Consider the following 144179-nt stretch of genomic DNA (forward strand, 5'->3'; position numbering starts at 1 on the left):
TGGCCCTGATCCATGGCACATCAATATGTCCTGAAAGATTAAAGTGCACTCATTACTATCTGAATGCAGTCTATAATCAAAATGACAACTATAATGGAGTCTATCGGCCTTCTTGAGCGGCACGATGCATACATTACATTTGTAAAGCACTCTCTAAGCAACAGAGATTAATTGCCAAAACACTAATGACACTACTTTCCCAAAAATAAAAATGAATAAAATCCTAAAGAGTGGACTTGGCAATAATTTGTAATTAGTTTGTTGAATCCAAACCACAAAAACATTGGTGACATATTGAATTAATCACATTACTAAAGGTTTTCCAAATTGAATGTGAACTTTAGGCTAATTTTCAATCTTCTACGCTTAGCTGCAGCACTATAAATTATGGATCGTTACAAAATGTAAGCAGTTGGTTTATTATTGCTATTCTTTGTGTATGCATATGCACGCACGCACGCACGCACGCACGCACGCACGCACACACACTCACTTTTGCCGTCTGCTGAGACAATGATTTATTCCCCCCTCTAAAGACCACTTCAGAGCATCATGATTTATGAATGTGACACTAAACTAATAAAACTATGCTTTATAAGCTCTCTCTGGCAGGCGTTCCCACAACTTTCACACAGCGCTCCAGTCAGACTTCTCCATTTCCTTCTTATTTCTCTCACCTACAGTTGAATAAGAGCTCTTTAAAAACAGAGAGTCATGCATCCCAGGTGAACTTAAAAGGCAATTAGAGGACCAAAGAGAAAATACATTGCAGACAATGAGATTGCCAAGGCAGGATTGCACAGAGCCAAACTGAGACCTTACTAACAAGTTTAAATCATAGCTAGTGATGAATAGAGTGTTTTTAATTGAATGTTGGGTCATTCATTATGAATTGAGTACAATGCATCAGGCCCACTGGGGCATACAATGCTTCCTCCCTCTTGAATTGATAAGGATGTGAGATAATCCAATAACATTGTGAGTGATGTGAGCAGCAGGAAAGATCCTGTTTAATTTGCCTCATGCAATCTCTGTTACTTTCCATACTCCCTCTGCTCACTATTGGATCCACAAACCACATTTTACTCAATAAAAAGTCGTATTCTAACCCTAATGTGTTTACTGGATATTATTGCAACATTTCTAACAGTCTAAATATGCATGATATGTCAGCTATTATGAGAAAAAATGACCAACCTTCAGTAAGAAAACATTATTTCTTCGGAACAATAACGGTATTTTCCGAATGACTTGCTTGCCTTCAGCCTGCACAATTTCATTAGAGGCCATTTTCTATGTCTAGTCCTTGAGAAAGGGATTATTCTTATTATTATTTAGGATTAAAAAAGGTCAACTAGTAGGTTATTATATTTTCTTAGCTCATCTAATAAGCAAAACATGCTCGCCTGGAAGGGGCTCAAGGAGAGCCCAGGGGAATGAGGACCCACTGGGAGCTAGGCGAGCTAAAGCGCCTGGATAATGTGGAATTTACTAAATATAAACCATCATATGGAAGTTCATTCTTTGGGACAGCAAATACAGTCTTTACTCATTCATGTTTTCATTCAATCATATTTTACCTCCTCCTTTTTCCATCATCTGAGAAATGATCTCAGACATTTTAATTTGACAAAGAACAAAAACAGTTTTAGAGAATATTTTGAAATTCTTTAACTTTCACCAAGTGCCTAGCGTGTGAGAGTGAGGGAAAGAGAGGGGCAAAGAGGAAAGGCTAAGCTGTTATGGATAGCCATAAAATAAAGGCCTTACTCATCTTTCTTTGGAAAATCTGTCACAGTCAGTTTTAATTTAATACAAACTATAAGAGTTTTAAAGAATCGATTCTCCATGCTCATTACCATCAGAAGTAGAGATAATCTCCACTCTGTGAAACTGGAAGCACCGTCTACAGCAATGCTTTCTTTGCCCTGCAGTGAATCCTCACTGATACTAAATTAAGCTCCGGCAAATCTCTTGCTCCGGACACCATAATTCTTCCTCAGACATCTTGTCCCGTCTCTGCTATCGATCGTAACCATTTCCAGTCTAGCCTACTCTCCTTCTCATGCTCAAGCTTCCGCACAACACCCCCGCCCCACCAACATGCTCTTGGATGATGTCAGGACACACACACACAAAGTAAACACAACTGATAAAGCTTACTATGACTGTATTTCATCTTACCAGCCTGGGGTTATTAAAAAATATCCCTAAGTGTGCTGTCAGGTAACACACACCTTCACATAGATAAAAAGCAAGCTGTCCCACACTATCATATGGGACTTCTCTATACCCCCGTTTTCCTTTTCACATATGTCATATACCGCAAGGGTGTCAACATTGACTGTTTTACTTCTACCCGGTTACTTTTAGCAGGGTCTCAGGCAACAAAGCAAACATACTGATTATACTGTGTGGAATCAGACATCAAAACATGACATGAATTTATAATGCAAACAAGAGTTGAATCAATGCTTGTTAATGAGGATCGAATGCCAAAAATATTTAATTATGGGTGTCTACATTTCTAATATTCAACAGATTTTACAAAGCACACTTAGCAAGAGTAAAGTGCACCGTGACTTTGCATTTATTTGGATTCTTTTTACTTTTAAAGTATTGGTAAAGTTTCACCTTAAGTACAGCTTGGTAAACTTTTTCTTGGCTCAAGTATTTAATGGTTATTTATAATAAATGTCCACGTTTTGGAGTAGATGGTATCTGGTTTTGGCACAATAGCCTGTCATGAAATTACAATTATGAATAGAAGTGGATTTAGTCTGTGTGAAAAGTTAAGTATACCATCTTTTTACACATATATGATTACTAGCACACTGCCATACTTCAGTGATGCCTTTGATTTGTGGATTGAGAGGAGTGTGTTGTGGTACTTACTTCTACTGGGCAGCAGATGGAGCCTTGAAGGGTTATTTGTTATTTTCCAGGGGATTTGTTGACAGGTTTCCCGTTCTTCGAGTGCTCAGAAAGTTCAGTGAAGATCCATTCTGAAAAGGTAAATCATCAAATTAAAATGTATGGCATGTAACGTTAGTTGGTTTGAGATGTTGGCAGTGGTGAAGAAACGTAAGTAAGTACATTTACTGAAGTATTGTACTTTACTTATGTATTTCAAAGTTTTTCTACTTGTACTTTTACTTTGTTCCTCTAACCCTCTACAATTCAGATGTAAATGGTGTACTTTTACTCAACTAATTTTATTCAATATCTTAATTTACTTTGCACATTTTTATTAATGATCTTGAATTATATTCAACAATTGAATAAGACTATAGTTAGGCCTACACCTGGAGTAACATTCACAAGCTACGCTGCAGAATACAAATTCATTAAACGAACTGCCCCTTTACCAGCTTCGATAAACACATGAATAATTAGCCTATAATCGAAACATATAAAACATATTATTCTGAAATGGGACGATTTGCACAAGTGATACTTTTACTTTTGGTACTTTAAATATATTTTGATGCCAATACTTTTACTTGAGTAACATTTTGAATGCAGGACTTTCACATGTAACAGAGTATTCCTACATTCTGGTACTACTACTTAAGATCTGAGTACTTCTCCCACCTCCGGCAGTAGCTAGACCCCATGTGCCTATGATGAAGCTAACCCATCTAAGTCAGTAGCTGACATTAGCCAGTTATTAATTTAACACTTGAGATGTTTCGATTGATTAATCAATAGCAACAAAGTGTTAACAATTGTTTACCAAGCTGGGGGAAAAATGCAGTTGTTTAAGAAGCACTTGCATGTGTTTTGAGCATATTTCCGGGTTCCTCAAAGAGAGATTAAGTAGCTAGCTTCGCGTCGCTAGCATTGACTGAAATTCATGGCAACCGGAAGTAACGCTACGAGGGGAATCGAGTCTTCTTACTCAATGTTTACTCGGTTACCACCGTACAAAGCAGTTAAAGTACAGGGTTTGAAAACATAAAATATGGGTAAACAACATTAATAAATATGTGGGTTCAATGGAAGTGGAACAAGATTTAGCTAAATTGTTTATGTTTAAACGTGCCACTTAAATTAGAGTTTGTTTAAAACGTGTCTTTATTTTTGTTTAAAAGTGTTCCACTTGGATAAACGAGTCGTTAAAGCAACTGGAAATACAGAGGTTAGTGTTTTCCAACAAAAGCTTGATTTACTTAATCGTCCAAAAAACACTCAAGCTAGCTTAATGAAACAATTGTAATGTTAGCTGTATCAATGCTTGCTGATGGTTACCTTGATTTACAGTTAACAACATTTATGATTCAATAATGTATAATTGTAACTCATTTGTACCTCTTTTAAGAATTGTCTTTTTGTTTAATTATTTTGTTTTTTATGATTATGTGTTATTGCCTATGTGAAGCGCCTTTTTTTCTCATTGTGTCTGAAATTGGCTATATAAATTAACTAACCTTATTATACTCTTTTTGCAATCTTTGTTTCCTCATTCAGGTCAGGGTCGACAAAAAGTTTGCAGCAGGTGTTGGAGGGAATTTCTGGGTAAGGATAAATGGCTGCTCTGCTTGAAGGTACCTACAATAAACCTTGTGGGTAAGTCAAAAATAAATCTTTTACTAAGCCTGCTAAATAATGCACTCAATACAAAACCAAGTGACATTATGTGTGTGGGCAGAAAGGTTTGGGAAATGTTTGTTTTTGTGAAACATACCACAGTTACTAACCTCCTGCTCCTGAAAAAGGCAATTGTGTCTACTTGTGTCAACATGTGGATGATTACAAAAGTGAAAGGATGGACTGGTTGACATTATTGTATTGTAGATTCAAAACACGAAGTTACTTTCTTGTGCTCTGAGATATACCTGTTAGCTGTTATTGAACACCATGTGCATTGCTTATTGAATTAACATCAGTTATATTTGTTCATATTGTATACAACATTGAACAGTTCTCAATATAAAATGCAAAAGAGGCTTGACTATCAGAATAATACATGCTTTGTCTTAAGAATGTAGAAAAGCATGTGATTTCTAACATGATTGGCAATTTGAGATGTAGATTCTATTTTGGCAGACCTCCAGCTATTGTAGTTTCATACACGATGTGATGGCTCTTTTTACTCATCCTCACAATGCTGTTTTCTGTTCATATCTTTAGTCTGGATCATCTATCTGTCTGGTTTACAAGTGAAATTGCAGGTATTCCCATGTGCAGTTTAACATAAGTCATGTTTTCTCCATTGCTGGGAAATAATTTAAAATAATTTAATTTTTGGTTTATGCATTTTTTGGAAACTGCTCTCTCAATACTGTTAAAATGATGTGTTCTGTTTGTGCTCAATATCTGGTGAGCATGGTCCTGAGCCACATGGGATGAAGTTAGAAACAAATCAAGCATACTTACGAATTCCAGTAACGGCACTGTGAACAAACAGATTACAGAAATTGAAATTGCATTTTAAAATCCTGATGCAGCACCAAAAGGAATTTAATGAATATTGCTTGTTTGTGCTTGCCTATGTTTTGAACTTTTTTAGTGATTACTCATGAAAATTATGTCGGTTTTAAATAATCTAGTAAATTCCATGTAAACTATGATCTGCCAGGAAGGAGAACACAACCCAGGAATAATAAGCCCCCTCAATTGCAGAAATAATTAGATTTTGCAAGAATAATCAGTCATGGTAATCTCCACGGGAGGAAGCATAATTAAATTTGCCAGTTTCAAATTTGGAGATGCCTCTCCAAGAAATCTGCGACAATATTGTGTTTTGCCTTGTCAATATACAGTCAGTGTAAGTCACATGGGAAATAGTTAATTAAAAGAAGCCCTTAGACACTTAGTAATAGCTTTTTCATGGTTAATTCCATGCTCCTCAGGGCAGGTGGCAAACTCACTCTCAAAACCTGCAAGTATTTATTGTGGTTGGCACAAAGGACAGAAGCATTAAGACAATGTAACAGAAAGAACATGTGTAATGTAGTATATTGGCTGCAGCAATATATATATTTTAATTTGATTTCTTTGTAGCCAAAGGCCAAATAATTGCACATTATGCAGCTCAATCGTTAAAGATGGTATTTTGTCTGGAGTAACTAAGAGAGACAAGGAGTAATGAGCAATGACTGCCATCTACAGACAGGTGTGTGGAACTGCTAACAACTAAGGTTCAACCAACATGTGACAGAGCTGACACGTTCTCTTTGGGCATAAAACATAATGTTATAAAACAACTAATACGAATCTCGCTAATCATGTTTTATTGAGGTTGCTCAGGAAGCGTGTCCGGGCATGCGCGCTCTTCAGGGTGGCACTCTCTTTCTGCGTGCTCTGCCAGCCAATCACATTTCAGATAAACACAATATTGCGTCATTGTTATTGTAGCACTTCGGTGTTCCAGCTGCTTGCTTAGGTTATTTCGACATCATTTCGCGTACACGTATGCATTTAAAACTAACGACTGGACCTTCGAGATCACACCAGTGAAATGTCGCAGAAAAAGGAGATTTCATCGGACGACAGTTTGCAAGGTAATTTATAACCCAACTAACATCTTGTGGCTCACCAGTGGTTACGCTAGCGCTTGCTGAAAGTAGGGAATCACAGCGTTCTATTACCTTACATAGCCTGGAGGTAAACACTCGATGTATCTGGATAACTAGCTATGTTGACGCTCAACGTTACCTATATTTTGTCGAGAGGTAGAGAGCCTTACAAAGATTATAAACCCAGCGCCATAGTTGGTAAATAAGGTGTATCTGCATTGTACCATCAGTGCAGTGTGCCCCTCTGTTTATTTTTCAAAATGTAGCCCTAGCCTGTTTGGTAGTCCCAGCATATAGAATCAGAATTATAAAACGTGTATTCGTCCCACATAGGAGACATTTACTTTGTTACAGCAACGTGAAGAGCCAAAAATAGCTACATTTTAATAAAAAGGCATGCATACAATATTTACAAAATACACTTCCAGAGGAAAATACGAAGAATTACAATATAGGCCAATGATACCATTCTGGATACCCTTCAAATGTAGTGTGCTAATACTTTGTTTTTTATTTAAGGTTCCTGGATTGAACTTCATTTCAGTGGCAATGGCTCTCAGAACACTAGTCATCATGGAAGCCAGGAACAAATCCCCATGGCCATCCAGGAATGTGACATGGAGAAAATGCTGTTAGATGCACAGCACGAGTCAGGCAAAAACAGCTCCAGAGGAAGTTCTCAATGCAACAGGTTTGTAGGGTGGGGGGAGGGATGCACATTTTTTTTTTTTTACTTATATGTTGCGCAATCCTGATCATCCATGAATTTTAACTGACCAAACTTTCCGTTTTGTGTTGTCTTTTTCACACTAGCCCTCTTAGAGCACTAACCCCCCTTCTTCTGTGTAGAGGATCCGAGACAAACAGCTCACAGGTTCGTTTTGTTAGAACTACTGATCTTTATCGAAGTCCAATTAATGAGGTGCCATTTGTTTTATCAAATATCAGTCTGGGCCGAGTTGTTGCTTGATTTTCCTCAATTTCTGTTTTTAGTCGGATGAAGACTTTCAGGAAAGAAGACGGGAAGTGGAGAACATTATGAAGAAAAATGCTGACTGGATCTGGGACTGGTCCAGTCGACCTGAGAACAATCCACCAAAGTAAGTGGTCATGTGGCAACTCTTATTATGATTATTTTGCATTTAATCTGCATTCTTGTAGTGAACTTAGTTGTTGTATATTTTTAAACAAAAATGTGCTGTTAGATAATTGTAGAGCAAATTATTGATGACTATTAAACCATCTGAATACAATTATGATCTAATCACTACATATAAGAACATGGCAGTGCTAAGAGTGATGTAACATGGTTAGCAAAAATAAAATGCTCTATAATCTCTTAGACATATTGGTCTATGTATATACTGTAAGTGGTTTCTCACTGTACTTTACAGTGTGAAGCAGAGGTGTAGAGGTGACATTAAACTGGCACTCATTGATTTTTATGTATTCAAAACAGTGAAAAATTAATGTGCTTCTCTGTAGGGAGTTCCTGCTGAAGTACCCTAAGCGCACGACCACTCTCAGCATCAGGAACACCAGCGTCATGAAGAAGGGAGGCGTTCTCTCTGCTGACTTTCTGAAGCTTTTCCTTCCTTCATTAATCATTTCTCACATACTGGCTGTTGGCCTAGGGTAAGCCTCATAATTAAACCTCTCATTCTGGTATTATTGCAGTAACTCAGAAAAGCTCAAAACATTACAGAAAATTGCAAAAGGATTCTTTTTTTTTAAAGCCCAGATTTTGACCATATTCAATCGATGTACTCTATGTAAATAATCAAAGAATTTGGCATAATTTATTTAGTATTTTTCATATAATAGTACATGAAAATATAGACTAGTTTTCCATCTGTTTTGAAATATCACTGATGCAAACAGACCTTTAACTGCACCCACACGCCATGAATAATTTAGTGGTTGTTGAGTGTTAGTCTCTGCATTAAATGGCCTGTCAATTACCTCAGAGTGATGGATTCCTGTGTAGTGTTTAGATGTGTTGTTGCAGGACAACTGTTCTACCTCTAACATGTGTAGGATACAAGATAACAGTATTGCAGCAACACAAAAAGCAGTTCCAAATACCCAGTAGCAAGTGGCAGCCCTATAATTTTCTTCCGGTTCAGTTAGTTTAGTGGGCGAACGGTAAAAATAACTCGTAGAGTGAACTATTTATATCTTGCAGTTTGTCCTGTGCATTATTAGAAGGTTATGTTATGTTCCAGTATTTATCAATGGTAAATGTGTCTGTTTTGTAATTACTTAAAAGACAAACGTAACATGGAGCAGACTTTTTATATTGATAGTTTTATGGTGTTGAAGTAGAGCCATCAAATGTGAGCTTTAGTGTTTCCCCTCTGTTTTTTTTTTTGTATACCTGTTCTCAGTACCATCTTTTTTTACATATTGGTCTCTCTTCTTTTAGGATATACATTGGGAAGCGTCTGACCTCACACAGCACCTACTAAATAGGACGGTGGTCTGTTGCGACACCATTTCACCTTCATGTGACCATCTCGGCATGCCTTAAAATGGGACCTACTGATGATCAATGAAATGTGACCATGTGACACGGTCACATTTCATTGAGGGGCCCCTCTTAGCTCACACCTGTGTTGGAGTCAAGGATCTGTCATTGCTGTCTCATGGTGTTTCCTCCTGAACATACAGTGACCTATCCTCTGCTCCTTGCTGTAGTCCTAGTCCTGGCCTGGAGATGACCATTGTGCTGCTTCCTGCTCCTTAAATCTGCAGGTTAGGGAACTATATAATGTACACCATTGGCTTTTTCATTTTGCAATGAGAAATCACTTTGCTTTGAAAGGATACACTATGCGCGTTTTGAAGATCAGCTTTGGAGAAAGGAAATTGTTTTGACATGTCACTTTTCTTTCTTTCTTCTTATGGATCATTGGCCTCTTGGTAACGTGACTGCATCTATTGTTGCTTGCTCAATCATGTAAATTGTGATTATAAGAAAGTATTATAGACTGATATGGTCCATGATATTGATCATACTACAAAATAAATGTTGGAAATACACATATGGCCCTGATGGATTTTTAACCAGTATTCAAAAACATGGATTTATTAAGGAAAGGACCACATGCAGATGAACACAATTAAAATTTTATTGAACTTTGGTCAAAATAATAAACAAGTGAATACATTGCCACCATGTTAGGAATCAATGGACAAAGACAATGCATTAATATGTGTTGTTTTAATGTCATCAGTATATGTTTTGTGTAGTCAACCTTCATTTCTGCATTCACAACTACGGAGATAAGATCCACATTTGCAATACGCGGTTTAAGTTTGGGTGACATCCCTAATAAAAGAGTAAGGGCACGTGTATGAGGCCTGTCTGAATGTCCTACTTATTACATGATTAAGAGGCACTCTTATTACATAAACTGTAGAGTGTGCAATTTTCCTCCTTTGTGTTTTCATAGACGGCCACATATAGCAGCAGTATATGAGGACATAATTCTATAAAATAGGATTTACAAATAATGCACATGAGGTTTGTAAAACGTTTGGGGACATAACTTGTAGCTGTCACTGATAGAAGTAGGTATTAAGGCTGCAGATTCCCTTTGTCCTGGGCCCCGTCTTGTGCCATGTAGTTTCCAGCCTACACCCTAAAACATGGTCAAAAACTAGAAATGAATCTCTTGACACAAACACATTATCAGCTGTCTCCCACAGTGGTTCTGAAACTGGTAGCCCCAAATGGTATTTCCATAACAAGTTTGCTTGATCTGCTCAAAGACAGTGGTGTGACTGGACATTTTCCACCTCTCTACAACATAAAAACATGCAAAGCAATAAACATGTTTTAATACATACTTCTAAATTTAAAAACACATCTGTAGTTTTAGTTTCTTTTTATTATGTGGATGACAAGGTGTACTTGAATAGATACAGTCAGTGAAATTATGTCACCGTATTGACTGGGTAAAGTAAGAGGGAGGGGAAAGAAAAAGAAACAAGTCCACTTTCCAAATGCATGGCCTCTTCCACCAGTAGTTTGGCCTGAATACATGGCCAATGGGGGGAATGTTACAGTTAGGCTTATTGGCCATCAATCCGTGCTTCAGAAAGCCCAAAATCTTTGAGATGATGTTACAACTTTGACAAGACGTCATTTTAAGGGCTTCCAAGAGTTCTGTCGTTAATTCATGAAATGAAGGCTTAAAATGTCAACACAAACACCAACGTTCAAGAGTTTGACCTGACCTCTAGGGAGTGACATTCCGTCAATTAGACCCGAATTGGGTTTTCTGGGTCAGGGGGCATGTTGATTGCCCTGGTGCCAAAGGCAAAAACAACCTAAGCTCAGACTCAAAATAAAACAGGCCTATGGATCAACCTCCTGTGGCAAAAAAAGTAGACGCGTGCTTTCGAATTCTTCACCAGGAGGACAACGAGGCTGTTTCTTCTTATACAGATAGACAAGTAGTAGGCTTAACTACACAGGTACGGTAAAAGCCCTATCCTCTGGAGCCCCAAATCTTCTAGTTGATTTTGTCCTGGAAAATGTACAAGTTGTTGGTGGCTGCCACAGCTATCACGTTATCTTTGGGGTGCCAGGCAGTGTGGAGGATCTTCTTGTTGAAGTCCAGGCTGTCCACGCTGATCTCATCCTTCTTCCTCTTGCCACCGGTGGACACTTTGCGCGGTTTGAGCGTAGCCCGTGGTTTGCTGCTCTCCCGGGACGCCTCCAGTGTGATGTCCCGCCTGGTGTTACGGTCAAACATTCGGAAGAAGTTGTTGTAGGAGCCGGTCATGATGGCACTGATGAAGAAGGAAAATAAAAATGGTTGTCAAACATAAGGAAGTAATATAGTAAAGCCTATTATTTAGAAACACAACAACAATAAGCAACTAAAAGCAACGGTATGCAAGAGTTAGGACACGTACCTGTCACTGCCATTCCAGCAGCACTCAAACTTGTCAAAGATGCAGTCATTTTCATACAAGGAGCAGAGCTTACTGCGAAGGTATTCATGGACCTGAAACAAAAATGCAGAACTTTTACAAAATATTCTCTTGGTTCGTTGATATAGTTGAAATGTAAATCGACTCAACCAGCCAATGCAATACTTGGCTTTGAAAGAGTTTGGTATAAAAAGTTCCAAGTAGCAAGGGAGGGGTAGCAGCACCACATGCTTGATGTTATATCACTTCGGGAAAGTCCTGGCTTTTGACTGTTATATGCCACGATCACAAAAATAGAACTGAGTGATTTAGTTTATGTAAGAAACATCTTTTGTAAGCCAATTTCTACAGTCCCTCGGATCAGAGATAATTTTTTAAACACTGCTTGTGTTTGTTCTCATGGTTAATGTTGTATTTGAAGTCACTAGAGAAGTATTTGTACACACCTGATACGTCTCCACTGGCCTGTTCTCCATGTTGAGGTCCCACACTTTGACGGAGAGGTAGTCACGAGTCATCATATAGCGTCCGCTGTGACTGAACTTCACGTCCGAGATGGAGGAGATGATCTCAGAAAAAAAGGATCGGCTGCTCGGATCCTCTGGCTCCTCAAAGACTGAAACAAAGATGGAAAAATCCCTGATCTTAGTCCTAAATTGACAACTATTCTGTCTTTTTAATAAAAGGTAACAAAGATAAACACAATCTGGAACATGATTAAAAAAAACACTCCACTAAAAATGTATATCTATCACAACCACATTAGTTTGGATAAACTGTTTGACATCCAGTATTTTTTCAAAGAATTCTTAACAAGTCAATCAAAAATATTGATTCATTAATCTTTCAATTCAACACCTATTAATAGACCACACATTGCAGCATACAGTGGAGGAACTTACACTTTGAGTGCCTGTCGCAGAGTGCTGCTGCTCGCATGTCACACAGGCGGATGGTGCCTTTGCTACTGCTGTACACAAATACATTGCATTGGTGTGGATGGCACTCAGCAGCTGTGATTACTTCTGTCAGTTCCTCCATGTTGGCGGGCTTGATGTCTACAATATCTGGGAACACACTGTTAAGGAACTAACAGTTTTAGGTTTCATCGCAATACAATGCAGAGTCTATAAGCCCCGTATCTAATATCTGTATTGTGATGACGTAAAAAGGATACTAAAACTTCTGTCTGTGATTTCCATGTGCCATAGATTTATTCTTAGGTCATCTGCGGAGAGGTACGTTTCATGATCACTATTTACAGAAATGGAATTAATGTGATAGGTGTGCGCATTTGCAAAGATCCTCCGTGGGCTTGCTTCTACCATGAGATCCATTGGCATCAGTACTGGTACCTGAAGCAAACAACATGCATTTAGACAATATTTCATAAAAACTATAAAGGAAACGTGTTAAAAAATCTGACAGGTCTGGCTAATGAGTAAACCTACCCGTAAAGAGGTGATTCTAAAGGGGTCTCTAAGCCGTCCATCTTCATCTTTCAGGTTGTAACCTTCTGCTCTTTTATCTCTTTCACTTATTTTCCACAATTTGATAGTTTTATCTAACAAAAATAGATAACAAGAGGGGAACAACAATTACACGACAGGCATCAAGTTGCATCGTAGTTTCAAATACTAACATTTCCAAATGATTAAAATAAATAGCAACTGAACTCTTACCATTTGTCGAAAGTAGAAAGTGAGCAGCGTTTTGTTGGGGTAGCCATCTTATTTTATTAATTTTTTCCTCGATTTCTAAACTTTTCAAATAGTCAAATTCTGGCTCGTGACTCTGAAAAGTGCTATAGACGTTGTACTCCCCGCGCAGGTGTGGACGATTCTTTGACTGAAAACAAACACAAGATATGGTATTAAAATTAATGTGCAGTCAGTCAGCATGTAACTTCAGACAAAGTACTTTTGATGAACACACTCATCAGTCACTCCATATGAGCCTTACCTCCTGTTCATGTTGGAATATCACTACTCTGCCTCCTTTATCTCCAGTTGCAAGTAATTCTCCAGAATAGTTGAACTCAACTGTTGAGATTATGTCAGCTGAAAATGCACAACAAATCAGAGTGAGTCACTTTATAGCTCAGTTGTTAACATCATATTTCTGATGACAACTAAAAAGCTGCTACTGTGTTAAGACTGCCCACTAGAGACATTTGACTGGAATAAAGCATCACAGGCACACTGAGCCAAACGACACCACATGTACACTCATTGAAGTATGAATGAATGAAAACAAGCATGATGTCACTCGACAATTTATGGACGCAGCACATTGACGTCATGGACACGGTCGCTCCCCTTTAATAGCTTAGCCACCACCTAGCATACAGCTGGCTAGCGACACACAGTAATGCACATAGGAAAGGGCGTTTGTGCAACTGATCCACCAACAGCCTCGCAGCACCCAGAACAGCCATCCAATATAAAAACGTGTGCTAACATCTAGCTATCGTGCATCCCATGTGAAGCCCACAGAGCATCCCCATCATCAGACCATCAAGCTAGCTTCCCATCGTTTTAGCCTAGCCGCCGAGCTAACGTTAGCCACATACCTTCCGCAACATCTTCATCTATCGCTCCTTTCACTTGAGAGAAACACCACTGAAAATCATTTCCTCCTGCAACTCCTGTAGAAAAAAACACAGCGTTAGTTAGTATGTGACTCGGGTTTCTGGCGATAAAATGACCTGACAGTGACACAGTTTGACAACTAGCAACATAGCTTGCAATCGCTAACATTGGCTAGCTAACTTGCAGATTCAGGCCATCACACACACCAAGTGAGGTGGGTCCTTTGCCTCCCTTCAAAAGTAGCTTACCCGCCATTGCTTCATGTAGCAGCTCTTGCTGTACACGGCTTGCAAAACCTAATCAACCAATGAGGCTTGCTCGGAGAAATAGATAGCATCCACAATCAGTGTGAAGACTCGGGTCCAGATCTGTCAAGACCACGGAAATTATCCGAGATTTTTTTCTTCCAAAATGGCGCACAGTACATGGAGAAATGACGTCATGCACACATGCCACATCCTGGCTCCATCCATCCTCCTGAGCATCATATTGTTAAATGTTCATTCAGTCTTTATTTTCTATGCATTTAACTTCTATCTTGATACATTATGTATCAATACCTGCCTATACAGCCAGTTGGAGCCTTTTCAGATTCTGCCAGATTGTGTTCACACCAGGATGTTGAAGCCAACATAATAAAATAACCACAATTGACATTGACAGTTTTTCTTATCTTTAAGTCTTTGGTCATGAACGTTTCGTAAATGTGCAATTTAAGTCATTGTTTAAATCCAAGCAGAGGTATAACTAGGCCTAAGGCGCATAAACTCCTATTAACAATTGATACTATTTATGATTACACTTTTTTTTTATTTGCTTGGTCGTTGTCAATGATAGATAATCCAATGGTCCTAACTCAAAATTGTGTGACACCTCAAAAGTACCCCAGTTTTTATTCTATGGTCAGTGGGTGACATCTAGTGGTGAAATGATGAAAGTTCAGATTATGTGTTTGGTGTATTCCACTTCTATGGGTATTAAACTGAATGCAAACACTTCCATTCTCTATTTCACAAACAACTTTTTGTATAGCATATTATCTTTTCATCTATCTATCCATCCATCTATCTTTTCATATTCTGCTCAACCCATTTCTGCTCAGATTCTATACAAAAAAACCCCGCCATTTATATTTCTATTATGTCTTTATTTTTGTGGGAACATTATGCTCAAATTAAAAAATAGATGTTGTAGCTGTGGTAGTTGTTTTTAGTTCAATGCTTATTCTTCTGTAAACAGCATTCTCTGAAGGGTTGGGGTTGTCAATAATTGGGAGGAGTAGGATAGCCCATAGGGGGAAAAAGTCACATTCAGAAAAATACAAAAATGGCAAATGCTGATGAAGTGTGAGAATATGTAATATCTGGGCCACATTTCTGTGGATAAAACAGAATAAGCAGAAATATATACTTTTCTTTTAACCAGTTGATATAAATACACTATTCCAATATAAGCTATATTCAGCTGAAATAAGGAAGGGAATAAGAAAACAACATCTCCTGTTTGCAGTTGCCAGTATTTTCTTGTTTTACTTTTTATCCTAAAATAGCATAGTGGCCCAAAAGGCATCATTAACAAATGGTGCTCATTTTTAACCAAATATTACCGCTCCCTTGTGTAATTGAAGCTAGTTAATCACCTGTCCTTGTTTAATGCCACTGTGATTATAGGCTCTGGATACACACAGTTGGTTTTGCCTCCATAGTGGTTTCAAACTTTGTTGTTTGCTGCATCTGCAGATTGTCCTGGAGGTGCCAAGTGAACAAATAGAGATGCACCCAGAAAGACCTGGACCAAATCTCACCAAAACCTTCTCCCCAGCATCTCCCGAGCTGCACATTCCTCTCATCACTCACACAGCATCCCATGGGGAGCAGCTGAGCAGAGGCCTGGAGGTTAGGAAGACTATATCAATATCTATATAAAGGTGGGCCAACTTGTACCTGCAGTATACATACAATCTGGATGGTCTAAGGCTATTCATAGAAAAGAGCATACATAGAAACATGACATAAAAATGTGACATTAAACATGCTCATATGGCACATATTTGAACTTGTATAGTAATTATACATATACAGAATTCTAATAAAACACCTGCAAAGTGTCTTTTAACATAGTTAACCCCAGTAAGCTTCTAACACTTATTTGGCTAGTAATTCCTTTAGTAGTTAATAGATGTAGGGATGTTACCTTTACGTTCAAAATTGATTGATCACCACTGTTGTGAAACCATAATTATTTTAAGAGCCACTTAAATCTTTAAAACATCCTTGACTTCGGCACGAGGAGCCCTGTATAATTCCACACTGCACCTAATGGGTTTTGAGCGGCTTTTACCTCTGACTGAGATCTAAAAACTGTCTTATGAGGCTGTGCAGACGTTGCTTGTTGGATACAGTAAATGCAAACGCTTGATTTTATGTTGAGTGGTTAAGATTCTATACGTATCGCCAGATCAGAATAAGGGATGCTTAATACAGCTTAGAAATAATTGGAACAAGTTGTTTTGAATTCTACAACTGTCTTTGGCATGTGAAAACCTCATTAATTACAGTGTAAAAAATAGCTGCCTTGAGTAACAGCACACTATTAAAAACATAACAAACTGTTTGTATTCACCCTCGCAGTGGGAAGGAGAAACATTTGATCTAAGCTTAACTTGTGGTTTAACGAACTGTGCAGCTTAATTGTTGTGTAGATTCGATTTTTCACATTGTTACAAGTTCAGTGTTGTGGCTGTGTGACTGTATGTGTGTATGTGAGTGTGTGTGCTGCCTTGCCGTAGCTTCATCAGGTATAAGGAGAGGTGTTGACTTTATTCCGAGCCTCCAGTAACACCACTGACTCTGATAGTTCCCCATCCCGTGGGAATTCATTATAAGACAGCTAGAGGCTGCTTGTGGATGGTTACTGTGCTGCCCGTATGTTAACTTGTCGCTATCGCGCAAGGCAAACATGTGGTGCAGCTGCTTTCTCTGGCTGTGGGCAACCTGGAGAGATTGATTGGTGAGCCTTCTGTTTTATCCAGGATCAGGGCCACATTCAGTAGACATGCTGCCTCCGGAGAAGCAGCCATTTTCCCCCGAAAATATGGCTCATTACCAGCACAAACAAAATGAAGGTATATTGACTTTTTAACATCTTACAACATACCTATTTCTGAGCCGTTTAACAACAAGCATTTGTCTCCTGGAAATTTCTACTTTGTTATATTCCCATGTAACTGAATGCCAAAACAGTCATGATTTTAACATGAGCTCATCATGTCTCTTTTGACCAAATCAAACACTGCTACTGTTCTCATCTATTTTTATTTCAATTTACACTCAAAGGCATGTGTGTAAATACCCTCACACACAAACGCACCCTTCCCCCACATTTGGTCCATCAGACAGTTTTTAACACAAACCATTGGCCGGTGGATGTGTCTGCTCTGCTCAGGGGCATAAGCTCTGTCCAGACCCTCAGTCTTAACTCTCTCTCCCACACACACACACACACACACACACACACACACACACACACACACACACACACACACACACACACACACACACACACACACACACACACACACACACACACACTCAGACACACAAACAGCAAAGACAAACACAATCAATTATTCAACACTCTTGTTTTGGCTCATGTGTTTTTTCTTATTATTTCTGTTCTGTTGTTTCTATAGCATCCTCTGGCAACCTAACAGCCAGGAGGCCCTATGAGTGAGATACGACGCCTGATGACTTGAGGTCTGTGTATGTCTTTGTAATTTAGATTGCAGAGTATAATTTGCATGCACAGCCTTCAACATTGTCTCATTGTCTGAAGAAGATTATGCTTGCGGCTTTCCACAACTGATGGTAGTCTGAGACCTGGCTTGGAAGGCAAACCTTTGTCTCCGAGTTTATTTCCCCCAAGAGTGGACATTTTCAGTGTGGTCATTCAGTGTAGTTAAACCTCACATTGACGCACACAAGTAATCAGTGTAAATACTACACTGTCCTCTACTTTGTGCTATTTCTCTATCACTTGAACCTCTTTTGTAAGGCTCTTTGCCTATATATGTTAGATATAGTGTGTGTTCTACATGAAGGGTCGGTCATTTTTCAGTGTGCAAATGTGTGCACTAGATGGCACTATGGCACTTATTATTCAATGCCAATAGATCATTTCCATTTTGGAGGGTGAGTGTGTGCTGTTGACACGCGTGATGATCACAAACTGCTTGTTTTCCCTGAGCTGATGTTGATATTATCATGAAGCAGTCAGTAGCCACTGACATTTATTAATGAACAGTTTTGACCTTTAAGAACAAAGCAATTGTTTGGATTTTATTTGCAGAAGTTTCCGGTGAAATATATATACGGAATACTGAATTAGAGTGTAGATCACTGAAGTTTTCAGTTTATCTGGAGGTCCATTCTAACTTGACAGATTCAGTGATATATATTTTTTGGTGAAAGTCTCAAGTGAACATCAAACAAAATACTCTCCCGAATCAATGAAACAGAGAAGAATCACATTGAGGGGATATATTAGATGAGAATCCTTGCAGCGATGATGTCCTTGTAACAGATCATATTGTAAATAAGATGGGTTAAATTGCACTTGTAGCTTCCCTTCAAACAGTCAGGCTATCCTCTCGGGGGGACAAGAGAGTGCTGCACACTCTTCCTCTAATAACGCAAGACAATGAGATCCCGGCTCATAACATAGGCCTCCACTATATAGAACAAGTATTGGGGGCTTAGCAGCTAATAAAGTGGCAAGTCTTCAAATCCATGTCAGAAGAGGAGAGTGCCACAGGGACCTTTCATAACACGTGTATGTGCAGGTTCAACTGCAGTGTAAAGGTTACACATCAACATTGCACTGATCTAACCTGATGAGTTGCCTTAAGCCCCACAAATTACAAGGCTGTGTTTCTTATTTAAAGAACTGAGTAATTCCCTCACCTTCTACAACAAGACAGGGGTGAGGAATGAATGTTTGAAGCGCAGTACAAAATCTGTGTGTCCTCTTCTCAATTAAGTGTGCATGAAGCGGTGACAATATTTAAATCCTATGTTGTTTCATATCTGATAAGCTTGTTTTACCACGTATTTTGTACGTAGGGTAATTTAATTTTCCAAAATAAGCAGAAATTATAATACACATCAATTTTGTTAATTGAATCATGCTGCCCTTTGAGTTCACAAAACACAGCCTCAGTAATTAGCCTTGATTGCCTGGTCTGCGTTTCATAAATGGTCTCTCCCGCTTTCTCTCTAGTGAACCTGTCCTTCACTTGAGCACAGACACTCCTCCAGCATTTCCACCCACTTTGTTTGTGAGTCTTTGATCCACAGTATTCCAGTTAAAGTTACACCCATGTGCTGCAAGTTGAAACTTTCAGCATTGTTGCTCAGGGGAACCTTATACCCGTGGCGCCTTCTGCTTTTGTCCTTCCCTTTAGCAACAGAACTCTCCTATGGTCCCGGACAAAAGACTACTCACGACACCATTTTATGATCTCTGTGATGATACCGTTTCCTTCTCCTGCTCGCATGTTACCTTCTTCTGCTCATCTAATCCAAAATGGTAATGTATAAAAAAAACATCATTAGGCGGTTTTCCCTTGAGACAATTGTTGATTTGGAGGAAAAGATGATGACAAAGAAAATCCTTTATCCTTAAGATTTTTTTTTTTTTTACTGCCAACAGGAAAACTAATTTAAATCAGTATCTTTTTTTATATGCTGCACAATAATATAGAAATATAAGAACAGATGCCACCAAGTTGATAATTGAATAATAAAAAACAAAACTCTAATTTGTGCTTTTTGTTTTTCAATTAAATTGATGTGCACTATCAGCCGGACTGCCCTCATAATGCTCATTGTGTTTAGTGGATGAATGTGTTTGTGCACACTTATTCATAACTTGCATTTAAATTAGCATGTACCATAGTATGTACTAGAATTACACATGCATGTTAAGCCTAATTGAAGCAACAATTATAACCATTTCTACAACCACAATATAATCTGGTGGAGAGAACACTTAAAGGCAACAACAACAAATAGAGTGTATTAAAGTAGAGTGTAAAGTGCTGCAATGTCTTGCCTCTCCAGTCTGTCTAATCACTATGTGAGTGAAACATTCATGGTACACTAGATCAGTTCAATATTTAATTTCTCAACAAAGACTACATGATGGAACAGATGCTCAAACTTTGTATGTTTCTCAGGAGAGCAAAACTCACTTTCGCTGAAGCTACTGAGCACAGAGATTGTGATTGTGTACAAGCTTTTTGTTGACTTCTCCGGGCTGTTCACCTATGCACTAAACGTACAGTCATGGATAAAAAGATGTTCAAACATCCTAAGCGTGCATAGTGAGTCAGTTCTCAAACCACGGACTGAATACATCAATTGTTTACATCCAGGGGCACTGAAAACTCATGTGTGGAACCACATTAGTGATGCACCAAGGTTGGCCTTTGCCTCCATGTCACATTTCAAGTGAAAATTTGACTTGGCATGTTTACATAGGATTTCTTCATCTCCCTTTTAAACCCCTATGGGCAAACTGAAGGTGAGGGGAACTAAGATTATTATCCCCCGTTTCTCTGAGGAGCTTTTCTTTATGCACACCCTCGCAGATGTCGACATTTGGTTAGGCGGTGTACATAGAAGCCCCAGATTATCTAGCGCTTCAGGAAGTCTGTTTAGCTAAAGTTAGGAGTGGTTACTTTCCTGCACCTTCCTAATTTACCCTTGTGCTTTGTAACCTGGAGACCCCGTGCTTAGTCATACATCTGTGGTAAAGAGTGTGTAGACAAAATGATTAGTGATTGAATATATCTGTCTATTAAAAAACATAGGTGTAGTTGTAATGATGGTCATATCAATAGGCTCCACTTGGGCAGACGTAGACCTAGTTGCAGAAAGCGTAGCAGATGGTGTACTATATGTCATAATGCTATAAAATCCAACAGGAATTGACAATTGAAATCCCACCCTGGAGTTTGCCTCTTTTAGCTTTGGCATAATCTTCTCAGGATTTCAATTGCAAAGTCAAAGAGAATAGTCTAGCACACAGGGACTAGTTATCTGGGGCAAATGCGGTCTAAGGTTGACAATGCAAAGGCTATGTTTATGTGCATCACACTTACTATACTGAATGTTTCCCAGAGTGCAAGAACATCCTCCCCTGAATTCTATTCCTCTTCCCACGTCCCAGCGCTGCCGTGGAAAGTAGGCCAAGTGAGCACCAGGGCGTTGCTTTTTTAAGATGATCAGTTTGTCAGTGTGTTTTTGTGTGTGCTCAGGACGGCTATTCATGTGGCTTGACTCTGTAGAACAAAGACCAGCATTATACAATTTGCAGCACTTCCAATAGCAAGGAAAAGGGAGAGGTTGGAAAATAGGGACAGGACAAGTGTGGATGAAACAAAGACAGAAACTGGCTTGTACTCTAATTCATTTACTTCCTCTTTTCCACCTCTTTGTTGCAGCAAAAAGGTCCCTTGCCAGTAACACTCCTCTGCAGGAGCATACTGTACTGTAGCTGGCATGGATTATTTTTAGCTATTGCTGTGCAGCTTTTCACCTTGACTCTCTCCATCTTGACATCATAATTAACATTTCTGTTAATAGTAACGCAGTTCAATATTAATAGAGATCTCTGACAAAAGTCAAAATTCAGATGTAGAGTGATAATGAATTGCACGGCATCACTCCTATTTAAGAGACCTTGCCAATCAACATTTTTTAACACCTTGAGGATGGCAATCCCTTTAGGAGTAAATTAGAGGCGCTGATGCAACTTGTAGAAAATATACATTTTGACATGAGTGACTTGAGAATTATTGGACTCCTGCAGGTGGGGCAGTATCACTGTAAGTTGGCAGTAGCTCCATCATAGGGGTCAACAGGCAAATTAAGTTCTCTTGAGTATTGAGGGAAGGGCTGTTGCCTGTGTGGTCATGCACATGGGCTCTGGGAAAAAAAAGAAAAAAAAAACGTGAAAAAAAAACAAGGTTAAAGCTGATGCCTCCCGTTTTGGAGGCCACATTGCCCGATGCAACATGTGCACATATCATACTTACTGATGAGATTTTTAGAAGACCTTTAGAGTCAAATTTCTGCAACCGTTTTTCTGAGTGCACTCCGTTTGGTATTAGAGCGCTTATATTAAAAGTTAATATGTTCTGATTTAGGGCTGAATAATCACATTTACCTCACTTCCATCAATGCCACTGAGAAATGTGAGGCGGCTTGATACGTTTTTTTTTTAAATAAAGAATTTTAGACAGGCCTATAAAAGCTGTGATGGACACAATCAAGACGTGGCTGCATAAGAGTGAAGGTATGCTGGATATTTGGTCATGTGTATTTTGGTCTAAATTTCCAGGGGATATTTTAGATGTTAATAGCCCTGAAGTGGTCTCGGTTTCTTATTTAATTTCTCTCGCCTTCTTTAAATGTAATTCGCCCACAGACTGCGCCGCGAGGCTCTAAACCGCGCTGAAACTCTCTCATCATTTCCACAGCAGAATGGAAATGCAAATTGTGCGCACGGGCAATGCCCTTGACAGAACTCACCACTGCACACAATTAACATGAGCACTCTGACAGAAGTTAGTGACGAAATGTGAGGTCACACCAGATAATGTGCTTGTGTTTTTTTGAAAAAGTCCTACGTTATCAAAAAGAAACACACGTGGAATTTATAGCCAACTCTAAATAATATTTGTAATAATAATTAGCGTATAATAAAATGTATATTTATCTTAATGTGACAATTACATGTTTAGACATTTACCACTTACTAAATAATGTGCACTCTTCTTCTTAATCTTGAGTTTAATAAATACGTTTTTTATTTAATTTAAATTTCAATCCATTTTAAAATAATTATCTCAAAAATATTTTATTTTTCTGATAATTTGTCCTTCACATAAACAACAATATTTTGGCCGCTCTTGGGGCCGGGGATGGGGTGTTAGATAAACCTATGTTGAGATTTAGCTATCTTGTCACTGAGGAACACAGCTGCCTCATATCGACACAATGATCTCAAGTGTAACCAACGAGGGGCGCTGTCCGTCTATCAGCTATTACTGCCTGACACGAACAGCCTACATGATTGATCTCATCAGTCTTGGCCATTTGTGTTTTACCCCTATAATTAAAAAATAACGTTCAAACTGTATTTTAATATCATATTTGAATATGTCATATCAAGTGTCGCGCGTCCGTTTATTAGGCCTATAACGTTAATAGCTTCTGGAAACAAAGTTCGCAAGGTGTCTGTCATTGTAATGAGGTATTAAGCATTTTATTAATTTAATTTGAATACATCGAAAATTTTTAAATATTGTCCGTTTTCCAACACGTTTGAGAACAATCTCAATTCAAAGATATAAAAGTTGACCCTTTAAAATAGCTACAAGTGATAGCTATGAATCTATAAACAAAGACAGTACACCTCATTAAAGTAAAACTGAGATTTTCTTTGTGCGGCATGTCACATATGGCTACACCTAAATGAACAAATGAATTATTTAATATAACTTAAAGTTTAACTAAACAACATAGTATTCGTCTAAACAATGGAATAATATTGAGTTGCTGTAAACAATAAGTGGGCTGACTGCCTATTTGTTCCATATGGAGTTTGGAGTGATGCGTAACTGTAGGCGTATTTGATTAATATTTAATCGGAAAAAGATCACTTTAAAACAACCTCTGTGATAAAGCCGTGAGCGAACTTGCATGGTGCGTGTTAATAAGATTTCTTTCTTCTCCCTTTTTTGCCAATCATTTCATTAGGAAACAATGCAGGTGAGCGTAATGAAAGTGTTGTCCCAATAAAGTGCATGGATGGACAGCTGGGCAGCGGCCGGCTGATTGACTTTGCCTTGACATCTGGGAGGCCCGCTGGCCCCTGGCACGCGTATAGGCTGATGTCGCCATTTACATGCAAATTTAAGGAGATCATGAGGGCCTCGCCCCGTAAATTCACACAAAAAAGAAGACGTCACCCTCAATACGGAGGAGGCTCGTCCCGGCGAGACGGGAGGTCTTCGGAGTCACCGTGTACATTTTTATTGGGAGCCACGCGTCCCGGGGACTTAAGTTTTATATCAATGGTCAGGCCCAAATCTATATGGGTTCATCTATTGTGGCCACTGAATAGAAGAAGGAGATAACAGCCCCCCGTGTCATCAAGCGGTCATTCTAAACGAGCATTCAGCCTGGTTCAATGCGGCCAAGATGCAGAGATGAGGCAAACAGTTTGCACTTGTTTCCTTGCTCCCCACCCCCCACTTACCTCAGGAGTGCAGTTAGGAAGCAAGCAAGCTTTTTTTTTGTTTGAGAAAAATTAGAAAATGTCACTAAGATCCTCTAATTCCACGCATGTGCACAGTTGTCATGCATGCAGCTACTAAAACAAACGGGGATCAACATTTTTCTTTTATTTTGATGCTAACATTTCACCTAATGATGGAGAGCGCATTTTCCACGGTGTAAGCCCACCACGCAGATGATCCCACAGAATGAGCTGAGACGGATTCAGGCTCCGCGCCTCAGTGTGTGGAGCAGCTGACTCCCTCTCTCCACGTCCAGATGGCTCCTGCACACAGATTTGCATTCATTTTCCTCTAATATCTTCTGAAATAGCGGGGCAGCTGCATTTGTTGTCAAATACGGTTTAAAACTCCCTTTCAGGACAGCATCGTTACCTACGTGACGGGTGTGGAGATCCATTTTCTTTCTCCAGTCAACAGTATCAGATCTAAGAGGATTTGTCTCAAAGTCCCCTAATTTGATAATCAGATTTAAATCGCCTTGGTGCGTGTAATCAGGGGTTAAGTTCTAATAAGCGACTTGAAAATGTGCTGCAAAAAAGGCAGAGTGAGTTCTGTGCTAAAAAGATATTTGCAATCTCGGTAGAACAGACAAAATATTTACAACATGCGTCTCGGTTTGTTTCATTTAAGAGAACAAAAACATGATTTTTTAAAGGGCCCCTTTGATTTTTTTTGTTGATTTTTTTTACCACCACAAATTAAATCTTGGATTTTTCTTAAATAATAAAAATAGTATAAAATCCACACCCTCATTTTGTGACTGGGCAATTTGGCAATAGATTGTGTAGAGGTGAAAGCAACAGCTTATAATTCACTTATCTTTGGCAGCAGCTATTAACCCTCAGCACCAGCTAGATAGATTGCTCAGGATATAGCACACATCTCTCTTCCTCGCACCCTCCCCTCTCTCCCTCCATCCTTTCCTCCTTTTCACCACTAATGAACCGAATTGCTTGCTTGCCCCTCTCGGACAGAGTCGGACATGTAGGCAGTTGGCTCTTTAAAAATGATTAAGATGTTTCTGATTATTACTGATTTTTCAGGACGTGCATGAAATAAAGAAGACACAGAACCATGGATTTCCTGAACTTTGTTTAATGTCATGAGACACGGTGGCTCTGATTTTTATCCCATAAAAAGTAATCTTCTGTAAATGGCACAGCGGTGGGATTGATTTGTTTTCACATTAGTAATATGGATACTAAAAAAACTGGTTTTCAAACTTTGTTCATATGTTATTCTTAACGCAATAAATTAAACAAATCCTCTGCTCTGCCATACACAGCAAAACAATTAAAAGTCAATCATCTGTTGTTAAACATTTCCAATGAAAAGTGAATGTAAATTAATAAATGTATAATCATGTCTGATTCTGTGAAATCAGCGTTAAATTAATTACATTTTAATCACAATAAAATAACCCGCAGCATGGAGTTAAAAATGCACAATAGAGATATGTCAGTTATATGAAGAAACATGATCTGATGTTATTGAAATATGATTTATGGCCTGTATTCACGTATCTATTGAGATGCTTTCGATGCATTAGTGAACAAACAATCTCATCAAGTCAATTTGTAATAATCACAAATTTAGTCGAATAAATGTGTCAAAGACTATTAATTTTAATAATAAAACTAATCACGGGAATTGCAATCATCAGGCCAGCTAAAAAATAACAAGCAATGAATTCCGAGTTATTATGTATTATTATTTATATTTTTTCTCATTATGTGTGATGGTTACACCCGGTCGAATTTTCCATATCATTAAAAAAATCAAACTCACCACATATAGGGCCTAAGCAAGAGGAAAAGTGGAGCGAATGAGTGTTCTCAGGCTGCAGCACTATTGGGCTGCACCGTACAGAGGAGCGCCACTGCTTGACAGGAAGCGTCAGCGCTCCATATTTGGGCAAAGCTCCGCCTCTTCAGCGTCATATTCTGACAGCGCCTCTCCCGTGGGTTTAGAGTTTTGGCTCCCGGGAAAGATTTCAGTCCTCGGGGAAAGAGGGCTTAGTTTTGCATGTTCCCATCCATCCTGCACGACGCGAAAGGGCCCCTTATCCACATCTCCTGTGTACAAGGAACACCTCCACTGGTGATCAGCCTTTGCCTGTGTTTGTCTTGTGGAGAAGCAGCAGCACCTTTTCAGGAGTGGGTTTTTTATTCAACAAGAAGTCCTGAAGGTTTTGGATGCGGTGCTTCAGGGATGTGGGCACTTTGAGAGCAGCATCACCCACAAACACACAACAACTGCCATCGATTTTTCTGTGAATAGCACAAAAAAAAGAAAAAGAAAAAACAAAGAGGAACAATAGCAACACAAAAAAAATCTTGTCTATTGAACAATTCACTTTTGCAGTCTGTGGATACCGCTCTAACTAAGTACAGCACTTTGAGAATTGTTCACATCGGACGGACTGAAGAGGGAGGCAAGACCTGTGGACCGGGTTTTCCCTCGCAAGTCTGAATCGGCTCTCGCTACTTATCCTGTGAAAAAAACAAACCCTAAAGGATAACACGCTTGGACGTTTATTTCCCTAATTTCGCAGGAGGCTCTTTTTCACGCAAATTGTCCTAAATGTTTGGAATTCAGGAAACTATACCGCGGGGTGGGACGACGATGAAGGAGGAACCGCTCGGTGGACTGAACTCGGTCCGCTCCTGGATGCACACAGCTGGGGTGGTGGATGCAAACACAGCCGCCCAAAGGTACGCATGCCAAAAGCATCTGATTTTTCTCACGCATTCCCTCCTCATCATATCGACCCCTGAATCCCCTGAATACTCTGTATCAATTACGGTCTCCCAATAAATGCCCCCCCTTCGGCTTTCCCTTCTTTCATTACATCAGATTACCCATTATTGTGACAAATCAAGAAATCTCCCCCGTACTCAAGCGTGCTTCTGCATCTCCAATGTTTCCATCAGCTTCTCCATCATCTAGTATCCCCGGTGTCCGGTGCTTAACCGACATGGTCTCTTGTTTTCTCCCCGCAGCGGTGTCGGCTTGGCACGGGCACATTATGAAAAGCAGCCCCCTTCCAACCTCAGAAAATCCAATTTTTTCCATTTCGTCCTGGCGCTGTATGACAGGCAGGGTCAGCCGGTGGAGATCGAAAGGACAGCTTTTGTGGACTTTGTGGAGAAAGATAAAGTAAGCGTTGTATTTTAGAAAAAATAACCTGCACAACCTGTACATAATCAGCACATGTATCGAAAGTATGTTCTCTGAAATGGCAATGGGTTACTAAGGGGAAGTCACATGTCATATTGATTTTTTAAAAACTCAATGTTTTGATGACAGAGAGTCGTTTAAAAAACTAAACATGTTTTTCTTCTCCTTGCAAAGAAGGTATATATATTTGTGTCAACACACAGACATGTGGTGGTGATGGGCATGTGGTTCTGTTGATTTTCACAAACTGTTGTCTTCTGCAGGAACCAACCAGTGAAAAAACTAACAATGGGATACATTACAAACTACAGTTATTGTACAGCAATGGTGAGTTAAACTGTCTTTATTATTTTGCAAGCACTTGCAGATATATTAGACATGAGTTTGTCTTCCAGCATGAAACAACATACACAAATAAGTGTAATAATGATACTAATAATTATAAATGTTAAAATATCAATATTAAAAGCAGTATTTATAAATGTACTATCTATCTGAAGTCTTGATATTTTTTATTGGATGTTCCTTAACTTTTTTGGAGGGCTTTCTATTTTTTGTCTTTAAATGCATTGCAAACAATTCCTCAAAACTCACAAGTGGCCTTCTTTTTCTCTCCCCAGGCGTCAGAACAGAACAGGATCTTTACATACGGTTAATCGATTCCATGACGAAGCAGGTAAGCTGCTGTAACACTTGTTTCTACGCACACAGTGCAAAACCTGCTCACATTCGTAGTTCACTCGTGCAAAACCTTAACACGCCGTGCAAATCGTCACCCCTGAGATGCATGCACCCCCCCCCCCCCCCCAGAAATCTGCATGCAAATTGGAAGTTGTGGCACAAAATAAAATAAAATTACCGGTGTAACTAGAACAGACAGCTTTCATTTTAACTGTTTAGGCTTGGCCATATCATATTGCAAGACTCCAAAGTCAATTTAACTCTGTCTGAGTTAGGCTTCTTTGTAGGCTCTCGTTAAAATTTGAACACTACGTCTGCTCCCATATGATCTAATTTGACTTTTCGTGCTAAGAGTCAAAGGTGACGCTCTTTACATATAACAATAAATAAAAGTGTTAAGTATTATAATTATACATATTTTTTCAGAGGTGCATTTGTCTTCCTCGCAAACATTCGAATGACTTTTTAACCCAGAGCCCAACGCGCATTATGTAAAAATAAGGTCTTAAAGCAAACGTAAAGCCAACGCAAAGATTTGTAAAGTGATCTATAATTTGGGGAATAAAATCACACATCCTTATTTTAGCTCTCCACCTGGTGTTTTCTTATTAAATGGAGGGTTTAGGTAGAGCCTTCTGAATAGAGCCGTGAAGCCTGGGCCACTGCATGGTCACAGACTACATTCCTGTGCGAATGATCCGAGTCAATGACGCAGAACAAGCAATTTATGGATTTCTGTTTCTACAGCTGCAAACACCGCCATAAATCAAACCAATATAGATAATCGCCCGGTTCCTCGAATAAAAAAAGGCAAGGGGAAAAAAACACACCAGGTCAAGTAGAGCAGCGTTTAAAAGCGGCAGAGTGATGCGACCTGGTTCAGATATGTCACTTTTTCAAAGTCAATCTCGCATATTATATCTCTTATGGCCTCACGCGTAGCAGAAAAAAAAAAAATCATGAAAAATATAAATTGCTTAAAAAAATTAATTAATTTCAGGCTTTTTTAAATGTTTATTTATGTTATTTTTTAAAAACCGTATTTTGTCAATAATGTGGTGCTTTGCCTGTTTGGTGCCGGTTCAGTACGAGGGAGTGAAGTGTCTATCCTTAGAAATGGAAGAAGGAGGGAGGGATCGAGGGAGGGAGAGAAAAGCGGCAGAACTGATAGCTCCACGCCATCTGTTTCAGCCAATGCTCAAAAATTACTCAACCGTACCGCCAGACACCGCTTTTTATCCACAGAAAGATCATTGTTAGCGGCTCAAAATAAACAACAGATTGCCCATTAACACTTTCCCCCAAATATCCCCAGATTATAAGCATATTGATGACACTTCTATTGGATCTCTCCTTATGAAAATCTCCCTGTCTCTCTGTCTGCCACTCTGAGCCACAGGATATTATCGAGATTAATAAAAAAAATACAATTTAATTTTATTATTATCATCTCAATCATTAGCATTCATTTTGTAATTATATTTTTTATTATAGCTGATGTTAGAAATATTTGTGTTGTTATTTGTATTATAAATCATAGTTTTGTTTGTAATTGTTTATTTTGGTTGATATCAGTGGTGTTTTTATGAACTAATATAATGTATGACACTGATTTTGCTGTGATTATCTTGACTCAATTTGAATTAGCCTTTGCACTCTTCTAATATATTCTGTTGTCCTTAGATCATGTGTATTCATGTCCTGATTTATTTTTTGAAGTGAAAAATTATCAAATGTCTTCGTGTAATTATTTGTGAATTTATGTGAATTAATGTGTGTCCTTGTTTTCACTTTATTTCCATCTCATTTCCTTTCAAAGGCCATAATTTATGAGGGTCAAGACAAGAATCCAGAAATGTGCAGAGTTCTTCTTACCCATGAAATTATGTGCAGGTAAGCATTATTTTTTTCTCTTGTCCATTTTGCAGATCCATGCAAAAAGTAATTCCCTCCCCTTCAATAAGTTTTGACACTCATGATGTGATGCAGCAATCCAGTCTGTCCTGTGGTCCTCCAGCAACCACAGAGAGAGAGCTGCTGTCATTTCTAACTTTGATATGACGTGATTCAACTTTGATATGAATATGAATATGACAGGGAAAATAACTGTCTTTTTCAGTGACTTGAAATTGAGTGTATGATAAACAGTCAGACACAGTGCATGAGTTATGCTTTTACATTTTTCCTTTAATTTTCTTTTCTAAGAATTATATGTCATAATTTAAGCCTGTGTTTTTCTGTTAAGTTATGCAGAGGCGTTACATGCCATGTATCATTCTTTTTTCATTTAAGCACAGAGTCAGTTCTCGGTTGATCCCACCTGTCAACAATGATCAGCGAGCCTTTTAGCGTCATTTAACCACGTAAATCTCAACCTCTCATATTGCGCTGCTATTCAGCGGTGTCATTGATACTAAAAGGAAAAACGCCTTTTGTTGTTATTGTTGAGCTCAGCATGAGCTTTGTGAACATTGAATTCGGATACTGTCGGTTAACCTCTCCTTTGTTGCACCGGTGCATTGTTCAAGTTACTGCTTGAGAGCAAGTGCAGCATGAGAGCTGAGAATGATTTGTCTTTTTCCATGCATAAACTCATCACTCACGCTCAATTTATACATGCATCCATCACTTATTTGTGACACGTTGAATATGCTCGTGCTCTAGAGGTAATATTTTTTTGTCAAGAGGAAGTGCGTTTTGCTGCTGAAGAAAAAACGACTTTAACTGCTGCCTATTATCAGATAAGAAGATATACATAATAAGAACTAGTATAATAAGAATAATATTTGTATGTCTTAACTTATTATATCTTATTTGTTAGGCATGTCATACATATAGTTTTTAAATTATATTCTTGCTGTAATACACTGCGGCGCCTTAGCTATAAAACACATCTTTATTACTGCTGCTAGAAAGTCATGTAAATCAGACATATTTAAATAATGTGTGGCTGACTGACAGTAGCTTTGCACAAAATCTTTGTTTTTCCTTCAGCACCATATGGAATAAATCAATCTTATTCACATATGTTTATATGTTTTCATTTCAAATGGAAGCTAGAATGATGTATTTGTTTATTTTTGCAGTTTTGATTCAAGTCCCAATCAAAGAAGTAAAAGGCAGCTAGCTATAGGCTTAGGGAGGAGATGGCTGAAACATGTGGTGGAAGATAGATTAGTGCTTTTGAGGCCATAATTGATAAATGCCCTGCAGAAATATTGGTTGAGGGTGGCACCTTGCATCTCCCTCAGAAATAGCAGCTTGGCAATTAGAGGTAAACAAAAGCTGAAGCTGTGAAAAGTGACTCCCCTGCCTCCTGGCCCAATCCCCACTCCCCTCCCCTCCAACACTAAGCCAAACAACACAACATGTTGTTTTCACCATTTTTATCAGCCATCAGCATCAATGGAATGGATAGATTGAGTGAAGGAAATCTCATGGCAATTCCCCCCCCCCCTATCAAAACTACTCCAAGGCTCTTAATAAATGTATGTGATTTTGTGTGCATTATTTATTTATTTTTATTTATTTAGAAAAGTATTGCTTGTTCTCTAACACCCTGTCTGTGTTCCTATAGCCGATGCTGTGACAAGAAAAGCTGCGGAAACAGGAACGAGACTCCATCAGACCCTGTGATCATTGACAGGTAGGCTGTGTGCAGCTTCTTCTCCTTCTTCTGTGTTTGTGAACGGGGACTGAGTAAGTGAATGGGTGAGTGTCTGAGTGACTAAATGGATGAGTGACTGAGTGGATGAGCAGGCACATGGATGAACAAATGAGTTCCCTCCCGGTGTGCCAGACGGCCCCGTTGGGCTGACTTGCATCTTACAGCCCTCAGTGTGGGAACCGTGGGTGATTCTGTGTGAGTGTCTGAGGGGCGTCTTTCCCAGGTACCTGTGCACCGAGGGGCGGTCACCACCTGGATAGGGTTTGTTCAATCACAGGTGGTTCAATCACTAGAGGATCATGCTGGGAATACACCTAATTAGCTTAGGCAACTTCACATTTATTTGGCTGGCTTCCCTTCTTTGTTTACGACAGTGATGCTTACACTGTCAATAGTTGTTTTTCATTGACTGTTTCCTTCTCTCAAGTTAGCTGAGATGTCATTAAATTTTCGTTTTAGAAGGGATAAACATTTTATGTCTACTGTCTCGTCCGCCGCATTTATAGCACCTTCATCACCTTCTAAAGAGGGAGAATAAACGGTCTTCTTCCAAGCATTGACATTTTTCTCACACTGTGAAGCTATACGTCCTGGTCAGAGTGAATATGTTTAGGCAGTTTAGTGGATGTGTGTGCATGGTGGATATAGGGGTGAGGTAGGGGGTGTAGTTCGAGCGTCGATCTCAATGTAACTCTCGCCACGTAGTAGGGAGAGACAGCAATGCTAATGTTTGACTTGCCGGAATCACTGTTTGCTTAGTGGAGAATGCCTGGTATCTGACAGAGGGGACAACTCTCTTATTAGTAATCAAATAGGGCTGAGCAGTTGTTGCTGCCACTCCACTCCAGCGGCTTCTCATGCATCAGGAAGTAGGAGCTGGCTGCCCTGGGAGCCTGGATGGATTACCAGAGCTACTGCTGTCTGAAGTCAAACTCACACAGACACACGTAGATACACACACAAGCATGCACATCCTCGTTCGCATGCATGGTGCTTGTATGTTTATGCTTGACAGTCACAGTGCAGACAAAAAAAGGAAGAGGTGTTTAGGACAATGTCAGAAGAGCGCATTTTTTTAGCTGTATCAGATACCCACTAGACTGCTTAATTTATTAGTAAGTGCATCTGTTAGTGAAAGGATAGTGCTAACATTAACATATAACTTGAGACGTCTACTTTGCTTAATTTCCGCCGCTTTCATGTTTGCTTTGTGTCGCTCTGCTGCCTTTTACTGCTTAGAGTTTCGCACACCATTGTTCTTCAATCTGCAGGACAAAACATGTAACATAAGTACAATAAGCAAAATGAATGCATGGAGAATTAAAGTCAAGAAAGAGGGGTGGGAAAAAAAGAACAGGGAAAAAAGAAGCGGATGGATATTGTAAGCTCAACTGGCTCTGGGAGGGCTCGGATTTTCATTGTGACGAGTCTGAATAGGAGTAGAGTATCCCTTTCCTTGCACAATGAGCGGCTCTGTTGAAACACAAAAGCATATGTTCCTCATTAGACCCTCCCATTGTCTCCATGTCGTAACTATGAGCCCGTCAGCTCACCCCAACAGACCCACACAGGTTCCCAGTGACTCGCAGACAGGGGTGCCTGTGAAAGGTTGCAGGGTTTAGCATGAGTTACGGACATGGCCAGAACACACTCGCTACGCACGATTATTTACCGCAATTGCTAGACTTTTCCTGATGTGCATATGGATAAGCTTTTAGTTAAAGCGTCCATGTTTTACAGGCATTTCTGTTACATCTGTCATTTTCTCATGCACATCATTACAGGCACCTGTGTTGCGGCCGCTGCTGGCAGTAACTGATTATTTCCAATTGAGTAGAACATAGTTGAGTGACATAAACCAAGTTTTGATTGTTGAATCAGGCATCTCTCATCTGTCTACAATTACAGTATGAAAACCAGCTAGCACTGCCACATTTCCGAGAGAAACAGTAGCATGGCCGAACCTTAAGAAACAGATTTGGAGTGAATCATTGATGGCGTTCATTCCCTGTAACATTTTCCCAGATGGTAAGAGGGGAAAGCGCACACAGCTAGCTGGCATCTAGCAAGACATTAACTGGCGTTCCCATGGATCTGGCATATCCAACGGAGTTTGGGAAACTTATCATTCCAAATGTGTCCTATTTTCCTGCGGTCAAGCCAGACATCTGTTTACCCTATTTTCTCTCAGAGTTTTGATACAGATTTTCAGTCAGATTTTTGAAGAGGAAGGGTTATCTTAAAAAAAAAAAAGTTGGTTAGATATAGGCCCAACAGCTGTCACAAAGTTTCAGCACTGCTTGGTCTTTAAATATTTCAGCACTTACATTTGATGCCCTTGCATTATTCATAATTCTTTTTTGGATGAAGAAAGGCCTGTTTTTGTTGCATTTGGGTGGATTTTTATGTGTTGTGATTCAAATTTCAACATCGTTTGGGAAAGTCAGTACATATTTTACTCTATAAAAAAAAAGGCCTATTGTATTTCAACAGTGGTCGCATACTTTTGAAAGAAAATAAAATAAATCAAAGGCAGTTGGAGCTTACATTAAATAAAAAGAATCCCAGTACATTTATCTTGTGAATAATTGTAGCACTTATGTCATGACACTATGGCTTTGCAGTTCGGTATAATCATCTCTCCCTTTTATAAATCCAGCAGTGCTACAGATGTCACATTTATAAGTTAATGATGCCTTAAAGTAAGTGGGGGTGTAGGTTTATTCAGTCAGTAATTTGAGTCTTTAGAATTATAGTGATGAGGTACCCAATATCTGATTAGATGGTTTTCCCATTTACAGTGCATGTAGTGTATAGCCAAACATAACTCAATTTGCGATGACTCTCCTGGTCTGGAATCTGTCTTCACTCTCTTGCATATTGACTTTGTCTTCTCTTGTGTGAAAGATTAGATACATTGTTCTGGCTTACACATGGATTTTGTAATAAGACAGCACATGTTGTTGAAAGAGGAGAGAAAATGACTCATTCTGCATGTCAGGGTTCAAAGGTCACACTTTGCTCTGAGAAGCCGAGGCAATTTATGCAAGTGGAATCGAGACGGACGGAGAAAGAATGTGATATCAATGTGTATTCTACCCATATATGAATTTTGGATTTAATTCATGTTCATACAGTTTAACATCTTGTGTCAATTTACGCTGCCATTCACAAACGAATTCTGCACCAGAACTAAACATGTCAGCTCCATTTATTCCAGCGGCTACGGCACTCCCTTTCACTTCCTGTCACAAAGGTCAAAGAGCACTGACCTTTGGAAAGCAGCCCAGGCACTGAATTATTCATGACATTGACTTGTTTTTTCCCTTATTTTTCCCCTTGTCTCTTTTTTGGTCAGCACACATGGTTGTGCTGTGGGAGGCTTTTATTCATTTAGCTCATTTATAAAGGCCTCACCGCACCTGTTCGTGTGTTAATGTGATTAAATTTTGGCCTAATGTAAATTTTGCTTAGCTTTCCGTTATGTCCCTCATTAGTGAGCCTGTATTTTCTAAATGACTTTGCGTTATCGTTCATTTGTGGAACACCTACGAGGTCATTTCCCAGAGAGCACTTGACTTGTTGTCAAGTTGTTTACCAGAAACAAAAGACCGCAGCCTTAGAACGTCTCGCATGTGGTTCCCTCGGCCTTCTAAGAAACAAATCGGAAAATGTGTGTGCTCCCATCTGGTTTTTGCAAAACCGTGATTACCTCCAAAAGCTGAACAAATGCCAGTATTTATAAGGTCAGCCCTTTATGTGGAAATGTGATGTAAATGAGAATCAGCGAAAGGGGACATTAAACAAAATTAAATTCATTGTCTCCTTTAATGTCATTTACATTTTTGGCTAAGCCCTGGACTGTCAAAGAGGATTTCTAAAACCATTTTAATTGCACATCAGCATTGGAAAGGAGGGTGTGTTTTCACCGAGCGGCTGTCTTGATAACCTGCAAAGAGAAGTCTGTTCATGAACTAAATGCCTTGTTTTCTCTGCATCTGTAGAGGGGCAATTAAGGCAGTATTCGGCAGGTAGTGTTAATCTAGCATTGTGCTCCCCCATCCATAATGAAAATGATGCAGCGGGTAGGGTCACTGTTGTTGTGATAGAGCGTTGATTGCTGCAGGTGTTCCTTTTGGATTTCATACATTATACCATTGAGCCGTGGGACCTGCACTGCAATGTTTTTTTAGGCTTCACAGTGAGTCATTTAAAGCTGTTAACGTGTGTAGGAAATGCTCTCTTTCTGTGTTTACACATGCATGCAAACACCTGCACCCACCTTTTTTTTAATACATGGCTTAACAATATATCCATCCCAGCAATTTATTTATGGCTGTGTTTGGTGTAATTCATGTGACAGATGTGAGTTTTTGACACCCATTGAGAAATTGGAGAATAAACTGGCCAGCCCTGCCTAAGTCGACGTGATGTTTGAGTGAAGCCTGTCTCCTCTCGAGCCAGAGTAGGAAGAGCAGGAAGTGTTGAGAGCGAAAGCTGTACTTGGCAGCTCTCCTTTGGCTTGCACTTGCTGAAAAATGAAACCCAGACCCTCTCTGCAGTAACAGAGCCAGAACGTCCTTCCCATTGCTCCAACATCCAGGATTGGGTAATACTGTTCACTAAGCAAAACATTACCTCAAATTATTCTCGCCCTGTTTTCTATTCCCTCCTCCCTCATGTCGGTTTTATCGCAGTTTGTAAATGTCAAGACACGTACAAAGACGCACAGTATAAATGATATTTTCCAAATTATGCTCACATGTTTGGGTTCACATGAGTGGCGGCTGAACGTAACGTGGTGCCTGACGTTCCCGAGGGACACCCACCTCACTAGGGTAGGATTCCCCAGTGGCATCAGCTAATGGCAAGACTTGACAACAGCAGAGAAGCCGGGGGTGTTGTGTTTTACTAGCGCTGAGCAGGGGTGATGACTTTAACATGTGTGCACAGAAAGACTGAGATGTTTATGTGGTGTGTGTGTGCGCACGTGCGTTTCGTGTGTGTCCCTGCGCATGCATACTTTTGCATGCATGTGTGTGTTTTCGCGCACTTGTGTGTGTGTGTGTGCGCGTTGTGCTAAAGAGAGAGGTGTGTAGTAAGAAAGAGTGGCGCGGGCCAACAGAGCGACGGATTCGGCTCCAGCTTGACGGCAGTGAAAGACGAAACATGGTTCCACATGTGTTGAGAAAGAGCAGTCCATCTGTCCATGGAGACAACCCCTCCCCCTTCACCACCCCCTTCTCTTTCCTCTTTCCTTCTCCTCTTCTCCTTCTCTTGCTCTCCTCTTCCCCCACTCTTTACTCCCCTGGTTCACTGCTGACAGAAACAAGGCCAGAGCTGGGATGATGGGATGAATGCTGGGCCAAGAGCAACACTCACTGGACGTTATACACACACAGTAACATACACACACACATGCACACACACGCATGCACATGTTGAAAAGATATAGGAAAATGCTATCAACATTTCTTTTCAGTCCATATGTTGTTAAAGTTTACTATCTTCGGTTGCATTCACTGGCTTGTTTTAGCGCTGCGTTAATGTGATTTAAATCCGGCTGTGGAGCAATGGAACTGATTTATTTTGATATTATGAAAGAAAACAATCTATTAAGATTTATTCTCTTCTCCCCAACACACTGCTGCAATAAGCCACCATGGTGAAAATGTTACATTATTGAAATTAAATCTGAAGTAAATAAAACATGCCACTCTTTTTAAAATATTTAGCAGCTCTCTTTTTTATAATTAAACTTTGTAGCTGTTTTGAACACGCTGTTTGGTTTCTTAAAGCATTAATGACGCAAGAGCTTTGTCGAACAGCTCCTGATTCTGTGAATCACATTTAGGTCACTCAGACCAGTGTTATTTCAGCCATTTTTTTCTTTTGAAAAAAGGTCTCCTTTCTTTCTCTTGGCATGTTCTCACTCCCATTCAATCCTTATTAGGTTTCCCCTAATTGTCAAACAAACTGTTGGGTCAACCTCAGTCGTATCTGGCCGTAAAACAGCACATTAGGCCCTGGTGAGGGATATATGTGGTATTTCATCGGAGACGGAGTAATGCTGGGGTTTTATGGTTAAGTACCAGTTCACGCCCACGCCATTTGTTTCGCATTAGAGTGGAGGTTTTGTAAATCAGATCAATATGTGCGCTGAGATGTGATTCCTTGTCGGGATCTCCCGAGTCGTTCTTTCCTCAAGTATTTTTCTTAGGGGACTGGTTGTCGATGCACACTCTTCCGCTCCCCCTCCCCCCTCCCATTCTTCCCTTTTTCCCTACCTCTGTCAGTCCCCTCCCTCCATCGCCACCTCAATCTATTTCCATTTTCTGAATGTAGCAATTTGTAGTGTGACACAGACAAGATTAGGATGGGAAGCAGTCTGAAGATTTCATCGGACATGGTCCTGCTCCCGCTGGTGTGAGGTCACAGGACAAAGATGGGGGAATTCAGGGATAGGGTCATCAGTTACCTCGGGGAAACGAGCTGGTCTGCTGGCTGCTCTGTTGGCCCCAGGGGTGCCTGGGATGTATCGGAGGAGAAGCCCCTGAGAAAGAGCCCTGAACCAGTGTCATTTATTAAAAGTGACAAGTTATTTCTAACTATAGCTCTGTTTTTATTGTTTTACAACGCTGCCATTTGGAACAGTGCCCCTCTCTTCAGGAATCACAAACAAGTGATGAATGAGCGGGGTGACCTGCTTTTTAAACATATACACACATGCTCCGTGCACTTTGGCCACACATGTGCGCTGTTAAAATTATGTTATGTATTTTTTTTGCGCTGCTCAAATAAAACAAATGTGCAGTTTTAATAAAGATCGACTGCATGATAAGTGTAATGAAAATATTTCAACATGCACTGGTTTTCTCCAGGACATTTGTTCAGTAAATTAATAACAGCTTACAGTATGAATCTCAAGCTGACCTCCACATAATCAGTACCAGAAGTTCCACAGAACATGACCACACTGTGTTGTGTGTGTTTTTGTGTGTGCACAGAGTAGAGCTTCAGCTTCTATTTTAGAGGTTGACTCGGGTGCACTTATTTTTTATTCTGGAGTTTCCTTATTTAAAGAAAACACAACATTCTGGCTAATGATGGAGTATTTATTCAACGTTTGACCATTTCTCCTTATTTAGGGTCACCGAGGTACTCTGCTCCCCCTTTTTTTTTTACTGCCTGCCCCAACTGCGTTAATGATATATGACAGAAATTTCCTTGAGCTGGTTCAGTGGCAAGAAAGGTCCTGGCTAGTCTATATCAATCCATCTGACTTATGTTCCCATGTCTTGAATTACCGCTTGATGGAAACCTGCTGCGGGCTTCTCTTGCCAATTGAAATCAGATCTCCTCCACAGCCTGGTGTGATATTGATCCATATTCAACACCCAGGCAGCCGATCGATCAGTATTGATTTACAATAAAAAACACTCCTCTGCTTGTTCAGCACTGCGATCGATACTTTAAAGCAAAGGGGGGAAAAAATATTTAAAAAGAAGAGAAATGGGATTGTGCTTTTTACCATGCGGTGACCAGCTGGAATATATAAAAATGTTAGGAGATGTTTTATTTTCATTAGAGGAGTTTGAGTTTAAGTGACCAAACCTTGACTACACCGGCAACCACGTCGGCGGTGAACAATGATCCTGTCCCACCATGTGAGACAAACCAATAAAAATGGTTTAACGGGATGACACTTCTATAAGGACTCATTTATTGAAGGAGGTGTGTCTGTTTCTGAATTAGTGGCACATCTGCACTGCAATGGGGAGTGCTAAAACTGTCATATCAAATCAATCAGAAAATTGAAACAGAATGCTAAAAGTGGTGGATCAAGCCCTAGCGCTTTAGCTTGATTTTGGTGTGTTAACAGGATGACATGTTTTCCTGTGGTTGTGATATTAATTTGTCTCGGTCTTTGTCCCGCACACACACACATGCCGGGCCTCTGCCTCCCACGCAGCCATCATTAGGGCCCGTTACAAAGTGGAACAGACTTAGGCGACCCAGTCAGCTCTAGTCCAGATCCACTTTCCTCCCTGTCACATCTTAGTCCTAATCTCTCGGACTTCCTCCCCTCTGCCAAATAACCGTTCCCATCCAGCAGGTCCCAGCATTGGCCCGCGCTGCCAACATCTGAAAGTTATTATCCCCAATCTCTGACATCCAGGAGTTTACAGTTATATAATGATGGGGAAAACCACATGTCCCCAGAGGCAGAGAACATTTTTGAGATGCCTCCCCATCTGTTTTGGGGGAGCTGCCCATTTCGGGGCCAAACTCAGAATGTCAGGCAGATTTCTTTTCGGTAATTTTTATTTTCTACCACTGGAACAGGCCAGTCTGGGAATCATTATATGGGGTGATAAAGCAAATCCAATTGGGTCAGGTTCCCCACCACACAGTGCTGGTGGCACCAGCTCTCCCTGCCTCACTGCTCGTCCCTGACTGTGTAAGTGGTGGTTGTTTGTTTGTCCTAGAGAGGCTGGGCTGGGGGACTAATGCAAGCCCGGGGGCCAGCCAGGTCGGAGGCGACGGTAAACCCGAGCTGCCTGGTGCAGCAGTGCTCCCTCGCTGCTGGCTCGGCCTTGTTTGGACTGCAGCTCCGGTTTGCTTTCTTAGAGGGAAGCTGAGCCTCCGTAATCATCGAGCCTTTCGCTCGGGTGGGGAGCGCAGCAGAGACCAGAGGGAGTGATGACATAGGTCCGCTGAGGCCTGGCTCGGTCCACCCCTGCTGCTCTTAGCATATTTATTTTCTCTTCTCATTGTAAGGTTTAAGTCACACCATATTATGTTCGGACCTTATGCACGTGCATAGGCACTCCGTTGTGATGAGGTGCACGGCGTACAGCTGTAGGCTTTGTTTTTACTAATAACGCCAGGGATTAGTGCCTTGCTGACCTCAGTGTAATCTTTATTAGTCTGTAAATTATATACTCTAGTTATGAAGCGGCTCTACCTGATGTGAGAGCAGTGACACACAGTCAGACATGCAGTGCGGGACAACACAAACGGGGGAAACTTACCAAATGACATGCTATTATTCAATCAATGTGTAGCCGACTATCCTATGAGTTGATGAATCTATGTTTCTGCTAAAGTGTTGCAAAATTTTACAGATTTGGATAATTTAAGGCCAACCATCTTGCCCCCCTGGGCACTCCTCAAAAATGTTTTATTCAACATCACCACTCTGTTCTGTTTTGTTACGTTATTGAAATGGGTTGTCGATTCGAATAGAGTCAACCTGGTGGGCCAATCTCATTGTAGCCAGTGGAGAGTGAAAGCCATCTCAGCAGCATAGCCTCACCAGAACACACACAGAGATTGGACGAGGGGGGCAGTGAGAGCGAGAGTGCCTTCTCCAGATGGAGATCCCAGATATGGGGGGAAAATGTCCGGGCCATTTTCCAGGGTTTCCATAATGGGAATCTACCCCGTGCTTGCTTATTAAGTTGTGCACACAAGGCGGAGTGAAGAGAGAGATGGAGAGCAGAGGAGATAAGGGCAGGCGGAGGCGAGAGATGGACAACCTGCGCGCCGTCACCTCTCTGTTGTAAGTGTCAAGCAGACCCTGTCGGAGAAATCACAGGTCATGTGGATAGATGATTGTCAAAGCACCACATTGATATAAGGGCTTTTTTTATTTTGTTTGAGCCGCAGAGGCGCATGATAAGATTTGTTTTTGTTTTCTGTTGGAGAGGGAGAAAGTATGGCGTTCAGGTCAGGAAGGTCGACTCTGGGGGTCACGGGGTCACAGCCTTTTTGGTACCTGAGTAACCTCACACGGCTAAGCCATTTCTCAGGCTCCCTGAAATGATGGTGGGGTGTGGAGAGGAGGGGGTTGGTTGACCGGGGTGGCCAGGAGAGTGATCTATCAGCGGCAGCAGCAGACATGCAGACAGAATGGCAGCTACTGCAGCTAAACAGAGTGAGACAGATAGGCAGGAGTCTCTCATACGTAACACCAGGAGCTTTAAGACGACAGTCTTGAGTGTTATGGATGCTTGACATTGACCTCTTACACAGACATAGAGTATTTATCAAGGTTGTAGTACAATAGTGTATTTGTTTGTAAATTATTTAGTTCACTAGGTGAGATGCTACTTCCTTCGCTTGCCATTTTCGTCAAATAAGAACAATGTGTTTTTATTATTCCTTTTGCTCACCTTGTCAGATGTTTTTGACAAGACTTAGAATTAGGGTGATCATATTTTGAAAACTGTCAGTTCTATTAATTCATATCTACTTTAAAAAGCGGAGAAGAAAAAAGCTCTGAAGCTTACATTTCTCTCGAAGAGAAATATTTGTGTACAGATAGGCCTGTCATTCTGTGAAACAACATTCATGATTCTTTTATTGGTGCTCAGCCATCACCCCCTCTCTTCCTCTGTGGAAAAAAGGGTTAGTCTACAAAGTGGCTTTTTGCCGTTTGAGAGAAGTAAACTTCATCAGGTCGACGGCGAGGTGTGCTTCACATGTCACTCAGTCGAGCTCCCTCCTAATGAAATGCTGCATACAGATTTCTGCCTGCGGGCTCAGGGGGATAAGACCGTGGTAACAGAATGAAACAAACCCCTTCCCATTCCCTTCACTCACACACACACAAACACGCAAAACACACACACACACACACACACACACACACACACACACACACACATACAGACACACACACATTTGCTGGAGAGCATCCATGTGAGGAGATCCAAATCTGCAATTTATTCAAATATTGATATTTCTACTTGTCAGGAGAAAGGTGCCTTGAAATTTCCTCTGAGTACTCCTGTCAAAAAAATAGCAGGAAATATGTCAGATAATTCATAAATGGAGTTCAGCGCTGCAAAGTCAGTTGGGAACAGCAAAAAATATATATGCTTGTCAATGAAGAATAGGAGCAATATTACAGAGCCTGCTGCTCATTCTTCCATCATGTCAAGCAAACAGCTTTTGCAGGCACATAAGTGTATGTATCGGTCTGTGTGTATATTTGTGTATGTGCATGTATATTTGTATATGTCCCTGTGTCTGTACATGTGTATGTATATTTATGCATGTGAATGTGTGTGTGCTTTGGCTATGTTGTGACTCCTACTTAGATGTGTTTGTTATCTTTTTCCATCAAGACACCCCATTTCCCATCTCGAGGCAGCCAATGGGAATGTGTCCATTTTTTGCAGAGGTCCGTAACCGGACGCTGGCCTCCATGTGGTTTGAATTAGGGCCCCCGAAACTGTGAAGGACGCCTCGAATGACGTGAGGCACTTGCAGACCAAATTCCATTCTGTTGAATGGTGGAGAAAAGAGCTCTCCGGAATCCTCAGAGATTTTTTGGCTCAGGCCCGCCAGCGATTAAAACAGGGCGGAAACCAATAACTCAATGAATCATGGGGCAACGTCCCATGAAATCTCTCACTGCTCTGTCACACCCTCATTCAAACCCAAATCAACTCAAACTCTGCTGATTGGTCTTTTTTCAAAAGTGAAAAAAAAAGAAGAAATCGGACAAAAGTCTTGTTCTTTCCTCCCTTTTTATTGAACATAACTTTCAACACTTTGAGGAAAAAGGCCCTCTCTCCCCTGCCTCCTCTCGGTCTCAGTTACCTCCATTTTGACAAAGTGTGGGCTTCCTGATGATGCATCGCTTGACCATGTTGTGCCAAGGCAAGACAGAATAGGACTCCACATATCTCCTGCGGTCATGTGATGCCATAGTTCATAGCTGTTGATGAGATGCAGTTTGGCACAGCTTGGGACCCATCTGGGAGATGCAGATACGCAGACAGGAGAAGTATTTTACAGCAATGCATCTGCGCGCTTGAAGAGCTATTTAGCATATGCTGCTATACGAGAGAATTTGCTTTGCTGTTGCCAGCTGCAGATTAGTCTTCATTTCTCCAAAATCCGACAGAACAGCTGATGCATACTCGTAGTCGGCTAGCATCATGCAAATTAATGTTTTATGTTAATGCAGTATGTGATTTCATATTTTACTGAATTACTTCTGCATTACTTTGAAATATTCTGTTAAAATAACACAACAGAAACAAACTCTGTTTCCAGTTTTTTTGTATCAACAATGTCAAGCAGTGCAGTAACGCTGCTGCCAGCACCGGCCGGTTTGTTTCTGTTAGCTCTAGCAGAAGTCAAAGCCCATGCTGCTGCTCTAACTCAAGTGGCTGATATGTTAGGCCATCTAGGGCATGGCAGGCGGTTGACAGTCCATGCAGCCTGTCTACCCACAGGACATCTCCACACAGTGTGTCCACAGTGGGGCCAGTGCTGTCATCTGGGCCCACTATGGACCACTGCTCTGCTGACAGTGAGAGGGTAAACGTTTACCACCTCAATCCCCCATTAACTCGGTGAAGGCACTTCGATCCTCTGTGAAAATAATGATATTGATTGGAGCTTGGCTCTACAAACGAAATGGTTGCAACTAAAAGAGGGATGGGCCCCTGCATTAGAATATGGGTTTTTCGAGGATAAAAGAGTGTTTGGATCTTGTTATATTTTTCCTCTCCTCCATCTCCCTCTAGCTTTCCCCCACCTCCTTGTCTCCTCTCTTTCTGCATTTTTATGTGTGCGCATGTAGTGTGAGAGCCTGCGTGTCTCCTAAGATTACCCTCCGCTATCCCCGCCATCAAACAACAAATGACAACATCATTGCTCAGGCCTTTCAAAATACGACACAAAAAGTGCGTTGTAGCTACATTAACTTGCAACAACCCCCTAATAGACCCTTGTGGGTTTTGTATCACTCCCCCTCTCTCTCCTCTCTTCTCCCTGCAAGGCTGTCACATATCCACCCCCCTCACAGTGCGAGCCTCCGAGCCTCGGTGGAGATCAGGAGCTCCCTGTCGGAGGTGCTTTGTCACGTAGCCCAGGGAGCGTGGAACTCACCCAGAGCTGTTGAACAAACACAAGCACAGGGGCTGTCAATAGCAGCTCCGCAAACTAATTGCCTGTCAAATGAACCACCCTCGTTAAGCTGCCCTCACACACACACACTCGTGCGTGCACTGTGACATTCATACGCTCACACACACACACACACACCTAACACACACACAAGCACAGCCACCCACACACGAAGCCGATTTGATTCAAAGAGTAGTGATACCTTGTTAGAAGAAAAGACACACGAGTGGCACTTCTCTGTTCACCGCCTTGTTTCTGCAATCGTTACCGGCGTGAGTAGGGCAGTCACCGTGAGATTGCCATTTTGTTATATTATTAGGGGCAACATAGCATTCTATGGTATAGCTGATGTAATCCAAACACATCCCACACACCCTACAGTGTATCAGCTGGCGTAATATTTCAGTTTTTAAAAACACTCATTAGATGGTAGCAGAGCTCCATACGCCAAATGTTATTGTTTTTGTGTTTGTTTTGCTTTTTTTTTCTGTAGTCATTAGTCGGTAGCAGTGGAGTGCCCGGCGCCTTGTCTGGGTGCCTGTAACAGTGCTGTCGGATTGACACAGCTGGGGAGAGCAGCTTGAGGCTGCACGCTCAGGAATACACAGGGGTGTTCAAAGCCCCTCTCTGAATCCTGATCAGAGCGCTGCCCCGGCCAACTGATGGCCTATTAAATATACATGCGCAGAGGTCAGAGCTGGAGGTCCCGGCTTCCTCCCAGCCATGTGCACTTAAGCGGAAGGGCTGGGCAACAATAAAACCTCCTCTCGCTCCAGCGAGCTCTCCCCTGACACCCTCACCTCCAGTGTGTACGTCAAGTACAGTGCTCACCTAGCGCTATATTACAACTGCCTTTGTGAAAAGGCCAAATGATGCATTTTTTACATGGTTATTATATATTTATATTCAATAACACCAAGGGCCACTCTTGCGTTTGTCTGTCTCCCGTTTTTTTTTCCTATTGTCACTGATAAATAGCCTTGCTCGATACAGCCGTACACAGGGTTTGAAGTGAGTTCACATCCCTCGCCTTTGTAGTTCGCTTGAGATTGAGACAAGAAGGTAGAGGGAAGAGCCCCATAATGGCCAGTCATGATTAACATATTCAGAGTGACACTCTCTCTGTGTTCGTTCGTTAAGCCCGGTCTGTCTGACTAATGAAGTGGAGCGGCAGTTTATCAATTAACCCAGCACTGAGCCATTTGTGCTGGGGATAACACTCGCACTGGGTGTCACAGTGATCCAGTTTGGTGGCCTTTAACCTCTGTGAGTGTCCAACAAGGCAGGACTGTGTGACAATGACAGCAAGACACACAAGTCCACCAGTGGAAATCCGCTAAACAGGATTTGCGCCTGCTGCTCGCCGGCAAAATGCAGAGAAAAGGGGTTGGATTGATTGGGTAATAGGATCATGAAAAAAAAACATCTCTACAAACTAACATTGGGGGTTTTCAGCATCCTCAGACTTGGCATAGATCATAGCAAACAACTTAGTGCTGTCTCTATTAAAACAAGCCCTCCCCTGCCATTATCTTTCCCCCCACTGCTCCTTCCTCCATTTCACATTGTTTGTGTTCATTAAGACATGGGCGACCTGCCTTATCCACACATCAGACCTAGCTCTCAAGAGTAATTGCGATGGTCTCGCAGAGGATAATGTGGTTTAAACTCAGTATAGCCTGTCTATTAGGAGAGACATGATGGCAACCACAAATAATAAAGAACTATTTATTCCTCTCTCTGTGACGCTAACTAGGTAACATATCAAGCCAGCCCCACTAAGGGTCTCTCTTACTGTCAGATATGGCACCCTTCATCCATTCCCAATGGCCCTTGCCTCGACATCTCTGCTCTTCATTTTCTACATGAGCTTGGTCATAAATGCACACACACCTCATATATATTTGATGCCTAATATTTATCCTCGCTAGGGAAGTGCACTTTACATGTGGTAACATACGATTACCTGCAATTCTTATAGCAAAGAAACAAAATCGATATGGATATATAATTCATGACAGAGGGGCTATCAGTTTTTATGGCTCTCTATCCAGGCTCATTAAAGTTTTATCGTAATTGACTGCAAGCAAGAGTTTTTAAGGCATGTTTCTCCCTCACATTCTACCTTTAATAATTAAGTAAAGTTTAATTGGTTGTGTTTTGAAGCACCTAGTGGATGATAGGAGTCTCCCAAATTCAAAAGCATGAATTATAGAGCGATACGTTATGCATTAACCTGTCAGTTTGTTCATTTGTTAAGGCAGAAAAGTATGGTCCCAACCCCCCCAAACCACATCCAGAAATCGAATAAATGGCCGGGCCCTTCAAAAAATTCCTTTTCATGTCTTTCATTGCTGTGTTAATGTAGTGACATGACGCTGTCACTCACATTGCTCCCATCCACCGCCAGCCCCGAATCGACTCCGCTGATTGGTGGTCAACTTGTTGTCTTGAAGGGAGATTGACAGACGGAAAATTGCACTCTCAGATTTCACCCTTCATTCGTTGCAGTTGTTCTTCCACTCGTCAACTCTCCGCCATGCCTGAGACAGACAGAGGCTTTATCCATTAGCTGTTGGCTTGGCGGGTGGTTGGGCAGATTGAGGCAGGATGGAGGAGGAGATGGGGGTAGGAAGACAATCCTACATTTGAGCACTCTGAGGGAAAATCAATCATGTCATCATAAGTGAGAAGTATGGATGAATTTCATCAGCTGGTTCCTGTCCTGTTCACGCCGCTGGCTTCCTGACTGGCCTGTCCCTCTGATTGGCATCCTCAATGACCCTTAAATCGGAAAAGAGAGGAGATTTTGAAAACACTTTAATAATAAGGGAAATCGGACAGTAGTTTCAGGGTCACATTTTCCCACTTTTCCTGCTGCTGCACTGTGGGAAACCTCAAGTGGTTTCTCTTGACAAAGTGGTAATAGATTTACAATATGCTTTTGTGCCAAACCAACATTAGGCAGTTTTGTAAGAAAATGTTTCTCAACTATTTTCCGTCTACAGCAGATATGATGAAGTGTTATAAAGGGCAGCCGCACTCTGCCACTGAACATTTATTTTTATAATTTCCCACATCATCTCACAAGGTCACCGATGAGCACTAAAAGCATCAGAGGTATAGGGTGTGAAGCAATCAAAAATGGATGAAAGTGAAGACATGGAAATCACAGATGAGAAATTGACAGCCGTTTACAGCCTTGTTGTTGATGTGAGTGACGGAGCGAGGGAGAAAGTGAGAGGGAATGAGTGAGGAGAGAGAAAAAGGCAGAGTTAAAGTGGTGATAAATTTAATGGAAAAATCAAATACAAAACAAATTCATTCCTCTAAACTTGATGCTTCAGTCGTTCTTTTCTTGGCCTGTGCTAAGCCTTAGAATAAACTGTCACTCCTTATCGATCGCATCTGAATTGTTACCGAGATTTCTGAAAAGTAGTCTTGACACACACCCGGCGAATAGTAATCTTATGAGATGAGAACATCCAGACTGAACAGCTAACACCCCTGACTTAAAATAAAAGAGGCTTTTCTTTCCTCCCTTTTTCAAATCCAAGCTAATACACTACGGTGAATTACAAATTCAGTGATAAATATGTTGCTGTGAAAGATGTGCCCTTGTTGGATTTTATAGTTTTTGCTGGAAACTGTGAATGAATGGGAGGTGGGGGGGGGGGGGGGGGGGGGTGGGGGGGGAGGTGGGGTTTAGGGTTAGTATTTTGTCATGGGGAATGTTTATAAACAGCAACTGAGCATGAAATGTTTGTACACGATTTGTATGCCATTTGTGATTGAGATGACATGATCGAAAAATCAATTCACTTCACGTTTGATTTCCAGCGAGCGGTTAAATGAGTTCTGTCGACAGCAGCGACTGAAATTCATGTATCATGGTATGGTTCATTATATTCCGATGGTGTATTAATTATGGCTATAGATAGAGAGCTCTGCTGTGAGCGGTAGCCTAGCTGCTGTGTGCCAGGGGGAGCTAGCCTGAGGAGGAAAGCTCTGCTTGTATCCACTCATCCCTCAGCTGACAGGCTTGCTCCAGGAGAAAAGGATTTCTCCGGATTGAGTGCCATTTTCTCTTCTTTAACAAGGAAATTAGTGTGTAAAGGAGATCTGTCAGGATAAAGTGCAGCTTGACTGCTGCTGCCCTCCCCTCCTCTCTGTCTTTCTTTCCCGCCCTTCCCTCCTTTCCTCCTCCTGTAACTCGCTCTCCACCTCTCTCTTGCTTTCCTCTCCCTTTCTTTCCCTTCTCCCCCACTCAATGGCTCCCTCAGGGGATCTTCTTTGAGCATTAGCAGAACACATCCAATGTCCCAGCTACATGATTTCATGATATGATTTGTACCGGGGATTTGCAATAATCCGCAAATAAAGTTGAAAGTGAATGACTCTCAATAAGAGACGCAGACAAGCAAAACCAAACCTTTTAAGATTTTCTTTATCTTTAATGGCATGAAAAATGAATTTGTTTTGCATTAGATCACAACAATTTAGCAATGGCCTGAGTATGTTGTTTTGTCTTTGGTTTTTATGATCATGATTAATTCCTGCACAGGAACCTCGCTGATATACATAATGCATCATTCGCTCATTTAAATGTTCAGTTCCTCTGCAGTTGCAGAGAGCTTGGTAGCTCATTACACATTACCTGGGAGTGTGCCTGGGAGTTGGAGCCAGATATTCACTTGTAGTCAAATATACAGTATCAGCTGCTTTAGCAGGATATCACAAATTGACAATGGGATTAAACTCGGGTGTCATTTTCCACCTCTCCACCTTCACCCACCTCATGTTAGTTAGTCCGTTTTTTTTGCTCCACCATTAGTGAGAACTAACTTTTCACCTCAACTAGACAGACAGGGACGAGACCTGCTGGCACATTTTAATAAGTCTGCTTCAAAGGTGTTGGGTGAGGAAAGAAAATCAAAACATCCCAGGTTAATTTGAAATGTACTCTGCATCTGTGATGGGAAACAGCCTCACAGGTAAGTAAGGGAGACAATTAGGGAATATCCGTAAGTGCAGGAGCTGCATACTAAAAAACGCAAATCACTATTTCCCCATCTGGCCCCTACTGTGCCGAGAACTGCAGCTGAGGTCCGATTTCACCCGTCAATCACGGCCGCTTCGCTGTGGGGTGTGTGTCCTGGTGAGAGAGTCTACCCCCAAGTCATTAGCACACACAGTCAAACTGTACTGAGAACTGCCCTGCACCGCTCCGCTCTGCACCACGGTTTAAATATCCCCAGCCTGTGACAGGATCAGTTTAGCGATCTGTAGGATTGATCTCCTCTTTAAAGTTTTGCCTGAGGCGACTCTAATTGGGAACGAGGCTGCCTCCCACTCCCCTCACTCCCTTAACTGTCAGTCTTGGCTTTGTTTACTGAGGACATGCCCAAACCTATTTACTCAATAATGAGGAGACGTGGTGGGGATGCTGCTGATCACATTGAGGCCCCCAGCGGGACTTCTGCATGCTGGGAAGGGCGGGAACATCATTTTAGACTTTTTGAGATAGTGAAAGTTAGCCTACGCCGTCGATATGATGTAGAGCAATGAATATTTTCCCTCCTTATTTTCTCATATGAATCTCCTTCATTTGCAGAACACTCGCCAACCTTTGGGAATTCTTAGTTTTTTTCCTGTCATACCATTAGCTAAAATAGAACAGTGTTTAAAAGACCAAAAGCACGTAAGTCGTACCATTTTACGCTGGTAAAATACCCTCCATGTGCCTTAAGCCATCTATAAACAATGAAAGCAGACTGAGAGCCCACTCCAAACATTGAGGTATCGCCAGTGTCTTGCTGTGGAGTGGACTATTCATGACTGGAGTGCTTTGGCCTATTGGGCCATTTCCCTTTCTCTCTCATAGTGAATTCCTCAGATTCTCACTCTCATTTAGGTTGTTTTCATTTCCACGGACTGACAAAGCCTTTGGTGTGGGTAGCAAGGCTATAGAGTCCATTGATGCCCATTGGGATTATGAATGATGAAGTGGAGAAGCGGCCGCTATCAGAGGGACACAACACTGCTCTTAATAGAAAAGCATTTAGAAAGGCAGCAGGGAGGAGGTGTTGGTGCTGGGGGCTTTCTGACACTCGACTGATAAGAGGCAGCTCTTCAGAGGTGGTAGTGTGTACAATGAAACACGCTGATGGGGATACAATGACACACATGTTGCGTCTGACAGGCGGTGATTTAGACGTGGGGTAAAAAAAAAAAAAAAACCTGGACCACACAACAGAGAGTTTCATGACGCTATATTCGCGCTACAGAATTTTGTTGTAAGGCAGCCTGTGCATGTTTCTACTTATTGGTTTGATTTGCGGGAAAATGCATTGTCATTACTCATATCCGGCTGTGACATATTGGAGAGGAGCAGGGAAAGGGAGAGAGAGGAGTTGGTAGTGTAGTGGCACGGGAGTGAAAGAGAGATATGCAGAACGGGTGAGCTGTCAGTTTGAGGAATGAGCCTGATAAGAGGAAGGGACTCGGCAGATGGGCAGAAGAAACCGGCAGCACACTTCTCAATTAAACATGTAAATACCAAAAGCAGGCAGCGACGGAGATGAGGAAGTTAAATAAACACAGCACCGTGCTGTGATTACAAGCTCAAAACACCACCACCTTTGCCACTTTTTTTTCCTTTAGTTCCTGCAACTCCACGGAACTATTTAATCCAGCTAAACTTCTGCTTCAACACATTATATATTTCCTTGTTCTCCTTGTTGTTTTCATCATATCCCGTGGCTAAATTGATTCATGCAGAGTCAGATTCTTTGGGAAGTTGAACGCCCACCAGGAAATCTTGATATAGATCTAATTGAGCTATTCATCCATTCACTTTGTCCTTTGTTAGAATTTCTCTATTGTAATATTCTTTTATAGTAATTGTTGTCTATCATTTTTACATACATGCCCCCCCCCAACGTGCACCCTGCTGTGAACTACAGGGAGTATCTTAAATACTTCTGTAGGCAGTGTCCCTGACATTAATAACAATGAGCTTGGCATAACCACAGTACATTCTTAGGGAAGATTCACAGTTTGACATTCAGCCCAGATGCTATCGTGGAGCCTCAGTGTTTAAAACCGCAGAGAAGACAGACATCTGTCACTTGTTACCTTTGAAGTGAATAAGAGAGGGACGCAGAAAAACACAGTGGACAAAAGGCCATTCTGACCACAGACCCTCAGTGTTTACAAACGGAAAGGGAGAGTGACAGGAGAAACTCAAGATGAATGGATCACTGCTGTTGATCTCTCCTTCTCATTCCATGTGCTAAGTTATTCCGTGGCTGCTACCCCGGTGGGGGGTGGAGGGAAACAGGAAGTTGAGAGAGGCAGGCAGAACGCCTCAAGGACTCTGGAGGAGCAGAGCACCGCAGCCTGTATGGGGAAAAAAAACGTACTGTACACTTCTCTAACCTGAGGTATCAAACATTACAAATGTGAACATAATCCACATTTTAATGAGCAGATGATGCTATATTAAGGCAATATTTGCAATAGTGTTGATTTGCCATGTTGAAATAACCGGATCTGTTGCGTTAGCTGTATTTTCTGTAGAGTGTGGATTTAAGAATAAGTGTATTTTGATATAATTATTAGAACAATGGCCGCATTCATTTGTCGTCTGTCATGTCTCCTCAGACCTGTTTCTATTTCAGGTTGCACGTCAAGTGAGAGCAGCTATATCTGGCTGGCAATTAAGCTGGTCCTGCCTCCCCTTGATGCTTGATTAGTCCGATTGATGGAGGAGGCCATATGTGGCGGTGTCAAAACTTGGCAGCCAGGCTCCATCCTCTCAAATGAGAGGCAGGCAATAAAGAGGCAGGCTGCCCAGAGTGGGTGCACGTATGTGAGGCCTGCAGCGCCATGATTCGGGCCCCCTGATATGTAGAATTTTCTCTGGGGGTCTTCGGGGCACTGACCACTCCAGCCAAGTTCTGGTCGGGGCAGAGGTGGCCACCGGCTAGGGGTGTCACTGTACTGAGCCCTCTGGGGCACAAGCTCCAGGCAAGGCGTGGGGAGTGTGTGGTGGTTGGGGGGGGGAGCGGTAGATGGGGGGTTGGGAGGTTTAGAAAGCTGAAAGATATGGCCCCCTTCCCAATCTCGCTCGGAGACAACAAAAAGGGAATGCTTGAGAAGGGGAAGCAGCGGGAGGAGAGCACAAAGACAAAGGCGCGGGCAAGGTCAGTCTAGCTAATGGGCCTGAGCCGTAGGCTGCCTGGGGCTAGGCACACTTCTGTTCTCTCTCACACACTGGGCCTTCAAAGACCCTTCAGTCCACCCCTCTCCTTCTCTCCTCTCTTCCTCCATCTCTTCCACTCCTCTTTTACTCTTTTCCCCACTTCCACTGGTGACACTTCCTCCCTTCAAAAGACTCTGCACAGGTGCCTTAAAAAAAAAAACATTTTCTACAAAACACCTCCAAAATACTCACTTCTGAACATCAACAATTGTGATAAATTTTCCACACAGAAAATATTTCCAGACAGCACTTCCAAAAATGAGATGTTTGGATGCAGAATTCTTCAGCTGTATCTGCTGTCAATCGACCATCATTAGGTCCAAGGTGGGTTCCCTGGAAGTGCTAAGAGGAACTGTTGGAAATGAGGAGGAGGTGGAGTGTTGTTGTCAGGTTGGCTGGCTGGCGTTGCTTGGCTCCACTCGAGGGCTCCTTTAATGTGCAGCGGAGTAGAATAAGTGAGTGGCTGTGGGCACCAGCTGAGCTCACTCTCGTCTTCGCCTGGTAGCAGAGGGGTGAGCCGCTGCCACCTGACACTGGGCACACGGCTCAGGGCTCCTCTTGGCAACGTGGCACAGCACACATGTCCCCTCATTTGGATGGAGATTCAGACACAACACACAAAAGCTTTACCCCCCGGTCCTCCTCCTCCTCCTCCTCCCTCACTCACTCACTCTTTTACCCATCCTGTTTTTTTTCTCCCCTTCCTTTAGTTTTTGACGGCATCATAATAATCTGGGTATCTTCTTGATCATGCCCCATGTTTTTTTTCCTCTCCTTTCTCCCTCATCTTCTTGGAGACGAGTTTGAAATTGCCTGCGTCAGGACTTTGCTAATTAAAGTCATACTTTCAAAAATGCCATAATAACTGTTAATTAGCTTGATGCTATTTTCAGCATAATTTGCTAATTAGTGGAAAACCTGTACAGCGTTTCTCTCTAATTACAGTATGGCTCCGCACGGCGCATCTGTGCCTTGACTCCAAATGATACCATTACAAAGTCCCGTATTACGCATTCTCTCAAAACAGTTAATTGCCTCCACAGATAGTGAGATACTTCAGTCAGCTGATTTTTATGGTAATAAATGGACAGGCACAGACACAAACCTCCCTGGTTCATATTTATGAAATATGAAAAAGGAAAACAAGATCCTTATGAGATGCATGGGGTTAGTTTGGAATATAATCTGGCTGGCTCTGTGGTGATTTTGTGTGCTCATGCGTTGAGTTGCCGAGACTTTTAATGAAGTTTGATTTATTCTACGTTATAACCTTTGAGCAGTAAGTCATTACGTTGTAATTAAAGTGAAAGACAGTAACAACATCAACCTTATAAAAGGTAAAGGCAAAGATGTGTGCTTTCAGAGGCGGGTGTCATGTAAATACAAGTAGCAGCATAATGTGACCATGCCAGCGCTTATTACGGAGACTGTAACTACCTTGTCGCCCCAACAGTTATTTTTTTTATGTAGTGTAGCAAGGGGAGAAAATTATGGACATGACCACAGGTTGACCCTAATACATGTGTATACTCGACACAAATTACGACTCATTAAGTGTGGTGAGGAGTGTGATTGGCATGACCTGTGACCTCAGGACGTCAGCTGTGCCCATCCTCCGCTTTGCCCCGCTTTTGACAGCCACCAGTCTGACAGGGCTAGCATCGGCGCCGGCTAATTAATGCACCACTTCAGAGACCCTTTCATTTATGGCTTCTGAAAGGCATTATTAAATTAATTAAACCACCAAGAGTTAGTCATTATGAAATCAGGAGGTTTACATGGATGACAGCGTTTATGAATTAAACATCCCCAAAGTTCCTCGCAGGAGATACCCCGAGCTGCGTGTGGGTACCTAGCGCGACAGATGTTTGCCCCCCCCTTCCTCAAGCTAACCTGTATTGCAAGCGATTTAGTTCTCATTTGGGGGTTTGAAAACTGAAAGCAGGAGAGAAAGAGGTTCAGGATAGCTAATGAGCAGAGAAAGAGAGGGGAAAAGGAGGTCACTAGCTCTGTTCATCTGTAGACAGTACAGATGGTTCTGTTTTATACAATACAACAATGGCGTACATCAATTTGTTGATCGCTAATAGATAGCTACTCTCTGATGAATTGCAGACTGGGATCAGTTGTCTGTGGGTTTTAGCTGAGAACTCTACATTTATAGCCTGGAAACATTTAGAAAAGCTGTGTGCTGTTTTTAACTCATCATGTGATGTGAAAACTACAAATGGTTCACGAGATAAATCCCATAAACTTGGGCTTAGCTGGAGAGCAGAGGGCAGAGATGAGTAGCTCACTCAGGAGCCTTGACGATAGACTCCTTTTCATCTGCGGACTGAGATTCACAGATTATCTCAAGAGGCTCTCTATCTCTGTCCTCGTCTCTATTTCTCTTTTTCTGTTTCTCCACCCTCCCTCTCGCGCCCCTCAATTCAGGAAGTTTGCCAGCTACTGTCTTTGTTTACAATGCCAAGGGAAAATGTCAGAGCCGTTGAGAAAAATATCCTTAGAATCTTTTTTTTCATCTTCTTAATCTAACAGTTTACTGAACTTGATAAGTGTCCTATCAACATGCTAATCAAATTACTTCGGAACCAAAATTGACAGTTTTCATTAATTATACAAGATTATTCTAATTGCAATTCAAATTTATTCATTCCGAACAGAAGGTATTCAGTAATATTTTACAAAATTTGCATATTAAATGGAGGGAGTTGTGCATTATGCATGGTAATGTATGCAGGGTTTCTTATTTTTAACTTCACGGCCATATGTGGTGTCGTTGTAGGAGCAGGTGAAAAGTCTAAGTGTGTTTAATTTGCTTGACAAACATTCGGCTGGAGCTTGTCAAGGGGAGTATTGTGAATGCCAATCTTTATTCCCTCTTTATTGATTACCCCAAACTCTAAACATCTGGACGTAAATGGCACTGAGAGAGATGAACTGAATCATGGGATTAGTACCTTCAATGACTGAATCACTATCAATTACTTCAATAGCATAATTCAAGTCTACCGCATAAAAGCTACAGTACCTTGGTTTGAGCCAGGATTAATATTGCAATTTACCGTAACAATGGAAGCATGGGAATGATATGGATGGCGTCCAACTTTTTCACATTGATGTCATAAAGCTAATGCCGTTATCTAAATACGAATATATTTAATTCCTAATTTAGGCTTTGTTTGTAAAATGAAAAGGCTGAACGCATTAGGCACATGTTTTAAAAGGTAATGGATTCTGTGAGTAAAACAACCTTATTTATTCACTGAGACGCAAAACCCCCAATTTGCTCTTTGTTTTTATTTCCTAGAGCGGGCAGTGAAGTGCAAACAGCTTACTGGGAAGCTGTTTACTACTGTATATGACAAAGGGCGTGCGTGCAATGCGTGTGCGTGTATGTTTGTGTGTCTGTGCGTGTGTGTGTTTACGGGGAAGGGGGCGGCTCTTCCAGCTCCACAGGCAAGGTCTTGTGTTGTAATGTAAGCGTAATAATTATCAAACAGCATCGGGGGCTCTGGGTACGGGCTTTAACAGGGGGAGAGCATGTTTGATATGTAGAATCAGCCCATAGTGCATCCATAGAGGGTGACTAAATCGCACGGTTCATGGATCACATTAGTATTGCTCTGCATCTACCCTCGCACTATAGGTGATTTCCATTTAGACACACATTTCCACATGAAGATAAATATGACTTGAATCGTAATTTCCCTGAAGTAAATATAATACAAATACAACATAATACAGTGTCAGACCAGGCAGGCTAATAGATTACTAGCGTGTTTTCCATTTGTATGGTAAGTGGTGAACCTAGGTGGTGGTCTGGCGAGTAACAAATTGAATGTTTAATCCATCTCAGTGCAGATTGAGGGTATCAGAAAGATCGGTAGTCGTACGAGTTCTCTTGTGACTGCTAGTGTATTAGATATTTTTACTCTTCAGGGGTTTGGGGAATGTTGTTGGATTAACAAGAGGTGCAAAGTGGTAGATAAACGCAATTTCTTATCTTTTCCTGAAGTCGTCTGTTATTTTTCAAATAGGTATTTGGATTTGACATGCAGTATTTCCAGTCATTCAGTGCTGTAATCTCTGATGTCGGATTAAAATAACATCAGCTCCGTTTAAGTTAGATATTGTCTTACTTTTAATTAAGGTGCTTTAAATTGTGTTAAATCATAATATTGAATTATTAACTCTCTCACCAGCTACATAAGTTTAAATAATTACACTTGCGCCATTATATCCTCTCATTCTTTACAGTCTTCTCCCCATATGTTGAAGAGACCATTGTGGAGAAACCATGACAAATATGCAAAAGATATGCTTCCTTAATGTTACCAAACATTCTCTAAGAACACATTTAATTCTTTTATAAATGTTTGCTCTGGCATTTTGGAGAAGCAAGATTAGCGTCAGCTGCACAGCATCTCGTATAAAGTGTGACAAATTGATATTTTTATATAGCTTAATCTGTTTACTATGATGTTTATGCGAGGAATTATTACAAACTAATTAAAGAAATCACTTTGATATAATTAGTCAGATTTCAGGAAGCTCATTAGTAGTAATTTGCATGAAAAATAAGCCCTGTAGTGGTGCTTAGACCCAGCTATTCGATCTGTGTTTTATCTGGTTACACATCAACCCCCATTGTTTGTTGTTTGAGGCTGTCTGAAGTGGCCCACAATATTTTCAGTCATTGCCCCGAGAAGCAGTGGGGTATCTTTTAACAAATTCCTCCCCTAAAGCAAGTCAACCTGTACGTGGAAGCAGACACATGCCTCTGTGTACATAAGGCAGGAGGAGTGAGTGGCAAAACATTGTCTATTTATCTGTCAAGTTCCTGACAAAGAACTGAGCTGACAAGTAAGGGTTTCCCTCAGCAGAGCAGGGGGGCTTTATTCACCGTACTTACATGCCCAGTCTATGCCCAGAGACTCATGTTATTTGCAAATCATATTCTTTGAAAACTCACAAACGGGGCGAGACATGCCACGCTACGGGTTTGTCAGCTGCCTTCACAACAGCTAGCTGTATCGCTAACAGTGTGTGGTTCGGTAAGGAAGCAGCTTTCTCTTAGCATTTGCCTCGCTGTCACTTTTTCCAACACATGCGATCTGTGTCTTCATGCTTGGGGTCTCTCCTCCCTCAGAGGGTTGCCATCTTCCCTTTGGACTGACAAATAAAACGCCCACACTCCCTCTGAAATAAAAAGAGGAAGAAAAAAAAATCCCACCCCTGGTATTACATCATTCTCTGCTGAAGCAATTCCTTCCAGAAATGGATGTACATGTATTTTATTCACATAACAAGATAAAAATAATAGTTATGATTTAAAATAGAAAAGCTTTTTGACTTTTTTTTTTACTCAGGATACCCCTGTCTTAGGCAGAAGGGTTTATAATGCAGGTACAAAAACAGGACCTGTTTATTCTCCATACCCTTTTCCCACCATGGACGAAATCCTTCCCTAAACATCCGGACAGAGAAGCACTTGTGTGGCGCTGATGTCACAGACCTACCTGGCCTCCCTCTCACAAAAGCTAAGGTATCATTAGCTAGGCTCACACAATGGCCATTCAACCAAGCCACTGCGCTCCTCAGGACTTGGGAACAATGTTATTTTTTGTCTCAGAATTATAAAGACAGAGTTTTGCAGGAAACCTGACAGACAAAACCCTTTAGAGGTAAATGCTCCAGGCGGCTTTTGGGTTTAATCTTTTCCCATTAGCATTTTGCCCCACTCCCCTCCCTCTTGCTCCCACACAAAGACCATATTTACAGGGTCAAAAGTAAAGGCTCTGTGTCTCTAGAGACTTCTTTTTGTATAGATCTTTTCTATATATTGACAACACTCGCATTTATTTTTTCATTTTCTGCTAATGTATTTCAAACGGGATACTGAATAGGGTTCTGAAACCTTAAACAGGTATATTGGTTTGTGGTGGTAAATGTATTTTTCCCCAATAGAAGAACAAATTTGACACGCTTTTTCACCCTTAACCAAATATTATGAGAAATCACACATGCAAACATATTAAAAATGATTAACCCACAATGCAGGGGTTTATATAATAAAATAGTTATATTGTCAACAATGCAACACAGCTAAGGGTTCATATGTGCTACCTTTGTGTGTGTGTGTGTTGGGTGAGTGTGTTAATGTGTGTCCGTGTGCACACATTCACTTATGCTTGTGTGTGTGTGTGTATGTGTGTGTATGTGTGTGTGACTCCATGTGTGTGATTCATTCCAGGGCAGTTTTAGTCCTTATAAAATATTCATTTTGGTTGTGCAGGGCCCTGTAATTGCCATCTCTCACCCTGAATTATTTATACCTCGCACAGACTGACAAAGCTTTGCCATACGGCCCCAGATGAATCAGAAAGCAGCCATCTCTGCTGCCAACAGCACTGGGCTTTCACACAAATATGGCAGCCACGTCTCTCTGCCTGGCCTCTCTTAATTTGACATTTTCTTTTTCCCCCTGCCTTTGTCCTAGGTGCACAGAAAGGTTACCTGTTAGCTTTAAGCACCGACCCGCTCTCTGTCTTTCTGTCTCTATCCCCCCCTGCCTACATGACAGTCCACAGTGGGTGTTTTTTTTTTTTTCTCCTTCTGAGAATGCGTTAATGTGGCTGCGATGTCAGAGTGGCTGCCTCATGTTTTATGATGACTGACCAGTCCTGACAGCCACTTTAGATGTATGTATTATACATTAGTAATAATATGATGTAGAAATACACTCGCGTACATTTGAGCATGCATGGATACACCGCAAAACCACTGGCTCACGACCTATATTTCACACACACACACACACACACACACACACAAATACTCATGCAAATAAGCCCCCACTGGCCAGCTGTATCCAGCATGGCTGTCGGTAAACGGTCAAAGCCCCCCTGCTGGCTTTGCCTGTAGAGCTGCGTTCCTCTGCCGGGCTCTGATCGCTCCAAGGTGCCACAGGAGAGAGACGGCGCTGTATGGCTCTCATTGTAGGCTGACTCTGGGGCCTTCCAGAACCCCACGTCCAACACCCTAAATACTACTATTCACCCCGGCCAGTTACTCCGACATATGCTTATCTTCCATCTCACTAGTGCAGGGAGGTGCTGACTGGTATTTCCTCAAGGCCCCGAGCTCCAATGCTGACCAGTAATCAAAGCACGGTATTTTTCCCTCCTTCGCCAAAATAACCCGGAGACACCTCTCTGCCGTCCAGCTGTTGAGCAGATATTCCAGAGAACTGCATTGTTGATGTGCGTGATTATTTTCATAATGTCAGCAACCTCACGGCCAACTTGGTTGAAACTGTCATAGCCATTATCAGTAATCATCATCATGCGGGTTTGTGGTTGCCGGTGAGGATTCACTAATATTTATGAATCACAGTTTGGATGTAGATGATGTTGGCTCTACAGCGGCAACCAGTGTTTGATTCGTTTTTACAACAGGGCCACGCAAGACAAAACAATGCAGAATTATTTATGTTTTGTGTCTTATTATATTGTGTTCAAAGTCGTGGTAGAGAAAAGGCGCATTCAGAGTAAAACAAAGAGCAGCGTGCAACATAAACAGCCTCAGCAGTATCTAGATGTGAGGGGATGGGAGAGGCAGAGAGAAAGCTCGGGGCTAAACATGCAGTATGTGGCGGGCTGGAGCTAAAAGCTGCATAAAGCACACAGCCTTAGTCCACTGTTAGCAAGTGATGGATAGTTAGCAGGAGCTCCGAGTGTTCGTCTAATCTGTTACAGTAAACCTGTGCCAAAGCCTGAAGGGAATCAGTGGGGGCTTGCTAGGAGTGGGTTTGACGCGAAACCATTTGTGAAGACGAGCGATTCTCTTAAGTAAGAAACTAACAGTGTCCGGAGAGAGAGAGAGAGAGAGAGAGCCAGAGAGCAAGCGAGACAGGAGGTGAGGAAAATGAGTGAGAGTACGAGACAGAGAGAAGGAGGAAGAGATACCATAATGAGTCCTGTAGCCATGGACTAAATGAAGAGGGATTGACAGAGTGAGGGATCCTCAAGTGAAATAATGTCAATGCCACTCTGCCCATTAGAGAAAAGGGGGGATGGTGGAGGAGAGGGTAAAGAGGGATGAATGGAGGGACACAGCTACATGTTAGGGTGCAGAGGAAGCACATAAATTATTTGTGACACCCACACCAACACACACACACACACACACACACACACACACACACACACACACACACACCACCACAAAAATATGAAATATGAAACAACAAAATGAACCGACAATAGCAGCTGAAAAAAAAATAAAGAAATGAAAACAAAAAAAGGCCTTGGAAATACCCAATAAATTCTCCGAGACATGTACTTGGGATATTTCATGTCGAACAATAATAATCACAGTGACATCTGCTTGCTGCTCTCGGAGGAGATGGGCAAGGCCCGGGAGTGGAAGGGGTTAATCTCCCAAACCCAATAAGGCTGGATAGTGAGGCACTTGTTCCCTGATAAAGAAGTGATAGGATCTGTGGGTCTGGTCCCTCGACGCTTGTACAGGGGTAGAGCAAATATTGTTAATGTGCTGTGGTTTACTTCTGCTAAGGCGAGAAAAACAGCTCTGCTTGACGAGAGAAGACAGCGGCGAACCAGAATACGACAGAAAAGTCCACGCAGCTCCGCTAGGGCCTCCCAGGGACTTAACTGGCATATATATCCAAGACCCATCAGTTGCATAAATAAGTGCTCAGTAAGATTAAGATCTATAAGTGTCTCTATTTCTCGTTTTACCTGCTCCGCCTTGTCACAACAGGGATCTGAATGCAGTTCAGTGGAGTGCCTAATAACTGGAGCAGTAGGTAGGAGAGGCAGGAGGCTTGACATTAAGACCCCGGCGTTTTGGAAATCCGATACGCTATTGACCCGTGTACTACTATCTCAGTGTAGAGATCTGGTGTCAGCAGATTGTAGTCTGACTCTTACAAATACTGTGGCCATCTGTCAGTGTATTGTGTAACGACCTAAACAAATAAGGGGAAGCTCTTTTGTACAATAAGGTGTACTTTCAAACTGAATTATACAGTGTCGTTCTGTTATCTAAGCAACAAGGAGTGAAAAGACTTAAAAAAAAAAAAATCTGATTAGATTTGTTTTATACAAATCATTAAAAATAACACATTTCTGATAATGAATGGATAAAAGAATGAATGAAATTGACAGGAGAGTTGGCCTCGACTGCCAGTGGAGCCTCCTTAATAATACAACATTATCCTTATTTGCCCTCTTCACTCAAATCAAAGGGATGGACATTAATGCATGAGTGACATCAACCCTGCAATTAAGTTGGCCATTTAAATGAGAGAAGGCCTTCTTCACCCTGCCTGTTTGTTTTTTTCCTCTCTCTCTCTTCTTCTTTTTTTTCCTGTTCCCCCTCTGTTTGATGATGCGAGAGGGTGAGCTAGAATTAGGGCGATGGGTCTTCCTTTGAGTGTCAGCCTAAAATGATCAGAGTAAAGATAAGAGGGTCTAGCAGCCCTCAAATCAGTCAAAGTGCCAAAGTCGGCCTTTTTCTCCTCAATTACCGGGTCTGTGAAGCCAGGGAGTGGAAGGCACCGAGCCTGCTGCATTACTAAAGAGACAATCTATTTCCCCTTTGACCAGAGGGAGAGAAATCATTATGGCATGATTAGTAGCTTCGGCAGCGGGCGAGCATGGAGGTACTACGGGAGAATCGTATTAATTGCCTTAGACCAAGGCATGAGCAGGATTGTTTTAACGTTGATTTGTGGACCTGTATGACGAGCTGTCAGAGATAAAAGCTGATGTCAGGTCTTAGTTATACTGGCAGACTCGAGGCATGCAGACAGAGAGGCTTGATGTCAAAATGAGCTTCCGTGGCTGGCCTGGAAGTCTTTCTCTATATGCCTGTCGATGTCTTCCTCTTTGTCTTTCTTCACACTTCATAGTTTTCCTTTACGCCTCCCGCTATCCCTCCCTATACTCCCCCCTTCCCTCAGATGGACTATACCCCACCCTTACCCACACTCCCTTTCTCTCTCTCCTCCAACTGATAGCTGCCTTGGCCGATTATTTCATCCAGTGAGGTCCACTGAGAGCCTCCTCTCCCGGCTTTGGAAGAGCTTTAATTAGCCATGTTAATATCCCCTTCATTGGCCTTAATATCACTCAACACCTTCCTCCATCTCAGCGGCCACCAGGGTCCCCCTGTCCTGTCAGAACAGCTGATTATTGAGAAGGATAGCTTTAATCAAACCTAATTGCAGTTCATTCTTTCTCTCTATCCCCCTTTGCCCTCCATTGCCAACATCTAATGGCAGCGACGACTTGATATCCCATTAAAAAACAATTAAACAACCTCCTTTTGTCTCTGTGCGTGCCAAAACACCAGCACAAACTTCTGTAGATATTTAAGAAGTAAAAGAGAGAGAGAGGGGCCTTGTCTTAATTGCTCTCCTTCTCACCAAGGACCAATTTGCACTGTGCTCATGGAGAATCTTAACCAACTCAAATGTAATGGATGCTATAGCGCTGCCACGGCTGTGGACTATGAAAATTAAGCTTATCTTTTTAGAAGAGAAATTGTGCTTAATTGCCTTCATAACAGTAAACATAAAGGAGCCTCTTTATGATAGCGTGGGCACTCCATTTCTTGTGTTTATTGGTTCTTAACTTTTGCTTTTGCTGTAGTGGGAAGAGTATGTAAAAGCCTTTAAAGTATCCAAGAAAGTAGACAACTCTGGAAGTAATGTTTTTCCTTTATGAACTCAATGCATTGCCTCTGAAATGTATTCTGTCCCTTGCTCCGAAATAAATTCACTACCAATGGGTGATGCATGCTCACACACACATACGCATGTAGATGTGCACGCATATACGCACACACACACACACACACACACACACACACACACTGGCCTTACCCAATCTGTATGAGAGGCGACAGACAAATAAAAGTCGTATTTCAGGTCTGCTTTCCGCAGATGTCTGCTGCTCTATATTATGACTCTTTGGGGAAATAAAAACAGGGTCAGGGAATTAGAGTACATAATGGTCATTTTGATGATCAGCCAACAGATGCAACCCGAAAACACAGTGAACACAATCAAGCGAAATGCACTAATGACAAGTCAGGTTTTTTATGGCCTCGCCACACACCGACAGGCAATCAGCATTCTGGCATGGGTTAAAACGTCTTTTATTGATGTCCAAGCCAAAGCTCCTTGGATGGGGAGTGAAAATATTTTCTCACCTCTCCTCTCCCTCCTGGGCCCTCAGTTAAGCACAAGGTATAGGAGTCTATCGAAGAACACTTCTAAATGACCAGTGCATGTGTTAATGTGGCCAGGGTTAGAAGGGTCATTTCAGACTCTGATTTATGGCCTGGCCAGGATCCCACTGGGTGAAGGAGTAGTCTTAAGTGTTGTGAAAGCGTCCTCTCAGGCCACATGAGCCACTGTATTTAGCGGAATGAAATGGCCATGCAATCTATGGTGCAATCTATGGTAATCCAATGAGCCTCTGTGATTCTGTGAGCCAAAGTTGTATTACAATGGAAACCACACTATTGCATATTGTAACGTTCGTGCAATGTGATGAAAAATAAATATCTCAGCACGGTTTTTTAATGAATCGCAGAAAGCAAAGGCACAATCAGTCAGGATTCTTTAGGGAGAATTTAGAAAAACAAGTCAATTACATTGTTTATTCTGTGTGGTTGTGTAAGAGTTGACACAATAGGCTACATCTGAGACAATTTTTCTTATATGCCATGTTGTTAATCTTCCTCTTTTTAACCGTTTTATGTCTGTGACGCCTCATGTGATAAACAGTTCTTAACACGCGGCTTTATCAATACATTTTGCGAGACCTGAGAGAAGGACAGGAAGGCAGCTTACAAACTAACCAAGCCCAGATCTCACTCAGACGTGACATTTGTTCAGAGACGATTAGCCAGGTTGTAATTTGTGGCATAATTGCCTCACCCACCCACAAGTGCATGGGTGTGTGTGTATGCGTTGTGTGTCTGTGTGTGTGCGGCATACGGTGGTCCCAGGAGTGTCCGCCTAATTGCCTGACAGGACTATAAGTTTTGTGGCGCGCTCCCACCTTGTTAGGTCCTTTATCCCTGATGCTCTTCAAACAAGACCTGGTCACAGGTGGGCCTCATTTGCTTCCCTATTGAACAGGAGTACTTTAATTGCACAGGGGGTGTCCTGGGATTAAAGAGGTGGGTGGAATATCAAGTGACTTTCTGTATGTTAGTGGCAGATGGGTGTTGGGAAGGACCCATGAACTCAGGTGAGGCGATGAGATGACAAAGAGAATGATGCTCTTGATTGTTTGGCGGAAGTAAATAAATCGGTGACTTCCCCAAACTGCAATAATACAATATAACGTTTGGGAGTGTTTGATAATTCTTACGATAAAGATCCATAACTTTGTCTTTTAGCATTTGTAATTTATCGTTTTTTCTTTTGTTTTGTGCTTTCTTTCAGATTCTTCCTCAAGTTCTTTCTCAAGTGCAATCAGAACTGTCTGAAGAATGCAGGGAATCCACGAGACATGCGCAGATTCCAGGTGACTCTCACACAAATTCCCCTATGTGACAAATGCACAGCCACACTAAGTCACATCGACATACATATGAATTCAATTCTATTATTGGCACTGAAGGAGGTAAAACCCGAGGAAAGAGAGAGTGAGGGATTTTGTATCCTGTGCGCTCTGGACAGAATATTTATTAGGGAATACCATCTGACACAAATAAGGATATAGGATTTAAGAGTGCCATCAATTGTGTTCCTGACAGCTTTCTGAGCCTCAGCGCAGAGGGGAGGACGATCCAACCACATGTAACAACAGTGTTAACTCAGGATCTGTCTGGCAGCGGAAACGCATACCTTCTTATACACACATATGCGCAAGCACGCAGACGCACACACATATGGATGGATGCCCATACAAGCTGGAGTGCATATATTTACTTTCACTACATCCCTCTCTCGTTCTTACCCACATATGCATACACTTAAACTCACACATACGCAGTTCACTGTAAAGCCAATGAAACCATCTTAAGCCATCTGAAAACCATCATTATTGTGGGCTGATAAAATAGTGCGATTTACACTAAAAGGACATGACCGTTGAGCACTTTTACGGCTTCTTTAACCCTCTCGCTTCTAATGCGTCATGGAGTTGATCCTTGAAATTATCGCCCACCCCCCCTTGCTGATCCATGTTTCCAACCAGCCATCCATTTTACCCAGACACTTTCACCACAAGCAGCCCTCTAGGTCAAGGTGAGACAGTTTAGTGTGATTTGTCCTATCAGGATAGCGACAAACTACAAGGGGGCGTCCGTCAGACACAGCTCTGTTCTGTGATAGACACACAAGCCAGCATCCTCCAGGAGGAAGCCCGGACATGAAACAGAAAAGACAGGATGTCCCCTCCTGATGTCACCATGAGACCTCCCCTGCCTCCTCAATTCTTCCCTAAGGGTGAATGTGGACTGATGCATGACAGCCACCATGGGCTTCACCTCTCGCTCCTGTGTGTCAAAAGGAATTTAAGAACTACATTTTTTGTTTTACTTAAACATTTACATTAAGTCTAAAACATCAGGATTTAGTTTTTTTTGTTGCTGATGTTCAATCCTTTTCTTCCTTCCAACAGTTAGTATACCATTTATTCTCCCCTAATAGATTTCCCAGATGCTCCAGCATAGGTGTTTCTGTAGCCAAAGTTGTGTATTCTGCATGCCTTCCACTCCACTTATTACCCCCAAAAACCAGCTGGAGGCCAGAGAGGGCCCAATCCATCATCCTCAGCTTGGCCCAGCTCTGAACCTGCTCACAAGAATGGAGCTCTTTCACTTCCCCTTCTCTCCCCTCCTCCCCCTTACACCCCCACCCTTCCCAAACCAACCAAAAAAAAAGCGCCCCCCTAAATTCCACTGCTACACCGAGGTCACTTACCGGCGAAGCAAACCTGAGAGGGGCTCTCTGTTTCCGGCTCAGAAACACTTTGGCCATTCACATGCGATTCACTGTTTGGAGATGTGGTAGCCAAAAAACAACAACAAAAATAAGCATTATGAAATATGGAGTGTGGCTTGGAATCCGATCCTAGTAAAATGTATGCAGAGTAATGGGATGGAACACGGTTCAGTTGCTAATGACTCCAGTAATATTTTAAAAGGGAGGCCTTCCATCCTCAAATAGATGGACAAGCTGATCAATAATTCTGAGCTTCTGCTATGATGACAGCGAACGGAAATGGTAGTTTAGTGATTGAAAAGTCAATTAGCTGCACACAAATGCAAGACACTAAAAAGCGAAAGCAAAATGGCTGAGAAGCCGGGTTACTGTAATGCGATATGTCCAAAGAGAACAGCCTCTTCAAAAGGTTTGACAATAGTAATCAATAGCACACGGGCATGTACCTGGACACAGCAGAGTTTCTAAAGCATTGATGTATCCCCTGTACCCCAGAGAACTAGTGAGGCTGTCATTATAACCATATTTCTCGTCTTTATTTTTTCCCAACAATGTATTAAATTGCATGTTTCACCTTCACTTCTGTTGCAGGTTGTCGTATCGACGACCGTCAATGTGGACGGCCATGTCCTGGCTGTCTCCGACAACATGTTCGTACACAACAATTCCAAGCACGGGCGAAGGGCTCGCAGACTCGACCCTTCAGAAGGTACGCCTCCTTATCTGGAGAATGGTAGGCACATTTTTACATTTTATAATTTGATACGCTCCATTTTCCTTTTTTAGTTTCTATTAGCCATCCACCTTTTTTTTTGTTTACTAATCACACACCTAGTTGCTTTTAGTTCCTTTGAATCATTAGTTTCTCAATCACTTTCATTTTTCACTTTAAAAGTTGCTTTTTGCCTCCATTCTTGCTTTCTTTACTGGAAATACTATGCACTAGTCTGTGTATGTGTTATGTCAATATCACTATTGATGAGGCTAATACTCAGGCTAATTCACAATTCAAAAATGTTATACTACTTCCAGTCTCCTAATGCACCTACATTTGTCCTAAAAGCCCATGTGAAACATGATCAAATTGCTTAAGAATTTGGCTGTGAGGTCAATTTCCTGTCATTGGGTTCTGCAGATTTAGCTGTGAGTGAGCTGAAACAGGGGGAGGAAGGAGAACAAGTGAAAGGAGGGGGGAGGGAGGAGTGGGTTGATGGTGTGTGTGTGGAGGGGGGGCGGTCTATGAGAAAAACAGAACTTACTGTTTTTCTTCCAACTGATTCCATATGATGGACTGATTGCCTGCTCAGCCAAAAGGGAAAAGAGAAGGACCACCAAACCATGGGAAATCCAAAAAGTAAAATGCACTAAACGTAACCTTATGACCCTCATGGCCTCCACTCGCAGATGGGAGCACACGCAGCCGAAAGATCGAAAGAAAAAAATAACTGACTTGGGCCAATTGTGCAAATTGCTTATCTTCAGATTTCAAGAGCCAATTATGCCTGGGCAAACAGTTTATATACACCACTGACTAAAACAAGCTTCTCTACACATTAATGGGCATTAATGGTTCTATCACCAAAAGCAAATGTAATGTTTAATACAACAACGACTAATACAAAAAAAACTAGACAATTAATATATCTCGGTGTTCTCCGGTCCTGGTGGGGGATATAGCTAATCTATTTGTTTTTGTCTTTATTAATGACTCCTCTACTGGAGAACAAAATCAAATAATTAAAGTCCTGCCCGGAGCACCAAAGTCATTATGTTCGCTGACGTTCTGTTTGTGTGTTTCACGTTTATGACACGATAGGTGTGGATCGCCTAGCAACCAGTTTCTTAATGAGGGGAGCAATTAAAGAGGTTGAGCCCTCGCCTCCATGTTCCCCCTCTCCCATGGGATCCCTTGTGTTTTGTGTGTCTCTATATGTGTGTGTGAGTGTGTGCGCTTGTGTTCTTTACAGGTTACTCCAACCCATCCCTTTCTTCCTCTCTTCACCACACTCTTCAAAGCATCAGAGTGACGCCCCGTAAAGCAAGAAAAGACGCTATTGTCAACCGCCCAGTTGAACATGTCTTTGTCTAATAACTTTAATACACCTTCCCTCTGCTTAACCGCGTGTGACCTCACAAGTTTAGATCTTTTTTTTTTCTTCCCTCTCAGGCTCAGCACCATAACAAACTAATTTAACATGCATCAACAATGATTGCTGGCTTTGTTTGAGTCACCTTTAACAAACAGAGACGTGAGAAAAGGAGACTTGGTCATAAAATGTAATCCGAGCCATGTCTTCCACAGTGCTCTGACAACTATCAGGCAGACAGCGTGCTTTAAATTAGCAACACATTCTTCCTCGAGAGTTCAATGGCGAGAAGCCTCAGATATGTGGCTGAGTGACTGTGTGTGGCTGAAACCAAGAGGCATCCTCACTCTCACACTGCACTTGCACCGACTTGCTCGCATTGATCAAGAGGTGCTGCCCCCTATTGGCGCACACACGGGATAGCCTGTGTATGACACTGAATCTTATATGTGACATTTTCGTTCACTTGTGTGTGCTGTCACACAACAAGCATATTATGCATTCAGACACGAATGTGCTTTGTGGCGGCCTGTCACTCAAACATGTATAGATTCAGGCTCAAAGGTGCATAAACATGCTCACAAATAGCCGGGTCTTTCACACACAGCATCACCCACCACACACGCAGACACACACACAAGCAGCGCAGCACCGACGCACACAGACACTTTCTCTCACTTACACTCACACACACACGTTCCTCAGCTCAGTTCCACCATTATAGAGCCCCAGACAATATAGGAGACTCAGCACAGAGCCTGCAGCGCCTGCCTCATTTGCATGCCAAGTGGCTGTAATGCTGTTAGGGTTTATGCAATAAAGACAAGTGAATCCAGACTGCTGGGCCTAAGAGGAAGAAAGAGAGGGAAAAAAGAAGGAAGGGGGAAAAGGATGGAAGGAAAGGAGAAAGGGAAGGAGAGAATATGAGAGAGAGAGGTTAAGAGTGAGTGAGAGGCAGAGGGAGAGAGAGACAGAGAGAGAGAGAGAGAGTCAAAGGGAACAGATGGCCCAGGGAGAGGTAAAAGGTATAATCCCATCAGCTGCACTATCAACCGACCATCTGGACATCCCACAGCACAATTACAACACATTTCAGCAGGCAGAACAAAGGACGGCTTCGCGGGGCCACATCAGACCTGTTTGAGTGTCACAATACTAGAGCTGAGACCTCCTCCGCTCAGATCTCAGATCAGTTTTGACGTCCTCTACGGCTAGCCCTAACCACTGAGGAGAAAGATTAGGGAGTATCACAGATCGGCTGCCGGAGGTCATCGCACAGCAAAGTGGATCTTGAAGTAAATTCAAGCACACAGACTAAATTGACAGGGTAACAGCTCAGCGCACCAGAATAAACAAAAACAAGCTATGACATATGAGATTGAATTTCCGCTACTGCAGCGTGAATTTTGCAAAGACTTAGTGACGCAACGGCAAGCCAGCTCTTTGCATCCTCATCCGTCCACTCCTCATGATGCCTATCATCTGCTGAGGGGGCATTGTGCGTGTCTGTCATCAGATCGCCTGCGCTGACTGTGTAATCCACTTCGCCACGGTCCCCATTCAGCACATGCTCCCCTCTATGTCTGTGCATTGAGACATATGCAAATTTAGAGGCAGAAGGGTGGACGGCTTAGGGCCTCAGTCGCTGCCTCTCCATGGGTCCTTCTGTGTGTGGGTGGGGGCACTGGGATTTCCGAGATGGTGCGTCTGTGTTTGTGTGTGTGTGCGTGTGTGCATGATTGTGTATGCCTGTCGTAGGTTTCAGGCTGCAGCTGCCCCCCAACAGTCGCCGTCACCATCAGGCACTTTTTCTTTCCTTCTCCTCCTTCCTGCCCCCTCCCTCTCTCATCCCCAAAGTCAATTTGTTTACAGTAATTTTGAAGGGTGAATTATTTGCTGTAATCGTCCGCACTGATGAAGGTCAGGCCCTTAGAGGGGGCCCAGCATGCCCATAGAGGGTTGGTCCTCTTTCAGACGCTCCGCTTCGCAATTAAGGAAAGCAAATGTCACTCCTCCAGGCCTCACAAATGAAAATCTGTACGAGGTGATTAGCATGAAGTCAACAGCGCCTGTTAAAGTCAGATTCCCTGTAGTACCAATGTGTGTGTGTGCACTTTATGGGCAGGGAAAGAGAGCAAACATGACCTGAACAGACCCAACAGCAAGGCAAACAAAGGGAGATGTCTTGTCGGAGGTGATCCATACAACAATGGCCGACTGTGATTTACTTACTGGATAGAAAGGATAATAGAGGTTTGGAAGTGAGCTTGTAAAGAAAGACGGGAACTTGCTGAAATAGTTGATCACATTTTGACGAGTAGGAAAAAACATTCACAATTCATAGTGTATTAAAAGATATTGATGGAAATAGATTAAATTTGATATTGCTATTTTATGGCTAGCTGTCATGCTATTTCTGTTGTAAACACGGTGTTGTGCTGAACACCATATTAAGGTAATGCATCAAATGACAGTGAATGCGAGGCACCAGATCACTCAAATTAGATTATAATAACAACCCGGACTGTTGATGAATGGCAGCGCTATGTAGCAGAAGTCATGCCAGATGAAAAGCATTGTAATAAACAATATGAAATGGATTGAATCGATCACAAAAAGAAAGAAAAAAAAACACAATCTGAATAATTCATGAGTGCATTTCACGTTATGAAACCTGAAACTACACTCAGTGTGCCTGCACTGTACTGCATATGCAGACAAAGGTAATGAAATAACATGAACCAGCAAAGCTTTAGCTTGTCATTTCCACTTTAACAGCCCGTATTCTTGACTCATTTAAGATGTGTTCAACTTTGAAATTTTACTGTACATGCGGGTGCATGCTTAATCAATTCTGATGGCTACATTTGCCCTGACACATAATTTGCTCCATCAAATCATTTTCCTGGCGAGCCCGGCGTTTAGCCTTTGTGAAGTGGACCATTTGAAGGGTCTGCTTAACTACACCACTCCAGCGCGCTGATAAATGGTTTTGATTCTCATGCCTTAAAGGACAAATCCATCATTTTTTTTCCACGGGCAATTTCCATGATACGTCTTTGTGAGAGAGACATGGAGGTGATGCCGTAATGTGTCTGTACAGAAAGAGACATGGGACAGATTGTGGGAGCTCAGGTGCTGAATTTGCTCTTCTCTTTTTGTCTTGGATAAGCAGCCACCCCGTGCATCAAGGCTATCAGCCCAAGTGAAGGATGGACCACTGGAGGAGCCACTGTCATCATTATAGGGGACAACTTCTTTGATGGCCTACAAGTCGTGTTTGGCACCATGCTCGTATGGAGTGAGGTATGATGAACAGTTTGTTATGGATTTGATTTAAATTAAATCGTAGTGTTAGAAATTCTGCTAGTTTTATTTATCTGTTTTACCCTGTAGTGTTAGCAGCACAGGCTCTGTGGTTTATTATTATAGAGGGCTCATTATTTATTTTTCTGTTTCCTGTGTAATACAGCTGATAACTCCCCACGCCATCCGCGTCCAGACCCCACCTCGGCACATCCCTGGTGTCGTGGAAGTCACGCTGTCCTACAAGTCCAAGCAGTTCTGCAAAGGTGCCCCTGGGAGATTCGTCTATACTGGTGAGTCAAAAAACCTTCCTCTACCTCTTTTGTACAGGCTTCTCTTGTACCCCCCCCCCCCCCTCCGCCTGTCTGGATCTGGATGGAGCACTCCGCCCCAAAGTCCAGGCGCTAATAATGAACTAACCAGGGCCCCGCTTGCTGAATGTTAAAAGTGTGAGATCTGCACTGCTAGGGAAAAGGTGTTTCGTGGGGGGGATTCTACAAGTGCAACTCGATCCCCCTCTGACCTGCCATCATACGAGGGCGCTGCCAAGCTCTGTTAGACTCAAGCTGTCAGGATATCTCATTCTGCCAATTCTCTTTATCTGCCTGTACTGAGACAGATAATGCTTTCGGCTAATTGGCTGATTTTGTAAAGCAAAATATGGTTTCATTTTTTTATGAATCAGATTAGAAAAGCAATATCCAGGTTAAGTGCACGAGTGTGTCGGAAAGTTATTCTCATGTGTGTTGAATAAGAATTCATGGGAGAGAAGGAGGCGTGTGTGTGTGTGTGTGTGTATGTGTGTGTGTGAGGGGAAAAGGGTGTGTGTGTCACACTATAAGTAAGGGATCTGATTATCTTGGCTAACAGAAGGAAGTGGTGGTCTTATCTGTCATCATTGGTGAGGAGACAGAGGTTGCGGGGGTCAGGAGCCTGTCTGACCTGGAAGCCTCTGTCTGTTCTAACTCTGATGGGCAGAATGAAACGGGGGGGAAAGCGTCAAAGCACTCTCACTTCCCCCAGGCCTCCAGCACAGCCCTGGCCTTGAGCGCAGCAGAATTGCAAAGTGTGGGGCTGGACCCCCCCACACACCCCCTTTCAGAAACCCCCATCCAGACCCCTCCATCCTGGGGCAGCTGTTTCTCATCAAGTCCCCCCTCTCTCGCTCCCCAAAACCACCGCTACCACCCCCAGCCATCCGTCCCCTTCTCCTCCAACCGTGCAGTCTGGCCTAGCTCTCCTGCATTTAACCTCCCTAGCAGGAGCGGAGCAGAGGCCAACAAGGCACCGGGATAATGAAACAGGAGTGTAGTGTGGCTGCGTAAGTGTGTGTGGGTCTATTTGCGAGAGCGTGTGAGAGCGAACGAGAGGAAAGAAAGTGTGTGTGTGTGTGTGTGAGTGTGTGTGTACATGTGTTACTGCACAGCCCGGAGAAGGTGTATAAGTTAAGACATTAATGGCTTCTATAGCACCCTGGTGAAAGTGCCAGGTCCCTTAAGAACAGACCCCATTAGTCACAGAGGCTAAGCGGATTGGGATGATTACCATCAGGTTTTACTGGGGAAACATGTCCCCTTCTCTCTATCTTTGTTGATTTTTCACCCCCCGCCCCATCCCATTCTTCCTCTCTGTCTTCCCTTGGTTCCTACTCACTTCCAGTTAGTATAAAGATACAATTACCCCTGGAGGCAACGGTGGTACAATTGATTAGTGTGCTGAATTAAAAGAGAAAGTCACGAATAGACAGGTCCGGCTCCTCTGCTCTGCTATTCCCTGTGAGGCTCACCCTGATTGTACAAGGGTTGACGCTTGAGAGAAAGAAACCGTTAAAGAGAGCAGAATGCATAACGCTACAATTAGGTACCACTGGTTCCATATGTGCTGTAATTGCTAGGTGAAAGGATGTTAGCTACTTCTCTCAGACATTAAAATGTGAATGGTCTGATGCATTGAGCACGAGAGAGTGGGTCATGTATTTAAGAGGGAAAGCATTCAAACCATAGCTTTTCATTCCCGTGTGATAGCACTTGAAAAGAAAATTGCCACTACATGAGCGAATAGGTTTGAAATGATCCGGAGTTACAATAGCAAATTACTTGGTCCTTAAAGGGCATGTAGTGCTGTCTAAAAGGCACAGTGTCATATTGTAGAGCAACATGTGCATATCAAAGGTCTAGTTATCAAAGCCAATGGCTGCAAGCGTGACTTAAGAGCACCGCTTGAGAGGAGTGCCTTTTTAGACATTTTTTTTCATGTTGACTCTTCTTGCACCACCACCCTAATTGTGGAGATTTAACTCGCTCAATTTAAGAAATTATCACAAATTACCAAGAGTCAACACAGAGGAGACTGCAGCCAATTCGAACAGCAAAGGGACACGTCCTCACTCGGGTTAGTACCCTGGAACGGCTCCAACACTCACAATCCATTCTCAGGAAGAGAGCACCCTGTAATGTATGTCAAATAATACTGTTGGCATTGACTATTGAACGTTTAAAACACTAATGAGACAAACAGACATACATAAAACTTTATCAGGCTGTAGTTTACTGACTGCTTCAAGGAGCTTATATCTGTACTTTAATTGGCACACTTTTAGAGAAAATACTTTTTATGTTATTGTCTAATACCTTTTTTCCCTTCTAACACAATGTGGTCCCTTGGAACTTGCTGGTATGTCCTCTGTCTAATCCATGTATTGGTTATCCATTGGTCCAGCTGTCAGCAAGGTTGTAGAAAATCAAAAGGAGAAACTCCTGGCTGTTCCCGAGGTCAATACTTTATTATACTTTACACTTTATTAAGCACTGCAAACAGTATTTGCTGGCTTGATCCGATCATTTCTTAAACAAAACCTCTCAATTTTCCGCCTCATTTGCGGCATCCTAACCTTTTTTTTACTGCGTACTTAAAGTGCTGTATGAAGGAGTAAATCATAAATAAAAACTTTGAGTGTGCACAATTCATCCAATTTAAGCTCCTAATTGCATCAGAGCTTTTGGTTTTCTATCTTGGCCAAGTTTCCACGAGAGCTTCCCTCCAGGGGCAACCATGCAGGCCCTTGGTAATATGGTTCTGCAAGCAGTCCTAACACACTCAGCCTCTATTTATCCTAATCAGTGACATCCACATAACCAGGATTGCTTAAAATGAACCCCTTCCGCGCCCCAGAAAACGCACATTTACCGAGACCCCATTTGTCATGGGTAAATTGAGGGTCAGTAAACTTCGCCTGTATCCTCCAGTGGGGATCCAGGACATGCATCATAACGTTAGGAGAGAATGATTGGCGAAGGCGAGCTGTCACACATTTGTCAGGGGGAAGGGAACATTATTTGCTAATTTCCCAAGCTGGGCACTGACAGGGTGCTTCGTCTTCAGACCTTTGGTGACCAGCATGGCTTCGCAGCTATTAGTACAAGTCAAGTGTTTTTTTTTCTTCTTTTTTTTTTTCTCCTCACTGTAAAGCGGCAGTAATAAGAGCCGTTCGTTCGACCTCACAAGAGCGGAGCACACTGGGTGAAGGATTTTGGATGGAGTAGATGCCCCATACAGTGAGCTGCTCTTGCCAGGCTTTAGTTGAGGCCAGACAGCCTTGAGGGCTGATGGATCACAAACTTTCCTCGTCAAGGTGACGCTATCGACTCCACTGCACCAAAATCTGACAAAATGGGTATGAGGCAGTCATTCATCAACATAAGGACAAAGAGGTCATGTGTGCTTCACTCAATACTGGTGGAGATCAAGAAATGTCAGCCTTGTAAGGGATGGAAAAGGAAGATGTTCATTAGTCGTAAGGTCTATTTTTAGTTACTAACTACATTTTTTTCCCCAAAAAAATATTATTTTCCAATTCTTTACTTGAATGTCTTCCCAAACTAAATAGTAAACTTAGCTCAGCAGATCCGACAAATAAATAGTGATTTCCAGTTTTTAAATCCAAAATTAAACTCACTTCCTTTTCCACTCTTGGAAAAATGTTATGTAGTCTTGGACCCTCCCCTTCCCTCCCCCAAAAATTAAATAAACAAACACAGACGCATTTATCGCAGCACATCAGATAGGCCCTGTGCGGTTGGGCCTGTGAATCGGGCCTATCCTTACGTCTCCTCTCCACCCTGCCGTCACTTTGAAGTCCCAGACTCAGAAGCCGATCAGATGGAGAGCTTCCTTTTCATTTCCTGTCCTGCAGGGTTGGGTTTGGTACACTGTTGGTTATTGGTCAGTGATGGGGTGTGGCCTACAGTAAAGATATGCAACAATCAAAGGCATTCAAAGTGGTATGTAAACAGCTTTAGAGGGGGACTCACAAACACACAATTGAATACATTTGCGACTTCTTTTATCTTATTTATTCCGCTTTTTAAATTCACCCTGCAGTATGAACTGCTGTGAGAGAGGATGAGATGTATAAATGTCATCGCCACAGTCAAGTTGCTTGTAACCAGTTGGCACAACAGTTTTAGCATGTGTCAAAGCATGTTATCCACTAGCCATGTCCCCATACCTGCCTGTCTCATTACAACTGTGGTATTTAGCACAAGCTCCACAGGAGTGGAGCAGACACTCGTTGCCAAGTTAGATGGGCCCGGTTTGAAGGCCTTGTGAGTTTGTGTGGAGCGCGACAAGGTTCCACGGAGGAAGGTCCTTGTGTCCAATTAGAGGGCTGACGTGACACGTGCTTGCACACCCCCACTGTCAGGCAGCTTGTCAGGTAGGCTTTGAGAAGCACACTGTGGCATTATTCCACAGCGTGTTATCAGCAAGTGACCTGTGAAATCCAGCTCCGGGAAATTGATTGAAATAAGTACTTGCAGTTGAGCATGCATTACACCTCTCAGTGAAATGTATTGTGGGTATCTTTCAAGAGAAAAATGAAAGTATGGCTGTATGTTTTTTCGCTCCACGTAAGGATGGTATTCATTGATTGAATTTTAATTGGACACACTTTTTGTCCCACAGTATCGTTAGAGGTATGTTTTGTAATGGCTCTTAAAATGGATTGTCCTCAGTAAGTCACAGCATCACTCCTCTGCCATAAGAAAGATAGACAGACGAAAGTGGGGGGCTCTTGATAGACGAGGATCTTTCCCCTCCTCCTCTCTCCACCTCCTCTTCTGGCCCCATTTTCAGTATGATCCACACCCAACGGGCTTTAAAAGAACTCCACACACCCCCTCCTCCTCCTCTGCCGCATTTTGATTGAAATTCATCGGCAAGTTTATTGAGAAATGAATGAAGGAGGCAGCACGGTATTGACTTTGAGAGGAAAACACAACTCATCTTGGATGAGGGGGAAAACGCGGCCGTAATTTAGCCGCCATCGATCTGTGCCCCGTCCATGTATTGATCTTCATTTTACAATATTAATTTGCGCTTGCAATCAGCTGTGAAGGGAACCCATTTGATTTCAGTTGGCCGGTAATATGTGAAAGTCCGCCGGCGTCCTTAGAGAAGTGGCACACATACTTTAGATGTCATCTAAGAGGATTGAACAGGTGTCTTTGGCCCTTTCTAATAATACAGCCGATACGAAGGGAGTCTGAAATTATGGATGTGCAATCTGTAACATTGCTCCCTTTTAACCGTGTTAATTACATTTTATCTGTTGCAGGAGCAATATCTGCCGGAGACTGTAACTCTCTGCCTTTTTTTCATCTGTATTGGCTCAAAGTTCATGAAATTTCAATGAACATTGATCTGTCTCCATTGATTTATCCTAACTGCAGATCTTTGAAATTTTAATTTCCTGTTCATCTTGAGACTGCTGGAGATGGAATCACTCAGTGGTAACTGGCTGCAGTGGATGGAGATGATATGGTCAGTGGTAAAACAGATGAGGTTTGCTTTGCGTGGGTTTGCTGTGAAAATTCCAATTTGACTTGGTTTGGTTTTTTACTTCTAAAGATGGACTCGACATCTGCATGCATGTTTTCTATTTTCTCAACACTGGAACATATCTACTGTGAAGTAGCAGCATGACTTCTGCCTTCTTTGTGTGTGCATTATTCAAATTCAACTCCTTACAGTAACACCGAGAACAGTTTTGCCTCTCTAAATGTCTCCAGAAAACTAGAAGCGAGACAAGGTCATTATGTGTGTTGATGCCGTTCTGAACTGCATCCATCTAACAGACCGCAGGTGCCTAGCAGGCTTCAGTTTGACAAGTCACAAATGCAATAACACTTGAATGAACTTCTGCCTGCGCTGTTTATCTGTCTCCCCCTTTCCAACTCCCACTCCACCTCTAATTTGTGTTAAGGGGAAAGAAAAAAATAACTGCTCAATGGTGTAGGAGGAGTGGAGATAAGCTCGAAGCAGTTAAGTATAATTAGCGAAAGTAATAGCTGGCAAATGGCAACAAGGCTAGGTTTTTATCTCCTGGAAAGATAGAGTTATCGTAATAAGCTGTAATGGCTGGCAGGAATGCTAGTGCTCTGTGCAAGCTTCCATTCAGCCTCATAGACTTAACAAGGAACAATTTCCCTTAAATTTACTGCTTTGCTCAAACATTTCCCCATGTTTCTACCCAGATACTGTAAGTCAATACATGTGTTCAATCCACTTCCATATAGACCCAGGGCACACAGTAGTATTGCCATGTAAGCACTTCTGGCTGCCAACGTCGGCCATGTTACACTGTTCCTGTAGAGCGGTTACTCATGTCCTATTCTAGAGAACATGGAGAAGGAGCAGCAGACCACACTCAGATGCCATGTACACGCCCGCCACTCTACATTTTAAGTGAAGTGGCTAGCAGGGGTGGCTAAGGAGCTCTCAGAGAAAATGTGTTTTAGTAGCATGATAGAACGGAAAGATTAAAGCGTCAGATCAAAATAAGATTGAGAAGTGCACATTCCAGGCGGAGGAATTTCACTAAAACCCTGCCATGAACCCGCGTACGCATGCGTGATATTGAAAATTGGAATGGATATGGTCACAGCTGCACACCGAGTCATGCATTCCTTTTCTTCATATTCTGAAACATGATCATTTACTCTCTAGAGGGAGAAATTTACTGAACTATTCATAAAAAAATACTCGGAACCGGCAAGAGGAAAGAACAAGTATCCTTTTTTTTATAGAAATGAGTTACCATATTCCTTTACAATAACTCTTTTAGTCACCAGTTGTTAAATGTTAAACGTATTTGCTGTCACTTTGCTGTCTTATTGCTTTTGTAAAATTGTAATAATTTCTGAACCAAAACCATGGAAACAGATCTATGAACAAATATAGGTCTACATATGCAGCGCAGGCAGGGAACAAGATATAAGCGTTGTAATTGAACAAAGCATGCAACCTGTCTAAATCTGCAAAGAAAATGAGGGAAAATGAAAATTCTATTAGTCCATAATGTTCCCTCGGCCCCCCTTCCCATGTGCTCTTCATCTCTCCTGCAAAGTATTCAAATGCAAGCCCTGCCTTAGCTCCCCGTGTCTCTTTTTCTCTAATTATCCATGAGGTCAGTAAGCAAAATGGGGAAGAAGCCAGGAGATCAATACAAATTATCCCTGAGCAAACCAGTGCTGACAGTTTGAATTGCAGCATATGTTTACCCAAAATCAGGCAATTTATCTTAATATCAGGCGAGTAATGCAGCAGGGGTGAGAGGTCACACAATCTCTCCACCTCATAATTACCCGCCTCTAAAACAGGAAAGTGGTATTGATTGGCTGCGAGCCGGGAAGCGGGTGTGACTGGAACGTGCCAGCGACCCCCCCCCCCCCCCCCCTCCGCACCAACCCCTATCATACCCCCCCCCCACAGCCCCCCCTACCTTCCTCGGTCCCTCCTCCCCTTCGGCTAGACTCCCCACCCAGTGTAGGATTTATGGGATGTGTGTGGAGGGTTTCATGTTTCCTTGCAGCGACTGAGACCCCTAGCAGAAGGGGTAAGAGGAGGGGACACACACACACACACACTTCTTCCACACCCTCACCCCACCCTTCGTTCACCATATTGTACTGGAAGGACGGGAAGGGCCAAACTAATTCTGGCGTGCAAGGGCATCTCGGAGCAGCTAGATTTGCCGCTTATATCTTTAGAAGAGAGTAAAGTTTACGACAGAGTGTGAAGCCGGAACATAATGATGTGCCAAGGATTAAAAAAAAAGACATAGGGTGAAGAGGGGACAGTTAAAGAGAAGTGTGTGTGGGGGGGGGGGGGGGGGCTACTGTCAATGTGTGTGGTGTAAGAAAAAGTAGGAAGAGCAGCTCCAATGACTCTTGTGAAAGCTCAGCAGATGAAAGAAAATCTTTGCCTGGAAGAAAAAATGTGCGGAGCGATGCGATGAATACACACATAACACATTTATTGTCCGGATTGAATATAAGTGCTCAGTATATATCATCAGCAGCTCTTACAGGATTATTGACATTGTCTGTGTCTGTCTGCACTAGTGTACATGGTATGACTACAAAACTGTCAACTCATCAACTGACAGCACCGTTTAGCGCTAATGCAAGTCTCCATCAGCTGTCAAAAGCATTTGCATGAAATCAATAGCAGATGGCGGTCTGTGTCACCAATTTCATTACGCTGGGGTTGTTACAAAGATCATCTCCATGATAGATGAGATGGCGACATGTCGACATGTGGAGATCATGCCTGACGCTTGGACTGCAACTGCTGAACATTGAGCCATGATTTAAATGTAAATTTTGACGCACGTAAATTCCTCCATACGTAGGCATTTAGTACAAACTGTAACGAACTCTGATTCAGTCGGAACTCCAGGATGGTAAAGGATACTCTGCCCTCCATGCATCATCATTCTCAGGTCCGCTTGTACAGTGGGGGCATCATTATCATTGGAAAGGCACATCAAACAGAACACCTCTCCCAACCTAGGGCTCGTCCTGTACTGTACGTCTCTCCGGCTGTGTTCCCAGCATGCCTGGCGGGTTGTGTAGGCCCCAGCTGAGGCAGAGGACAGGAGAGCGTGATGTATCACCCTGAGAGAGCCCACTGACAGCCTCTGATGATGGATGGCCTGATTATGGAGTGCTTTTTACACATACACAATTTACATCACACTGAGCAGCGGGGTCTGGCAGGGCTGCCGTGCACATACACTCTCAGCCGGGCACGTGCACTCACACACAAACACACACAGACTATATATGCTCGGGTGTGTGTACACATGTATGGGTCTGCCAGAGTGCATAGATAAGAAAGGGGGTGGAAATAACAAAAGAAAGGGGCAAATTCCTCGCTACAGCCTTGTCATGTACGATCAATAAGGCAGATCAATCCTTTATTAAGGAGAAGATGGCGTTCCCCCCCACATTGCGCAGCGGACCTTTGTCGTTCCGGGACACATGATGACATGTCAAATCAGATTTCCAGCAGTGTATGTTGTTGTGGCGCGGGGTTTATTCAGGTGTGCAAGTCCAATAGGGCCCTATACCACTGTATCTGCAAGCTAGATCCTTCCTATCGATTAGCACCTCACATTGTCCATGCTTGAACACATAATTGCTCCATTTGATCACGGTCGAGCTGGCAATTACTGTATTCAGGTTTTGGCAGAAGCGGTGCATGTGTTGGTACATGACTGCTGTATGTATGCGTGAGTGGGTGCAGTATGTGTGTGAGCATGCCTGCATGTGTATTTAGATGAGAGGGAACAAAAGAAAAAAGTGAGACACATGAAGGTTCATTTTCCAGCCATGACTCCCCGGCTCGTGCTTCAGTGGCCCTGCCTGTGTGTGTGTGTGTGTGTGTGTGTGTGTGTTTGTGTGTGTGCGGGGGGGCGTACGTTTGCTTTCACATTCTCTGGTGTTCAGCAGGTTCAGCGAGCTGTGCGGTGTTAATGCTGAAATTACATGCTGAGTAATGAGTGATGGGCCAAATTACAGGCTGAACAATGAATAGAGGCAGGCAGCTCTTATTAGTCTCCATAGAAAGCCATTGATTTATGAAGCGCCTTGCTCGGCGGAGTTACTCTCCTGAAAATGATATCTACATTGAGAAGTGATGTTCTCTATTAAGTCGTTCCTTCCCCCTTTTACACTGCTCTCCTCCTTTCCTCCCCTCCTTCTCTCCTCTGCCCTCCCTCCCCCCCGCCCTCTCCTGGTCCTGCCTATGAGTGTGCACATGATTGTTTAGAATCAGGCGGAGCTGTAAGGAAGCCTTCAATTACCCATTAGGACTGTCAGACATAAAACGCCCTGCTCTCACCAAAGTCTGGGTTATGATTCATTTACTTTGTGCCTCTGATTCATCGCCCAATATGCCTCATGCCCCAGATTACTATTTGAGGGGTGGGAGAGATTAATGGCTCCATGAGATCTGCCGCCGTATTTCACGGGCCCAGTGTTGCAGTACAGTTGGTGCAGAAGGGTGAAATGACAGCAACTTACACTAGATCAATGTGTGGACAGCCTTTCACAGATTATTAAAGCTCGGTTAGATTAAAAGACCCCCGCTATGTAGTTTGCTGTAGTCAATATTCTCAAGCAGATAAAAAGAGGGAGGCTCCCTCTGAAGGATTCTCAGACTGATGTAGGTCATCATGGCTGTTAATGGAATAACACTCAGTGACATGAGTGTCAGAGGAACCCGTGTCAGTTTCCATCACTTGCCCCCCTGATGTTTCATAAAACATCTCCTCACCCCTGAGGTCTCTTTGAAATTAGGCATTCTGAAATGACTTTTGTTCTGTAAACTCTAACAGATTTCTCAATTAGTTTCTTCCTGGGTCAAATTTAGCTCTGAAATGGTTCTAATTTTTCCTCTCCCCTTTTTTTTTTCCACTTTCAGCCCTGAATGAGCCAACCATCGACTATGGTTTCCAGAGGCTGCAGAAGGTTATTCCCAGACATCCCGGCGATCCTGAGAGGTTACCAAAGGTGAGTCCAGTGTCCCTGCAGCAGACAAACACAGAACAGCAAGCGGAGAGAAAGAGAGCTGGGTTATAAACACGTTAATATTCTGAATGTGACGAATAAACAAAACAACATTAACATCAAGGCAAAGCACTGTGACCCCAAAAACCGTAACAGCTTTGCTCCACATATGTGGCTTTCCCACTAACCAGCATGGTAATGGTATTGGTTTTGTGTGTGGAGAGAGGCGTAAACTCTCTGTGTGGCAAAATAGCTCAATCAGGCGTTTTCCTCTCCAGTAGTCTGTGGAGATGGTAATCTGGTCAGAAACGACGTCTGCACCCTCATTACCCCACTCATGTTTTCCTTTCATTTTCTGCAGCTCGATTTGGTTTAATCTTTTGTTTACAGAACCCTGTGCCGTAAACCCCCTAGTCTTACTGCAGCTAATAGACAAAGACTGCATGTTATTATGCTTTGGCTTTCTTATTGTTTTCTTTTGAACCTGGGTGATGGAGTTGAAAGCCACATCAGTTTTAGACGCACAGAAACAGGCTGCCATGTTGAAAGAGCTGTACAAGAAAACTAAGGTGCACGTTTCTTATTGTTGTTATTACCCTCCCCTTCAGAAACTCTTTAACTCTTTTAGTCTTTTCATTCCCTTTGATTCTTTTACTCTCTCCATTTCCTATTGATAAAATCTATCTGTGTGTTTCACTAATTGCCACCCTGCCAGTAACCATTTCTGTGACTGACATTCCAGGTGTGTCAAGTGTAATAATATAACTGATTACTACGTTCAAAACCCCTTGGCATGTGGTGAAGTGGGGGCCACCTCAGAGTTTTAATAATACTGTTAAACCTTTAAAGACCTTATCTATTAAATCCCAGCATGCAACACAGCAATATCATTAACGTCCAACGGACAATTTAATAAAGAACAGACTGTGTGGTAGCTATAGATGTTTGACCAAGGCAATTGGAGAAACGGAACATCACAGCTAGTTCCTGCTTCAGTATATGAAGTGTTTCAATTAGACTCAGTCCCCGTGGAGACAGGAAACAACATCTAGACATGAAATGTTACTCTAATTTCAACTGTAAACGTAGACCAAAAGGTAAAGTACACTCACCTTTAATATCCACATGGCTTTCTCTATCTCCGCAGGCGTCACCGGTGTACACAATTGTATAAAGTCACAGAGTCTTCGTGCAATCTCCAGAACAAAGAGAGCACCAATGTTAAACACAGCTTTATTACAGAGAAACCTTACTTCTTTCCCTGACTACAAAGTGCTGTTGGTTGTGAGACAGATTTTGACACTGAACCCAAGATTAGTTTCCTGGGCGTGCATACACTTAATATAGCACGCTCTCCCAGCCTTTGCATGAAACAATCACAGAGTGAGATGAAACCCTGCACTTCCAATAAACAACATAAATATTTGATTTGCTCTCTAATGGACCCAAATATGGGGTTCAGGGGGCATGTAAATGATCCCACCAAGTGATTCGTCATTGTTAAGCTTGCCATCTGAGGGTCAGCTCATGGGGTCAAAAGCACATTCCCAATAAAACAGCCCGCGGCGGGCTGACGCTTGCATGTACATTTGGAATGAGAACAGAAACGGCATATAGAAACAGCCATTACAGGGTGCAGGTGAGGTAGGGAGACTCTATAAAAAGAAGATAAAGCTGGAAGACGCGCGGTGTGCATTAGCAGAAAGGCAAATCGACACCAAGTCCACTCACCGCCTCTACCCCCCTTCCCCATGACTTCACCCTCCAGTTGATAATATTACTGCGCTATATTGATTTCCACCAGCCTTCTCCCTGGGACCAGTAAGACACGTGGTAATTGTAAGGAGACAGAAAGCCAATATGGGAGTGCTCATGGATAGCAAGGGATGCACGCTAATATTGTTGCTACACAGAGAAAAAAGGGGGGAAGCTGCCTCTGATTGAAGTTTACCTCGTAATTCTAAGACAACATCGTAGATGACAGTCTGACCCTGTGGGAGGAGTGGAGATATAAAAATTCAATGCAAAGTCCAGAGTGAATATGAAAGTAATAAGTGTGAGCAGTCAAGTGATGAGAAAGGAGATTGGTTTGCGGGCATCGCGTTAAGTGAAGAGAGACTTTGGAATTCACCCTCCTTTTTAAGATCTTGTTATAAAACAATTTTCTATTCATAATATAAAAAAGACAATTTATAATACCATTTTGTGCCCTCTGGCAGTAATGGACAAATAGACTGGATATCACATTATATCACACTCAATTTCTCTCTTCTGTAACAAATTAGATTCATTATGAAATTAAAAGTGGAAACTCAATATTGTTTTATTATTAAGCTGATTGCTTTGGATTCCTTTCTTTCCTCCCAAAATGAGCATAAGCCCATTCTTTTCCAATTCTTTGTGTAATCCACAAGGAGAAAATATTACAAATGTGTTCATGTCAAGCAATTACCCATGTATTTAAATGAATCTCTCTTCCTGTGCTCTTTGAAGTACCTTCATCTAATGGCCCTATGCTTCTAAATGCATTCATTACCTCAGGCTAGAGCTAACAGAGTAATTGCCTTACAGTTTTATAATGGCATTAGCACTCCAAGCTACATAACCTAGGCCCTCTTTTATTAACTGTGATAATATAAATACAACATCCATGTTAATCTAGTGCTTGAAGAATTGCAAACGGGTTGATTTAGCCCACTTCTCCTTATTGTTAGATATTCTTCATAACACATCATTTGTTATGGCTTCCTTTCATTTTTTTTTCTCGGCAATAACACGCTAAAAAAGCAGCCTCTAAATCTGAGGTGATCTGTCATCTGAGCAGCTCCATTTAAACAGTTGTTGAACACGGGACCTTTATGCAAAGCAAGGCAAACAATAGCAGAAATCTGTCACGCATTTGTCACAGAACAACAGAAATCATTTGCGGCCTTTAATTGTTTCAATTTAACATGGTGTGTTCTGATATGTCTCCATGACAAGAAAGCCAATTACACTTATGCTGGAGTAGTATTGAGATTTACATGGAAATGCCCTCAGAACACTATTCCGTGTTAATCGTATTCACAGCGTGAGCTGATATGCATGAAAGCGTCTCGTCAGAAGAAAACAAACTTCTTCCTTGATTGGGTGCAGCACTTCTCATCATCCTCGGATATGACTAGGTTGCACTTAAGCATAGCCTTGCGAGTCGGCTTGGTTAGTTAAGACACCACGCGGTAAACGACAGATTAAGGATGAGAGGCAATATCGTTTTCTCTCCTCCTTTTTCCAAGCTGTCCTTATGTCACTGCTGCAAAGTACCATATGGACAAGGAGGGAGAGGACGTTTTACAGAGAATGAAACATGGCTTGTGAACGCGACAGTCTTAATTGCTTTAATTGTTGTTTAAAATTGAGAGCCATGTAGGAGATCTTGAAATATGATAGAATAGATTATTGGTAATTATTAACTGCAGACAAAAAGAAAGAAAACCACTTTATCTCACTCAGCAAGAGAGAGAGAAATCTGTTCTGCCTGATGAGAACACATCAAGACAGCTGGTCCTCTCATTTAGTCTACCTGCCTCACGACAACCATAATTCTTTATTTGTATGCAAACTAGATGCATGCAACGTTGAGCATACACACCAATTTCAGAGGTAAATGCCCATTCTAAGAGCCACCCATCCGGTAACTTGGGGTGGATTAAGCGATATGTTTCTATAAGAGAGCATGGCATACGCTGGAAGTGGCTTCTACAGTGATTCATCTTGATAAATCAAGGGCTGTGGTAGATATGCTCCTCAGGATGAAAGGGCCCATACACACACTCCGTAAACACTACATACGCTGTGCCTTGGAAATGCAGGCCAAGTCTTGGAGGCCGCTGTTTGAAGGCGCGAAGGCTGTGTTTACATTCATTTACGGCAGCTGCCGTCTTAATCCCACACTGCTATTGCCAAGTGATGGAACACTTCAGACAAATTACCGAGGCCCGCAAAAGAAAACACAGCGAATGTGGGAAGAAAACAAGCGCCATCTGAGATGTTTCTGGTGACAGATTTGCTTTGCTTTTAACCAGGGTTCTAACAGCACAGTCTACAAATCTCTGCTCTACAGCAGGTGACAACAAGCGAGCATTTTAAAAACACACGCAACAGTCATGTCTGCAATTTGCCTTTGTCAGATTAGATGCACTCTAAAAGGCGAAGAGGGTTTTCATAGAGCATATTGCCTTCTGTATTATAGAAAACAAAGAGAGCAGCCTGGTTGCTTGAGAGGGATTTAATTGTAAGTGCTGAATTCAAAGAGCAGATAAAGACACACAAACGGGCCAAACCCCACCTAGCTGGAAGCCCCAAACAGAGTGGGGGGAACGGATCCGGGGCCAACTCATTTTCAGTGTTAAGAGCCAAAGCAACACAGCTAATCCGCATTGTCAAGCGGGGGCAAGCATGCAGACATGGATAAGACCACATCCTGAGCATCCGTGTCCCCAAGGCACAAGCACCCAGCTCTTGCTGGATGGGAAGTCATTTGTGAAGTCCTTTGCAACAGCCAGTCAAAGAGGTTAATTGAAAAATTCCTTAATGTCATTACAACAGAACTAGATTAACCCAGAGCTAATTCACTTTATTGTTCTGAAGAGAGGGGACTCGGCGCTGAACTCCAGAGCAAACGTGAGGCCCAGAATCAGGGGTGAGGTGTTGTTTTTAAAGGACCATGCCAGTTTAATTAAGATAGGGAACATTATTCACTGCTCTGCATGGTTGGAAGGAGCAAAGTGGTAGCGCTGTGTAAAAACAGCACCGTTGCCTCTTAAATCAGGGTGGCTTTTATTTAGCCGCTTGAATATGTAAACATTTCTAAAGCTCTCTACGACCCAGCTGTGTAATGTTGTTTTTTGATATTGTTTGTTAGTGTGCAGACCACAGGGGGTTTTGAACATAATCTGTTTGGGTCTTAACATTTACTCTTCCTGTTTTCTTCATCAGGAGGTGCTCCTGAAGAGGGCGGCTGATCTCGTCGAGGCTCTGTATGGAATGCCCCACAACAATCAGGTCGGTTTCCACGCAGCTGCTTACACCTCTGCTATATAAGGAACCATTGAAAATGTACTGATAGTATATCCGAAGGGTATTTTCATCACTATATCTGGAACGTTGTAGGCTACATGCGTTGTGTGTTAACCATATAGCCATGAACCGTGCATCAAAGCAACTGCTATAAAAACAACATAAATAACGAAGCCTTCTCTGCGCGTTCCAGGAGATCATTCTGAAGAGGGCAGCTGACATCGCCGAGGCCCTGTACAGCGTTCCCCGCAACCACAACCAGATCCCCTCTCTCGCTAACACAGCCTCCCACGGCATGATGGGAGTCAACTCCTTCAGCAGCCAGCTAGCAGTCAATGTGTCTGAGTCACAAGGCAACGACCAAGGTATGTGTTTAGGATATGGCATCAACAATCTGAGGTTTTCAAAAGTGGGGTCCTTAGGGGGATTAGAGGGGTCTTGCAGCAAAATAAGGAAATTAACAATTTTCTCACTCGTTTAAATGAGAAAAATTGATGGAAATTATGTTGTTAAACACTGGGTTCACTCACCTTAATATAGGCAGTTAAAGGGTCCAATTAAGAGCCACATTTCTTATTAAACTGGCATCTGCAGCATGTGCCGATATAAAAATGCTTGATTGCAGCAGTAAATCCCCATTATCATTTACCGTAATAACTTTTCTCTGCTGAGTACTGCATTGTAGCAAAGAAATGAATGAATTCTCCTTTTTTTTTTTATCTCCCACTCATGTTTTTTCAGTGGGCTACAGCAGGAACACCAGCAGCGTGTCCCCCCGGGGCTACATCTCCAGCAGCACCCCGCAGCAGTCGAGCTACAACTCCGTCAGCAACAGCATGAATGGCTACGGCAATGCTGGTATGAACCTGGGAGTGCCAAGCTCCCCCGGGTTCCTCAACGGATCCTCTGCCAACTCCCCATATGGAAGTGAGTAGCTTGCCACTATCGCACGCTGTAGTAGCACTAAGCTGCTGCTGATTTAATTCCAGCTCCCACATTCGTTTTCACTTCTATGAATCACTCATGACAGGGTTATAACATTATTGATGGTGATAATATATTACTGTTCATTCACCGGGGCTTGTTTAGTTTAGTACTTCGCAGAACACACATGTAGCTGAGGGTAGCCGGAATATTCTCCTCTTTATTTCCCCGTGTGCCACCTGTATTTGTTCAACCGGACGAGATGTTGATGGTAGGGGCCTGTGAGTACTGATCGTGTATCCCCCCCGGCAGTAATACTATCCTAGCCTTACCTTAACTGCCCTCTCCCTCCTCGGCACTACTCACAGCACGTTCTCACTCTCACCCCTCCTTCCTTCCTTTTCCCTCCCTATCGTCTCTGCAGTTAAACAAAAGAGCGCCTTCGCCCCTGTGGTCCGACCCCAGGCCTCCCCACCCCCCTCCTGCACCAGCGCCAACGGCAACGGACTGCAAGGTGAGCCCCCCTCACCCCCTCATCCCTTCCCTACGGACTACTGGTCAGATACCGCTGCTCAGGCCTCTGTCCGGTTCGGTGAGGGATTAATCATTACAAATATATGCATTTTGACAGGCCAATTTACACCTTTCAGTTCACACTCACATACACACAAAGCATGCCTTTACACACACACACACACACACACACACACACACACGCACATGCGCCGTCTGTGCAACGCAAACATATCTCCTTGTTGCCCTTTCTTACAAATGATCCCCTCCGATGTCGCAGGAAAAGACCTTCCCCGAATTGTTTTAGTAATTATGTTTATTAGGTTTTGTGCGTGTGTCATGACCAACATGATTACTTTGAAAACAAGCTTAGCCGTAGTGTGTGCCCCAAGATTAATAACATTGGGCTTAATGAAGTGGGAAATTAAAGTTCATCTTGCTACACGTTCATACTTATTAATACATGTTGTGCAGAAATTAATGAGCAATGCCTTGCCATCATCTGCGCTGGCAAACTTAAAAGCATTTCAACCATGACTCTACAAATATACTCAGAGCAATATAATAATACATCATCCCAGCACTTCACTAGTCGCCTAATTGTTAAAACGTGTGAAAGTACTGAATATATAAACTCTCCGGGTGAGGTACAGTTGCTAATGATATCCTAAGCAGATGGTAGAATAACGGAAGCTACCTTTGATCTAGTCTAATCTCTCTTAGATAATGACGCGGAGGCACGACTTGGGGAATGTGGAAATGTAGGACTAATGTGCTGTTCAGTGCCGAGGAGTAAAGGATAAAGAGATGAGGGGAGGAAAGGAAGTGATAGAAGCAATCTGAGGGGAGTCTGAGGAGTGTCTAGTACTATAGCGTTGTGGCATTGTGGGAAGTGACCGTGTTGTTGCTCTGCCGTCACCACGGCCGCGTCTCCTGGGAGTCTGGGCCACTGTTTGCCATTACCCCAACGCCAGGAGAAATATCACACATAGCAGGACTGGCATGCTGGGGGCTGAAATGTCAGAGCAGGAGGGAGGTTTTCAAACGCTCCCCGTTAGGAGGACGTGCAGCAGCAGGCTGGCGGACACGGCAAACACTCACAGGCACATACGCAAACAGGCACATTAAGGCATACATTCACACTCTTGTGCAGTCAGATGGCTCATGCATACACACACACACGCACACACATTTATACACACACAGAATTACAAATTGTTCAAAAATATTTTTTAGCCATAACTGTTTTTAGGCAAATCGACTAACCTGTTTTCTTCTTCTCTTTTTCCAGCCATGTCCGGCCTGGTTGTCCCTCCAATGTAAATGCACTTTCATCATCTCAAGCACCAGTCTACACATTACCACTTCACAGGAGCACACAGCAAACACGCTGGTGTAATGTATAGTCAAACGCTTGTTTTCGTTTTTAAAGATGAAGGGAAAAAAAGAAAAGAAAGAAAATGATTTTTTTTTTCTTTTAAATGACTTTCGAAACCTGCAGAAAAAAAAGGATTTCAAGAGGAACACTTTTTTTTTTTCCTGTGGGACTCTTTTTTGTGTATATCCTTCCCCCCATTGTATCACCCTTGAAGAGGACGCGGGATGACGAAGGGTTTATTTTGTATACCTGTCGGGTTGTGCTTCGGCCATGGACATGTCCAATCAACCACACATTCAATACTGGAAGGGACTCTGTGGACTCACCATCTGGTTGTAAAGTAAAAACACTGATGTACAGTACATTTGCCAATGAACTTCAAGAAATTGTTTTTCTGTTTCAACTCTCTTTTAATAGATTCACAACAGTTGTGTGTCTTTATAATGTGACTTTTTGTATTTTTATGTGTGAGAAAAATACACAGGGGCCAAGTCAGTTTGAATTTCAACTGGAAAATATATGAGATATATAATGTAGAAAAATTGATCATAAAAGTACAACGAGAAACATGGGGAGGGGCTGGGTGGGTTAGGTCGTATCATGTGTCATTCCTGCATTTTAACTTAAATTTTGTAATTTATTGTAGCTAGAAATCATCCTCAAAAGTAAAAAAAAAAATCCTCTTTGATTCAACAAGCACACTGACGTGTACAAAACACTGCTCTGTTGATGAATATGATGTACTTCCATGTCTAGAGCTTCCTTTTAAGCAAGTGTGTTTTGCCATGTTTTTCAACTTTTTTGCTAGCACTGTATATTAATGCATTCCTAGGCTACTGTGAAGTCTGTTTCTTGTTGATGAGGAGCAGTGTCCCCCTTCTAGCTCCAACTCCCTTATGTGTTTTATATGTGGTTAAAAATTGTAGACTATTGTGATATTGCCAAACTTGTGCTAAATATTTATACATCTGTCTTTTTCATGTTCTTTTAGATCAACAAAAAAACATTTAAAAAAACAAAAAATCCATTGAGAATGTAGGAGTATAGTAGTTCATCGTCATATTTCTGTTCCAACACACACTTGCGCTCACTGAGGGAAATTTTGTAACATATCAACTATAAATAATGTATTTATCTCTGAAATTTTGTATATTGCTTTTCATTATGTATGTATTAATCGTCATGCCCTTAATATAGTGATGCAGCACAGATAATTCAGCCAAGAACTGTTGCCTTCATTTGTTTTCTTTTTGTATTTGATGAAATGCAATGTGCATATATTTCACGTGTATCCTCAAAAAATTTGTGTTACTCCGTCAAGACTCTCTGTCCATTTTTTTTAAAGGGGAAGTCAAACTTCATTGTTTATTTTTATATTGATTTTAAATTATCTATACAGACCATTTTGGAGAAAACTTTGTTGGTTGTATTGTCAAATAAATTGTTTGTGACCCATATGATAGTTGTTAAGATCCAATAGAGACTAATGTGCATGAGGGACAACCTTGGAGATAAAAAAAACACTCCATTTGTGGTTGTATTTTTTTCTGTTTTGTAGAATGTATAGAAGTCATTTTTACTCACCACTTATGACTCTGCCACATAGCTTACATGTGTTTACAGGGAAGAAAATTTAAAAATGTCAACATTTGGAATGGAAACAGAAATGAATAAGTGATGTTTTATTAAAATTTTCAGTAAAAACACAATAGCTCCTCAACTGTGGACTTCTTCAGTTTAAAGTACAGTTTGGCTGGCAGACAAACTGACAATCAGAACAAGGAAAAAAAGACAGTAGAAACTTCTGAAGACAAACCTGTGATTCGTCTGTAAGTTGTAGTGTTTAGACTTTGCCATAGAGATAACTGTAACCTGTGGAAAAGTGTAACATCCATAAAAGATGAAAACTGCTCTTTACTCACATTTTTTCCGCAAAGCACTCTGACATTGTGACATATTCCTACTGGTCTTTGTATCAGCATACCCTGCATCTGTGGTGCTTCAAAGGTTCATTGTAGTCATTCATAAACAGTGCAAGCTTTTTATTCAAAGCACCCCAAATGGGGCTCATTCAAATCCCTCATTTCATTGCATTAAGCCACCTAGTTAATAAAGAATCAATACATTGAAAGAGCAAGGTTATCCTTTGTCTATAAGGGCTGGTATCGTTTTGAACCTCTTATAGTTTGAGCGCTGAAAGGGGGGCCACTGTGAAATCTATACTCATCAAGTGGGTCAAACAGAAGGATAGAAGTGTTTGAGGGAAGAATGGTGTTCTCCTTAAAAACAACTGCGCATCTTATCTGGCATCCTGAGTGGTCGCGGAGAGCAGGTCACAAAATGTCAATTTCTCATCAAGGCAACATTGTCCGAGGCCACCTCTGCCTTTAATGCACAATTAAACGACGGCAGACCTGAGTGGCAATCAGCATATCACAGCTTATTATGTCAGTCAGCATGCACGGATCTCACGGCGCCGGCAGATAGTCCAGGAGCTGCTGATAGCGCAAAGGACAGATGCACTCAAAAGAGCCATTTAATTTTCTGTTGCGATCGCCTTGTGCTTCAAATCATTCCCTCGATAATCCAATGTGTCTGATAACAATTGCCACACATCTGCTTCCTGACATTGCATTATCTGTTTCAGATACACATACACAGGGTTGGATCTATCGCACTTGTTCAATGACAAATCGCTGCACAAACTGTACTTTTATTTAGTCCTGAATGTCCACTACATGAAACCAGGGAAAGGGTCTTTCATCGCAGAAACAATAACCCTGAGCAAGAACAGAAAAAAAATGAGGGACGGAAAGAAAAATTCTGGGGGTGAAAGACAATCAAAAAAAGACACGTTTGCTCGGTTGTTACCAGTTTTAAGAGCTCTGAAGCCTGGCAGGCAGGCTGGAGGTGCAGTATATTGTCTCAGCAGGTTTCCCAGTACCCAACGACCGGCCACTAGCTCTGCCACACCACTCAATCATTGTGAGAGCCTCTTTATTGGAGAACTCTAATGGCCACCCTCCACCATGATCTTAATGTGTGCATTAAATATTTATAAATCCTGGGTCAATAATGCCCCATAACCAGAGCCTGACAGACCCCCACCGTACCATGTGGCTGCCTCCCTCTCAAACACAGGCTGAGGTCAAGGGGTCGCGCAATCAAAAGAGAGCGAGGCTCGCCACATCCATATGTTGCCACTCTTATCAAGACTTTCCTCAGTACTGGTTATCTGTCAAAGGAAAGAAATATTGAAAGCAATATCGATCTTAACTAGCCTTGTGTTGCCGAGGGCCACGCTTCAAACATCTGCTCGTGCATTGTTATATTTCAAAAACACCTCCTCTCAATAATATAAGCCTGAGCAGTAATATTGAACATCTCTGTCTGACGCAGACTGCCTGAGCATGACTAATAACCGCGTTATTAACAAGCGTCACTGGAGATTCTTAAAAGTTGATATGCGGGCTGAACATTTCTTAATTAGCGGCGGGTTAATTGTGCGGCCTGGCATCTCCGAGGGTGACTCAGTGGCTTTACGTGACCACAGCCCGGCTGCTCTCCTGTGCTGTTCAGGTGAAAGATTGCGCTCCGGTGATAGCGTTCACAAAAGAGCGGCCGGACAATGAGCCAGTCAATGGAGAGCCCCAGTTGAAAGAGCCACAATGGCCATGCATGCTGGGAATTGGGCTGGATGATATAAAGGAATGAAACCTTCATTGAGGCCATGGAGGACAAGCATTCAGAAAGAGGTTTTGTTTGCTCTTTATCAATCTGCCGTTTCCCATGAGAAAAAACAATTCAAACTGACCTTAAAAGAGAATATTACCTTACGCATCCACTCCCTATGTAACTCTTATTGAGGGGGCTTATACATTCACTTTTAATAGATGTCGACGTGATAATACCTTTGTGCCAATTTGTGTACAGTATCAAGTCGGGCCGTGCAATTAAAAGGTGGACGACAGTTTATCTTCCATGCTCCGTGGGCAGCGCTGAGAAGTACTTTTCAAGGATTTGCTCTCTGAGCGACAGGATTTGTGTAACCGCTGAGTGATGTGCTTTGTGGGGAGAAAACTCTGGTGAAGTTTAGACACGAGTAGGACGGTGCTGGTGTGACTCGTAAAAACTTTGAGATGACAATGAATCAAAAAGGGGACTCTGACCTTTTTTTTTGCACAATCCCACATTTGAATTGAAACAGGGAATTGGAGCCTTTAAAAAAATAACAACGGTCCCACATTAGCGCAGCCTCGTGTCTGTGAATCGGTACATCAGAAAAGACGCTGCTCCCCTGCTACTGTACACTGGGAGTCAGCTTTGCAAGGAAAACTCTAGATCCTCGCGAAGATTTCCACTTCACTCGCTGCAGTCAAGGAGGATGAGCAAAGTATCCCACTGCTTCAAAATCCATTAAACTTGTATTTGGGTGTCATTTGATACGTCATCAATGTTTCAGTGCATTTCAAACCCACAAAAGCAGGATTTACCCCTGACAGAAATACAGTATTCACTATATTTTCCTCCTATGAACTTCACTTAGTCCAAAAATTACACTGTAAAGATTGCCTGGTCAGGGAGTGTGAGGCTACGGTGATAAAATAATATCACTTGAACGGTATTTCTGCCAGTCTCCACCACATAGAGCTCCTTTCATAGTACCCCTCTGTAGTGCTTTGTCCAGTAGTTCTGGATATGATATCATCTATTAATAATGTATTGGCAATGGATTACATAAAAAGGGAGCAGAAATAACATCCAATATTCATGCCCCCTGAGCTTGACTGTGTCCAATCCGTTTGGCCCATAAAACCTTAGCCCCATTTCCATATCCGCTGTGGGTCACGACAGGTCTGCCTCACAAAGGCTCACAGAGCAGCTCAACTCAGGAAAAGGGCAGTAAAAATAGGGTGGATTTCTGAACCCTTATGAAACAGCCCCCCTTTGGAAAAAAAAAAAGTGAAAAAAGCCCTTTTCCGATTTCAGCGCCTGTGAAAAACCTGGTACTGTATTTCCCTCTTTAATTGTGCCACTTGAGAAATTGACGTGCCTCTGAAACATGGCATGAATCTCACAGTTATTGCAGTCCCCTTGGCAGGGAATGTTGATACAACATCTGCATGCTATAGAAAGTAATGGAAGTAGCAGAGGTGGCAGCTGCAACTCTACAGGAAGTGTGCCATTTTCAGGCAGTGCTGCTGTGAGAACCACTAACTGCCAGCCTGGTCTTGCAGGCAGCTCTGATTGCCAGGACACTATGACAAACACGCAGGGGCTGGGAGTGTTGCATCCTGGGGGATGACAGCTTCTGTTTGATTGTCAATAAGGCTCATTAGCAGAAAAAATGGAGAATGCGAAAAGAGATTAAATGGCTTGAGACAGGGTCCCCCTCATGTTTCATTACTGAGAATTTATCAGAGCTTTTATTCAATCAATTCCCCGAAAAAAAAGAAATCACTTAATGCTCCCAACCCCCCCCGAAAATATAGAAGCTGAATTTAGATTCATAAAAATCTATACATTTGAGATATTGTAATGAAACACAAGCGCTTCCATCAAAACAGACCCAACAAGTGCTAATGATCCCCTTAAACACCGTCCACACCTTACAGAAACCTCTCTCCGCTCAGAGCGACTCTCATCTTAAGAACAGTGGCGGATGTTTCCCTCCATCTTAGGGAGGAACGGCCAACAAAGCAGCGTGTAAGGGCCTTTCCCTGAAGAGTCCTTGTCACGCCGCGCCAAACCTCTGTGATTATCGTTGTTTTTGCAGAGAGTGTCCATGCCTGCCAATACCGCTGTTCCATAAATGAATTTGGCCCCTCGTCAACGAATTACCTAACACGCAGAACTGTGTATGTGTCACATCCAATTCCAACTCACCGGCTTTGGTGGTGTGTGTCAGCTGGAGGACTTAATCATCAATCGTCAATCATAATAAGCGAAGCACATTGATAGGGCTCCTTTTTTTTTTTTCTCCAACACAGTTAAATAAAGTGTAAAGGGAGAAGTTAAAACTGACCTTGTTAAATTGGGTCCACAATTTATATTCCTAATTTAGTGTATGGATTAATTAGTCTTGTGTGTGTATCAGTTTCCATGTGGCGGAGCTTAGAAGCTATATCCACTTCATCAAATCACTGCTCGCTTTCATAAGGAAACTCTGGAATGATATCTGTCAGTCTAATCTTGATGTTTTTGCTCAGAACGGGCTTTGCATATTTTTAGCTGCACACTTTTAATTAATGCCTAATTGGACGATTTATAGAAGACTTTTTCCAACATTAGTTGCTAATCAATAACCCCTATCTCACATCATGCAAAATTAATCACTATGACCTGTTATCAGGCCTTAATGCAACCACACACACACACACACACACACACACACACACACACACACACACACACACACACACACACACACACACACACACACACACACACACACACACACACACACACACACACACACACACACGTGTGTAACACGCTAACTGGCATGGCATGCATTTTGCACGAGCCTGAGGAATCTGGCTCATATTTTCCGTCTCCCTGATCCAATCCACTCCTCTCCCCCGTCATATAGATCGGAGTCTGCGGGGGCCAGAGGCGCTGACAGAGCCCAGATGCTCCCAGTCTGTCTGGGGGACTGGGGAGACTGGTGCCATGGGGTCCTGGAGCCTCTGAAGTGCCGCCCCTCCGTCAACATGACCAAGGCTAGACCTGCACTTTCTCCAGGCTGAGACACTCTCCTTACCCCGCTGACAACCGCGCTGCGTAGTCACAGATTGATACACGCAGGGATACGCGCTCACAGGCACCCGCTCTCACGTTATGTATGGTCGTTCATCAGCCGTTCCTAATTAGAGACCCCCAGACCAATACTGGAGTTCATAAGGTTACAATGACACACTGGTACAAGGTTACTAACACACACACACAGACACACACACTCGAGTGCTCAGACCTCTCAGGATTTATTTTACTTTCTCATTTAATCCTGCTCTATCTCATCAACAGTGTCCTTAACTTGCTCATGTGGAGGAGGGGGGGGGTCCTTTGTTCTAAAGAAACAAAACAAGAAAAGGCACCATACGAAACCTCCATCCTCCAGCTTTATCTCTCAAAACACAAAGATCATTACAAGAGCATCAAAGTATGCCATGTTTGAAATGATATTTCTCTTTGTAGTTGTGGCGTAGCGTGGAGTGTGTTGGTATTAGATGCTGCTGTGGCAGCTGTCGTGGCTGGCTGCGTGGTGCCGCGGTGTCAGGGCCTCCGAGGCCGGGCTGTCCCGGCAGACAGACAGAGGGGGAGGAAACCTGATAGCGCAGCCAAGCCCCGCTCTAATGTCTGTCTATCCAGCTATCTGTGCCCGTGTCTATCTGTCTGACTGACTGTTGGACACTGCCTATCTGCATGCCGGATACTCCTCTGGCTCCTGGGCAGCAATGCAATGCTTGCAGCTGAGTTATTACATTCCAAAAGAAAAAAATGTTTTAAGCATCCAAACTTTTGAGGAAGATTAAAAGCAGCTATTTATAAATCACTTCTGCATGGTCCCCACTAAGCTTGCGTCTTGTGCCAAGGGTTGCAGGTTGTGATAACATTAGAATCATAAGCCGACATGTATGAGGAGCACGAGATGGAAGCACAGGGTGTGTTTGTTTTTGATGTGGGGGCAGAAAATTGCTCTATAATGAGGAGGGGTGCCAGGATATGAGATGGGAAGTGGGGAGTTGGAGACAGGATATAAGTTATGAGAACTGAACTAATGTCAGGAAATGCAAAGGTTGTTGTTGCTGCGGTTGTATGGGCTAAAACGTATCTCCCTACTATCGGCCGTGATTAATAAAGCCCGGCCAGGTCAAAGCACGACACCAAAGCTAAGGATGCCACCAACCATATCCTCGCTTTTTCTGGGGCTCAAATGAGTGTGTGTCGTATGTGCGGGAGAGTGTGTGTGTGAGGGGGTTAATAAATGTTGAATCAAACGCCGCACGAGACACTCACACTCCTTAAGGGTTGCCCATTAGCGGTGTGTGGGTGCATGGGGAGTTTATCAGTGTCTGGGTGATTTATGAAGTCAGACTCAATATCATCCACTTCACCCACACACATATGGACATACACATGTGCACACACCAACATGCATGGCCACATGCTCAAACACACACACTCACACGCATGCAGCGCGTGCACTCCTGGTCTCTCTCTCTCTCTCTCTTTCTGAAATGGAGGCAGATATTAGGCCAAAATTAAAGGTTTCACAGAGATTAACAGTGCGGATGATGAGATCGTCTCAGCCTCTTTTAATCTAATTCCTTTTTTTTCTCCGAGCCAGCATGATTCGGAAGTGGAACACAAGGTAAAAGATATCACCACAGAATAATACAGACATAATAATACTAATAATAATAATTATAACACCGCTACTAATGCTGATACATATCACAATATCGTAATAAAGCTAAATAAAAAAAGGTGTGAATTATTCCCAGAGATTCCTCGGGTACCTCGGCAATTACATGGCCAATTACTGGCGGAGTGTTTGAAGCTTTGACGCTGGACTTGTTTTTCACCATCAGCCACAGACTTCCACAGACATCAGTATCTCTGGTTGCTAAATTCACAGCCTTCCATAGAATTTACTTAGCCACGAGAAAAAAAGGAGGGTGCTTACAGTGCACTTCAGAGTGCGCCTGGCTTAAATGGGACCCCTTGTGGCTGTGTCACAGCTCCCTTCGTTAGGGGGCTGACTGTAGCCTGTAGTCACCACAGGCATCATTAGCCCTCTGTGAAACCACAGACTGAGTCTCATTCTTCATCTGCCTGTCTGCTGCCTCAACATCTCCGCTGCGATGCTGCTCCACGGGCAGAGAAAGTGAGTCCAGAGCTGATCGGATAAGAAATTCAAAAATGCAGCAAAGTTCAAATGTATTCAGTGAGCGAGCCACTTGAATTTGTGGCGTAAAGGTTATAGTCGAGGTTATTTTTGGAGGGCGAATTATTAGGCTACCTGTTCCGAGCAGAAGACGAATAACTATGGGCAAGTAAGGGTCGCTCTGAAGCTGCACTAGACTGTTAGGAGAATCAAGAACTTAGGGGAAAAAAGACTAAACTGTCAACGTTACGAAACATCATCGCCAGGAAATGAAATAAATAAAAGCACAGGACACATTCGATTAAAGCAACTGCTATTGCTAAACACACACCACCACTGCGGGCCTCTCCATATGGTCTTTTTAAGAGAGAATAATTTATCCCAAAGGGATTAAAGTGGGTTGTGATGAAAATAAAATAACGTATAAACATTTAAGTTACAGATCAAATGTGCAGGATGAATTCAAGGTTGAAATGTTGATTTCTGTTTCCCGTTCTGTACTGCCCTCTAATGGAAAACACTACTCAGAAATAAAAAAGAGGAGCTCTGACATCCAGAGCTGCAGCGAGGAGAGAAGACATACAGCATAATTAATTATGAGCTGAACTGAGTGAACGCTACATGAAATCAATTTTTAAATTAAATGCAATTAAAATGATGAAAAGGCTGGATTTGTCATTTTGAGATGTATTTATTTACCCATGTCTAGTGTAACATAAGTGCAGTATATAATACATAAGACGTCTCCGCTCTAGGTGGAGGATAAGGCGAGAGCAAACAATGAGATCTAAATGAAGACAAAACAAATGCTTCACTACAAAGCTTTGTAGCAGTAAAATTCAGAGCCTTTATCACTGGATGTTGAACAAAGCATTCACTTGGCAGGAAATTAAAAAACCAACGAGAGGTACAAAGACTAATTCTGCTTAGGAAAAAAAAACAACAACAACAACAATGCAAGAGACATATTTTTAAGGGAATAATAATTCTTTAGAAAAACCATTCCAGCACTATCTGGCAAACGCAACGGAGACCCACGGGAGCATATGTTTGTAATTCCTACTGTTCTCTGTTTAAGTTATTTTTGTACGTTCTAATTCTGCAACAACTCTGTATCACATTAACTATGCAGCATCTCTATTCTTAGATAAAAAAAAATAAAAGAAGAATAAACTGAATATCTACAAGCAGCAGTTGTTCCACGGATTGTGCCAAGCACGCTAAACTTTATGGCCCTGTTTGTGTTCTTAAAAAAAAAAAAAATCCCTGCCTTCTGTGTGTGTGTGTGTGTGTGTGTGTGTGTGTGTGTGTGTGTGTGTGTGTGTGTGTGTGTGTGTGTGTGTGTGTGTGTGTGTGTGTGTGTGTGTGTGTGTGTGTGTGTGTGTGTGTGTGTGTGTTACTGAATGAAGGACAGTTGGCCTCTGTCATGCTTTAGCCTTCCCTTCCCTGCCTCTCATGGGTAAGCAGCCATTGTTTGAGATGGTCGCCCTTGCCGCTCATGTACGGCCCACTCTGTCCACTGCTAGAGATGACTCGGTGGCAGGGGATGAGGAGAGGAACCTGGCACAGACAGACGGAGACAGAAAAATTCAACTCTGAGGAAATAAATAAGTTCGAGTTCTTCAGAATTACACAGGAACATTTTTTACACCAGCGGACAGAGACTTCTGGCTCCCACTCGTAAAATAAAAAGTTGTTTTCCAAAAGTATAAATTCAGGACAGATGAAGGAAAAAGCATATTTTGGTATAGGTATTTCAACTTTAAAAAAAACATATATATATATATCTATTTGATATAAGGATCAGAGATTTTACAACAAAACTATGATGTCTTAGAAAAAGAAAAGAAACAGAAATACAGATCTGCGCTTTTCTTTATCCTGAAGCTGACATTTATTGTCACAGCATCACAACAGTTGGAGGTGCTGATAGTAGATATGTATTATGTATGAAAGAATCTCTGATTTACCACATAAACGGTGCAACTTAAAAGTAACCAACATGCAGAACATATGAATCTGCACTTTTCTTTTTTTTTGTTGCTTTTTATGTTCGTGCACTGCATGAACACAAAGTGTCACATCCGAAGTGTCTGGTTTGATCCTGCACAAATCCACATTCAGGGTGATGGCTCAGTCTTTGGGTGTAAATGTTTTTTACTCTTTAATAGTGTAAAGCAAAGAAGCAATCAAAAATTAATGGGCAAAAACACCAGCAGGATGAATATTCAATCGAGAGGGTGTCAACATTAAGATCTGATAACCCTGTGATCATTAAAAAGAGGAAGTCGGTGAAGCGTTTACTCTTGTTGCAGACGACTGCCAGGGGGGTCCCGAGTTCTTTGTAAACTAAATGGCTGGAGAAAGATTAAACAAGCAAGCCTAAAACACTTCGATCATTGTGAATTCAGAACAAGAAGAGTGGCAACGGTTGGCATGAATCACAGCAATTATTCCCTCTAAAATATTCTTAATGTTGCCCCCATTGTCTTATCGTTATTATAAACACAAAATCATCCCAACTGCTGCTGCTATGTGACTATATTTCTCCACTTATCCCGACTTGATGGCTGCACCTCCAGCCTTTTATATAAAAGTTGGACATGCAGTGTGTCTCAGTTCAAATCCATCATTAAACCCGCTCCCATATCAACAGCAATAAAACTTTCCGAGCCCCAGATTAACCTTGCAGACAGAGAAATACTGCTCGAGTATTCCGATCAATACTGTTCCCCGGGTTTGGAGGGAGAGCAGGGTACCCTCAAGGCCTGCGGATCTGCCTCCTCACTTGGGGGGAAAAGAGCACTACACCAGGCTTATCAATACTCAAATCCTGGTGAAGAAGAAGTGCCACAGAGAGGCGAGGATCGATCGAGCACACTGAGCTTTTCACAGTTGAAGCCTGAGTGGAGCAGCGCTACTGACAAGTAATTGACACTGACAATCTGACTCTGGATCTGTATCAGGAGCTGAGGGCTCAGGCTCCCAGCCTCCCTGACGAAAGGAAGGAAATGTGTGTAAAACACGAGACCGAGAGCTATTATACAGCCTCCAAAAGCAGCGCCATTGGCTGATGTAATATCTAAAGAATATAAAGAAACTATTGCAAAACACAGCAGGTTAATGTGCATTTAATTGGTGTTTCAGATGACTGTTTGTATATAATAAATGTCTTTCTTCCTGCTTTACTAACAATAACAGTGCCAGGGCGAAAAAAAACAGCGCTGAGATGAGGATGCACACAAGCCTCTTCACTGCACATATGAGGAATAGCATCTCACCGGCTGCATTTCTGCACAAGAAGTGTTCTCCGGCTCACAGAGCACACCGGTGGTGCCCACAGCACTACATGGGCAGAGCTAAACGGGCTTTGATCAAAGGGTTTGATCAAAAGAAGACACACCACTTGCCCTCTAGCCCTCCATTTTGTACACAGTGGATTCATGGGCGAAATGATGCGGGCCAGGTTTCCGACAAGAAACGGAGATTTGCAGTGAACATCTACAGTAAAGACTTGAGAGCACAGGAACAAAAGGTGTGGGCTTAAAATTGTGCTGTAGGTAGACTTTTAGTTCTCCGTCGCGCTCAAAAGGAGGCGTTTGTTTCACCATTGCACATCTTCACACACACCTACTGATTAAATCCCACATCCTGCATTTTAAAATATATTTTCCTGGAAAACTTAAGTACTTTGTCATAAATTCAGCTTCCTCAAGTCATTAAAGCAGATCCGATGGGACTTATAATCCATTTCAAAATTGTTTTCGTTGTGAAGTTACAATTTGGAGCACAAATGTACGCAAAAAAACATGAATCTATTTCATATTTTGGAGCTCTCGTTTTATTTATTCATTCATTCATCTACCATAACATCCCTTCATTTAACCTTCAATAAGTAATGGGACTATAACATGTTGATGTAAAGCCTTTAAATCTATTGGAACTCATGTGTGGTATTCAGGTAATCCACAATTTCAGGAACATTTTATTGGAGAAATTAAGTGATAATTATCTTAATTATAGATTCCTCTGTTGATTATTCATTAAGTCTAGAGAGCAAATAAACAATATGTAGATCACAGTTTACAAGGTTCGAGGTATAATACCAAAACATATTGTGTTTACAATGAAATGAAACTGAAAAAACAGTTCCCATTTTAGAAACTTTACCAGAGATTTAGGTTTTTTTCAAAGTGAAATTGAACTGAATGATTATTAGATAATAAAATCATTTTAATCATTTAGTGCTTAATTGTAAATCTTCCTTTAATACTGTAGGAGATGTTATGGTGTTTGCAGTGCTATCGTCTAATTCCTTATTTAGTAATGTTAAAAATAATTCACTTTTTTCTTTAGTCTAGATGCAAAATTCAGGTTCAGAGTCATTCAAATCTGAAAATCATCTAAAATAAAGGTTACTTTCTCTACCTGTCTGAATAAAGTAAGTAAAATTGAACCCTGTCAATCAAAGTCAGCCACACTCACCGGGTTCCTCCTCATGGCCCCTCCCACCGCCCGCACGGCTCTGGGGGTTCCCGCCATCTCAGCGAGGCGTTTGTACGAGACGGTCTCTCCAAACTTCACATCCCTCAGAAGTACCTGCAGCACGCGGCTGGTGAACGCGTCTTCGCCACAAAGCAGAGGACAGACAGGGAGGAAGACACAGAAGGAGAGAACAGAGGAAGAGGGTTCCTCATTTAATTATACATCTACATGAGAGGCCGATGACAACAAGACAACACTTTAGTACAACGCTGATTTGTCTTTGAAACAAACTGGTGTTTTTTCAATTATAATCAAAAGTTTGACATTTTAATCCGCTTTAAACCTTTTCATCATGTCCAACCTCACATGTTAGAGGTCCATCTCTCTTCCAAGGGGCTCTGTAGGACTCCCTCTCTTCTCCTTACAATACTCATTAAACATCTAAATACATAGAAGTCCCTCAATTTGACCTTAGAACTAGCATTAACATGCTACACAAGCTGATGTGAGAAAATTATTTCTATGGCAGAAAAATCTAGGTTATGCTTTGAAAGGTCACAGCTAAAATTAAAAAAGTTCGCTCCTTCATTTAAAAGGATTAAGAGAGGCCAAAAAGACTGCAAATCTGCTCCAGATTTTTAATAATAATAATTTGAATGTTGCACACCATTTGTGGCAGTGGGATGACTTTGAGGTTAATCAGACCAATTTGTCCTTTTAATTGCTTTCTATTCAGAGTAGATTCATTATATCATCTTCACTTAAATGGCGGAATTCTTCAAATCATCCACAGCTTAACCGACCACATTAACGGCTTTGATTTCATTAGCACTTTAGCAGTAGCATTATCTTTTTTCCTCTGGATTAGCAGGCAGTGACTGAGAGGCATGTTTGTCTGGTTCTGATTTCTAAAAGATAAAAGGGGAAACTGTATTTGAAGCATCTCCGAACCTTGAGACATTGATGCAGCGAACAACACTTTTTTTTTGCACAGAGAACAAGATGGGGAACAATAGTCTCGTTATCAAGAGGGGGTGAAATTCTTCTAGTACATACATGTACTCAGTCATGAAAATTCAATTAGTGATCTCCCATTCTCTCTCATTTATATGGTCTAAGAGAGCACATGACAAGTGATCTATGAGAAATCCCTCTAAATTGGCATTGTGTGAAAACATGTCACACCCCTGTCTCTCTTCTACAGAGTGAACATCCTTTGCTCCCCAGGCTCCCCCGCTACCTTATAGTCACTCTCCGCTACACAAAGCCACACGAACAAGGCAATTTGCCTAAACTGGGGGGAATAAGTGTAAAACCTAAAGGGGATATATTTGATTGATGCGCACCCATGTGAGTTCTTTGTCTTGAACAAGGCCCGTAGGTACTGTTTAATAATTTTTCAGGTAATAATCACGCTGTCAACGAGATGACGGGCTGTTACGCAGACAGACTTAATGTTATGAGGAGATAAGATACACCCCTGAAATTTCCTTTATGCATTATTCTCCTTCATAAAGCTGGGATTTGGCCACATGATGAGCGTTGTTAATATTGGTATCTCGTTGTCACCGGTGGGTAGATGACAACTTGTCCAGGCTACAGCTTTGACAAATCCCTGTTGATGCGAACGTTATTGACAAACAACCAAAGTCACGCTGCTGAGCACTTTTGCCTACAAGGGGACTGAGCAACAAGCTACAGGGCTGTTTACACCTTCTATAAATCCTGACAGACGTTTTACATGGAAGGCTTTACTTCTCCGACAAATCTGGACAAAAACAAGTGTCTGCACTTTTATCTGCCGGCATAGAGGTTAAAGAACTTTGCCCTCATCAGTGTTTGTGACAGAGACTTCATGCGGGTCACTCGAGGTGACCAGCAATGATTTGGAGAGCAGTCCCCTAGCCCCATACTTCATAAAGGGGCCTAATACGCTGTGTCTGGGGTCAGGACCCTCTTTAGATCGGGGTGCAGTGATGTCAATTGTTTAAATAAAAGTTGAGAGGAACCACTTACTTGTTTACAGGCATCCCATAATTATGTCACAGGTCATTACCTACCATGAGGCCAGGTGATAGGACCACCGCAGAGGCAGGGACAGATTGAGCTAGAGTAAAATCGAACAGATCTAGTGATTATGAAGGCACTGACATATATTGATCTGCTCATAATTTTGTAGATGAGAGCAATTTGGAAGTAAGAAAAAATACTATAATAAACTGAAATCCATCAGCTCAGCTAATGATAGGTTTTGGGAGATGCCTTCCAGCTGACAGTCACCTCAAACGTGATTGTGACAATAAAAAGACAATAGTAGAAATGCAGCTACCTCATTATCCTTTGTGTCTAATGGGAGGGAAGACTTTGACTCCCAGTCAAAGTGTCTCTTGAGTCTGGAGGGATCTATACTTTTGAAGGCTGACGGGGTGCCCATGATTCTCTGATTATTCGATATTCTGAAAACGTTCATTTCCCTAATTCCTCTCCACATCACAGGGGCGAGTCCTGGTGAGTGTCTCATCTCGCCCTGTGCTGTGCACAGGGGGAGGTTCAGCCTCCTGCAGGAACACAGTCATTTGGGCTTTGAAGAGCGCCCTTCCCCCCCTTTGCCTGGCCCCCTCCCTGCATATTCCCTGTGCCGCTTACCGAGACTAAGATCCTCTCGTCTGTTACATATGGATGTATAATTAATGAGATAAGAATATGCATCGTTTTGAGAATCCATGATGGTGTCTGTGTTTTTGGAGGGGGCCATGGGAGTGCACACGCGCACGCACTCACACAAACACACACAAGCTCATTGCGCACGACATGCGCACACACTCGCCATTCCTCTACCTCCGACGACCAGACTTGACTTGTGTGTGATGTTGCACATGACAATCAGTCAGGCGGCACAGAGAACTCCTCGCTTCTCCTTTCATGTCACCTCTGTTGCTCAGGTATATGGTGACAGCTAATATGAAAAGTGGCTTGTTTTGTCAGAAATGTGTAAATAAACATGGCAACACTTCAAGTGAAGGTCACAACTCAATATTACATGACAAGTGCTGCGAGAGCGCTGTCGCGTTCAGGTTCTCCCACAAGATAACTGAGCAAACAAAAGTTGGTTGTCACAGATTGTAATGACCTGATTAAACTTGCATTTTTTTCCCAGGCAGGCGGCAGCTGCTTGACTTGATCGAGTATGAATTTGAAAGCATGAAGGCAAGAAAATAATCCTTATTATTTGTGAATTAACAAGAAAAAGAAAAAAAAAGAAGCCTTCTATTTTCCTCTCTCAAAAGACATATACTCCTGATGCTCACATTTAACATTTTTATACTGGCATGGCCTATGGTTCTGACTACTGAGAGCAATCCAAGCCTAAACCCTGTATTTACTGAGCCCCAAAACAACAGGCGAGGGAGAGAGGTGGAACACAGCACAATCACCTATTCAGATCAGGTACTAATGAAGAATTCCATCTATCCTGAAATTTAATTAAAACCCCAAAGACTTCAGATGAGATGCGATTTGAAAGAGCCTGGGGCTGGTACACAAGCACTTGGTGGCGAAGGGAATCACACTGAAAGTTGATATCGTAATTGGTCCTGATGTATTTCTGCATTGCCTTTGCGGGAGCGTGGGACTCATAGCTGTATACAGGGTCTCGATGGAGTACCTGCTCATTGAAAATGCCATCACTCAAGCACCGCAGATCTGCATGAAATTAGAGAGCAACTAAGGCCTGATTGCAGGGGAAGAGAGGCACAATTGTTAAATGCATATATTAGAGGGTTTTTTCCCTGTGTAGGTGTGGTTCTGGGTCTAAATGAGCACTTCAGAAAATGTTGAGGTTTAAATGCAATGAGCATCTCAGTGTGACAAAGAATTCACCGGTAATTGTTTAGAAAACGGCACGATAAGTTTATGATTTGAAAAGTGAGTTGTCAGCCTGCGAGTACTGTTTGTTTCCTGGAAACAAAAGCGCCAGGGATAATTAATTCCTAGTTTGTTTTTTTTCCTGAGCACCCTCGATCATTCACTCCGCGGTCAGCACCACTGGTTGAAATGGACACTAATTGTTCATTTTTTGGGGAGGGCTCATTTTACTCGCCCTAGGTGAGTGGTCAAGCCAACAATAAGCTCATTCAAACTTTTACCACTATTCACATGTTGTCATTGAAGAAAAAAAAAGCTTCCTGTCTGAAAATGTCAAGAGTGGAATTCGATCAGTTTCAAAGAATGTGCCAAGAATCATGGAAAAGCTTGCCAAGACTAACACGCGTGGTAAGAGCTGCCACAGATTACTGAACCAAGTTACAGCTCTGTGTTCTGTTCTCTCTCCTTTCACTCACCCACTCACGCGCTTTTCCTCCGCTCTCGCACTCTCCCTCTCTCAGCCATAAAATACTTCATTATAACACAGTGAGCCAGTGAGTGTAAGTGATGTAACTGACAATTAAGAGTGAAAGCCTGATCCCAGTCATGGCTCTGCAAATATTTATCCATGACAGACCTCCTTGCAGGGCGGGGTGGTGAAAGGCAGGGAGCGGGAGACTCCCAGTGGTCTGCGGCTCACTGAAGTACGCCTGAAGCCATTCAACGCAGCGCTGCAACTCGGGGCTCGTTTCTGCCGGGCTGTCGTTGACCACACAGCTCAGGGGGGCCTCGCCGCTCCTGTGAGGGATATAAGGCAGGATAGGGAGTTGAGGTGGGGATCAGAGGAGCAATCATAATACCCAATTCTTGCTTGAATAGTGCTAAAATATGTCACAAGTGTGCAATAACACGCCACGGATGAAACAGATGCAAGATGGCATCATTTGCAGAGTGAAACTAAAGTTGTTAATCAAGACGTGTTTAAAATCTTAAGTCCCACATTTCAGCTTTTGGGCTTTGACGAATATCAGAGCTGTGAAAGAGGGAAAGAAGCCTGAGAAACTATAAAGACGGTAATCTAGGCATTTGTTCCAGAAGATAAACAGTGTATTTATATGAAGTGCAAGATGATAGAGTATGAAAGAAAACATTGTCGGGTCATGAGGAACGGCGCTAACAGTTTATTTCAAACAACTTTAAGGAAGCAGAACCAGTTTGTGGAAAGAAAGGGAGTTTTCAGAAGTCTTGCAGCTGCTACGGAACAAAGTTAAGAGCAGCGTTAACAACAGTTTTAACTCTGCTTGGGTCTAGTTTATAGTTCATGACAAGAATAAATGGATTTTTTGGCCAGAGTGGTGCTGGCCAGCAAAGCACTACACTTGGACGTGCATCTTAGCATGAGTAGCTGCTTGGAGGAATTTGCCGATGGTTGAGTTGGCATCACTTAACAGCTGAATTTCTCTCCGCTGCTGACCACCCCCCAGGTCAATGCAAGCAGACTGACCCATATTTGACACTTAAAGACCCTACTGGGAAGGTCTTCTCTTAGCATGTGCATTACTGCAAAGTGGACCTCAAGCTGTGTTGTGGATCTAAAGCAGTCCGCCAATTCCATTAACTGGTGTACACGACTTATAAATAAATAATATCACCATTTAAGTGCCCCTTTTTCAAAATTGGCTTATCCTGTATGGTATTAATAATAGACATTTACTTTGTTAAACACACAGACCGTCTCTCTCCTGCCCGCCGTAGCAACACGGCCCTAAAGTGTTTTTACACTTCTGCAGGTCACAGTTTGAGCAACGTTTTATATTGGACATGTGAAGCTGAGGTTTACTGGAGTGTTATGACTGAGCAGGTCAGTTTTCAGGGAGCCGCTCTCTCTGCTAGTTTGTGGCTGTGTGATGAAAGTCTCCCGGGTGCCGTTTAACAGTGGGTGTAAATACAGTAAAAGGTGTAAATACTCTCATTTCTAAATAAACCACACAGCAGTTTATAGTCGAGTGGTGAAAACTCGGAAACCCACCAGCGGGTCCTGTGCTGAGACCCGCTCAAACAATGGCCATGGCTCATGGCAATCTCTGTCGGCATGGGTGAGTGCCCAGCCAGCCCCTACTTGTCATTGTCTCTCCTTGCTGCCCCCCCCCCCCCCCCCCCCCCCCCAACCCCGCTCTCCCTCCTCATTTCCCCCTCTCTATTTCTCTATCCTCCCACTCCAGCTCTTTTGGCTCCCCACCACCTACACCCCCCCAACCCACACCCACCATCCCCCCTCCACTCTTTCTCTGTGCAAGGATCTTCAGGCCACTGTTCCCTCTCTGCTAACCCCCCCTTCGCCTCCTCCCACCTCCACCGCCTCCTCTACCCCTCCGCAGCCCCTCTTTCTCTCTGAGAGGATGTTCCAGCCGCTGCACACTGACAGCTCGGGGATATTGTGTGTGGAAATGTTCCTGTTGGACCCGCAGGCCCTTACAATCTACTGGACAAAGGCTAGAGCACCTTTGCTTAAGGCTTGGCACCTTTGACCTCCAGCTCACACTTCAGACTTGTCACCGTGGCTAATTTTCCTCTCCCCTCAGCCTCTCCGTTATGGATGCGCCGGCTTCAAAGGTGTTTCGAGTGAAACAACATTGACAGTAGTAAAAGTTAATGCAATGCAGTACATGTTATGGCCGGTAAACAACACCAAAATAAATAAATAAAAGTGGAACAACATCAGTCGAGCTGAAGTCTGTCACCTCGAGGTGCAATGGGGGATTGTTTTTAAAGAGCATGTGGGCAGTGGAGATGCAGCTCCTGCTCTGGCAACATTTCCAGTCGCTTCAGTGAATTACAAATCAAGCAGCATCATATCATGTTTAGAGTGTCCAGACTGGCACATTAGAAACTCTGCCCTTCAAATGTTAGATTAGAGATGTGTGAGAAATGTTGGGTTTATCACAAAGAAACTCTAAAAGTAGGAGCAATATTTATATTTATTGGCCGATTTTTAAACAACTGCCATTTGACAAAATAACCGAATCTTAATTAGTAGTGATCAGAAATAGTATTTATATGACTGTTTCACAAATCAATTCAGTATAGATTTGGTTAAAGCTAAATTGTTATTTATTATCTTTTGACTAGTGAAATTCATAAAAATGTTTCAGTGTCCTTGAGGCGTTTACTATTTCATCACAGGTAAGGAAATAGGAAACTAATTCCAAACTAGCCAGGATCTGCTGCACTAAAAGAATATTTCCCTTGATAGAAGATTGTGATTTGAGAAAATTTCTAATATTGTGCTCCTGTCACAATCAATTTCCAATTACCATAAATCATTGCAGCGTAAAGTGGGACTCATTTGGAGTTCTACCTATTTTCCAACTCTAATATAAAGAATGAATTGAGCATTTATATAATGTTGGAGGTTATACCATTCATCTTGGAGGAAACAATCAAAGGAGACAAAGGAACTAAAAGAAAAAAAAGAATAGCTAGAATTAAATTTGTCAATTTCCTTTGGCATATCCTGTATCTTTAGTTGCACAAGACTTCAGTAAGACTTTTTCTATCAGCTGCAGACGCAAGAATGGAACAGGTTAAGCACAGGATCTAATTGAAAGGAATCTGGCGAAGGGTGTAATGGTATATTGCACAAAAAGGGGAAAAACTCAGAACTCATGCCTCCATCCTGTGAAGCGTGATGGCGTTCATCCTGACTCGATCGGCTGTCACTTTTGACACAGCCTGCCAGAGTTCTCCTTCACCGATCATGGGTAACATGGCGGGTCAGAGGATGAAATAGAAAAGGCCAAGAGCAGTCCAATATTTTCCTCAGCCTTATAGCTGCAGATACTTAACTCAGAGACGTCAAAGACTCAAGAGAGCATGAAAAAAGCCTAAAATGACTGTCTAAAAAGGGAAAAAAATACAGCATGTCTCTATGAATGTCAAGATCCTGATGGTCTCTGAGCCAAAGGCTGTGATACAATTGTAAGCCACTAGCTCAATGCAGCGCGTTCAACCATTTGAAGATCATTCAGATGCCTATCTAGCCACTGCAGCACTAAAGTGGAGAGCTTTCCGAGTGGTAAGCTGTGAGGAATGCCTCCTTTTTCTGTTTTGGGGCACAAGTTTTGTGCTCCGCTGTTTCAAAATAAAAACAACTCGGCCGGATAAACTGCTCTCCAGATATCCAACAACTCTTATTAGCGAATGTCTGCCAAAGAGGCCGCAACACTCAATCCAATACATAAAGGTGGTGGTAAAATACTGCAGAGTAGGCAACAAAGCACACAACAATTAGGTCTTCTCCCAACTGGCTAGCCACAGGAGTCAGTGAAGGCATGTATTACCAGAGCCCTAACTCTTACTCCATTATGTAGTGTATCCACACCCCGACGCAGCAATGTTTATCTACAACAGACTACTGAGCAGTTTCAAATAGTGTTTTTAGCCTCTATTCTCAAGTGCCATAGCAAGAGATTCCAATTACCCGAATGGTAAGGAGCCAGTGAGGGAGGCATAAAGTACATTAGGGATCCCCTGTAACTGCAGGGACCTTTTAGAGCCTCCACTGAAGAGGGCCGAGAGACTGGAGGGACAGTGACCCTGCATGGATAGCCTCTGTCAAAATTTGACCACGTCAAGCACAAAGGCATTATGGGAATCCAGTGTCACCAAGTCCTAATTACTGTCTGTGTTCAGAGCAAATTACTGCCTTGTTCCTCTGATTAGCGAGGAGGCTAATCTTCACCTGTGTACGCCAGCACTGCTGAGGGCCCTTGAGTGTTAGCGCTTCGTCTTCTGTAATTTATTTTTAAATCAGTGCCCGCTCCCAAGAGTTTTGAGTGTTTTGTTGTGAACCGCTTACCATGATCCCCACCACCGCCCCCTCACCCCTAAATCCTTGACTAAATCCTTGTTTGGTGCCGCAGGAAGATAAGCAAGAACAACACTTGGGCATAATTGACTCGTACTCCTCTCCAAGATGTCAGAGCGGAATCATCTCTCTGCATATTGCCTCGGTATGTCACACACTGTACACTTCTGCATGTTGCAGATATAGAATCCAATCAAGTTCTAAAACAAACCAGCACAACCCTTGCGCCGGGAAAAAACTTCCCGGTCGACAGCGGGGGGGAAAAAAGGAAAAAAAAAAAAACTGCAAGGAGCTGCTTTTAGCTGCGTCCCTGCAGTGAAGGGTAACTCTCGCTCGGCTTACGTCCTCCTGGAGGTTCTGCTTTGAAAACCACAACATTTGCACATTTTCAACCGAGCGAATGTTAGTGTCTCGTCTGCGTGGGGCGGTTTACAGGTAGTGTGTTACACAGGTGTTGGTTTACACAGGAAATGGCACATGCAGCCTGATTGGGATAGTCCCGAGAGACGGAGGCATAAACGTAGAGCACAGATGGGTCCAAGGGCCACTGGGAGCAGCACCTTAATGAATACGCAGCTGAGTACTACACTTCATAACATGCAAAACAATATTCTAAGGCCGCAGTAAAAAATAGAACAAAAATCATCTGAATATCATTACACAATGAATTATTCATACCGTTTCTAAAGGGACCACGTCAAAAAGTCTCCCCCCTGCTTTATTGATGATTTCATTCAATATCTCAGCAGATGCTTGTTTATATGACAAAGCATTTTAGTTACCAATGTAAGCAGTTTATTAAGCACACAGTTGTGTCAACATAATAACAATTTAAACTCATTAAAATTATGTGTCAGACTAAATATAAAATAGAGAGGAAAAGAGAGACGGAGAGGAGGAGAGGGGAATTCTAGTGGAAAAAAAATAAGTTGTTGATATGGTTCCCGGTGTGTGAGCACATCATGTAAACAGGCCCCAAACAGGGAACACATTTACCATACCGCTATTCAGTGTGAACCAGGACATTGATTCACAACACTACACGAGTGTGAGAAAAACGATAAATGCATCACCTCAGATATTTCACACCAGCGTTGGTAGTGTGTAAAAGCTGTTGTGACAGCTTGGGTATTAGGGCTGGATAGATGGAAAATGTCTGGCTGCTTATGAATGCCAATGTGAATGGGGTGACGGGTTTGACACAAAAACACTCCACCTCAGAACAATTAGGCTGTTCTCAGGCCCCATCCAGTGTTGTCAGTGATAATGGAAAGCTGTGAGGATAACTGGTGATAAATAGACTTTAACACCCTCCTCCTTAAGACCAATGCAGTCCTGCAGTCCTCTCATATGCTTAACTAATCATGAGCATGGCCAGCAAAATTCATACAAAAGACTAATTACTGTTGTACTTCACTTCAGTCTCAAAGGCCTCTTATATAAGGACTTGGGGGTTCTCTTGCCTCTTTTCTCCTCTTGATGAGTATTTTTTTACAAGTAGGCCTCATGCTAGACAAAAGCGTTTAAAAATTGGTGATTGCTTTCATCCGCTTTAATTACATTCAGAAATGGCATTTCTGCCACATAATACACCCCTATTGTTTCAGAATTATCTGGCTTGGGGAGTAAAATCTACAATATTTGACGATGCTCCCGAGCTAAATCGCCTCTTGAAATTGAAATATGCAGCTGAAATACAAAATAAAAAGCCAGCCTTTGCTGCTGATATAGTGGAAGCTCCTTGGCTTTCTCCAGAATTCTATTATTATGCATATCCAGGTAGAAAGTTAATTAACCCAAAGCTTAAGCTAATTATGGTAGCAGAATGCTATCAACCAAACGCTTTCAGTCAGACAGCTGTCCAGAATTTCATTTGCTAATCATTTGTCTTTTGCCAGAGCATATGGTGCATTTCCCCCCTATCACAGCAACAACAAACAGATGAAAATCATTAACTAAAAACAATGTGCAATGTGAAAAATTAGACACGGATTTATAAGGCTTTGTGTCAGAGAAAAAAAGGCGGATTTATGGCCTGGGAAATATAATGATAATTTTTGGTTTTAGCCACTTAGGATTTTAGGCAGACCATGTGACTCAAGTGTGCTGGGAATTCAGATGCACAAATATATTGTTTATATCTATATGCAAATGAGGCTGAGAAAGAGAATGTTTATCCGTGTAAAATTAATTACAATTTTCTATAGGAGCATGTGCGAAGAGCTTGTTCCTAACAATTTTTAGCTTCTAGCACATTTTGTGCCTGTTTTTAACAACACAATATTTTTATGTTGTTAAAAGTAGAAATCCCTCAGCGCTGAATTAAATCAATTATTTTCCAAGAAATGTTTCATGCATTTTTTTTCCTTTCTTTTCATAAAAACACATCATAGTGGCTGTTAAAGGGTGATTGATATCAGCATTGCCTTGCGACATTATCAGGCAATAAAGGCTACTCAGGTTCTAATGCAACATGTCATACACAGGCTCCTGTAGTACATTTCTATTGAGGACCTCACAAGCTAAATTGCTTTTTTCCTGCTCCCCCACATCTCAGCCAGCTTGACAGACAAATTGATCAAAGCATTGTAAAATAATATGCTCACAAAATGTCTCGGGGCAGTAGTCCAGCCCTTTTTTCATTTTTCACCCTAATAAAAAAGTACTCTATGATTTCCTCTGTATTATGTGTCTGTGCTCTCTGTGAATGAGGCAAGAAGCATCATATTTCAGATAATAGTAATCTCCTGTAAACAAAATGCGTATATTTTTCTGTGAACGCAGAGGCCATGCTAAAAACTAAAGGGGGGAAAAAGCTGGTTAACAGGGAGGCTGGTGCGTAGGGCCCCAACAGGGGTTGTTGAGATGTAATGAATTTGTTCATCTGATGGTGCCTTCAGGGCTGTCGTTAGACTGGCAGAGGAGGTTGATTTTGGGAAATGTTCCTAAGATCAGTTAGGAAGCAAAAGGGGCTTGAGACGTTTCTATTAGAAAGAGCTGACGGTCATGGTGTGTAAGCAATACTTCAAGGGCGTTTATGTAGCTATAATGGCATTTATCAATAACTATCTATCAATGCCAGGAATGCTATTGTTGCTGCACCGGCTGTTCAACACCAACCAATAGTGAATGCTTAAAAAAAACCATAGAAAGCAAACACAGTCGTATAAGCCGGCAAAGCTTTGAATTGCACACAAATATACTACTGTAGGTCTTACTTTATGTTATGCATAGATGTTATCTATTTCCCTTATCCAAAATATGCGCTTAGAGATCATTTATCACACTGACTTCCTAAGCCAGCAACACACCACATCCAAAGCTGGAAAGAGCCTTGTTTAGTATGTCATAAATAAATCAATGGAAATGGCTGATTTGAACTATTACTGCTACAGGCAGGCTTTTGTGAGATCTACATGTAAAGCCGGTTGCAAAGATAAGCCTATATTTTGTCACTTTATCTCGCCTCCCTTAATGCCTGTTTACATTGTGTTACTCCATATATCTGAGGTGGCTCTAGTTCCCCTGTCGTATGACAATAACATCGCATTGAACTGGTCGTGATAAAATCTAAACATTTTGTTTAATGATTTCTCGCTCACACCTTTATACAGACAGCGATGTGATGTGATCGGAGCATCACTTATGACCGACATAGCAAATGATATTAAACTGAGAAATGATCTAGTGATGCGAATCATTAAATTCATTTGCATATTCCTACTGAACCTGAACACACAAATTAAACCCTGTTCACAAGGAGACGGAGAAAGGTGCTTGCGCATGGTTACAGGACATCTTCCATAATCAAAATTCCATATTATTAATTTTCTTCCTTCAACTCATTAACAACAAGTGGAATGTTTTTACTGCTTGATGAATTTTAGGAAATAGCAGACAGTCGGGAAGGAAACACATGTTGAGGTATAATATACAAAATCATTAATGGGTTTCCATAAATTAGAATTTCAACATACATTTTCAAAAGGATAACTTCCTATCTGGGTGAATTGGAAAATGGTTTAATTTCCCAAACCATTCAAGTTTGTCAAATGCGAATCTGTGGTACATGGATATTTAATTTCAATCTAATCAAAACTAATCTGAGATGTAGGATGCAGACCTGTACAACTAAGGAATGAGTACTTATTAACGCCGAGTTTAATCAGATTCAGTCGCTCCAGTAAGACTGTCAAGATCCTAACAATTTTGAGGAATGGGTAAGGCATGAAATGCAATCACATATTACATTTCTGAGTGTCGGTCTACAGCCAGAACTACTGCATACAACTTGAGGGGAACATAAATAAACAGGAGCGAACAGTCCCTGCTCCCCATGGCCTTTGCTGACCCTACAGACATCCGCTCTAATCAACTCCCTTGAGGGTAATAAACAAGTTATTTTCTGAAATTTCAAATATACTGCAGGAAGAATCACAACCACATGCCATCAGAAATCTAATTTCAAGCCCAACTGTATTCTAGTGCCCCTCATATTTCTAGTGCCTGCTCATATTTGCCCAACTTTCTCCAGGATATTTCTTGTGGGATCTACAAAAATGCCCTGCTTCCAATGAGGAATGGTAGCACTCCATCACAGGAGTGGATTCTGTCCGCCTGTAAATTTCACACCTTTGTTTATCACGTCACCAGCCCGGCTGTTGTACAGTACCTTTCAGCAGGTGCGACATCCATTAGGATCTGGATGGTGTGCACACCATTCTCACATCCTCTGACTTGGATCGTCCCCAGGGGGCTCAGCAATGAGATGGTCTTCTGAGTGCACTGGCTCTCCCTCTGCTTCTTCATCTCGCTGCCCTGGTAAGGAAGCACAAATTACACTGCGTTCATTGACATATTCATGTGGCAACTTTCACAATTTCCCTCATATATTTGCATTGAATGATCTATTGAAAACCTAGCGGGCCACCAACGGATGATGACTTACATATTTGAACACCTAGCCTCCAAACAATGTCATGATGTGACTTGATCCCTACATTACTATCCAATATTTCTTTTGTGCATGGAAAAGAATACGCCTATCTAACCAATAAATCGCCCATTTTTTCCCCTCTTTCTGTTCTATATATCACATAAATGAGAAAAACAATGCAGTCTGTTCCCTTGTCTGGTGGGGGATTCCCAAGATAGCTCGACATTATTTTCAATCCGTCATTTTTGGTTGATGGTCGGGATGTTTTTCTAGCATTAAATTTGTTCCTTAGGGTGCAACTCCGAGGGGATTCTGGTTTCCAGCCCTTAACAACAGCAAAAACGTGCAGCTTTTCTGACGACTGAGATGGATACTGGCAATAACCAGACAGCAGTTCCTTTTTTATTTTTACTTTGAGGGAAGGAGAGATGATTGACTATGTTATATGTGAGTTTTTGAGAGATGGGGGTTATAATAAATAAAGGTCACATTGATTGCAAGAGATTCAACCACGGAAACCTTTCCTTCATGGAACCTTGATCTGAAAAGTGTCTAAAGGGTACAAATACAATACATCTCTTACTCTCGCTTTTTCAATTTTTATTAGTACACGTAATTCACATTCATACATTTAAAGTCACACGTTTGTTGTATGATGTGCTGCAAAAATCATTATTTCAGTAATAGATTGTATTACTAATTAGTTTCATTATAAATCAACGACTTTAAAGATACAGTTAAAATACTTTATATTTTCAGAAAATGGTGAAAAATGTCAATTGCATTTTTTCCAGAGTGCTATTTCCTACGGTTTGCTCTGACCAATAGTCCAGAACTAAAACACCTATAGTTTGCAGGGCATTTAAAAAAGAGAAGAAGTAGAAATCTTCAACTGTGAGACTGTAACCAGAGAATAATTGCATGTTGAACTGTATGGCCTGCTAACTACTTCATCAGGCAATACAAAAAAACAACTGGAGCTCAAACAATTAACCGATTAATTGCAACCAGCAGTTCATTATTTTAATTGTCCTAATTGTACTTATTTATCCTACGAAAAAATCTAAACATTTCAAACTTCTGCAATGTGAAGACGGTCTGCTTTCCTTTGTCTTATGTGACAGTAAAATGACATTTTGAGTTGAGCTGTGTGTTAGACAAATACATTTAACAATTTAAATGTGTCACCTTGAGCCTTTGGTAAACTATTTTCACATTGTATTTACCAATTAATAATACAACATATATTGTAGTTGCAAGTCATAGACAACCAATTAATACATTTTGAAAATACTCTAGTGCTGCATGCAGCTTGTACTTTTTAATTTCAAGAATAGATTTTTCTTTTTCATTTAACAAAGGTGATGTGATAAGAAGTATTCATGCATTTACAGTATTTCATTTAGACTTTTCAGTTGCACCCCCTCTTCACACACACACACACACACACACACACACACACACACACACACACACACACACACACACACACACACACACACACACACACACACACACACACACACACACACACACACACATCTGTCATGGTATGCGATCACAAATGCGTCTGCTTCAACTTTCTTGTTTCTACTCTTGCAGCTCTCACTGTATTCATCGGGGGTTTGCCTGAACTGACAATAAAGGCGAGAATTTTCTGAGCCAAACAATGGTACAGTGCACTTTGGATAAGCGCTGAACACACTGCCTGCCATTTAGCAAGCTGGTAATAGACTCATAGATAGAATAATGGACTTTGGCAATAATGGCCTGGCTAATAGTCTACACTGATTAAAAATAATGCTCTCATGTTTGTTTTGTGCCGTTTTTGGTGCACAACACTAGTCTAAGTGACTACTTGAATGTTCGGATGTTTACACAGCTCTTCACGGTGAGGAACAACAAACAATAAGCAGCTTGTGTTGTTAAAAATCACTGGCAGCATCCCGGTGCTCGTCAATCATTTGACTCGTTTCTCATTACAGTAGTTCCTGGTCAAACCCGCGTGATTAATTGAGTAGAAAGTGACTGTGTAAATCTCGCATTTCTCCATAATGTGCGATTTTATGTGGAGTCAATTCATGCCGAAATCTACACAGATATCTTCGCAAATATGTAAGTGTGAAACTATTACCAAACTGCAAGAAACACACCTTTTAAAATACGTGGGAACTTAAAATGTAATAAAGACAAGCAGAGGTTCGTGAGGTAAGGCCTGCACGAACTTACTCTCAGTAGTTTGACAATATACGGAATATACTTTCTAACCGGATGTTATGTCAGGCTTTGTTCATCTAACTTTAATTTGTAAATCAGCCCTGTATCTTACAATGAAGCCTTTTTGATCCGTACGGCGTTTGAACGATGCCCTCTCCTCCTCTCTGCAGAACAAACGTGACAGAAAGTCTTCCTGTTTCCCGAGACTGCGTGATCGAGCCGGCCAATCACAGGAAGCAGAAGTCACATCTCGCTCCGTGATTGGCCGATATAAAGTCCTCGCCCCTCCCTCTGCCAGGGACAGACACAGAAGGCTTGACTAATGGTTCTCAAATTGGGATTTGGGGTCCTTCAGGGGGTCTCCAGTACACTAAAGACTAGTAATGGTAGTTATTTAGATATTTGATTTGCTCAATATTTTTAAAGCAGGAAAAAATATGATAATGCATATTTTGAGCATTAATTCCAAACACTGTTTTCTTTCCACTTATAGCTGAGACATTCCTGTATCTCCAGTGACAGTCAGGTCTTCAGGGTCCCAGACATGGTGTTTGCGGAAACAAAAAACCACCTATGTTCTGCCAACAACCAATAACATCTTATGTATTACTAATAAAGTCAGCATGATAGTATGAACAACACATGGGTGCAGTGCACAATCCTTTTTATTAGAGTGTTTGCAGTTTAAAGGAGAGGTATAGTGGCCTTTTGTTGCCTGGAGCAGCAGTAGATTTAACTGAAGCATATATTTTAGTCATTATGACCAAGTGTGTGGCATCAGTCATGTATTGTTTAAAAGTGTCTGTTGTCCTCTGCAGCTTTATTTTTTATTTCTGTGGTGCCTTCAGCTCTCTGCATGCCTCCGTTTGGAAGTGTAGGCCGGTGTGGGCCACAGCCCACACCCCATCTCAGCGGTGAGGGTGGGAGCGGGGGAGAAAACGCCACCCCTGCAGAGACCATTTTGAAATCTGTGAGGATTTCCGTGCCATCTGGACCCGCTGCCAGTCTGCCCCAGATAGTAAGGGTTGGCAACGGTACCCGACGGTGCAATATGGCTCTCTCTTTAATGAACTACTAACTGTCCCCCGTTTTAATTGATGTGACATTTGAGCCATTTATCTCTGACATTTCAATGAAGGATGATTCTCAGCCTTGCCATTTACTTTTTTGTGCTATTTTCTAAGAGTCATTTGCATTTTTCTGCTCTAAACCTGCTTTTTGTCTCTCATTAGCTAATTAGAGAGCAACATGCACAATTAATAAAAATGAACATAACCTAGTTTGATATAGGCTTGATGAGGGATAATCAGAAAATCACTGTTTTCTTAATATTGATCAAAAATGATGTGAGGGGCTACCTGTGGTAAAAGGTGACTTCGATAAAGCCTTGTGACCTTTACCCACATACCAACATGTAGCCTACAGTGTGGGACAACTTATGTTCGCAGCATGGGGAGAATCAAGCTCAATTAATCAGCATATGATTGCAGTAAGCAGCCCCCTCTGCTGGATCTTCTGAGCCATACTGTTTGAAATCATTTTAATGCTGCATTCAGTGGCCAGACAATTATCATATGTGGCAGGCGGGGTGGATGTTTTTTGCGTTTGCTTTATTTCATTTAGAGGAAAACATTTCTAGAATGTGCAAATTTAGAACTATTTAAATACATGTTTTGCTTTTTGTCATTCTATATTTATTGTATATTAATTTTAATTACTGCTGGCATATCAAAGCTGTTTGGCACATTTCATGTTTATTTATTCTGATAATTGCAAATAATTTACTTTGAAAACAGGAAATATTTTAGCCATGGGTTGTTCAAATAAACGGCCTAAAGTGCGTGTGAGTGACATTACAGTGTGGTATACGAAAGGTTCCAGCCTCAATTGTTTTCCATAATGACACGTCTTTTTAATCTTTTTAAGATATCCTTTAAAAACACGGCTGCACTGATGACGACTGTTCCTTTGATTGTGAGCGGCATCATTGCCAAGGTGTGGTGCCCTGTCTGTGTTGGCAGCCGGGCTGATATCTTTTGTTTGAGACTCAAAGAGCTCTTTTTCCTGTTCAGTTTCCCTCACTATTTTTGTTTGTGTGAGGTGTTGATGGACTTATATGTTGCACAGTTTCCTTTTAGTGTACAGCACCAGATGTTTGTGAGAATAACAACCGTAACCTTTTTTGTCATAATGACAGAAATTGTTTATTAGCAGTTTTGTCCATCCGGTAATGTATGATTGTCATAGCTCACTCAAATACTGCCTGTGTGTGTCTTGCTCTCTTTTCCTGTGTTCACAATCTCACTCTCGTGTTGGCGTGGGAGGAGTTGAAGTCATTTATGATATCAGATATTCTCTAGGAGAGCAGGAAAGTCCTGACAGACTGAACAACCACCATCCTCTCACACAGTGCTGTGTGTGAGTGTGCATTTTAATCAGGAGAAATGGCTCTGTGGGCCTCACATTGCACATCGAGGAGGTCTGGGTGTTCTCATTGTGTATACCCAGTGTACAGTAGATGTTATGTCTGTTCCTCTAAATCAAACCATGGGGCAGGGACGAAAAAGGCAAACTGTTATTATGTTCTTTTTACTTTGACACTTTGTTATTCCACTCCTCTCAAAAGAATTAGCCTGATCATCGTATAAGCAATGCCGCAATCACAGAGACGTGACCAAATTTCTCTGTACCCTCTAGTGCCCACTTATTTAGTGTGCCTGTGTGCCTCTGTCCCTCCATCTCTGATATGATGTGGCTTCTCTATTTTACTGTTGACATAGTGCTATGAATGTCTGAGCACTTTGCAAATGAAGAGGCTTGAACTCCTGACAGGCAGTGTCGCCGGCACCATGACACACTGGCCCGCACATGCTGTGCGGCATAATGATGACATTAGGATCCAGTGATAATATCAGGACGCACTTCAGATAAATGACTGATAAACCAGGGGTTGTGCCTCTCGTATTACACGCTTGACAGAGCAGCTAATCAGTGTCCAAGTGACTGCTATTACATAAATCATGAGCTCGACTTTGATGCATATTCCATCAGTGTTCCCTATTCATCACGTCATCTGGGGGAGACTCTCTGGATGACTGGCTGCCGGGCCAACACACATTTTAAGAGCACATTATGTTTTCATTAGAATTTGATATGATCCATTCCAGTGTTGATTTGATTTTACGTGCTCGGGTCATTTGATAGGAAACTACCAAGGAGAGGGAGTGTATTGTTACACTCTGCAAGCTGTTTATGGTGTCATTTTACTCTCACTGGCCACATTTACGTCAAGATGATTGTTGATAAACCGAGATTTTTTATTAATTCATAATCAGATTTAATTGAAATTGTCAACAACATCTTTATATTTTATTTTATTACATTTAATTCACCTTCTTGGTTAATTCACATAATTATGGTAAAGTGAAGATATCAGCTTTAAAAAACTGAGAATTGCATTATTGTTTGATTTTGCAATGAAATCAAACACGTTCAGAGATGAAGTTGGAAGGAGATGAGGGGTGTTGAAGTGAGTCACCATGTATGTTTTATTCTGCAGTATTGGGGTCAGAGGATGTGAAGGTGGGGGTGTTAATTTAATCCCCATTCTTACCCAGAGCATGGCCACACTCTCTAAGGAGCTTTATCTCTGACAACTGTGTCAAATTAGAGAGGCCACGAGCCCCTCATAAAGAATATGTCTGTCAGACTACATTGTTCCTGGCCTCTGAAATATACGGTCGAGAGAGACAAAAATAGAAGATAACACCGTAGTCCCACAGTTGGACTTGAACATGATGAAATAATTTTCAAGCCATGTGATCCTGTCAGCGAGACAAACCGCTAATAAAACTGACGTCCACATATTATTCTGTACCTCTGGTGCTTTGCTATTCATAGATTTCAATAAGCATTGTTGTTTTCACAAAGCCTACCTGTTCCGGCATTATACCGGATATTTGTGTGGTCTAATTACTTTTTATCTTTTATGCTAATAAAACGCTTGAACAGAGTTATTTAGAAAACTTTATTGGACGTTAATTCATTGTAATTCGGCCTTGCTGCGTGTAATTGATGGGAGTGTTACATTCCATTAGCCATGGTACATAACTCTAGGTCGGTCCAGTCTGATAAGTGCCCATCATTTATCTCCCTGGTATCATGCTGTCCCACATTCAAACATGTAAAACAACTCTTAATGTTCTCCCCAGTCCCCTATGGGTGTTTCTCCCTGTTATCATCATTGCCTCTATTCTTAAGGGACTTCCTCTGGAGACAACATTTTCATAGACCTTTGACCTAAACCATATTTTCCATTTGAATGCTCTGACTAGTGAATATTTACAAGCATGTTTAATGTATAATAGATCTCATCTGTGGGTATCAGGAGTCATTTTCTGCTCAGTCAGGTTCTGGTGTTGGCCTTGGCCCCTTGCTTGAGGTAATATTGACCCCTCTTAAAAACAAAATGACCTGTGCCTCATTTAGGCCAAGTAGTATGCATACATATTGTACAAGTCCTTAGGGCATACATGTTTATAACAAGGAAAGCTAACGGTCTCGAATGTAAACATCTTAGCACTGTAATATTATTGTATCAGTAAAGTCCCAGAAGGTGGTAGATTTAATAATGTGGGTGGATTATATAAGAGAGAGAAATAAAGCAGTAATTTGAAATTGTTTGGGGACCTTTTGTGTCAATGGTTATGGAGGCTAAGGGACAATTTCATTCCCTCAGGCCACTGTTAAAAAGGCAATGACTTTTCTTGTACATGCACAGCATTTTGGAATCTACATGCGTTACTAGCACCACAGGCCTTTATCATGTGATTAGTAATACATAATACATTTGATTCTATTATCATGCATGGAGAAGAAAAAAAAAAGGAATGAAGATGGTGAAAGGAAGAACACGTTGATGATGAATAACGTCTGCAGAGAAGTGCTTGAATATACATTTAATAGTGAAACAGATCTCGGTTTGCTGCTTATACAACCACAGGGTTTTTAATCTCTTTCTTGCCGATGAAAGTCCCAGTAATTGCTATATTTCCCTTTTTGTTTCAAGGACCTTTGATGATCCCTTGGCTTGCATCAGAGGGCAAAGTCATTAGTGGAGAAATGAGCTCAAGTGAAGAGAAGGAGATTGCGGGGCTCCCAGCATGATTGGAAACTTTGCCTCACATTGCATCCTAATTTGAATTCAATTTTCAATGTATATGTGATAGATAAAGACAATTAGAAAATATGTACTTAGAAAAATTGGTGACATAAACCCCCTTGCTATTTAGCATTTATAAGTACTATATAAACATGTAATAAATATAGGGCATGATCAATAGACATTTTTGAAATGTTTATTCATATACAGTATTTGTCAGCAATTATAGCTTTCTCTTTGAAGACATCATTTATATTATTAGAAATGTGTTTTACAGTGTCCTTCTTCATTATCAGTTTACACAACAGCATACACTTATGGGTGCCCCCAAATATATAAATGCACTTTTATATCTGTTAATTATTACTTTACAATGTGTAATAAACCCCTTAATAAATGTTTGTATACAAACTGCAAATGTAGTCTTATAACACATATAGTTATCTATAATTCCGCCTTTGGGCATCTGTAATTAGATGCTGTTGTAAAATTGTGGTGGACTTTTCTAAACTATATTTTAAAAATCATTATAGAGGAAGTCATAATTTGTTTACACATTTTGTAAATTAATAAACATTTGAAATGTCCTCATAAGGGCTTTCAAATCAAACAGGCCACTTCATTTTATATGCTGCTTATAAATAAAAGAAGTATTTCTCGATTCCTCTTTGGCAACAATAATGTTTGAATAAATAACAACGCGATGACATTGTTTCCTACATTTTTGATTCAAAGGTACACTAACCTTTAATTATTCATATTATGTTTTGTATTTGACATCGTTTAAAAGACATCCATATGACGTGGTAAATACATATAGAGGAGCTACATTTCACAGTAGCTGAACCGGCAATATGTTCTCCATTATAATGCTGCAATCATCATCAAGTTGCTGCGGGAGGGGGTGGGGGTGCAGGGACATGTGAAATATGAAATGCTGTCAATCAAACTGCGGTATACAACACACTGTTGCGGTTGGGTGACAGTGGTTCTTTCATGTAAATCACAGACATTAGAAATAAAAGACAGGCCTGTTGACTTGTTTCATGCTGGGAATCGGTGGCCCAGCATGTGTTGCTCTGTCTGTGCTTCACTCTCCTGTGGAACCGCTGTCCCATGGGTCCTAGCACTGCTCCCTGGGGTGCACTGCATATAATTACCCACAATCCACCCTGAAACAGCTCTCATTTACAGTAATCAACAGTCTGCACTTCAAAGGATTCATGTGGCATCAGACACCAAGAGCCAGTGTGTGTAATTACAAATTGTTATTATTGCCTCACAGTTACTCCTATGTACTAAAGCAGATGACTGTTGTAACGAAGGAGACTGTGAGATTCCTGCATGTTATTATTATTATCATTTGTTTGGCCCATTAAGGGCTGATGAGGGCAAAGATGATATCTTATATGCTGTTAACAACTTCAAAAGCAGCCTTAGTTCAATATAAGGTCTGAACAACAGCAGCAAAATCATCAGATGTCTAATATTATACAGGAGGGTGTCTGGAAAAACGGGGGGTATGCTTCATCAAGGGCTTAAATTTACATGACTAACGAATTCAGACTGCAAGTAAGAAATGCAAGATCATTTGATCATTTGGCAGACATGATGGTGGTCTGTGTGATAATGGTCATTATCATAAACCGGAGCCATCATTAGGCTTGATTTCAGATAATGGTCAGTGTGGAAACCATTTTATACAAAGAAAAGCCTCTCCCCATTAAAGACATATTAAGTGAATTAACTCACATCATGAGTAGGGAATCACTGTGTGGTATTGCCTGGAACATAATGTGCTTATAATGTGAAGTGATTTCTCCTGAATGGAGACAACTCAGCCAGTTTAAATTCATAATAATTTGTTTTAACCCTGGAGCATTCAGCCACTTCACTTCACTACAGATACAAATATTTAATCTTTTAGTTCCCAAAATAATCTATCAGAATTACATTTATAATAAAACCTTAAAAACGTGTGTTGAATTATTTTTGAAATATGCAATGTTTTTGTTTTGTCACACATTTTTAAATATCATACATGATCATATAAAGTAAATATTGCATACAGTATAAAACATGATACTGTATATTGTTTGTTATACTGTCATACTATCATTTTTTGCACAAAGCATTAATGTACAAATAGTACAAAAGATACACAAATATGTTGCTAATTAAGGTGAAGCTAAAGGTGTGATTATTGTTTATAATTCTGTAAGTTTATTAAATTGGCCACAGAAATGCAAAACCAAATGCGTTACCATTGCATGTTCAGAGGTTTACTGTATTTATTTAACATTTTATAATATGACTTGTTTGAAATATGGATGTTTCTATGCATGTGCAAATACACAGTACATACCTGAGTGATTCGGTAATTCAGAGCTGCTTCTTCGATTTACCTCTTGGCAAAATGGCCGCTGTGCATCCAGAGAGACCACCTTCAGACATGACATCCTCGGCTCTCTGCTGGGAGGAGCAGCGTCCTCCACAGAAGCTGCCTCTGACCCTCTGGCACTGCTGGGCCTCATCATTGCCGGTCCATTAGGATTGCTGGAGCAGGTCTCCAAACGGGCACTGCTGCACCACATTACTCCTACCCCTCACTGCTGGCATGTCCCCTAGGGGCCAGGTCATGTCATGGCATGGGTGCCCTGTGAGTGAGCTTGTACCAGGTCTGCCCTTGACATGCCCCCCTCTACTCCTCCTCCTCCTCCGTCTCCTCCACGGAGAAGGGAGAGCAGACCGTCCGGATGGGGCACTGGGGGTGCCAGCTGGTGCCAGCTGCGATGGGAGATATCCAAGGTGGCGGACACCTGTCCTAACTCGCGCCCCCCAGCTCCCACAATGCATCTGGTGCGGCCCGGCAGACCCATCGTGGGGAAATGAGGCGCTAACCTTGAGGAGAAATGCTCTCAGCGTCGCATTAAGAGAGGCCCTAATTGCTGAGCGCTAGCACTGCCAAATGACATTAGGATGTGCTGTCGTTTACTTTAACATAATGGCTCAGCGTGTTTTTTGGCTAAACTTCCTTTGCTTCTCTGAGGTGTTTCACCACAGTGGCCATTTTGGCCCTGTCATGACCAATCAGCGGAGGACTTGAGGATGATCGCGATTCTTGAGGACAATAATTCTAAAGACATTTGAGAGTTGGGCATTCAGATGTAAAATAGAGCACTGCGGTGGGAGAAAAACATTGCAGGGAGCCCTGAATACTCCATACTATGAACTCACTATACCATGTAAATGGCTACCATTTGTGAAATAGCAAGTGCATTAACTGTACAAGCTGGCTGAGTGATTGTATTATTTATTCCCTTTTTTATCAAACCACATGCTTGTATGGCTTTGTCGTTTCAAAGAAGTACTAACACAGTCCACTCAGTGTGATTAAATTACACCAGCATGCTCATTACATTATGCATACTGTAATAAGAATAGCCCTGACCGGTCTGTAGCAGTATAGCCGGCTCCACAGAGAATGATCACATGTTTCGCTGCTGCACTAGATTTTTGGGGCACCCATTAGCAGAACAAAAATCACCTTTGATTTAATGAAAGGTCCTCATTTGCTTACCGGCTCCCCTCACTTACGGGCACATGGTTAAATTAAGCACCCCCACCACCCCACCCCCCATCTGTGCCTCCATTCGAAGGAGACACCGTCCCCTCTCCTGCAGTATAATGCTGTGATGATTCTATGATCTGGTGTTTCAAGTCTGCAGGAGTGTCAGAAATCCACTGCAAGGTGCTTCTAATTGCAGATACACCTCAGCACTTGAAAGTAATGAATGTGAGCATGGTTAAACCTCCAAGGATCAAACGCTAGTAATACATCATCAGTTCTGAAAAGGGTAATTCGTTTCCCTTCGCCAAGCAAAATATTAGAAGTTCAGATAGGGGTTTTTATTATTAATTTATTCTTCCCCCAATACATGATTTTGTAATTGAAGTGCTATGAATAAAGTAACCCATATATCTTAGCGAGCCACTATGCATCCGTTGACTAGATGTGGGATTTGAGTGTGTAAATATTGTCTGTAGCGAGTCGCAACAAGGATGATGCTTCCTCAAACACACTTTGGTGATATGTTTGATTGGATTTTGAGCCATGTATTTCCCAAGATCATAACAAATCATACTATATTGTGTCTCATCTTAGATCTATAGAGTTATTTACAGTACTTCCAGTGAGCTTAACTACATGATTTTGTTTGAAGTTTTGTTCAGATAAAGGCTCCTGTTGGCAAGCCTTTTTTAAGTCTTAAAGTCTTAAATTGAACAGATCTTTTTTTTTTTAACTCAAGGAAGTATTTGTAGCATTTTCCGTTCCCATACACTCAGTAGTGTGCATGCACAGGCCTACAATCCAAATGTTATTCATAAACTTTGCTTCACCTGATCCCTTCGAAGAATATCACCTCCAGTCGCCATGGGGTAATGGTGCCACAGGGACCCAGTCAAAACAAGTCCGCCAGTTCACTATAAGATGGCCTCTTGCTGCTGGTTGACCCTTGTGGCCACCAAGCTGTTGACCCTGGGAACGCAGGGGTAAGAAGTTCAAAGCCCAGCTGTCCGTGCGTGATCTCCTAGTCTAGGCCACGGTTGTGCGCAGCGGGGCCACTTCCCCCGCTGCCTGAAACCGGTCTTCACTCAAACAAAAATCAGGATATGCCATGCTCCTCTAATGGTGCTCTAAACTGCTGAAACTCAGTTGAGCGCAGAGTGTTTGTGTGTTTGCGGGATGTAATTTACGGCTTTGTGTTGAATGCAGGCTACCAACCTTGTGCAGGGACCGGTGTTGCGGCTGCTCATGGCATCTGCTCACGCGGCCACTGAGGAACGAGAATAACAATGTGCCATTCACGGGCCAGATGATGTCCAACTGCGAAGAAGAGCTTGGACAGGAAGGGTAGGAGAAGGGCAAAAGAGACAGGAGAGGTTGATGGACTTTACGAGAAAACTAAAAAAACTAAAATCAGAGAAAAAGAAGCATGGCATATTTTTGAGAAATCACAGTAACACGAGTACAATTCATTTCATTTATCACACACTTACTGCAGTACCGCCTGTCTTTAGCTTACTTACATAATCAATTCCTTGTTATTTCAATGGAGAGACAAATCAGGGAAGTAGTTTGCAGTTAAAGCCGAGTCTCAGCGACCTGTCATCTGTGGTGTACAGTTAGGAGGTGGCTAACCCCTGGGGGGAGGAGAGAAAGTGCTGGGGGGTCTGAGGTGTAAAAACCGAGGAATTTCCGTGGCTGATAAATGAGGCTCTTCCTAACTGCATATGGTATGTGTTTTAAACTGACTCCCCCTCGGCCCTCCTTGTAGCCAGCCATCCTTCATGAGGAGTTCAGGGGCCCTCTGCTGTACATTGGGGCCCTGTTTTGTTGCCAAGACAGGCCCCCTGCATAGGCTGCATATGGGACTGTATGACGTCTGGCTTGGCCGGCTTTCATGGCTTGTTATGGTGGTGTTATGAAGGCTTCACAGTGGGTCATAGTTAATTTACACTGACTTTGTAAGCTATTAGTTCTACAAAGAAAGTGGTTTGTCACTCAAGACATACACCTGCTACCTGAGAATAACAGAAGTACAATTACAATATATCTAAAAGGAAAACAGCCAAAAGGCGTAGAATTGAATGACATCTGTCTGACAGTCTGTTAATGTGATCTTGAAGTAGGAAGAAAACAGCTTTAACACCACCTTCCTTTAAATAGAGTCCACATATTGAAGGAGCCACTCTCAATACAAAGGGTGGTACATGAACATGACACCATGATGTTTCATAACATCAACAGCAGTACTTGTAAATTGTAACTAGTGACAATATAGTGACCTTTTGTGGTGCAATGAGCACTTAGTATAGGTGATTTCTGCACAATATAGCCGTCTATTGGCCACGGTGGTTGCTCAGTAGTCTTTTAACCAGCCAGCCGGACACATATACCCCCCGGTTATTTCACTGGACCTTTACCTCCTCTCTTATAATAGCACCCCACTCTCTCCGTCTTTCCAATGTATTCTACTCATTGTTTACTGTACATGCGGGTCCAGAGTAATAATAAATAAGGAGCGTGTGTGCCGTGCCAACATGATTGATTACGACAGGGAGGCAAGGTCAGGATGGAGGAACAGGCTAGGGCTGTCCGACTCATTGAGTTAACACTGTATCCGTATTGTATGAATGTCACCAGCGATCCTGTGATTTATTACTACAGCCACTGCTCAATTCTCTTTTTCTACCTCCCCCCTTCTTTTGGTACCTGACCGAGATACAGGATATGAACAGAAGTGTAGACGAAATTCTGAATATGAGTAAGCTTGGTTACATCTTATTGGAAATAATTATTATTTAAATAATTTGTATGATATATCTAAGTATTATGAAGGATTGAGCAAAGAAAAAGCAGTTTTCAGTGTTTCAAATGTATGTTAATTTTTTTTTTACATACTTAATATCCCATTTTTGTTTTAGTTATTTAATCATGGTATTCCTTTAGAAAATATAAAGTGCTGTAATTTAAAACATAATACACACTCACACAAACATACACACCTTTATACTTATATTTATAATACCTGCTCAGGGCACCTCTACTCAATAACAACAAGAAAAAATATCTGAAAGGACTGACTGAATTGTTTATTTGCTTGAATAACACACCAAAAAAAGTCATTGTCACTTTCAACAATATATACTGAACTACTCTTTCCTTTCAGAGGATCTAACCTTTCGTCTTGGACTGAATACACAATGCCCCTCTGGACCTCCGGACTGCTCACTCTTTAGTGCATGTCAAGAAGACACCAGTCTGGACTATTTCCTCTGGGAGGTGGGTAAGCAAGCGCCACGCTCTGTCAGTTAGCGTAAAATGTTTCAGACTGAAGATGGATGGAGACGACGTGTCACTATGGCTCAACCGGGCTTTCACTGCTGCCATGGCCATGTCCTGGTCACATCAACCCAAGCGACCGCATCGCTAGGACCTGTCCTTCCTTTTGAGTTAGCATATACACTACATGACAGAGCTTGTGGCCTTCACTCACTCAGGGCAACAAAAAATAAAAAAATGTTCTTTTGGTAGGACAGGTTGTCCGGTTGAAACAGAATACTTTCATTGATTTGTTTTGTTTCAGCAGACTTTCACTGTTTTGAAAGAGAAAAAAAACTGTAGCATCGCATCAAGAAGTCATTTAAATTCCAAAACTTCAGGTTAGAGAGGTGCAGTCATCATTATGTCACTATAATATTACTGCACGGCTTGATTTGCAATCACAGAACACAGCGATTAAAACAAACCAGAGAAAAACTTAGAAGGGTCTTAAGAGAGAGGACCTTGACATGGAAAGTCTTGGAGTGCTGACCTCTTCGTTTGACCTCCCCAAATATGTTTCCACAGGCAATTCCATAACTCTCCAGCCAACATTTAAATGCTTCCTGTTTGACAGGAAGTTCCACATCACTCTGTGGGACCAGGGCTAATGCTCAACTGTGCGAGACGGCAGCGCGCAGAACCCAGAGTTAATTTATATCATGTCTCATCACCTTTCTGTGGAAAACTTCACCCACACATGTACACAATCAGGCAGAGACAAACATTTGAGTGCCGGGCTTTTTTGGTCATGCATGCTTCGGTGCAAACACGCACATGCACACTCTCTCTGGACTGGTAATGTACCCCCCATTTGAGTCAAAGGTATAGTATGTAGTGGCCATATACACTTGCTGAAGTAAAAGTCTCTGTATGACAAGATATTTTTCTCACACTTTTACTCTCTCTCCCTCCATCTTTCTCTCTGTGTCTCTTTCTCACTCACTCACTATTTCACAGTGTTGTTATTGGAATGTGTGTGTGTGCTGGTGCGGACTGTGAAACTGATGAATGACCAGCCATGGCAGATTCATAGTCCGGATCCTGGTGCAGCTGGAGAGGAAACTAATGGCAAGCTGGGACTATGGAGGTCTCAGAGCTAATACCTGTCTCTTCCATCAGGAGACCTGGGGGCATTTTTTTACACCCAGCCAAATAAGAGCCACCCCCCACCACCACCAGCACTCCTTCTTTTAACACCTTCCAACTCCTCGCCGCAGCCCTCTCAACATAAATCCCCTTTCTCATGCACATACATACACATGTATGCAGGCTGCACGCTTGCACGCACATGCAAGCAGCCAAGCACACAAGCATGCAGGCACACAGATGGACACACCCCCCTGCCGAGCCCCCAAACTGTCCGAACTGTGGGGTGCTCGGGGAAGAGTTTAATAGTGAATGGGTGGCCTTACAGGTACTGGGCATCATCTGTCTGGGAGTAAATGTGCGGCAAAAAGACAAGGATGGGCACTTTACTGGACATTGGCTTTTGCTCCCTGATGATCAGCCAGACTATGAAACGCGGCTCTCCCTTTGTACGGGGGGTTGAGTTGTGCGGTTTGAAGTTGTATCGGTGGAAATGTTGTGGTTGTACCCATTTCCCCAGCAACCAGGTTTAATATTGAACCCATGTTTCAATACATATATTAATGTTTGCAGTCGTACGCCTCCCAATGTTGTCCTCATTAGTGTTCTATACTATGTTCATCCTGAAAGCAGGCTGTGAAATAGAATCAGAGCGCTAGTGGAAGTCATTAGTCAGTTTTGAGTGTGCATATGTTCAATTGACCTGCAGTATGTAAATTCCTGCAATGCTGGCCTTGCATATGGGCCGAGTGCCTCACTGGAGGCCCGTCCAGCATGGTGCCTCATTACAGAGCGGCTTTCCAGAGTCCTCTCTGTTAATTAGAGAGCCTTTGTCCGTCACGTGACTCCGCTGGTCTGACACTCGGAGGTCACAGTAAGGACTTATGGATCTTCCTCCTGCTACGTCCGTTTGTCTATCTGTCGACTTGTACTGCTCTGTGCGTTTCACTTGCACATTTTTCATTTTTGGTGTGTATGTTGGACAGTTCTTCGATTGAATGTAGAACTCATCCGTCAACTTTCACAGTTGAGGGTTTGAAATAATTCAGCAACTTCCAAAGTCAATGTTTTGGTTAATTAAGTCTGTATTTCTTTAATCCACTGCAAAAAAGAACGAGGCAAGTTTTTCCTTATTTTATTCCTATCCATGAAAATGTCAAAATGTTTCTCTCTTCTACCTTTCAACCTGCTTGTCAGATTTGCGAGGCACTCTGTGAAATTATCTCCAGGGCAACAACAAAGCACTGTCAAGATCCCCAGCATCCTGCGGCTTAATTGTTATTAATTTACTGCAATTAAAATGTGTCTCTCTGTCTGTTTTTTTTCATGCCTTGACAAGCATGGATATTGTTTACACGCAAAGAGAAACTGTTGAAGAACATTTCCAAGCAATGTCACTGTCTATGCATAGCTCTAAGCAATTCCGGCACACATCGCGATAAAGCCCATATTTGAATAGGAGCGGATATCAAACACATTCATTAGGTTACATGCTTCACTTGATTAATTATATCTGAAGAAAATTGCGGGCACTTCGGATCTTAGTCTGGTAGTATCGCCATGTGCCACGGATCCCTAATTTCCAAAAGAAAAGGGAGGGGGGGCTGAAGGGGATTTTTTTTTTCTCCCAGTCTATCCCGGACAGCCTGCCTCCCTCCCTAAGGAAATGAACGTATTCAAATGTATCTCCATCAATGAGCACAGTAATTATGAATTCAGCACTAATTAGTAGATACACTACTTTCCTTGCATATTTGATTTCCACTGTGAGATGTTAATAAGGGAAGTGCCCATTTTTGTCCTATCTCATAAAAATTCCAGAGTGTAGGAGAGGGGGGAGGGAGGGGGGAAGGGGGGGTAGGGTGAGGGTGGGAGGGAGGGAGGGCGTGGGGGGGAGGTGGAAGGGGGGGCAGATGGCGTGAGGGAAACAGGGGATGCATTAAGTATGCATGGAAGTCGAAAAAAATAAGTTTACAGATAATTGGCGTGGTTACTGAGGGGCTAAAACAACACTGCTTACCTTAGTTAACATTCTGCTGGCTAAACATTCCTTTTAAAAGACATACACGCATTGTATTGCTCTTTTCTCGTTTACAAGACAAATAAAGGCTTTCCACCAGGAAAAAAAGGACCCCAAATACAATAATAGTGTGTTGAATTACTAATGTCACACCCTTTTCAGGGAGTACACATTAGCATATGAATAATAGACAACCGATGACTTGTTTTTTTTCAAATGTTATATCTTTGTTTAAATGTCATGAAAAAACAACACCCAAAACAGTTTTGCTCTTTTACAATGCCAAGGGGTAATTACAATATTTTCCCTAAGAGAGAGAAATAAGAGAAACCCTCCCCTTCTTTGATAATGTTGCTGAAACATATTTACAGTGCACCACTGCTTGTGATTTATTAATATTAGAAGACAGCTTTTGTTGCAATGTTTTCATAGCCAGTGATTAGCACAGCGAGCTACACTGAATAAATTCACAAGTGGATTAAATTATCAAAGTGGAATAAATCTAATAATATAAATGTTCATTGGAAGTGAAGGACTTCATATTTTCAGCGCTGTCAGATTAGGGAGCAGATGGTCACCCTTATGCCAGTGTTACTGTGTGAACGCTCGTGTCAGAGGCCATACCTTTACCAATAACATGAACATATTTCTGGACAACACACAATTGCATTGGATACAGTGGATTTATCTAATTAATCCAATCATCTCTTTTGAATGGGGATTTCTGTGCCCATTGCTCTCCTCCTTTTTGACTGAGATTGGTGTCTTTGTGCCAGGCTGCCAGGCTGCCAGACTAAGAGGCTGGTCCCCTTTTCAAGGAGACTGTTATGGCCATGTGGTGTTCGTGCCAACCTCTGGCTGCGGCGGGGAGATAGGGAGCGCACAAAAAAAAAAGAAAACACAAACACAGAGGCAGAGCACATTAAACACATACATATCGAAATAACAAAATATACATACACTAAAAAATTCAATTGTGTCATTGTAGTATACATGGATATAAATACTTATTCAGAGACACACACACACACACACACACACACACACACACACACACACACACACACACACACACACACACACACACACACACACACACACACACACACACACACACACACACACACACACACACACAGACTCCTGGGCAGACGGGCCTGCCACTCTAAAATCTACTTAATCTGTGATCAGATAAACTACAATAAAGGCGATTCTGGCAATAGAGGGCATGGGCTATTATGAATGATCTGTATGTTGCTCAAGCACACACACATGCATACACACACAGTAACAAACACGAGGACAGCCATACAAACACACACACATACACACAAAGGCGGCCCCCTCACACTCTTATTTGACTTTGTGTGTGCTTCGCTGGGTTTATTATGACAGGCTGAGCGGCGGGGAGGGAATTAAACTGTTAAGCAGACATCAGAGGCAGTCTAATGTTTAATGCAGGAGCCGGGGCATGTGCTGACTGATAATGAATACAAACAGGCCAACGTCTTATTTGTTGTGCTTTTCATTGGGAACGACTGGGGTGCTTGACATCCAGAGCTAATGTACTGTACGGGGCTATTGTTCTAACCCCCCTCTCATCCTGCCTCCATATCTCTCTCGGTCTCACTCTCTTTTTTTCATTTCACTTGTCTTCCTTTATTGCGCTGATTCTTCAAAGCTGTGCTGTCACCGCCATCACACAACAAGGCCGTCTTGGGCTGGATGTGACAGGATAATGTTGTAATTCTCGTGGAATCACAATCTCCATCATGATAATGTGTTGATGGGATGTGGTAATAGTTGTTAAAAGGTCACCCAGTGTGCTGTAATTGGCTCTTTCATACTTCACTACGTTTACTACGACAGAAGGCATGACCTCGCTGGCAGAGACGGTAAATATGCCATCTTGAGAGTGTAATTATACAAGCCAAGCCTTCTTGGATCTCTTTCTCCCGCCTCCTTTGCCCTCTCTTGCCACTCGTTTTCCTACAGTCTCACTTTAGATGTCCAAATGTAACTGTAAGCTGGCATGATAAATGAAGCAAAGCTGCAGTACAATACTGTACGTATGCCATGATTGGCAACTGTACAGTATTGTTAGGAATGGGCAATTGTAAAATGAAGAACTTATTTAAAGAGGCATCCATTTTAAAAGATATGTTCAGATTCATTATTTTGCTGAAATGCTTTGTCCACTTCATTAACAATGAAAACAAAGGATAAGCTGAAAATATGAACAATATGTTACTTTAACTGGTAGAAAATATAAATATAGACCTTAGCATGTACACACAGTTTAATCACATTAGGAGTTCACTGTGACAGCTCAGGGAATAAATAATAAAAAAATAATCCTACACATTTATGTTTTCAAAGACAGCAGCTCAAGCTTTGCTCTTAATTAGTTCAAACACACAATTAAGCGGGTAAAATATGATTTATGCTTTTTGGGCATTAGGTGTTAAATTGAATCAATACTGTAATTAATACAACAATACAGTAAGGGACTATACATAAGAGTTATAATTGCTCTAATTACACAGAGATAGTAAACATATGCATAACAGACAAGGATCCGCCACATAATTTAGAGGAATGACGCTTTTTCAAGGTTTAGTTTTTTTACCGAAACATTTATTCACATACATTTTTATATGTACATTTATATTTAGTTATAAATAATTTATTTTAAAAAAGACGTGTATTTTAAAACCGAGGTAACATAAAGATGAATAAATAAAACATTTACTTACAGTATTATGGGAAAACAATCTATCTATTTAAAATACTGAAAAGTGTAATTTTATAAAAAGGGTTTTGTGATTATGCTATATTATTATAAAATATATAATTGACCAGTGTTTTAATAATTTCACAGTTCTTTTGTTTTAAAGATAAGAAACATTACTTTTACAATAAAGGTTGAAACATTTTTTCTTTAATCTTGCTTGAAAATAAAATCCTGCTCTATGTTATATAAATGCTTAATGTTAAATGAGTGTAACAAAATGTGTCAGGTAAAATCTGATCCCGCAGATGTTGAAAATGTTACACATGTGGTAATTCATGCATTTAAGTGCTGCATGTAATAGGGGATACAGATCCATAGCACCTCCCTGTGGTGCTGACCATCTTATTGTATGCTCTGAATTGCTTCCATTCTTAATATCTTATCTCACATCTTCTCCACTTATAGTCCCTTTTATCTACCTACTGAGAATATCCTTTCCATTTTAAGATCACCCTGTTAAATTACAACAGCATAAAACATTAAAAAAGACTTCTTTTATAAAACTTATCATCCGCTCTGACAATATGCTTCATTCAGTTTAGGCGGCTATTGAAAACTGCTGCCATCATTGTAACATTGTTATGGTAACTGCTTGAGTGAAGTCACCAAATCTTATTGTAAGATCTCCTACAATATCATAATAACACTTGGAAGCGGGGGCAGCAGAGTTTGACAATAATATATCGGTGGAAATCTTTCCCCCTCTCTCCAGATCCTCAGTGAGAGGCACATCAGAGGAGACATTTGCGCTTTATGAAGTGCATTCATTTGGCCATTTGCCATGTTTCCTCACCAGAGGACTGCTATGATGAATGAGAGAAGAGAAGAAGCAGATTTTCTCTCCCACCTCTCGGCTCTCCCCTGTGATTACTAATACAGAGCCCTGCAACCTCCCACACCATATGAAAACTGTAGGCTTGCTCTCATATCCTGGGTAATCCTCAATTTCCCAGAATCATTAAACTGAGACTAGCATCTCTGATGGTTGCAGATACTTGACATATTATGATTATTACCATATGAATACCTTGTTGTAACCTAGGTAGTGGCGAGGTTGCCTTAAAATCGATGTGGAAGACTGGCATAATAGCCTTTCTAGGTTGTTGCATTTGAGAATAAAAGCTCCTTTTTTATTTGTGTAAGATAAATCGCAGGGGTGTCAGTCCTCAGCTGTTGCCATGGTGGACAAAACAAACATCCAGATTGATGCAAAAGAAGGAAAAGTTTTATCTTCATATCATCAAACTTTCTGAATCCAGTTTTATGGAAAAAATTATATTTTATTGTTGTTTAATTTGCCAAATGTCACAGTTCGTTTCACATGCAACCAGCAGGATGTTAAGCCAATGATTTGACCACAATTATCCGGAGGTGGATTCTCCGTAACTAACAGAGCCAACATGGACCTGGGGTATGGAAACACTAAAACTTTAAACGCATCATTTACTGTACATATAAACTCACATTTCTGATAATAAATGCTACCCTTAGGTAAAAGGGATGAAATTAATTAAGTCGAAATGCTGAATCCAGAGAATTAAAGGCGGCTGCTTCTGTGTTAAGGGGGGATACTTTGCTGTGGAGGGCGGACCGAGGAAATTTATGTGGGAGAAAAATGTATGTTCAGCGGATCGGCTCCAAACCAAACATATTATCTTTTGGTATGCCCTCCTCTTCATAGCCTCAATCAGTTGTTCACAGTGTGTAATTCGCTGACATGTTCACCATGCAGGGACTTAGGAGAACATGCTCTCTCTTTCTCTACCTCTAAGGGGAAGGATACGGCGCTGGTAGTGTAGCTAACCTGGCAGCTCTTCAAAGATTCAACACAGTTTACTCATGGAAGAGGAGCTTTTTTTTAAAGGTAACAAAAAAATGTTAGACTCAAAAACTGAATTGTGTTTTCTTCATACCCGCTTGGTGCACAATGTACAGAGTGGAAGGTTTTTAGGACTTAAGGCAGTGTCCTCTGCAAGTTAATGACTAAAAATGTCCAGGAGCATTCAGAAAGGGGAAGTGAGTGAGAAAAACATTGTAGCCCCTGAGGCTTAGATTAGCAGATCTCTGCTCCGTCTTCTGCATCAGTCCTAGTGACAATTTTGGAGGATGGGTCAGATGAAAGACAACAGAAGGAAAGCAGGATCAAAAGCCACATGCTTTCCTGTATCCCTGCTTGTTCTAAGGGGCATACATAGTGCATTGGATTCATATCAAGGTCTTTCTACAGGGAGAGTCGGCCAACATGCAGTGGCCTTATTATTCTTTACTTCAATAACAAACCCACGTCTTCCTTTCTCGCCATCAAAGGCACAGCTCTCCAGAAGTGAAAATACACATCATATATGAGTCATTCATCTTCCTTGAAATTTAAATAACTCCTTTGAACATTGTCTTTGGTAAGTTGTGGCCAAATATGTAATTCCGCATTCGCTGCAATGTCTAACATTTTCTGCAATGTCTAACATTCGCCGAAGACAATTCGGTGGCGGACAGGCTACCCCCGTCATGGTGAACACAGTGTAAGAAATGTGGCTTACTTTTCCTCACACTGTGAAACTACACCACATAACTTTTCATACCTTTCAATCGACTCCCATTCGCAACCCAGTAACGACATTCACTCCCTCGCCCAGAGTGACAATAACTAAGTTGTCCACATCCATTCCACGCAGTTATCCGCCCGTAGCCTATAAAACAGAAATAACGCGGAGGTTTACTCACAGTGAGGGGTTACTCTCAGACTGGACCTGGGCAGCCATTTGAAGTGACAGGGCCGCCCATCATGCGCCTCTAACGGGGTCAGGGGGCCTTATGGGGACTTGATCCAGAGCGAGGCCACGGGGACTGGGCCTTTAGAGAGGATGGATGGAGCCCTCGTAAGAAGGAAGGACGGGCTGATTACATCATTTTTCAGACCCACCAAAAGGCCCTGTAAGGACCTTTGGGCAGCTGGATTGACAGTTGGCCTCTCTGCTAATACATTTTGGAGTGATTTGTCAAAATGAGGAAATTGTTCTTGCTGACCTATCTCGCTCAGCTGTGAGTGACTCAGTCGGTGAGACTTGACGAGACGAGCGACATATTCCTCATGCTTACAGTGAATATATGAGTGCCAAAGTCATAACAAAGCATTCATCATCATGAAAAACTCTAACTTGTTTAAGAAAAAAGAAAATCTTTCAAGTCTGAGGAAATGACATTAGGGGGAACATGTCAGGAGCGGAGTTAATCACTTCCTCAGTGTGTGTTGACTGTAGGTGGCGTCTGCTTCTGACGGAGGGAAATGTTTTGTTTTTGTGCATTTCCTGAATATCTACAAATATTCCCTGAAGGCACGCTGCAGTGCGATGTTGCGCCACCTGTTTTCAAGGCGCTTTCGTTCCCCGGGGCCCCTCAACAAATCATCTTGCTTGTTTCTCCTGCGGGGAAAGAGAAACCGTCACTCCTGGGTTTTGGGTGTCATATCAAGCTGAAAGATGCTAGAGCAAATTCGACATTTCCGTCTGTCCCAACAGGTAAAGTGAGAATCAAAAAGGAAAGGATTTGTGAAATTAGAGGATGTTGGAAAATCGAAGCGGGAGGTTTCCTTTTAGAAAATCCGTCAGGCTAACCAGTGGAAAATCTTTTTCTTTGACATTTTCGGGATGAATAGATTTTGGTTTGTTTTTTACACAGTCCCAAGTTTAACAAAGGGGGACGTATTCTTTGCTTTTTCTTGTTTGCTTTAATACATTAAACGGCATCACCACACCCTCAGCCCAGTCCTGGGTCTTTGTCTCAGCAGTGTAGTCATAATGACTGACCTGGATTCATACTTCTGTTTTCAATCACCATCTCCCTCCAAGGTTATTGGCCAAAATCCAAAGGTTGTTCTGGGATTCCACTTTATCAGAGGCAGAGGCAGAGCAGCATGCGGAGTTAATAATAATTTGGTCCGTGTTTTACAGCTGTTACACAATGGACACTGTGTAAAGCTCTTACGACAACGGGGCCTCGCCGCTTCCCGTTTTAGAATGAGTTCTTTTTCTGTAAGACAGTCGATGACAGACAAATAACAGAGAGATATAAGAGCAAAGAAAAGAACAAGACAATGTAATGGGTGGTTATCTATAATGCACACAGCCTGTTACATTTTGCTCTTTTTGATGCTGTGTTCACGAGGCAGCGACTGTGAAGAAATGTTCTCTTAATAGCAGTAGTGTGAAACTTTCTATAGATTGTCATTACACTCGCCTCATGTGGTGTGAGAAAGCTGAGTTAGGACGGCAGCAAGTAGGTGCTGCCACGCTGAACATCTGCTTTCTCCATTACCAGCCGAGCCAGAGCACATTAAAAGCTACAGGTAAGCGTTAATGCACTGCTCCTCGGCAGAGCCAGTGTTGTTTTAAACCTGCACATTCAATATGTATCAAGCCAACATGATGATAAGTAGGTTCATCCAGGCAGCAAACATTGTTAAAAATTGAAATTGTGGAGTTTCATGCATTTTCCTGCAGAAAATAAAAGGAGTTTACTTATTTACTGCCTGACTCAAAACCCATCTAATGATGAATCTGACGTCTGTCAACAATGCTTTTTTTTTGTTGAAGAATAATGAATATATTTACAATGTAATTCAGAACTACAGTTGCCTCTAGACAGTTGAGCTTCCCCTTCATGCACCTCTCTATTTTATTCAAAGCAGAACCTCACCAAAGGAAAATCTTCTATTATCCAGCCTAACACTGCAGCCTGAGGAGAAACACTGGGTAAAACAATGACTTAATATTTCATATTGGTTAGATTATTCATCCACACAAAGACATTTCCCTTTTTCCTCCCTCACATTGCAACGTCCTCATTAAAAATGGGACACTGCACATTGAAACTTTTTAAAAATTCAAATATTTTCTTTCAATCTTTAAAGAGCTTATATCTAATGAACTAAGATTTAATTTGGCATGGCTTAACATCCATTTGCACTGTTCATAATTAGGAATGCAGACCTCGGTATTAAAATGAAGGGGCAAAGCCCTCAGTAAGTTCCCAAGTGAAACAAGAATTGGTTCCACTTTAAGTATTAATTGATTGGCTTTGCAGTATCCCTTACTGGAGAAGAGTACACACACACACACACACACACACACACACACAAACACACACACACACACACACACACACACACACACACACACACACACACACACACACACACACACACACACACACACACACACACACACACACACACACACACACACACACACACACACACACACACACTCCACCCACACCCACACACGTACACATACACACACACAATTTACAGAGCACTCATTTCTCATCAATCTGGTGCTGCTTCATTTGCCTGTCTCTCAGTCCCCCAGAGAGGGACAACCTATCTGCTAGCAGAGCTTAGCATTTGATCATGAGTGTCAATATCAAACTGCAAAGCAGGATTACACACTGCTGTCGTCAATAGGCGTAATGGTTTTACATGTGTTAAGGTTAACTCAGCCATTTAATGTGCATAGTACCTTAGAGATAATCACTCAAAAAGGACTTAAAAATGTCACACAAACCTCAACAGACCTGGGCTTCTACAATGATCACACACTATACTCAGAGGGTCTTGTTGCATTTTTCCCTTTTTCTAAGATTTGACAGCTTATGACTATGGAGTAGACAATTCCTACTGTATGAAACTAGTCTTCAAGGTATTTGATT

The 144179-nt window shown here is 42.0% G+C and overlaps 4 protein-coding genes across 13 annotated transcripts; 2 read left to right on the plus strand and 2 right to left on the minus strand.

The window, feature by feature from the left end:
• Window positions 1–3627: 3627 nt before the first annotated feature.
• Window positions 3628–92973, plus strand: ebf3b (EBF transcription factor 3b). 9 transcript variants are annotated; one of them, XM_063875175.1, is made up of 24 exons: window positions 3628–3968; window positions 4095–4141; window positions 4471–4569; window positions 15796–15983; window positions 17088–17180; window positions 17748–17811; window positions 19334–19391; window positions 19518–19642; window positions 27021–27136; window positions 27425–27581; window positions 27866–27929; window positions 28223–28278; window positions 30103–30176; window positions 31861–31929; window positions 65640–65721; window positions 67737–67878; window positions 72405–72538; window positions 72705–72831; window positions 83306–83394; window positions 88369–88434; window positions 88643–88814; window positions 89191–89376; window positions 89798–89965; window positions 91178–92973. In XM_063875175.1, the coding sequence occupies exons 8-24, from the start codon at window positions 19640–19642 to the stop codon at window positions 91207–91209; spliced, it is 1737 nt and encodes a 578-aa protein (XP_063731245.1). In that variant the 5' UTR covers window positions 3628–3968; window positions 4095–4141; window positions 4471–4569; window positions 15796–15983; window positions 17088–17180; window positions 17748–17811; window positions 19334–19391; window positions 19518–19639; the 3' UTR covers window positions 91210–92973. The 9 variants fall into 9 exon arrangements, with proteins under 9 accessions (XP_063731245.1, XP_063731243.1, XP_063731248.1 ...); XM_063875173.1 differs by lacking the exons at window positions 3628–3968; window positions 4095–4141; window positions 4471–4569; ... (3 more) ...; window positions 19334–19391; window positions 19518–19642 and having other exon boundaries at window positions 26437–27136; XM_063875178.1 differs by lacking the exons at window positions 3628–3968; window positions 4095–4141; window positions 4471–4569; ... (3 more) ...; window positions 19334–19391; window positions 19518–19642 and having other exon boundaries at window positions 26437–27136; window positions 89798–89887.
• Window positions 6260–9563, plus strand: bnip4 (BCL2 interacting protein 4). 2 transcript variants are annotated; one of them, XM_063874569.1, is made up of 6 exons: window positions 6260–6506; window positions 7041–7212; window positions 7335–7395; window positions 7515–7621; window positions 8007–8156; window positions 8947–9563. In XM_063874569.1, the coding sequence occupies exons 1-6, from the start codon at window positions 6464–6466 to the stop codon at window positions 8987–8989; spliced, it is 576 nt and encodes a 191-aa protein (XP_063730639.1). In that variant the 5' UTR covers window positions 6260–6463; the 3' UTR covers window positions 8990–9563. The 2 variants fall into 2 exon arrangements, with proteins under 2 accessions (XP_063730639.1, XP_063730640.1); XM_063874570.1 differs by having other exon boundaries at window positions 7371–7395.
• Window positions 9639–14506, minus strand: ppp2r2d (protein phosphatase 2, regulatory subunit B, delta). Its single transcript, XM_063874568.1, has 10 exons — window positions 14305–14506; window positions 14038–14112; window positions 13428–13525; window positions 13148–13313; window positions 12917–13029; window positions 12643–12820; window positions 12368–12532; window positions 11912–12081; window positions 11448–11539; window positions 9639–11321 (listed from the first exon to the last, which is right to left on the minus strand). Exons 1-10 carry the CDS (start codon window positions 14309–14311, stop codon window positions 11042–11044), a joined length of 1344 nt encoding a protein of 447 aa, XP_063730638.1. The 5' UTR covers window positions 14312–14506; the 3' UTR covers window positions 9639–11041.
• Window positions 92974–100825: 7852 nt separating the features above from the next.
• mgmt (O-6-methylguanine-DNA methyltransferase) lies at window positions 100826–120720 on the minus strand. The gene is made up of 5 exons (XM_063874276.1): window positions 120636–120720; window positions 118043–118188; window positions 109141–109301; window positions 104640–104779; window positions 100826–101714 (listed from the first exon to the last, which is right to left on the minus strand). The coding sequence occupies exons 2-5, from the start codon at window positions 118177–118179 to the stop codon at window positions 101586–101588; spliced, it is 567 nt and encodes a 188-aa protein (XP_063730346.1). The 5' UTR covers window positions 118180–118188; window positions 120636–120720; the 3' UTR covers window positions 100826–101585.
• Between the last annotated feature and the right edge of the window lie 23459 nt (window positions 120721–144179).

Source organism: Eleginops maclovinus, chromosome 22, assembly GCF_036324505.1.
Source record: "Eleginops maclovinus isolate JMC-PN-2008 ecotype Puerto Natales chromosome 22, JC_Emac_rtc_rv5, whole genome shotgun sequence".
Lineage (NCBI taxonomy): Eukaryota > Metazoa > Chordata > Actinopteri > Perciformes > Eleginopidae > Eleginops > Eleginops maclovinus.

Coding starts and splice junctions, on each gene's coding strand:
- bnip4 (XM_063874569.1), top strand. CDS start 6,464: ATGTCGCAGAAAAAGGAGATTTCATCGGACGACAGTTTGCAAG. Junction 6,507..7,040: donor ATCGGACGACAGTTTGCAAG/GTAATTTATAAC, acceptor TTTTTATTTAAG/GTTCCTGGATTGAACTTCAT. Junction 7,622..8,006: donor CCTGAGAACAATCCACCAAA/GTAAGTGGTCAT, acceptor GCTTCTCTGTAG/GGAGTTCCTGCTGAAGTACC.
- ppp2r2d (XM_063874568.1), bottom strand. Junction 13,314..13,427: donor TATTCCAACATGAACAGGAG/GTAAGGCTCATA, acceptor GTTTGTTTTCAG/TCAAAGAATCGTCCACACCT. Junction 11,540..11,911: donor GGCCAGTGGAGACGTATCAG/GTGTGTACAAAT, acceptor TTTTTGTTTCAG/GTCCATGAATACCTTCGCAG.
- ebf3b (XM_063875173.1), top strand. CDS start 27,006: ATGTTTGGAATTCAGGAAACTATACCGCGGGGTGGGACGACGATGAAG. Junction 65,722..67,736: donor GAGACATGCGCAGATTCCAG/GTGACTCTCACA, acceptor CTTCTGTTGCAG/GTTGTCGTATCGACGACCGT. Junction 88,815..89,190: donor GTCACAAGGCAACGACCAAG/GTATGTGTTTAG, acceptor ATGTTTTTTCAG/TGGGCTACAGCAGGAACACC.
- mgmt (XM_063874276.1), bottom strand. CDS start 118,179: ATGAAGAAGCAGAGGGAGAGCCAGTGCACTCAGAAGACCATCTCATTG. Junction 109,302..118,042: donor GATGTCGCACCTGCTGAAAG/GTACTGTACAAC, acceptor TATCCCTCACAG/GAGCGGCGAGGCCCCCCTGA. Junction 101,715..104,639: donor GGGCCATGAGGAGGAACCCG/GTGAGTGTGGCT, acceptor TGTCTGTGCCAG/GTTCCTCTCCTCATCCCCTG.